We start from the raw sequence: 121,896 nt of genomic DNA on the forward strand, positions 1-121,896 counted from the left end.
GTCGGTTGCGAGTCCAACTCTACATATGGTTGTAGCCACCTATCACAGTGGGGAGCTTTGACTGGTGGCCGCTATAGTATAGAGAGCTATGCGAATGGCCTGTTGCTGTGTGGAGCTTGTATTTGGTAAGCTCAGCAGATATTGGTAGGTTTGTGTTGTTGACCAGTTGTCACTCTGCTCCAGGTAAAGGAAGGCTGGGAGATGGACACAAAGGAGAAGCTGGAACAGTCGGAGATCGCCAAATCTAAAGGAACAACGTTTTTTAAGGTACCAAAGTTGCAAACATGAAATTAAGGCACGGTTTGCAGGTGTTAATTCTGTAGGTATTGAGATGTTGTGAGTGTTTAGCCTTACTGCATGAGGGTCCATATAGGACTGAGTAGCTAGGGTTCTTCATACTAGGAGAGGGGGTCATCTTACCTGCTGAAGGGGAGGCAGGAACTATCACACCTGGAGAGGCGGGGTTGGGGGTGGTTGGGTGTTAAGTCATACCTACACTGGAGGAAAACTGGAGAGAGGGTCATAATACCTGGGGGGGGGGGGGGGGAAGTCATCCATAATCCATGTGATCACATCTAACATTGTGATGATGCTCACGAGAACCAAGCAGAACGTTCCTTTAAAATAATTTGAAACTGGCAAACATTGCCGTCCGTGTTCAAGTATATCTTACAATTTTGATTTCCCAAATGGAAACCAGTCCTGGTGTCCCGTTGTGTGACGAGGCTGAGGCTGGAGTATTGCTCAAGGTGGAGTAAAACCCACCCCACTCCGTGTGTCTCTGTTGCAATTGAGGGCAGTTGGGTAGCCAAGTGGGTAAGGTGTACACTCATCATATCATCTTTTCTATTCCTATTTAACAAAAGCTGTATCTGCCCTTTCCCTGCTGAGTACACTATGTGAAGCCCATTTCTGGTGTCACCTGTGTGACAATGAGGACTGTTACCCACTCCATGTCTCTGGCTTTGTAATTTCAGGCTGAGAATTATAAGAAGGCGGTACAGCACTACCAGAAGATTGTGTCGTTCCTGGAGTTTGAGACGAGCCTGGAAGAGGAGGATCAGAAGAAGCGAGATGTGTTGATGTTGGCGGCACACCTCAACTCCGCCATGTGTCACCTCAAGACCGGGGACAGTCTCAAGGCCGTGGAGCAGTGTGATAAGGCTCTCGAGTTTGATAAAAATAGTGCCAAGGCTTTATTCAGGAGGGGACAGGTGAAATATTATAATACAGTCTCTATAGTGTTACGAAGATGTCCTGGTACCTGTAATTGTCTTTATTACCTTGTTGTGGTGTCATTGATACATCTCAAAATTTTAGTTGAGTTATAAGTATATGGTTATATATGAGAGTAACGATTATCTCAGCGCTATATGACAGTCAGTATGGGAGTTACGACCCTCTCAGTGCTATATGAAAGTCAGTATGGGAGTTACAATCCTCTCAGTGCTATATGACAGTCAGTATGGGAGTTACAATCCTCTTAGCGCAATATGACAGTCAGTATGGGAGTTACCATCCTCTCAGTGCTATATGACAGTCAGTATGGGAGTTACAATCCTCTCAGTGCTATATGACAGTCAGTATGGGAGTTACAATCCTCTTAGCGCAATATGACAGTCAGTATGGGAGTTACAATCCTCTTAGCGCTATATGACAGTCAGTATGGGAGTACCATCCTCTCAGTGCTATATGACAGTCAGTATGGGAGTTACGATCCTCTCAGTGCTATATGACAGTCAGTATGGGAGTTACGATCCTCTCAGTGCTATATGACAGTCAGTATGGAAGTTACCATCCTCTCAGTGCTATATGACAGTCAGTATGGGAGTTGCCATCCTCTCAGTGCTATATGACAGTCAGTATGGGAGTTACCATCCTCTCAGTGCTATATGACAGTCAGTATGGGAGTTACAATCCTCTCAGTGCTATATGACAGTCAGTATGGGAGTTATGACCCTCTCAGTGCTATATGACAGTCAGTATGGGAGTTACAATCCTCTTAGCGCAATATGACAGTCAGTATGGGAGTTACGATCCTCTCAGTGCTATATGACAGTCAGTATGGGAGTTACAATCCTCTCAGTGCTATATGACAGTCAGTATGGGAGTTACGATCCTCTCAGTGCTATATGACATTCAGTATGGGAGTTACATCCTAGGGGCAGTCGGGAAGCCAAGTGGTTAAAGCGTTCGCTCTTCACGCCAAAGACTGAGGTTCGATTCCCCACATGGGTACAATGTGTCAAGTTCATTTCTGGTGTCCCCTGCCGTGATACTGCTGGAAAATTGCTAAAAGTGGCATAAAACCATACTCACTCACTCACTCACTACAAACATCTTACGTAGGCTCATACCACATCCATGTTCATAGAGGTCAAGGTCAGGGGTTCAGTTGGCTAAGGCAGTGCATGGATAGTCCCGATGTAATCCATTGACCCAGGACTAATGTTATGTATTGGTGGCATTGTGCCAAGTGTCCGAAATAACACCCTGCCTGCTGCCCGTGGCAGGTAACTGTTCAGTCGGGCTGCATTAAAGTTTCCTGCACCTGCCCGACTGTTTAGCAGATAATTTTAAGTCTACTTACATATTCAGTTTTATTATAATTCCTTGTAGACTTTCAGGTAATTGTTTGTATTATTACAACTGAATCAAGACTTGATTTGTCTCTTGGTTTATTGCGATTGGTCAATATTTATAATGTCTGAGTAATTTTGAAGATGGGCAGGCAATCTTTGGCTGACCTGCCCGACTACATTGTTGGGGGTTATATTTTTTCCCCCACTCTGGGCATTGCCCTGACACATGTCCTATTCACAAGGATACATGGCTGGAAGCACTATCTCATCACATTTCATCATTTTAGACTGCCTCCGTGGTCTAGTGGTAGAGCGGAAAGTCCGGGGTTCGATCCCCGGCCGCGTCATACCAAAAGACATTAAAAGATGGTACTTGTTGTTACCCTGTCTGGCGCTCAGCATTAAGGGGCTAAAACAAGGACTGGTAGGCTTGGAGTCGGTATACTGTGTCTGAGTAGGGTATTCATGTTAAACTGCGGCATGGTATCTCAGTGGGCTAGCACTTTAAATCGGCATCAGTCCAGACTAGTACAAGCAGCCACACAAACACACACACGTACATGCACGTCACTATATAAGTGCAATAATCTTGGACGTGACGTTAAACCCAATTTCACCTCCCCTCATCATTTTAGGGTCAGCCGGATCTGAACAGGCTGTGAACTAACTTTTTTAAGAAGTCAGCCTTTTGAGAATATGTTTTTCTGCGCTAGGCACGATTCCAGACCAGCGAGTACGAAAAGGCTCGCAGCAACTACGAGGAAGTGTTGAAGGTGGAACCCGATAATAAGGCAGCCAGGAATCAAATAGCTCAGTGCAACCAGAAAATAAAACAGTTCAACGATAAGCAGAAGAAGATCTATGCAGGAATGTTTACAAAGTTTGCAGAGCGGGATGCCAAGAACGTTCCAAAGGTAAGCAGTGTGTGATATGTGGTTATGTATTGAAAACAGGTTGTCGTTAGTTTCACAACTTTGGATGTTGATACTTATTACTGTTACCCAAACTTTTTTTAAACGCTGATGTCATGAATAACATTGATACAATGGGTTTAGTTATAAACTGATTTCTTGAAAACTGATTACATGACTCTGATTGTACGAGCCATTCGATGCATTTATGCCAATCAGTATTTTCATTATGTGATGGCAATGAATAAAACACATGGAATTGAATGTTAATTATACTTGATAAATATATATGTTGCAAAGGTGGTTAGAGCTTGTTTGTTTGTTGTTTAATGCCGCACTCAGCAATATTCCAGCTGTATGACGGTGGTCTGTAAGGAATCGAGTCTGGACCAGACAATCCAGTGATTGATAACATGAGCATCGATCCACCCTATTGGGATATGTCATGCATCAAGCAAGTCAGCGAGCCTGACCACCCGATCCCTTTAGTTGCCTCTTACGACAAGCATAGTCACCTCTTACAGCAAGCTTGGGTTGCTGAAGACCTATTCTACGCCGGATCTTCACAGGTCTGAGCTTGTTGTCACATGCACTTAAACATGGGACTTATTACGTTAGTTTGTTATTCACTTTTCCCATTTGGGTGTCCTGGCTATTCATAATACTCATGGTCCAATGTGAGTGAGTGAGTTGGCCGCTTTTAACATTATTCCAGTGATATCACGGCGTGTCAGCTTAATGTGGGAGGAAAGCCCAAAGTGATGCAGGCCTCGGACGTTTACCACTTCGGTGAAACCCATGAGCACGGGTATGGTGCTGACAAACCTAGAAGTAGAAACATAATCGGGGTGAACCGGGATTCGAACCCAGAATCATTGGTTTCTGGCATGCCCAAGGGATGCAACTCTGCACAGCGAATCACTGCGCCTTAGACGACTGGGCCACCTGTGCCCTCTGGTCCATTGTGAAATAACTCTGATTGAACATGATTGACCTGATAATTGATGTTAGCCAGGTACGCAAAGATTGCGATGATGGGGCAAAGTCGATACCCCACCTTATGTGTGAGTGTTGATTGTCTGCTGATTGTAATTGGCACTTCCCTGGAAGTGTACTGTAGTAATGGAATTATTACAAGTATGTTGGACCGCCTCCATGGTCTAGTGGGTAGAGTTTCTGCCCAGAAAGTGGATGGTCTGGGGTTCGATCCCCGTCTGCAGCATACCAAAAGATATTAAAAGATAGTACTTGTTGTTACCCTGTCTGGCTCTCAGCATTAAGGGGCTAAAACAAGGACTGGTCGGCTCCGAGTCAGTATACTGTGTCTGAGTAGGGTATTCATGTTAAACTGCGGCATGGTATCTCAGTGAGCTAGCACTATAAAATTGGCCTCAGTACAAGCAGCCACACACACACACACATTTGCATCCACATCGCTATATCAGTGCAGTAACCTTGGATGCGACGTTAAACCCAATTTCAACTCAACTCAACTCAACTCAACTCACCTCACCTTGATACAATCATGAGGCCACTCAGCGTGATATTTCTGACTTTTACTTTGAGTACTACGTCTGATCCTGACCATTTATTATTATTTATTTACTTTTGTACGACTGCCCTTAATTGTACAAAAGTATATAATAATTAATTCAACACATATATATTCATAATATATTTTTAAAATTTTGAAAATTAGGAAATCAATCTCAAATCAAACCCGAGAAGATTTTGTTGTTTGTGTTTGCCTCCTGGGGTAATCATGGTTGGTTGTGTTTGCCTCCTGGGGTAATCATGGTTGGTTGTGTTTGCCTCCTGGGGTAATCATGGTTGGTTGTGTTTGCCTCCTGGGGTAATCATGGTTGGTTGTGTTTGCCTCCTGGGGTAATCATGGTTGGTTGTGTTTGCCCCCTGGGGTAATCATGGTTGGTTGTGTTTGCCTCCTGGGGTAATCATGGTTGTTTGTGTTTGCCTCCTGGGGTAATCATGGTTGGTTGTGTTTGCCTCCTGGGGTAATCATGGTTGGTTGTGTTTGCCTCCTGGGGTAATCATGGTTGGTTGTGTTTGCCTCCTGGGGTAATCATGGTAATGGCTGAGAAACTACATTAGCCTGGCCCTATGGTCAGTCAACAGATGCATGTACGTCATTGTCTTGAAATAATCAGTGTCTGTGTTATTTTGGTTCTGTTTGCCTTTTTTTCATGAAAACCCTGGTGCAGTACAAGGTAAAACTCATAACGTATCTCATAAAAAAACAAAAACAGTTTTAGTTTTCGCAAAGTCAATTCTCTCACATTAATTTATCTTTTTGCAAAGGAAAGACCCAAGATGCTTCTAAATTTAAGACTTGGCATTTCACATCTTAAGCTCTCTTGCCAAGAAAACTATTGACAAAATTTGATAATTCCAAAATTGGTTAATTGTGCCAAAGCAAGTTTTTAAGTCTCTTCCTGTTTGCTTGTAGGTAATAAATAATGACGATCTGGTAGTGGATGAATGGACGAATGATATGGCTCGGGGAATGATGCCCCTTGAACAGGAAATGGAAGCCTTTGGCGAGAAAATGCCAGACAAAGATGCATCAAATGCAAACGGAACAGAAGACATGTGACACATTGAACAATAGCCACACTGACTCCGCAGGGTACGATATAGAAGCATAATGTACATGATGTATTGACATACAATTTTGGCAGGCAATTTGGCACAAATTTTTGGCGTTATATTATCTTGGCAAGAGAAGAAGCCATACAACTTTTTCTGCCAAGAGGTACAAAAATGATATATGGCATCTTGTCTGTGTTGATTTGAGATTAATTTCTTTAGATAAATCTGTTAGTTAAACCAAAATAGATTGTGTTTTAAAAAAACATTTTTTCAACATTCTGAATGTTTCAGATTTTTTTACTTTGGGATAATAAGAGTTATCCTCTAAACAAGTTGTTGCCAAATCATACACGACACCCCATACCCTGTGTGTTAAGTAGGACTGGGATTTAAATCTTCCTGTATGACAGTCATACACTTTGATGTGTTGAAGCTTTACCGTAGAACCAGTACTCAGGCGCCTGACCATGCTTGCCGTAAAAGGCAACTATGCTTGTCGTAAGAAGCAACTAACAGGATCGGATGGTCAGACTCGCTGACTTGGTTGATGCATGTCAACATATCCCAATCGCGTGGATCGATGCTCATGACATCGATCACTGGATTGTCTCATCCAGACTCGATCATTTACCAACCGCCATCATATAGCTTGAATATTGCTGAAGCAACAAATGTGCCAAAGTCATTTGATTGTGGGCTTAAATCCAAGATTCGACCTGATCTGTATTCTTGGTTTGCAAGCGATACAGCTATACTCATAGGTTTCAATTTTACCATGGTGATAAACGTCTAAGACCTGGCTGTATCTACCAAGGCACTGCAATATGCAGTGCAGAGTTGTGTCCCTTGGGCATGCCAGAATTCTTGACCGTGAACTGTGACCTGCATCACCTCAAGCTTTCCTTCCACATCAGAAACGTCCTGGGATGTTTGATGTACTGTTAAAACTGTGTCAAACCCAACAGTGTCATTTTCTTTTGAAGGTGGAAGAGTCGGAGAATGAAGCACCAGAGACCGAAGTGGAGCCAGGTCCACGGATGGAAAATGGAGGCGACGAATCGTCCGCCACACCAACAGAACCAGCCGAGGTGTAACCTTTGTCCTTGACCCTTTGACCTTTCATTCATTGTTACCTTGATTATGTAGCATTTGTCCATCTCTGAATAAATCAAGAATCTACATTGATACATTTTGTAAACAATTTTATACCTGTCTGTGATTACCACTAAGTGTCTATGAAATTCAAATCATTTTATGGAATTTACATTTCTGTGGTTATGTGAAAATTAGATTGTCATTAACTCGGTGTTTGAAAATGTTGAGATGAAATTAGTGCATTAGCATAAAATGCTGTGAGATTTGTGAGGGCCACTGATAATACTATACCTGTCAGTTTCTCTGTGTCAACATTGGGGCAGTGGGGTAGCCTAGTGGTTAAAATGTTCGCTCATCACGCCGAAAACCCGGGTTCGATTCCCCACATGGGTACAATGTGTGAAGCTAAAAGCTAAAAGCGGTGTCAACATCACATGACCTGGTCAGCTGACCTATGGCCTGGTCAGCAGAGTTAGCACCCCTTGTGAAAAATGTAAAGGAATATCTGTAGATTAACTGCAGAGGTATGAGGAATTACAGATTATTTGTCCAAAGTGAAGTCTTTAACATAAACTTTAACAATAGGGCGGTCAGGTAGCCTAGTTGTTAAATCGTTCGCTCTTCACGCGGAAGAGCCAGGTTCGATTCCCGACATGGGTACAATGTGTGAAGCCCATTTCTGGTGTCCCCGCCGTTATATTGCTGGAATATTGCTAAAAGTGGCGTAAAACCATACTCACTCACTTTAGCATAAACTTCTGACTGTTTGACCTTTTGACCCTGGGCCCTGTTCTGTGAATTGAGTTACGATCATGATAGAGTTAAGATCTTTTTGTGGTATAGGGCCCTTTCTCCAGAGAAGTCCGCACACAGACATGGCAAGTCATTTATGGTCATTCTGATGGGAAATTTGATGATCAAGAATCTTAAAGGAATACGAATGTGTCTCCTGTGACCAGTTGTTCAGACATGTTGGTACCCTTCATTCATTCCTCATGAGGATGTCTGTATTGTGTTGAGTGTTTCTCATCTTCTACAAGTCCTGTATCACCATCCCACTCAAGGCTAAGTTATTTTTATTATATCCACTCATTTGCCTGCTAATCATATATATTCCCTCACTGGATGATACGTAACAAATTTCCTGTTTCTAAGAAGAAAAAAGTATAATATGAGAATAAGGGAGGTAACTCTGCTTCTTGATTTGCTTTGTCTGCCCTCTCCATCTTAATCAACACTGAACACTGTTACAAGCAATCACTGCGCTTAGAATGTGGCAAGATAGAAATTGTGAACCATTTTGACATATCTAAACCAACTGTCAAATTATCAGTTGCATTTTCAACTAAAGGCAGGGTTTGGGTTTTTTTAATAGTTTTTTTTAGGTTTCTTTTGTGTAGTTCCAGTTGACTTGAGGCTGAGCATCGATATAAGATACTCAGAAAATAATATGGATGACTTCTCGTGCTTATTTTTTTTCTCCATTCCATCGTCAAAGCTCCAAGCTAGACCACTCTCCAGATGTAATCATTATAGGTGAAATATGTGTGTGTTTGATATTACAGGAACTTCAGGTTAGGGTCATCGTCATTTCATGTATATGTTTAGTTTCATCTTTGATGATCATCGACTCATTAAGTTCATATAAAATTCAGTGGGTTTTGTTCGTTGTTATTTTGACCAAATAATTTGTTAACATATTTTTTCAATAGGTCTGTGCTCACTGCAGTGGTAGAGAGCACTGGACATGATTGTTAATATCGTAAACAAATAAACATTGTCTTATTTTATCTGTGTTCTTTGTGAGTTAATCCTATGGACATTCCAGCACACTGTTATATAATAATAATCATAATAATAATAATAATGATAATAATAATGCTAAAGGGCGTTAAGGGCCCACCAAAACTTGGTCAGTTTAAAAGTTAAAAAGGTGGGTTTTGAGGTGAGCTTTAAGAGCAGGGATCAAAGGAGATGATTACACCTTATACTTTCACTCATAGGTTTGCCTGGTCCAGACTTGAACGTTTTCAAGCTGCCATGGTGGAGCTGCATTGGTGCTCACTGCAGTGTTGAACATTATTCACACTGTTTGACTGACTAGAGACCTAATAATGTTATCTAGTTAAGCCAGATATTTTTGTTTTGTTTACGGATTTTGATTTGCTTGAGAGGCTGAAAAAATGCATTGAACAGAATTTTAGAATCATCTGAAAGTTTTGATTTGGATCTGTAAAATGCTAAAAATGAATTAATGACAATTTTTTGTTGTAAAAGATATTTTATTTATAAAAATTCCTTGTATTATTTTTATTTTCAAAGCGATCTTTGTCGGTGGTATGAAAATGACTTGTCATTCTGATTTGAAATGCTAATATTTTTCTGAAGTTTCGGTCTTTAAGGTCGTTGGATCCATAAAAGCATGTTTAGAAAACAATGTAAGGCCTGATGATAATGGGGTGGGATATAGGATGTTCTAAGGTTGCTGCTGATTTTATTTATTTACTAATTGTGTTTTGGTTGGACTTGGTTTTGGTTGATGGCGAAATGCATTGTGCATGTCAGGTTTTACTACCTCTGAGACCTGTGAAGATCTTGGGTGGAATAGGTCTTCAGCAACCCATGCTTGCCATAAAAGGCAACTATGCTTGTCGTAAGAGGCGACTAACTGGATCGGGTGGTCAGCCTTGCTGACTTGGATGATGCATATCATTGATCCCAATTGTGTGGATCGATGCTCATGATATCAATCACTGGGTTGTCTGGTCAGACTCATTTACTTACAGACCACCATCATATAGCTGAAATATTGCTGAGTGCGGCAAACAAACAAACTTCCTCTGAAATGAAACCAATTTTGCAGTTGTCGGTGTACCTAATGCTGATCACATGATCCTATAGTCCTGCATGCCCGAGGAATATTAATTCAATCAAATCCTGGTGCCGGACGGGCATGTCACCAGTGTTTGAAATAAAAAACAAATACCAGGACCCACAATCCCGATGGGTCTCTCTATATCATGTTGCCTTGTTTAACGGGGCAGTACCATTTACCTGTGAGTGAGTTGGGTTTAACGCCGCTTTTAACAGTATTCCAGTTATATCGCGGCGTGTCATCTTTATGTGGGCGGAAAGCCCGAAGTGATGCAGGTCTCAGACGTTTACCACTTCGGTGAAACCCACGAGCACGGGTACATTTACGCGGATTGTTGCTCTTATCATTTAAGACTTTATCGAAAACAAATTATACCCAGGATTTCTTGAAAAAATTATTTAAGCTTCAAGCTGTTAAAAAAAATATTGCCTGCCACATAAATGACACAGTTGCCAGATGTTTTGTTTGTTTGGGGTTTTTTAAAAAAGAAATCAGGCCCATAGATTTCAATATAATAATATATTTTTTGTAGCTGTGGATGAAAAAATATGAAATATCAAATGATGGTCGGTCGCTAATGAATAAGCAAAGAGCAACTATTTAGTATAGTTTTAATGGTGTGCTTAAAATAATATTTTCAAATAAATACAAAACACTTCTTTTACATCTTCCCCATTGCACATCAACGTTCCCATGCACGCACACGTTGGCACTCATCTTTGACTACAAACGTCGTTCGGACTGGTTTGCCCAGATTGGATTCTGTGCAGGCCGCCATGGAGCTGGATTATTGCTGTGTGCGACATTAAACAACAAAACAAACATCACACTTAACTTCCTTCAGCCTATATTGTGGCTATGATTTCAGTAATTACGAGCCAACATATGCTGATCTGACGCAAAATATTAGTTATATTTAAGTATAGATCTTTCTAAAAAGTACCGAAGGCACATTCAAGCTGCGCTGCACTAGCCTTGCCTATAAGGCTACAATTAGTTCAACAGCATCTTTGAAGTATTCGTTCGCCAAATCCATGGCTAGTTTCTTGTCGGCTTTTAAGGCACGTCGGTTTACACCACCCTTCAGCAACATCTCGACAACTTCAAAATGGTGGACGCCATCAACCCGGGTATACTGCGGGAACCCGGACGTGAGCGGCAACTTTACAGCGTCTATCAACTCCAGGACTTCCGCATTATAAAGCGCCGGAAGTCGGACGTTGTTTTTGAGGTAGACGATGCCTTTCGAGGCAGCAATGTGCAAAGGGGTGTTTCCGAACCTGTCAATAAGTCGTATGTCCTCAGATATTTTGAGAATGCCTTCGACGGCCTTTAGGTGTCCACTTCCGGCAGCAAGATGGATGCAAGGAATTCCACCCGGCCCAACAATTGAAGAATTCGCACCATAGTAGAGAAGAACCATCACAGTTTCGAAATGGCCCATATTTGCGGCTTCTTGAACGGCCGTATTTCCAGCAGCGTTGAGAGCATTTATATTACACTTCGTCGTTAATAACACTCTAACGACATTGTCAGAACCGTTCATGGCAGCTGCATGAAGTGCACTTTGACCTCCTCGATCCAACATGGCGGGGTCAGCGCCATGGTCCAACAGAACATTCACTGCGTTCACATTACCGGTCTGAGCAGCCAGGGTCAAGGGGATTTTGTCCGCTAGCGGTACATTCACATCACATCCCTCACTAAGGAGTATCTTCAACCGATCTATTTTATTATCCAAAACACAGATATGAATATCACAGGATTTATGGGGATGCTGACGCCTGTAATCACAATCCAACGCCAAATATTGTTTCACCTGCCAGCCAACGGGTAACGTCTCAATCTTTTCAAAAACATGCTGCCCAAGACACCTCCTAATTCGGCGCCTGCAGTGACCTTGTAAGGAGGAAGGCTGGTTTACGTTAAAGTCCTGAAGCTGATCAAAGTCTTCCTGAAAAACTGGTAGGTTCTCCAACATCGTCTCGATCACTTCGAATACATTCCTGCCGCTTAGATCCGTAGCTGGGATCAAGGCGTGCAACAACTTCGCTCTGTGTTTCTGCACAAGTTCATTTTCAGGTCGGGTTTTCAAGACCATGGTAAGCGGAAGTATGACTTTTCCACTTTGTTTGTCCTTGAACTTGGAGTTGGCGTCTGCGCCGTACAGAAGCAGGAACAAGGCCATCTCGTACTGAGGCCTGCAGGGTTGGATGGCAAGATGAAGTGGTGTCATCCCGTCCTTGTCCTTCACTTCAAGGTCACAGCCGTGTTCTGCCAACAAGCATGCGCCGTAGAGTTCGATGCGGTCGACGGCGACGTGCAATGCCGTCATCATGTGTTTGTTCACCATGTTGACGTCACAGCCGTGTGACAGCATCATCTTCAACAAACCAATCATCTCCGTCATCCTCCGTCTTCTCACTTCTAGTTGGTATTTAGACGGAATTGCCGCCATTAAGGGTGTGAACTGAGGACAGCTGTTGCCTTCATATGTTTGCAGATTTTTATCAGCTCCATTTTCAAGAAGGACTTTTGAAACTTTGACGCTCACGTTAGCGCAAGCGCGATATAGAGGCGTTTCTCCACTCGAGTCTTGTTGGTTGATATCGGCTCCCCTGTCGATCAGAAGTTGTGCCACCTGGTGGCGGTCATACCATGCCGTAGCACCAAGGGGAGTAACTCCACTAATATCAGCAAGGTTTATGTCCGCTCCTTTGTTAAGCAAGGCTACGGCGATTTCATATTTGCCATCTTTTGCAGCACAGAACAGTGGCGTTCGTTCAAATTTATTCCCAGCGTTGGGGTTGAAGGTGCGAGACCCCATGATACGAACGGCTATGTTGAACCGCTCAGATTCCAGCGCTTGGGTGAAGGCCGTTTCCCGGATGTAGGTGGCGTTGATGTCAGCGCCTTTTTCAACCAATCGGATGACAGTATCCAGCTCGCCATTTTGGATGGCTTCGTGAAGGCTTGATATGAGCGACATGTTTGTCCTCTTCCACTAATTTGGGTTGACTTGACCAGTCAAGCCTGAAATGTGAAACAGACTCCGTGAATATATGAATATTCATAATGATAATATATAAAATATACAGACCGCCGTCATATGGCTGGAACGTTGCTGAGTGCGGCGTTAAACAACAAACAAACAAAACATTAAATGTATTAAGAAAGCAGTCAATCGACCATTATCAATGAATCTACTTGTACATAGCATGATCATGTTGAATTATCTACTCCCAGTGATTAGTAGAACAAGCGTTATCAATTTGCTTTTCGGATTGAACTTGTACAAATACATTTAATATATATGTGAACATATATCAAATATCTACCACATACGTAACCGTATGTAATTTGAACAAAGCACACAGTGGGTCCTCCGGGGGAAACCTCTATATTTTCAGTACTCAATAATTGTACTGCCGACAGACAGGAGTCGGAGAAGTGACACAGCGTGAAAAGCTCGGTTTTCGTTTTCTAGGAACCTACCAATTTCGGAAGGTTTCGGGGGGAAAGTAAAATATTTGGTACTTCATTTTGTTCAAATAAGTGTGAAATACATAAAAAAAACAATATCAAGAAAACTGAAGACATTCTAAGTTTTCCTGAAAACGGAAAAACACCTTTCATCCTGTGAATATATGACATGTTTCCACAGTGGCCTTGCCGTAAAAGGCGACTATGCTTGTCGTAAGAGGCGACTAACGGGATTGGCTGGACTGGCTCGCTGACTTGGTTGATGCACGTCATCATATCCCAATTGCGTGGATCGATGCTCATGATGCCAATCACTAGATTGTCTGGTCTAGATACGATTATTTACAGACCGCCGTCATATAGCTGGAATGTTGCCGAGTGCGTCGTTAAACAACAAACAAACAAATCCAGCCTGGGTCGTTGCTGATGCCATCTACATGTATAAGTGACCCAGTCTCGAATGTTGGTCATGCTTCGTCTTATCGTTAGATGTTAGATATAAGACCGCGGTTCAAGTCCACGATCTCTGAGTGTGTTCTCACTTTGATTAACAGCAGGTTAACGTTCGGGGCGATCCGGCTTAATCCCCGATCTAAAAGGAGGCTCAGTTGTCTTGGGCACTCCAATTTGCTGTGCAGAGTTGCCTCCTATAGCCATGCCAGGATCCGATAATCCGACTCTCGGGTTGGCCCTTTTATGACCTTCGGATTCTTTACACGTAAACATGCTCATTGGTTTCATAGGGTAAAATAGTTCCCCAAAAAGCTCTATGTCGCGTAAACGTCAAATTAAAAAAATATATTTAAGAATTGACTTTCACTTTGTGTGAGTTCATTGGAGTTTGGACCTTCATAGAGTGAGGGCCTAATGAATTTCGGAGCTTGCGTGTTCATCACGGGTCGCAGTACGCTGGATGCCATGAATTGTTTATCTGGTTCGCGGATGCTAAAATTCAATTATGGAATTTATATTTCGTTTTTTTTTGCTTGGCAAGAATGACACATCAATAAACTCTTGCTAGTTCTAAGCTAATGAGCACGTATGTTCATGTGTATATGTGAATAGCCCAGTCTAGTGTACAAGCTGTGTCCACTGTTATGACTCATGGGTTCTTAAATTAGATGCCAAGACAAATTAACTAGCATGCAGGATTGACGCTCATGATATCAATCACTGTTTTTCTGGTTCAAAATGAATATCTACAGATCACCGTCAAGCAGCTGCCATATATATGAGAGCGGCGTTAACCCCCCCCAAAAAACAAAACAAAAAACAAACAAAAAAACACACACAAAAAAAACAAAAAAAAACAAAACAACAAAAACATAACGAACTCTACCCACATCCATGGCATTGCGGTGGCTTCGGCAGACCACTAACCTATACGATTTTTGTTCGAACCTACCCTGCACCCATTTGCACAAAGCGATCTTAGCGCTAAGATGATCGTAACTCCCATACTATAACATAGGCCTAGCGCTAAGATCGCTTTGTGCAAGTGGGCCCTGGACATGGTACATGTTGATCTCATGATTGGGGCGGTCGGGTAGCCTACTGGTTAAAGCGTTTGCTCTTCACGCCGAAGACCGAGGTTCGATTCCCCACATTGTACTACAATGTGTGAAGCTCATTTCTGGTCTCACTCATCACATCCTCTTTTCTATTTCTATTTAAGAAGGGGCAGTCGGGTAGCCTAGTGGTTAAAGCGTTAGCTCGTCACGCCGAAGACCCGGGTTCGATTCCCGACATGGGTACAATGTGTGAAGCCCAAACATTACTCACCCACTCTATCATGATTAGTTGGATGATGACAAGTTTGAACCGGCATTTCGGCATTAGGCCATACTCACACGAGACGTGAATTCATCCCAGTCTGGTCTGTAAGACTGTGTGACACAGTATCAGTGGATTAGCCGATACATTATCCTCTACAGCATCCCTTGTTGTAATCGTAGTGTGAACAACGCAAGTTAATATCAGTTTCCGGTATTTCAGTCATGTTTGTATTAGCGTGTCCCGCATAACCAACTCGCCTCCAGTTACTGCCGCCGTCAGTAAGAGGAGCTTGTAAACCGAGGCGCCAGATAATCTGGTTCCCTGTTGCTATTCCGTCCTGTGACTGGAATGTGTTAAGCTGGGGACTGTCTTTTCCGCAACTGTCAGTGAGTGCCAGTTTAGGTTGCCAAATTGAAGACTGCCAGAATACTTTTGATGTTTCACATGCTCCTCAGGGATACTGAGATACATCTTGTTTTATTTCCATCTGAATGAGTGGCGAATGTGGTGATGGCAAACCAAGAATCAGGTCGAATCCGGGATTTGAACCTACAAACCAGGATCCTGAAGCAATGGGGGTCCGGAAGGCACAGTAGGATTATTGACAACAATGGCCCCCTTCCTTCTGAGCCTTTCTGCGTCAGAAAAGACATTAGGTACGAAGATTTGACGCTGGCCCAGTTTGCGCCAAGCAACATTGAGGTAATCACCCAGATACTGACGGCTCTCCGTGAAAATAATACCGCATAGATCACATGCCAAGCTTAATATACCATGCCTGCTCGTTCCCAAATAGGGAGTAACACCCAGATACTGACGGCTCTCCGTAAAAACAATACCGCATAGATCACATGCCAAGCTTAATATACCATGCCTGCTGGTTCCCAAATAGGAAGTAATCACCAAGATACTGACGGCTCTCCGTAAAAACAATACCGCATAGATCACATGCCAAGCTTAATATACCATGCCTGCTCGTTCCCAAATAGGAGGTAATCACCAAGATACTGACGGCTCTCCGTGAAAAAAAAACAATACCGCATAGATCACATGCCAAGCTTAATGGACCATGCCTGCTCGTTCCGAAATAGGGGGTAACACCCAGATACTGACGGCTCTCCGTGAAAACAATACCGCATAGATCACATGCCAAGCTTAATATACCTGCTCATTCCCATTGAAATGTGCCCCAGATTACCACGACGCTGTGTTGGTGGAGATCGAGCGGGGTCGGCGCCGTTGGGGACACTCGACCTGGACACTTCCTCCACTTGTTGGCCCCCTTCAGGAGGGAATGAGGAAGCAACAGTGGGTTTGGTCCAAGTTTCAAAGCGGACAATGTGAAGACGGTCGAAAAGAGGACTTTGAGATGTGGGAAACGCCGAAGATGGGTCAAGCTACGTACTGTGTGACTGATAGACAGACGAGACAAGTCGAGACTGTCCCGGTCCCATGCACGTCAGAGATAGCACACCTCATCGAAACCAAGACCTGAGGGGTCCCCTAAATGGTGTGGTGAAATTGGGTTTAACGTCGCGTCCAAGATATTATTGCACTTATATAAGTGGGCGGGCGGACGCTCTACCACTAGACCACGGAGGCGGTCCCTCCACAAGGAAGTAAGTGACTACTTGCCTCGCCAGTTCCCAAATGCACCTTGCCTTGACCCGCGACAGTTGCCTGATTCGCCTTGTCAGGAGTCGGTCTCGCCTGTATCGCCACATTGCATGGAGAACGGTCTTACGCCACGTCCACCGTCTTGTAGTACCTTGCCTGCTGGCAGTGTCAGCATTACCCCATATAGGAAACAGAGCTTCATCCAACCGATTCTCAACAACCATAGGATAGTGCTGCAGTCCTGACCCAATAATTATGTTGATGTGCACAAACCAGTGTCTTCTACATGGAACATCACTTTTCTGAGTGAACATTAACAAACATATTGGGACAGATACATTGTCGAATTACTGTACGTAGGCCCCAAGCTCCAGCGCTCGAACACACCAAGGGGCCCTCACCTACCCAGGATCAATAAACCGTTACCTTGAAAAAGAGGTAGCACTTGGTTGTTTTGTTTGTTTGTTTGTTGTTTAACGCCGCACTCAGCAATATTTCAGCTATATGACGACGGTCTGTAAATAATCGAGTCTGGACCAGACAATCCAGTGATTAATATCATGAGCAATTGGGATCGATGACATGCATCAAGCAAGTCAGCGAGCCTGACCACCCGATCCCGTTAGTCGCCTCTTACGACAAGCATAGTCGCCTTTTACGGCAAGCATGGGCTGCTGAAGAACGATTCTACCCCGGATCTTTATGGGTCTGGTAGCACTTGGTGCCACTTTCAAACCCAACCCTCTAATGAATGAACTTGTTCTCTCCCCCCTTAATACAGTGGACAAGGATTATAGAAACAAACGGAGGGTGGTCTTAGTTGGCCCCCAGGGTCCTCAGTGAACGATGGAATCGACAAGTACCTAGACAAAGATATTACCTTGGCCTACCCTACAGTTGACTCACTTTTTGACATTTACTATCAAACATAATAATATTCCCCTTCTGTTCTTGCCTTATATAACCAGCTTTGCCTTCCTTTTTAACCTAGGTATTTCAAACTTCCATGGACCGCCTCCATGGTCTAGTGGTAGAGTGTCCGCCTGGGGAGCGGAAGGTCCGGGGTTCGATCCCCGGCCGCGTCATACCAAAAGACGTTTAAAGATGGTACTTGTTGTTACCCTGTCTGGCGCTCGGCATTAAAGGGCTAAAACAAGGACTGGTCGGCTCGGAGTCAGTATACTGTGTCTGAGAGGGGTATCCATGTTAAACTGCGGCATGATATCTCAGTGTGCTAGCACTATAAATCGGCATCAGTCCGGACTAGTACAAGGAGCCACACACACACACACACACACATGCACATGCACGTCGCTATATAAGCACAATAATCTTGGACGCGACGTTAAACCCAATTTCACCTCACCTCACCTCAAAATTCCATGTATATTCTACTTTATGTACTGTTGTAACCTTGCCTGGTAACACCACTTTAATTCTGCCAAATAAATTTTCATTATTTTACCCATCCTGTGTTGTGTGTTTTAATTGGTGAGGAAAGCACGAAGTGTCACAAGTGACAGCTGTTTACCGTTTGGTCGTTTTAAAAATGAAATTTTCCCAATTTTAAAGGCCGAGGGAGTCGAAGACCAAGTAGCAAAACTTTAACACCATCCAATTTAACGTCAGCATCGTTTCAGCCATAGAGCGACAGCCTGCCATCACGAACACATGTTATCTCAAATATACAACGCCGTACCGAGTCGTGGTGTCATGACGTCCATCTGTTCACGAACACGATCCGACAGATACAATTTATATGCGACCGATGTTGTATTGATGTCTTATATTAATGAATCATAACGTCTGCCGCTGGACCACCTGTTAATGAGGAATGTATATATCATATACTTATCATATACATCACAGAATAGAGCGAGGGGCGGTGGGGTAACCTAGTGGTTAAAGCGTTAGCTCGTCACGCTGAAGACCCGGGTTCGATTCCCCACATGGGTACAGTGTGTGAAGCCCATTTTCCGGAGTCCCCAGTCGGGATATTGATGCGAATGCATGTTTTAAAGTGTGAATGTATTGTTCGATTATGGCTTACATACAAACCCTCTTATGTTCCCATACACCACACACCCTTTATCAAAGGCATACCTTGAATACACGCTGGGTCAATCGACGCATCAAGAAATTATAGAAGATTACTTCTGTTTCCTTAAGGGGCGGGGGACATACTTGAGTGAGTGAGTGAGTTGTTTTACGTCGCATTCGGCAATATTACAGCTATAACATTACGCCACGTATATAAATGGGGGACCAATTGTTGACTTGAGCAACGCCGTCGAGGTAGGATAACGCGGAACCAGTCAGGTCACCGTGCTGGTGAGCTACTCTAGCCCAGACCCCACGGGGAAGGTAGATATATCACAAGTCACCCGATTCTTTCAACAAAAAGGCATACGAGTAGAGAAAATGTTAGATTTTGATTATGACAGGCTAATGCAAGCAGTGAGTGAGCATTATTTTACGCTGCTTGTAGCAATATTCTAGCAACATCACGGCGGAAGACACCAGAAATGGGCTTCACACATTGTACCCATGTCGGAAATCGAACCCGGTCCTACGGCATGATGGAGAACGCCTTTACCACTTACTTATCCCACCGTCCAGGTAACGCAAGCAAGTTATACAGAGGCACTAGTGAGTTATACAGAAACACTTATGAATTACTAGTATACAGATGTCAGGGAGTTATACAGAGACACTAGTGAGTTATAACCCACGCGACTTAAATACGTGTTATTAACCAAAGATGTATTCCCTTCCCGAGTCAAGCAACCAACTTTCAATCATAAACAGGGTGTTATGTTTCCATGCAGAATCAACAGCTGGCAGCATAAACATTTAGCGACTGGTATAAATTATATACTTTTCCATCGAAACGTGACACGGCTGACAACCATGCACTGCGTGATATGACTTGTGGAGGCCGGACCGCATACACCACAACTATGGATTGCTGTAAGGGACTAGCTGTCGAGTTGCATTTTTGATTGACTGGTCTCCTGTCTACATGCACGCGCAAGCCAACAATGGAACCAGTTTTACATGCGCAAAGATTTCTGCGCAAACCTACAATGGAACTAGACAGGACTTGTCAAGATACATGAAGTAAAATAATTATCATTATATAATGTTATAATATTAAACATACTTAACCAGTAGAAATGATGATATATGGAACTCCTAACATCGTTAAGCCTGTTTTTGGCCTGTTAGTTTCATAAGGTTGTGACATGTTTTGGTGTATACACATACAAATGTCATATGGCATGCGTCGACTGACCCTTTAAAGCCAAATACCGTTCTCACGTGAATGTTCGTGCATTAGTGATATGTTCAATGCATCATGCACGTGTTTTTGCCCGTGATCTGTGTTTACGTATAGTCATGTTAGATTTAGTATAAATGTATTTTAACGATGTCTGTCTCACCACTAAACACAGAACCTGACGTCATTTTTTACATACAGACACGAAAAACCGTTATCTGTGTACGTTCTTGTTTGTTTTGTTTGTTTGTTTGTTTGTTTGTTGTTTGACGCCGCACTCAGCAATATTCCAGCTTTATGACGGCGGTCTGTAAATAATCGAGTCTGGACCAGACAATCTAGAGATTGATATCATGAGCATCGATCCACGCAATTGGTATACGATGACATGCATCAACCAAGTCAGCGAGCCTGACCACTCGATCCCGTTAGTTGCCTCTTTCGACAAGTAGTTTTACATTAAATTGTTACCAAAGATTATTTACAGACCGCCGTCATATAGCTGGAATGTTGCTGAGTGCGGCGTTGAACAACAAACAAACAAACATCTAGGTTATCGGATGTTTATGTACATTTACTATCGATGAGAATCACAATGACTATTCCCTGGCTGGGATGTCGTGATGAAACTAGTAACTATGCAGTGTTGTATGCAGACCATGTCCCTTGATACATGCTACGCCCGAGGGCAAACCGACTATAGATGGTTCTGGCCATGTGTATGATAGTGTATAGCATATCGTGAAAGTTTGGTGTTAATAAAGGCAATTAGCTGATCGATGGAGCGTACAACGTGACACGTGTGTCTTTTCTAAACGCAAGGTTAACAAAAGGTCATGTATGTTATTGTGTAGTCATCATACTGGTATGGCCTCGTGCAGCGCACCTGACCCTGAATGGAAGTATTAACCACCTACCGCGTCAGCTGTCACAGACCGCTGTATATTGGGATGCGGGTGTTTGTATATTTGTGGGTTGTTTAACGCCGCACTCAGCAATATTCCAGCTATATGACGGCGGTCTGTAAATAATCGAGTCTGGGCCAGACAATCTAGAGATTGATATCACGAGCATCGATCCACGCAATTGGGATACGATGACATGCATCAACCAAGTCAGCGAGCCTGACCACCCGATCCGGTTAGTTGCCTCTTACGACATGTGTTGCATGGGCAGCTGATGTTACATATAGACAGCTGATGTTATATATGGACAGCTGATGTTACATATGTACAGCTGATGTTACATATAGGCAGCCGATGTTACATATGGACAGCTGATGTTATATATGGAGATCTTATGTTACATATGGACAGCTGATGTTAATTATAGAGATCTTAGGTTGCATATGGGCAGCTGATGTTAGATATGGACAGCTGATGTTACATATGGAGATCTTATGTTACATATGAACAGCTGATGTTAGATATGGACAGCTGATGTTAGATATGGACAGCTGATGTTACATATGGAGATCTTATGTTACATATGGTCATCTGATGTTACATATGGGCAGGTGATGTTACATATGAACAGCTGATATTACATATGGACAGCTGATGTTACATATGGAGATCTTATGTTACACATGAACAGCTGATGTTACATATAGAGATCTTATGTTGCATATGGGCAGCTGATGTTAGATATGGACAGCTGATGTTACATATGGAGATCTTATGTTACATATGAACAGATGATGTTAGATATGGACAGCTGATGTTAGATATGGACAGCTGATGTTACATATGGAGATCTTATGTTACATATGGTCATCTGATGTTACATATGGGCAGGTGATGTTACATATGAACAGCTGATATTACATATGGACAGCTGATGTTACATATGGAGATCTTATGTTACACATGAACAGCTGATGTTAGATATGGACAGCTGATGTTGCATATGGAGATCTTATGTTACATATGGTCATCTGATGTTACACATGGGCAGCCGATGTTACATATGGGCAACTGATGTTACATATGGGCAGCTGATGTTATATATGGGCAACTGATGTTACATATGGAGATCTTATGTTACATGGGAACAGCTGATATGGTATTAAGGTTAAATTGCAAAATCTAATCTGGATGTTTGGAAAATAATTGAAGACTAATACAACGTGTTCACCACAGTTTTTGAGTTCAAGGTTGGAGAAGAATTACAAACGAAATTAAAAGAACAAATACATGTTATCACAAGATCACTACTTTGAAGAGTTTCGAGAAATTAGATCACCAACTCATCCATCTATCAGATTCTTTGCTTTGATCTTGTCATACCTCTACAGGGAGGGGGTTTAACACCCTTTCAACAAAATTTCAGTTACAGCACGGTGTGTCAGCTTGATGTGGAAGGAAAGCCCAAACTGATGCGGGCGATGTACGTAACCTTATTGGTGAAAACCCCCTATCACTGGTATTTTGGTAATAAAACCCCTTAGCACTGGTATTCTGGTAATAAAACCCACTAGCACTGGTATTTTGGTAATAAAACCCACTAGCACTGGTAGTTTTGTAATGAAACCCGCTACCACTGGAATTTTGGTAATACATCCCACTAAAACTGGTATTTTGATAATAAAACCCACTAGCACTGGTATTTTGGTAATAAAGCCCACTAGCACTGGTATTTTGGTAATAAATCCCACTAGCACTGGTAGTTTTGTAATGAAACCCTCTACCACTGGAATTTTGTTAAAACATCCCACTAAAACTGGTATTTTGGTAATACATCCCACTAAAACTGGTATTTTGGTAATAAAGCCCACTAGCACTAGCTGATATTTTGATAATAAAGCCCACTAGCACTGGTAGTTTTATAATGAAACCCTCTACCACTGGAATTTTGTTAATACATCCCACTAAAACTGGTATTTTGATAATATAGCCCACTAGCACTAGCTGATATTTTGATAATAAAGCCCACTAGCACTGTTATTTTGGTAATAAAACCCACTAACACTTGTATTTTGATAATAAAGCCCACTAGCACTGGTATTTTGGTAATAAAACTGGAAGCATAATCAGATCGAACACAGAATTCTAATTCGATCATAGGTTTCTGTGACGCCAAAGGGGCGCAACTCTGCACAGCAATTTCGGCACCGTAGACAATTGGGCCACCAGTGATCCCTTTAGAAGATGTAACGATATAACCCTGGTCCCCTGTAAATGTACATGGTATACCGAAACTCGTAGCACAATACACTGTTTGGCGAGGTATGCGATGTTATCAATAAATACAACCCTGCGAATTTCGGGGGGGGGGGGGGGGTTAGAATCCAAGAAGCTGACCTCACGGAACTAATGAGCCGTGTAGCAAAGTAAATATATAACTATTGTGAGGAATAACCTGCCTAGGTGATGTGGACGAATGTATTTATGCATTGCCCTAAGGTCACAGCCGATACAGGCCACGTCCAGGGGGTCACTGTGGCTAATTGGGTGAATATCCTTCCAAAACACCTCAAGTTATTGGGGTAATACGCTGTTTGTGAGCGTATTCTGTCAGTAGTGACCTTGAAGTCAGCCGATCATATACAAGCAAAATCATTTAAACAGATATAGGACATCTTGGTATGGAAACGGGTATTTATCGGATTCCATACACTATATTTCCAATTTGCCCGCCTTTGATTTTGTTTCGAAATGAAAAGCATGCTCCATTGAAAAGAAGGATCTTATGAACATTCTCTAAGCATCAAAACGCAACATGTCTTTGATATTCCACATATTTCACACACCCTATTTCTGATAGCTATCATGTGGCCATTTTGATATTTTTTAAATTGAATGTTGGAAGGATATTATGAACATTCTCAGGATTCAATGAAAAGCAATATATCCAATGGTTTGGGAGGGCAAGAGGTTGGAGAGGAAACTTCATCTCCGCCTCCCCAGAAATATTGTAATTTGTTTGTTTTGTTTTCTGTTTATTTGTTTGGGTAATGTTTGGCTTGTTTCAGTTTTTAATGACAAAACAACATCGGAAAACACCTAGAAACAACATCGGGAACAACTTGAAACAACATCGGAAGCACCCAGAAACAACATCGTAAGCAACCAGAAACAACATCGGGAACATCCAGAAACAACATCGGGAACACCTAGAAACAACATCGGGAGCACCCAGAAACCACACCGGGAACACCTAGAAACAACATCGGGAACACCCAGAAACAACATCGGGAACACCTAGAAACAACATCGGGAACACCAAGAAACAACATCGGAGGCACCTAGAAACAACATCGGAAACACCTAGAAACACCATCAGAAGCACCTAGAAACAACATCGGAAACACCCAGAAACAACATCGGGAACACCTAGAAACAACATCAGGGCAAATTCGGGTTTCGAACCCACGACCATAGGTTTCTGCGCACCTAAGGGACACAACTCTGTACAATGAATTGCGGTGCCTTAGATCACTGGGCCATCCAACCAGTGCCATGGCTTCCAGTTGCAACTCATCACAATGTCAGTTTGTGAATGCGTGTAAGTGAATTGTCGAACTATCATGCAAAACATGTGTGAAGAAATCACCAAGCCGATAATTTGTATTCAGTTTATATTAAAGACATGCACAGTCACCTGCCAATTAATGCACGTATAAAAAGAAGCTATTATAATGAAATCTACTAGTATTTGATCAAGTGTCCGTTGAACTTGCATGTCAAACTCACGAATACCAAAACACGTCGACAGGCAGTCAACAAAGTGTCTATGTGAGGCGAATATATGTATATGGACGCCTTGGTTTCTCCGAGAGAAAGAAGACCTTAGATACAATCTCAAACCCGGCAACAAAAGTGCTTTTGTGTTTACAAATGTCTCCGACGCAGAAAGCGTGGCGTTTTACAGCCTTACTTTGTTTGTGGTGGAGCAGGAAGGGGCGTCACCCCACAGATGAAATCCCTACCTTGTTGGTCTATCAGGGAGCGGTGTCACCCCACAGATGACATCCTTACCTTGTTGGTCTATCTGGGACCTGTGTCACCCCACAGATGAAATCCTTATCTTGTTGATCTATCAGGGAGCGGTGTCACCCCACAGATGAAATCCCTACCTTGTTGGTCTATCAGGGAGCGGCGTCACCCCACAGATGAAATCCCTACCTTGTTGGTCTATCAGGGAGCGGTGTCACCCCACAGATGAAATCCCTACCTTGATGGTCTATCTGGGAGCGGTGTCACCTCACAGATGACATCCTTACCTTGTTGGTCTATCTGGGACCTGTGTCACCCCACAGATGACATCCTTATCTTGTTGATCTATCAGGGAGCGGTGTCACCCCTCTCATGACATCCTTACCTTGTTGGTCTATCAGTGAGTGGTGTCACCCGACACATGACATCCTTACCTTGTTGGTCTATCAGGGAGTTGTGTCACCCCACAGATGTCATCCTTACCTTTTTGGTGGTGGTCAGGGAGAGGGATCACACCACAGATGACATCCTTACCTTTTTGTTCTATCAGGGGGCGGTGTCACCCCACAGATGACATCCTTACCTTGTTGGTCTCTCAGTGAGCGGTGTCATCCCACAGATGACTTCCTTACCTCGTTGGTCTATCAGGGGGCGATGTCACCCCACAGATGACACCCCTACCTTGTTGGTCTATCAGGAAGTGGTGTTACCCCACAGTTGACACCCTTAACTTATCAGCCTACTCACGGGGCTAGCTTCCTTGGGCATGTGTTCGCACTCGGATCAGGATCAGGATCAAGTCCGTGGTTCGAATCCCAGCACGGTACTCGGACAATTTAGGCCCAACCAATGCTAGGCTGATCCCTTTCAAGGACAATGTATGATAAAGGAACGCTTTGACCCAAGGGGTAAATGCATGATGAAGACTTGAACTAATCGTTTTGAAAGTTATCCGCTGTGTTTTCATATGCATGAGCGTTGGACATGGTTCGTTTCATCAACTGAACGTGGGGACGTGTAACAACTATAAATGAGCATGACAGCCTAGATCGTCTCTAAAAGAGGTTTTCAGGAAGCGTTTTTCTGATATTTGAAGATGAGCATGTCTTTGCCTGACGCTGATTTATATAGGAGATGTAGATAAGAACAGTACAAACACTGGGGGGAAAGTTACCTCGGGTCACTGACGTGCTCATGCTAACCTATTCTCTTTCCACGGAATATCGTCCTATTTCAATCACTTTGGTCTTACGTAGCTAATCATGTCAAAACCAAGCCATACATGTATAAGAAAGGACGAAAGATTGTAAGCCATTTGAACATGTTTGAGAATTTCCATACCGATTTCAAATGTGACACATCCGGTATCACAAAACAGCCCTTACCTCGCGCTGTGAGTTATATAAAACCGTGTCTCAACTATGCTGCAAGGGCGATACCCTGAATGGGGTGCATGTATGTCATTTGCATTCATCTAAATTAAACAAATTTTACAAAAGTCACTTAAATTTGAACTCACGAGCAGATTACACCACATCTGAATTTTTGGTGTAAACTTTGATTCGCGCCTCACAGTCCTTTTGAGGTTGTATTCTTTTCACGTTTGCCTTTTCTACGTGCTATGGGTATGCTACGCTATTTTTGTCATATGAAACATATATATTATTGAATTGTTTCTCTCGCATCACCAAGCCAAGCCTTTCCACGCATCCGACCGTAACAATCGTTCATAGCGTTTTCTCCCCGCGATCGTGACCTGCATTTATTGAATGTAATCCACTGCTGCATTGAAAGGAATGTTTATGTAACAAAGGAATATTTAGAATATACCAGTCTGCAAAGCAGGGCACACTAAGGATGCTCACCGAAAAACAAAGACCATCACACATGCAGTAATAAAGCTCTTCTGATATTTCGTGCACGCGCACGATGCCAGTGCACCAAATCAGTAAACGTACCTGTAGATGACTTGTCCGAGTGTTCACCAACGCGCCGAACCACCACTGGTTGTGCCGATTGCCCAGCTGCTGAATGAATATACAGGTATATACGGTGGAGAGACACATCCATATACAACGCTCTGTTCCGCATGCGCGAGTCGTCCCCAGCTGGTTGCTGATGACATTCTGTCGGCCTCTCTCTCTCACCTGGCGATGAAGGTTCGGTCACGCTTTAGCGCTTGTCGATAATCAATTAGACAAGGGACAATTGGTTAAAGGATGTCCCATTGCCGAGAGAATAGATGAACTCATTATAACGCATGTATATGTAAACTCAAGTTAGGCTTTGATTCATGAAACCAGTTGGACAAACGTGGTATACAACTTGAAATGTGGCAGAGAAATGTTTTGTTCTTATATTCTTTGAAAAATCAAAACAGATGCAGATGTAAGAACCGCCGTCATATAGCTGGAATATTGCTGTAAAACAACAAACAAACAAACAGATGTAAGATGTTTTTATTATTTGTCATAGTCTGTATAGTCTCATATTCTTTGGACAATAGGAGAAGATTCACGGGTGTAAGAATGTTGTTTTTACTAGTTGTCATGGTCATCGTCTGTATGCATTCCCTCAATGTACTCCCGCGGAAATATGTGCAAATACAGGTTTTATATCCTCCAGTGACGCCATCCTATTTTTCGTAGAATATTCTCTTAGCAGGATTTTCTACAGAGTATTCATGATCATCTATGCCAGGGGTAGTGTATAGAAGGTCTTGGTCTTCCAGAGGGTAGTGAGTGAGTTGGGTTTAACGCCGCTTTTAACATTATTCCAGTTATATCGCGGAGTGCCAGCTTAATGTGGGAAGGAAAGTCCGAAGTGATGCAGGTCTTAGACGTTTACCACTTCGGTGAAACCCTGGAGCACGGGTATGGTGCTGACAAACCTAGAAACATAATTGGGGCGAACCGGGATTCGAACCCACAATCATAGGTTTCTGGCGTGCCCAAGGGACGCAACTCTGCACAGCGAATTGCGGCGCCTTAGACAACTGGGCCACCCGTGCCCCCTTCCTGAGGGCAGTGTCTATAAAGTGGCTCTGACGTTTTGAATGTCCCTGGTCAGAGATTTACTTTGCTACACAACACACATTTCGTTGCTAACTGAAGGAAACGTGGGAAACCAAATGTAACTTACATCCCACTTCGTACTTGTACCAGGAGGCACGGGTCGTCTAAGGCGCCGCGATTTGCTGTTCAGAGTATGCAGAAACGTATGAATGTTGGTTCGAATCCCGGTTCGCCCCGATTATGTTTGAAGGTTTGTCAGCACCATACCCGTCCTCGTGGGTTTCTCCGAGGTGGTAACCGTCTGAGACCTGCATCACGTGGGGCTCACCCACGTACTTGTAATCTGATGATCGCCAGCAAGATGGACGTTAAGTCTGTTTCCTAAGCTTCAATAAAGTGAGTTGGAAACGTGAAATTGTTGAAAAGGGTTGTTTGAGAGTTTTGTTTTAATAAGTCAGGTAAAACACCGCCCCTTGAGTTCGGCGCTCGAGTCTTTCCTCCCCATCGTGTTTACATTCAGGACCAGACCTCACAGTCGTGTTTTGTGCTTTACCTCACACTCGGCCTCGTGTCCTGTGTGAGTATTTCAGCTATGGCTGCACGCCTCACTGCACCTTCAAGCACTTTGTGATCTGATCACATGCAGCCTACCTGAAGGGATGACCTGGTATACGTACCTGGAGGGATGACCTGGTATACGTACCTGGAGGGATGACCTGGTATACGTACCTGGAGGGATGACCTGGTATACGTACCTGGAGGGATGACCTGGTATACGTACCTGGAGGGATGACCTGGTATACGTACCTGGAGGGATGACCTGGTATACGTACCTGGAGGGATGACCTGGTATACGTACCTGGAGGGGTGACCTGGTATACGTACCTGAAGGGATGACCTGGTATAGGTACCTGGAGGGAAGACCTGGTATACGTACCTGGAGGAGTGACCTTGTATACGTACCTGGAGGGATGACCTGGTATACGTACCTGGAGGGATGACCTGGTATACGTACCTGGAGGGATGACCTGGTATACGTACCTGGAGGGATGACCTGGTATACGTACCTGGAGGGATGACCTGGTATACGTACCTGAAGGGATGACCAGGTATACGTACCTGGAGGGATGACCTGGTATACGTACCTGGAGGGATGACCTGGTATACGTACCTGGAGGGATGACCTGGTATAGGTACCTGGAGGAGTGACCTGGTATACGTACCTGAAGGGATGACCTGGTATATGTACCTGGAGGGATGACCTGGTATACGTACCTGAAGGGATGACCTGGTATACGTACCTGAAGGGATGACCTGGTATACGTACCTGAAGGGATGACCTGGTATACGTACCTGGAGGAGTGACCTGGTATACGAACCTGAAGGAATGACCTTGTATACGTACCTGGGGGGATGACCTGGATGACCTGGTATACGTACCTGGAGGGATGACCTGGTATACGTACCTGGAGGGATGACCTGGTATACGAACCTGAAGGGATGACCTGGTATACGTACCTGGAGGAGTGACCTTGTATACGTACCTGGAGGGATGACCTGGTATACGTACCTGGAGGAGTGACCTTGTATACGTACCTGGAGGAGTGACCTTGTATACGTACCTGAAGGGATGACCTGGTATACGTACCTGGGGGGATGACCTAGTATACGTACCTGGGGGGATGACCTGGATGACCTGGTATACGTACCTGAAGGGATGACCTGGTATACGTACCTGAAGGGATGACCTGGTATACATACCCGGAGGAGTGACCTGGGATACGTACATTGGGGAGTGACCAGAGACACGTACCTGGAGGAGTGACCTTTGCATACTTACCTGAAGGAATGACCTGATATACGTACCTGGAGGAGTCACCTGGGATACGTACACTGAGAAGTGACCAGGGATACGTACCTAGAGGAGTGACCTGCTATACGTACATGGGGAAGTGACCTGTTATACGTACCTGGATCAGTGATCAGGGTCCTGATCCAGGTACGTATAGCAGGTCACTCCTCTATGTACGTATCCCTGGTTACTCCTCCAGGTACGTATCCCTGGTCACTTCTCAGTGTACGTATCCCAGGTGAGGGCACTTACTCCTTTGTCGGACATTTCATTTCCGCATGTCAAATGTGAACACATGAACGGCGACGGTAACAGTCCATAACGACCCCCGATGATCACACCATATATAGATGTGGTACATCATATCTTAGTCCTGCACCATGACCGTGGAATATATTTATTTTATGAAAAAATAATAATCTAGAAATGCATACAAAAGCAAGTCTAGCCAGCTCAAGCTAGCTCTATTCCACACAAATCAGCATAGGGAATTTTTTTATTTTTAGAGTCAAGAAGGATATTGTGTAATATAAGATTTCAGAGGCTAAATGTTAGTCTAATCACATTTCTGAGACGCCACTTCTTTAAGAACACGTGACATACAGGCCCAGTATGGAGCATCTTCCAACTGTACAAACACATCTCCCCGTGTTGTCATGGCAATGATCAACATTCATAGTCAGGAAACAATACATAAACATCTACAATTATCTGCCATGGTACTATGCGTGATATAAATCGGAAATCGGTTTGCAACAATGGGTTTCAACAGCTGGTGTCATGACAATATGATAATTACGGTATAAAACGGGTCATGAACCGTTTGATATAAAACAAGTCATTGAAATAGATGTTGTTTCTAATTGGCAGGGCATCTGTGCGATCATGGGTACTGTGCACGACTTTTCTTGTACCACATGAACTAAACGCCCAGCACTTACTGGTAAACGTTTGTCAAAATACAGTAAATATAAATTCTCTGTTTAATTTATATCATCAGAGCTGGAATCTCCGCTCATCCCATGTATGTCTGGGCTGGAATCTCCGCCCACCCCGTGTATGTCTCAGCTGGAATCTCCGCTCACCCCATGTATGTCTCAACTTGTATCTCCGCTCACCTCATGTATGTCTGAGCTGGAATCTCCGCTCACCCCATGTATATCTGAGCTGGAATCTCCGCTCACCCCATGTATGTCTCAACTTGTATCTCCGCTCACCTCATGTATGTCTGAGCTGGAATCTCCGCTCATCCCATGTATGTCTGAGCTGGAATCTCCGCTCACCCCGTGTATGTCTCAACTTGTATCTCCGCTCACCTCATGTATGTCTGAGCTGGAATCTCCGCTCATCCCATGTATATCTGAGCTGGAATCTCCGCTCACCCCATGTATGTCTCAACTTGTATCTCCGCTCACCTCATGTATGTCTCAGCTGGAATCTCCGCTCACCCCGTGTATGTCTCAGCTTGTATCTCCGCTCAGCCCGTGTATGTCTCAACTTGTATCTCCGCTCACCCCTTGTATGTCTGAGCTGGAATCTCCGCTCACCCCGTGTATGTCTCAGCTGGAATCTCAGCTCACCTCATGTATGTCTCAGCTGGAATCTCCGCTCACCCCGTGTATGTCTGAGCTGGAATCTCCGCTCACCTCATGTATGTCTGAGCTGGAATCTCCGCTCACCCCGTGTATGTCTCAGCTTGTATCTCCGCTCACCCCGTGTATGTCTCAACTTGTATCTCCGCTCACCCCATGTATGTCTGAGCTGGAATTTCCGCTCACCTCATGTATGTCTCAGCTTGTATCTCCGCTCACCCCGTGTATGTCTGAGCTGGAATCTCTGCTCACCCCGTGTATGTCTGAGCTGGAATCTCCGCTCACCCTGTGTATGTCTCAGCTGGAATCTCCGCCCACCTCCTGTATGTCTGAGCTGGAATCTCCGCCCACCACGTGTATATCTGAGCTGGAATCTGCGCTCACCCCGTGTATGTCTCTGCTGGAATCTCCGCCCACCCCATGTATGTCTCAGCTTGAATCTCCGCTCACCCCATGTATGTCTGAGCTGGAATCTCCGCCCACCTCCTGTATGTCTGAGCTGGAATCTCCGCTCACCCCGTGTATGTCTGAGCTGGAATCTCCGCTCACCTCCTGTATGTCTGAGCTGGAATCTCCGCCCACCTCCTGTATGTCTGAGCTTGAATCTCTGCTCACCCCGTGTATGTCTGAGCTGGAATCTCCGCTCACCCCATGTATATCTGAGCTGGAATCTCTGCCCACCCCATGTATATCAGAGCTGGAATCTCCGCTCACCTCATGTATGTCTGAGCTGGAATCTCCGCCCACCCCATGTATATCTGAGCTGGAATCTCTGCCCACCCTATGTATATCAGAGCTGGAATCTCCGCTCACCCCGTGTGTGTCTGAGCTGGAATCTCCGCCTACCCCGTGTATATCTGAGCTGGAATCTCCGCTCACCCCATGTATATCTGAGCTGGAATCTGTGCTCACCCTGTGTATGTCTCAGCTGGAATCTCCGCTCACCCCGTGTATGTCTCAGCTGGAATCTCCGCCCACCCCATGTATATCTGAGCTAGAATCTCCGCTCACCTCCTGTATGTCTGAGCTGGAATCTCCGCTCACCCCGTGTATATCTGAGCTGGAATCTCCGCTCACCTCATGTATATCTGAGCTGGAATCTCCGCTCACCCCGTGTATGTCTCAGCTGGAATCTCCGCTCACCCCATGTATGTCTGAGCTGGAATCTCCGCTCACCCCATGTATGTCTGAGCTGGAATCTCCGCTCACCCCGTGTATGTCTGAGCTGGAATCTCCGCTCACCTCATGTATGTCTCAGCTTGAATCTCCGCCTACCCCGTGTATGTCTGAGCTGGAATCTCCGCCCACCCCATGTATGTCTGAGCTGGTATCTCCGCTCACCTCCTGTATGTCTGAGCTGGAATCTCCGCTCACCTCATGTATGTCTGAGCTGGAATCTCCGCCCACCCCATGTATATCTGAGCTGGAATCTCCGCTCACCCCGTGTATGTCTGAGCTGGAATCTCTGCCCACCCCATGTATGTCTGAGCTGGAATCTCCGCCCACCTCCTGTATATCTGAGCTGGAATCTCCGCTCACCCCGTGTATGTCTCAGCTGGAATCTTCGCTCACCTCATGTATATCTGAGCTGGAATCTCTGCTCACCTCCTGTATGTCTGAGCTGGAATCTCCGCTCACCCCATGTATGTCTGAGCTGGAATCTCCGCTCACCCCGTATATGTCTGAGCTGGAATCTCCGCTCACCTCCTGTATGTCTGAGCTGGAATCTCCGCTCACCCCATGTATGTCTGAGCTGGAATCTCCGCTCACCTCCTGTATGTCTGAGCTGGAATCTCCGCTCACCTCCTGTATGTCTGAGCTGGAATCTCCGCCCACCCAATGTATGTCTGAGCTGGAATCTCCGCTCACCTGTATGTCTTAGCTGGAATCTCCGCTCACCTAATGTATGCCTGAGCTGTGCAACTTCGCACATCATTTTGTTTGTGATGTTTGATTATGTATTCCGTTCAATGTGTTTATGTTGTTGTTGTTGTTCCGGAACGACGATGCTGGTGATGTCCTCCCTCCCCACTTCCCACTAAGAGTTAATGTCCCGGAGACGGCATGACGTTCATTGTCAACACTTTACATGTTTGCATACACCACGTTCCGTTCAAGTTTGGTTAGGCTACAGATCGTCACCTTGACAACGTTCTAACTGCTATGCTTCACTGAATTCACTTTCTTCCCCGCGATCTCTGGTCATGCCACGATATTGAAACCTCAGCATCTAGTATCATCGTCGCATCTCTCCATGGCACAGTGCGTTAGATGGATTTAACGCCGCTTTGAACAAAATTTCAGTTACATGACGGCGTGACAGTTTGGTATGGGAGCGAAGCCCGAAGTGATGCCGATCTTAGACATTTACTACTTTGGCGGAACACAGGCACAGGTTGGTGCTGAAACACCTAGAAACATAATCTTGGATTCGAACCCATTATCATAGGATTATGGCGCGTCTAAGGGACGCAGTTTGTCAGCACCATACCCGTGCTCGTGGGTTTCACCGAAGTGGTAAACGTCTGAGACCTGCGTCACTTCGGGCTTTCCCTCATAAAGCTGACAGGCCGTGATATAACTGGAAAACTGTTAAAAGCGGCGTTAAACCCAACTCACTCACTCACTCTAAGGGACGCAACCCTATACGGCGAATTGACGCGTCTACGAGATATTATATATACACCATTTAAAACTATAGAAGTGCTTCATTCAGAAACGATATAAGGGGGAATGGTTTGTATTATAAAAGATAGATGGGTTGTTTAATCAGATATGTCAGATATGTCATATCCGGGGTAGAAATGTCTTCAGCAACCCATGATTGCCGTGAAAGTTGACTATGACTAACAGGATCGGGTGGTCAGGCTCGCTGACCTGGTTGACAAACAACAACTATAATTTAGAAAAGATAGATGGGTTTTTTCATGAGATATATCATTTACATAATTAATGAAACATAGAAGGGTTGTTTAATCAGATATATCATACATATAGTTTAGAAAAGATAGATGGGTTGTTTCATCAGATATATCATACATATAGTTTAGAAAAGATAGAAGGGTTGTTTAATCAGATATATCATACACATGATTTAGAAAAGAGAGATGGGTTGCTTCATCAGATATATCACATATATAATTTAGAAAAGATAGATGGGTTGTTTAATCAGATATATCATTTACATAATTTATGAAAGATAGAAGGGTTGTTTAATCAAATATATCATACATATATTTTAGAAAAGATAGAAGGGTTGTTTAATCAAATATATCATACATATATTTTAGAAAAGATGGGTTGTTTAATCAGATAGATAAATATTATTTGGAAAAGATATTGTATCGGATATGTGATCTTCATCATTTGAAACGAATAAGGGAAAGGGGTTGTAACGGATATGGTAGATGGAGACAAAGATCTGTTTCGGATGTATTAAATGCACCATTTAGAAACGTTATAAGCGGTAATGGTTTGTATTAGATACACTAGTATATTTTTTGTTTGTTTGTTGTTTAACGCCGCACTCAGCAATATTACAGCTATATGACGGCGGTCTGTAAATAATCAAGTCTGGATCAGACAATCCAGTGATTGACATCATGAGCATCGACCCGCGCAATTGGGATCGATGACATGCATCAACCAAGTCAGCGAGCCTGACCACCCGATCCCGTTCGTCGCCTTTTACGGCAAGCATGGGTTGCTGAAGACCTATTCTACCCCGGAATCTTCACGGGTCGCTAGTATATAAAATGAGTCAGTGTCCTAATATACATAATATCGTTGCTGATGTTGTCATAACCATTGGTGAGTTGTTCCATGCTGTGATTGGACCGTGAGGAGGTGAAATGGAGTTTAACGTCGCTTTCGGGATCATTGCACTTACATAGCCCGCTGGCAGGGTAACAAAAAGTACTTTCGTATAAAGCTTTTTGGTATGACGCGGCAGGAATATAGGACTTAAATAACGCGGACAATAAACCGACATAAATAACATTCTTCTCTTACATTCACACTGTAGTCAAAACACAACTATATAACATCTTAACATCTAATGGTTTATTATCAATGTGTACAAGATACAGCGCAGATAATACTCTTAGCGAGAGTCCCTCGATACAACGCAGCGGTTCATGTAATGTTTGATGCATATCGCTTATGCTACTTCACTGGTTAGGATGAGGAAGGTACCATCCATGTTGGAATATAGTGAACATTGACAGTGAGCGAAGAAATGTGCAAACGCTTTGATCTGCTATAGAGTTAGTCGATGGTGCTACGGGTCATTTATAGGGTGCTGAAAACCTAGCCTGTCGACCATAACTGAGTTCTCCACTATAGCATGGCAATATCCATGGTCTTGTTCTCATGTCTAGGTTCACGCGCTTTGTGTAGAGTGTGTTTGTTGTTTAATGCCGCGCTCAGCAATATTCCAGCTATATGACGGCGGTCTGTAAATAATAGAGTCTGGATTGACTTCCAGCGATTGACATCATGAGCATCGATCTACTCAATTGGGATACAAAGATATGCATCAACCAAGCCACGAGAGCCTGACCACCCGATCCTGTTCGTCGCCTCTTACACAAGCTTAGGTTGCTGAAGATCTATTCTACAACCTGAATGTTCACGTGATCATGTATAGGTGGTTTTTTTCAAAATGAGGTCAATGTCATATATGTTGATATTTGCAAAAGATAAATTCGGAATAAATGTACATGAAAGAAAAAAAGGTTCTTAAATCATTTTCGCGGTGAATACATCATACAATTTCAGTTAGCAGACCAAGCGATGTTTGGACGACTAATCAAATATAGCTGGGACTTTCACGTGACCCTGGTCTATATGGGCCCTATTAACATGGCCTTTAGACTCTTTGTCAACATTGTTGACATGTTAGTAGCGAAATCAACAGGTAACCCGTAGCAACGTATGTGCAGCAGAGCGTGCTGTCATCCCAGTGACTCAGCCTTTTCTTGTTATATTTGGTTAAATTGATAAGAGTGTAACAAAACAAATGACGTTTCGATAAAATAATGATAATGATTATCAACAAATGTATGCATCCAAAATGCTACTGACATCATACATTCAAAGCCGGTCATGACTAGAGTTGAACGTTTAATCACGCAATGCAGAGTTGATGCAGTTCCTGCGACCAACTTGAAAAGGAAGCACCTCAAAAATCCTTAACAAAGACTTTCTCTCAAAAACAAAGAGCATTGAATGTGTCTCTTTAGTCCAGCGCTCAGTCTCTGAAAATATATAACTTTAATAGAAACAAACAACTCCATTCAGAATGCTCCAGTGTGATGGGAAATTCAGAACCTGTAGAAAATCTAGACTTGCTTCATTTGGAGTTATAGTATTACAGCAAGGGCTGGGCGAAAGGAAAAATAATATGACTCAGGGACTCGGGCACACTAGTGTCTCGTTTTCTAAATTGAAAATAATATAACAGAGTCTCTAGTTGTCTCGACATAAGAACACCACAGATAAAATACATGATTTATACTACACACAATACACTAAAATGTATTACATAAATACTGACAGAGTATGTACAACGTTCGATAGTATAAATACATACATATAATAACCACGCTGTATACATTATACATTCATATCATCACACTGTACAATCATGGCATTGTGAAACAGCGGTACATGCCTCGCGCACTACATGTGACGTCACTGATGGAAACGGGGTGGGGGTGGGCACTCATGCACATTGGGTGGCGGGGAAGCGTAGTGGTCCGGGTTCGATTACCCACGGGGGTACGTGTGAAGCCCACTTTCCAGTGCCCCACGCCGTGTTATTGCAGGAATATTGCTAGAAGCGGCGTAAAATCCTTCTCAGGTAAATGACAAACCTTGACCATTTATAAACGAATAATGCCAGCTGCCGGGTGATAGAAACAAAATCTCCATATGCTATTCAATGAAACCTCGTTAACTACTAGTGACCCACGAAACTAGGTCGCGTTATCCCTGTATGAGAAAAGCGGAGCGTAGTTGAGGAAGCTGTGAGGATCCCAATGTTTCTCCTCAAGCGACGCGTGGTCAGAGGGGGGCGGGCTGGACAGGTTTCGCCGTACATTACGTGTGCCCTCATTTGCATTTAAGCATTTAAGCATTTATAAGGAATCTGCATATTTTTTACAACAAAGTCAATCTGTATCGTTTCTATTATAAAGATGTTATGAACACTGTACAGAATGTGCTCAGTAAGAAACACACCTCAGCACTCGATTATTACCTATGTCCCCTAATCCGGAAAAAGTACATCGGAACAAATATATAAGAAGGCCTGGTTTCTAATCGATGTACTCTTTTTGAGGAAATACATAGTAATGTAGTTCTAGCAACATGAGAAATGTACACGGGCAAGAAATAAAAATAGTCAGTCTGATGTTAGCTTTTATACCAACGGCTGGTAAAGCATCGTCGTGAAGTTGCCATAAGATACATATATCTGACAACAGGTCTGTACAAAATATACCAGATTTAAGCACCGCGTACGATACATTTTTATATGAACTTTCAATTTTATGGCAAAACACAAACATTTTTGTTTACGATGATACATTCTCAAAATGAAAAATTAATTAATTCAACATTAAGAATCCTTTATCTATTGACACGTGACTAGTAGAAAATGTAACATGTTGTACGACTCGCGTCTGTAACTGCTTTACTTCGGTCAATGGTTATTTGACCTTGAATACTTCTGTACCCCTTGCGTCCTCTGCTACTTTCTATATATGACCCAGTCCTTGCGACCACGTGGAGGAACGCAAAGTGTGAATGTTAACATTTATCAAAATGACATCAGTGGCATATGTAGGTATTCACAAGATTGTTTGTTTGTTGTTTTACGCCCCACTCAGCAATATTCCAGCTACATGACGGCGGTCTGTAAATAATCGAGTCTGGACCAGACAATTACAGTGATTAACATCATGAGCATCGATCCACGACATTGAGATACGATGGTATGCATCAACCAAGTCAGCGAGCCTGACCACCCGATCCCATTATTCGTCTCTTACGACAAGCATAGTCGCCTCGCCGGCAAACATAGGTTGCTGAAACCTATTCTAACCCGCATCATCACAGGTCGAGTTATGATAAGATATTTACAAGAGATACATGGAAGTTAGGTAGAGATGAAAATATAGAACTTGTTCTGTTCTTCCAGGTGTATAGCTTGTACGTAATGGTGTCAACTTAAAGGACGCATTGCAACAGTGTAAGCCAATGAATGAGTGGATGAGAAGGCAATGCGTGTTTTGAGCAGGTGTGACAGTTATGGCATTCCGAGGATCACCTCGCAATCAAATATCAGATTGAATTTCTTGTTTGCAGCTATCAAGGTCGCTTTATGTCCACGAGAATCTGGAACCGAGAAAGCTATTCACTTGAATATGATTATCCCATGACTGTCCTTGTGACCTGTAACTGACCTCGATTTTCAGGTGTCTGACGGACACCGAGTTACATTGTGGAGGACTCGTACATTGTAGTTAGACTTGATGTGAGTCCAAACATAGTAATTACGTCTCTGTTGGCGCATCCTCGATAATGCAGAGCACTATATCTCCAAACTGTCGTGATAAATACCATGGACCCATTCTCCACCATAGCTTCGTCATGAGTTACAGATCAGAGAATTAAGATGTTACGTCACTTTCAAAACGAAGCAATGGTGTTGAATGGGTCCAAGCTAATTGTATCAGAACAAAAATGGTGATAACTGGATTATCAATCATGCTGTGTGTGTGGTTTCAATCTCGTGTGTTTCACAAAGTTGTCCGTTCCCTGCTGAACACGCTGAAGCGTCTCTTGATGGTTGCGCGGATCTGTTTCGGCGACCCGAGCGGCACGTGTGACAGCTTGCGCTGGCTCTTCGTGGAACCCTCTCGCTTTTCTATCACCTGGAACAAAACATACATCCGTCAGTCCTGATTATATACTTCCAAGTTGTTCAAAATGCGCCTCCGGCAATATTCAAACATCACGACGCTGACATCAAGAAATCTACCCAAATGGAGAATTAAACCTGGACCTTCGGTATGACGAGCGGGCGCTTTAACCACTAGCCTACCCAACATTACCCTTAACAAAACTAGGATTTTACCAAGAAAGAAACAAACACAGCCTTAACTTTCTTCACTGATTGAAATCCCATCACAGGTTAACGCTGTGTTCCCATACACTTGACTGCACCAGGTAACCTGGCCACGTGTCGACAGCGCAGATTATTTTGGTGGTCCGTCTGCCTCAGACAAATCTTAGCGGCCTAAAAGTCACGGCAGCTATTTCCTCTCCTGGCGACTTAATTAATTACGCTATTTTCCAATAATCGCCGATGGCGATACACGTGTCACGTGAAACAACATAATCTGAGTCACGTGCTTGTACGTGAATCAAGGCCAACCTTGCTACATTTACGCTGAAGCATCATGTGTATTATTAATTGCGTTTTCAGATGTACTGGAGTGATACCTCGACGGATATTATAATTATATTGAGAGTGAGTGAGTATGTATTTACGCCGCTTACAACAATGTCGGGGACATACATACCCTTCACACCAACATTGTATCAAACAAGAGTCAAAGCAACATGTGTGGGCGTGTTAATTACCACGTCATCACCTCAGACTGTCAAGACATATACATAATAAAACGTCGAAGTCGTAGTGATTATCGAGAGTGTTATTCACATTTCGCGAGATAAAAACTCAAGGATGATATTTATCCTATCAAAATGGATATTTCTTGAAAAGCGCACTTTGCATTTTTTTGACATTTCTGTTAGTAATATTCCTTATCGCCGGAATGGTTTGTGTTTACTCTATAAGTACTAGCGCACATGCAGCCATCTTCGTAAATTAATGTGGGGAATCGAACCCGGGTCTTCGACGTGACGAGCCAACGCTTTAACCTCAGACTACTCCACAACCCCGTCGAGATGATGAAGGTCAAGTTAACGATCCCGAGACTCCGCAACGCTTGTAGCTTTCGTTTTCGTTGAGAAAAACCAAAATTATCATTTGTATTTTTTCCTTCATGGTCGACACATTATGGGTGAGGTGATAATTCCACAAGTCAAGATCAATCAGAGCTATTCTGTCAGCGCGATCGTTAGTTTACTATTCTATGATAAAACGCACTTGTTCATCGCAAAAGTATGTCTTGTTACGGTATGTAATTATTATAGCATCTTACACAAGAAGTGAGATTTCAAGACACTAAACCCGCATTAGTCAAAATCAGCGCGCACTCAATTGTACCAACATATTGCGCGAACCAGGGGAACAAATTCGAGATTTCCCGTTAACGCTTTGCTGATAACGCCCTCTGTTGTGAGAATTGGTTCCCTTACTTTCAGCGGAAGTCGGCAACGAACCATTAGCAACAAATCTGTACTTGTCCTTAACCAGGCGGTACTTTAGCACCGAAACAGCCTTGCCTGTTTCTTGGCTCACAAAGGCATAGCCTGATTTACATGTGGCCGAGGCAAGATAGACACCTATCTGTAGTTTATGCTGGAACCCCTGTGTATTGGTTAACAACACAACTTTCAGGGAGCAGATAAACCCGTCATCAGTTATTGCACGGAAACTCAAACAATAAATCCATCAAGATAATTAGAAGAAGCGTTTCTTAGTTCAGTAAACAAATATAATTGAGAAAGGAATGTTTGTGAACATAGTCATGATGTCGGGTGTTGTTGCGTTAACCGAGATTTCGCGAAAAACTTAACGAGATGTTAAACTCTGCCTCGAGTTTTGTTGAGGAAAACAACTGATAAAGAAGTCCTGGTGCCATATACTAAGAATGAACACGTTAATACTATTGACCTTTCTGTAAGCCACAACACTGCCAGGCTATAAGAAACAATTAATGATGTTTTCAATGTGTGTTTGAAGAACGGCAAAACGGACTGATGTGTAAAATGTGGATGACATGATCATGATAATGACTCATCTACACGATAACATATTTATAAACAAACAACAGTAGATGAATTTGAACATTTTCCTTCTCATTTTGTTTCACCATGTCCGGTTATGACCTGCTTAGGGATTATCCTCCATTACAGGAAGTGACGTAGGGATCAAGATCTGTCCAGTACTGACACCCAAGATTAAGACAGACCAGCTAAGGGATTATCCTCCATTACAGGAAGTGACGTAGGGATCAAGATCTGTCCGGTAATGACACCCAAGATTAAGGTAGACCAGCTTAGGGATTATCCTCCATTACAGGAAGTGACGTAGGGATCAAGATCTGTCCGGTACTGGCACCCAAGATTAAGATAGACCAGTTTAGGGATTATCCTTCATTACAGGAAGTGACGTAGGGATCAAGATCTGTCCAGTACTGATACACAAGATTAAGATAGACCAGCTTAGGGATTATCCTCCATTACAGGAAGTGACGTAGGGATCAAGATCTGTCCAGTACTGATACACAAGATTAAGATAGACCAGCTTAGGGATTATCCTCCATTACAGGAAGTGACGTAGGGATCAAGATCTGTCCAGTACTGATACACAAGATTAAGATAGACCAGCTTAGGGATTATCCTCCATTACAGGAAGTGACGTAGGGATCAAGATCTGTCCAGTACTGATACACAAGGTTAAGATAGACCAGCTTAGGGATTATCCTCCATTACAGGAAGTGACGTAGGGATCAAGATCTCTCCGGTACTGATACACAAGATTAAGATAGACCAGCTTGGGGATTATCCTCCATTACAGGAAGTGACGTAAGGATCAAGATTTGTCCAGTACTGATACACAAGATTAAGATAGACCAGCTTAGGGATTATCCTCCATAAGAGGAGGTGACGTAGGGATCAAGATCTGTCCAGTACTGATACACAAGATTAAGATAGACCAGCTTAAGGATTATCCTCCATTACAGGAAGTGACGTAGGGATCAAGATCTGTCCGGTAATAACACCCAAGATTAAGATAGACCAGCTTAGGGATTATCCTCCATTACAGGAAGTGACGTAGGGATCAAGATCTGTCCGGTAATGACACCCAAGATTAAGGTAGACCAGCTTAGGGATTATCCTCCATTACAGGAAGTGACGTAGGGATCAAAATCTGTCCGGTACTGGCACCCAAGATTAAGATAGACCAGCTTAGGGATTATCCTCCATTACAGGAACTGACGTAGGGATCAAGATCTGTCCAGTACTGATACACAAGATTAAGATAGACCAGCTTAGGGATTATCCTCCATTACAGGAACTGACGTAGGGATCAAGATCTGTCTGGTACTAACACCCAAGATTAAGATAGACCAGCTTAGGGATTATCCTCCATTACAGGAAGTGACGTAGGGATCAAGATCTGTCCGGTAATAACACCCAAGATTAAGGTAGACCAGCTTAGGGATTATCCTCCATTACAGGAAGTGACGGAGGGATCAAGATCTGTCCGGTACTGGCACCCAAGATTAAGATAGACCAGCTTCTGGAATATCCTCCATTACAGGAAGTGACGTAGGGATCAAGATCTGTCCGGTAATGACACCCAAGATTAAGGTAGACCAGCTTAGGGATTATCCTCCATTACAGGAAGTGACGTAGGGATCAAGATCTGTCCGGTACTGGCACCCAAGATTAAGATAGACCAGCTTCTGGAATATCCTCCATTACAGGAAGTGACGTAGGGATCAAGATCTGTCCGGTAATGACACCTAAGATTAAGGTAGACCAGCTTAGGGATTATCCTCCATTACAGGGAGTGACGCAGGGGATCAAGATCTGTCCGGTACTGGCACCCAAGATTAAGATAGACCAGCTTAGGGAATATCCTCCATTACAGGAAGTGACGTAGGGATCAAGATCTGTCCAGTACTGACACCCAAGATTAAGACAGATCAGCTTAGGGATTATCCTCCATTACAGGAAGTGACGTAGGGATCAAGATCTGTCCAGTACTGACACCCAAGATTAAGACAGACCAGCTAAGGGATTATCCTCCATTACAGGAAGTGACGTAGGGATCAAGATCTGTCCGGTAATGACACCCAAGATTAAGGTAGACCAGCTTAGGGATTATCCTCCATTACAGGAAGTGACGTAGGGATCAAGATCTGTCCGGTACTGACACCTAAGATCAAGGTGGACTAGCCCTAGCCATATACTCGTTGATATGATGCATGGTATATCGCCTATGATACCCGCACCAATTGCATCGCCATCGAATAATCATTTCTTGTTTGGTCATTCTTAGCCTATCCGTGAAGATTTGGGGTTAGCACTGGTCTTCAGCAACCCACGCTTGTCGAAAGAGGCGACCATGCGGGATCGGTTGTCAGGCTCGCTCACTTGGTTGATGCATATTTATTGCAGGTCAATTGTCTGGTCCATACTCAAATATTTACAGACCGCTGCTATACAGCTGGAATATTGCTGAGGGTGGCGTTAAGCAACAAACAAACGTTTTCATTTTTAGCCACATATCAAACAAAGATGAGTGTTGCATACGGAAAAAGCCGAGTTGACCCGAATGCACTGACCTTCCTGATGAGGCTGTGGAATGCATCGACAACGCCGTCGGAGTCCTCGCATGCTGAACACTCCGTGCTGAGGAAGACGACGCCTTGGTACTCGCTGTCGAAGTTGTTGAGCGACCGCGATAACACCCTGAAAACAAAGGACACCTATATCATCAGCATGTTTCATACAACATACGCCCGTGTGCTGAACATGTGATAACGAATGTTATGACACGGGCATAGCCATCGTTGTTATGACAGAGCATAAGACGGTTTTCATAAACACATTTGCTTTACATATCTAAAGTATTTTGCGGGCAGCTAGGAAAACAAGTAAAAACATGATGATTTGACGTTTCGATTCATCATCATTTACGCCTGGTGAAAGACGATCTACGCGACCGATAACCCATAGCATATAGGGTTTTTATGCCCTGTGGAATCTTGTTTCGACACATATTCGAGACTGATCGTTCTCTGATGTCGACGTTTTGAATATATAATTTATATGTAGGAGTGAGTGAATATCCGAAGCAGATTTAAACCCATCCGATCCGATACGTCTTACTTATCCCTAATATGCAATACGCCACGTGTCGTATATGTGACCAACAATCGGCGTCACATGAACTTACTGTACATTGAATAGCATATACAATATAAAACGACAAAGCCATAAAATAACCATGCAGTTTCGATTATCCGATGGAAAAGATTTCATTGGGGGTAAAATGAGACATTAAGGTTAAAATTATGTGAATGGATCACTGAACGTCAGTGATGACACCAGGTACTTGGGAAAAGGGTAAGCATGTCCTGCCCCACAAGAATACTTCTATACTTGAAATGTCTACAAATTGTGTTTGGTGAGTTATGTTTTGCAAAAAGAGTGGTACTTTTGATTTAAATATTGGTCTGTGGGTGAGTTTTTGTGCCCCTTATCCCAAGAAATATTTTCATACATTTTACCAATGTGAAAGGTAATGGCGCTTATGAGATGGTTGAATTAATGTTATCAAACAGCCATATCACCATTGAATTATTTCCCATAACCGGATATCCTCTGTATTCTATATTGGAAATTATCCTGACATACAAACAACACTCAGCTAGTTTTATCTAGTTACGGTTTTGTTCATATTCTTTACCTCAGGTGGTCCATATCACATTTATTCCCAAGCACCAACACTGGAAGATTTGGGTTTGACTTCCGGTCCCGCTTGAGCCAATCTACAATATTCTCTGCGACTTCATAGCTCTGTCTGTCTGTGATGGAGTAGACCACCACAACTGCGTCAACTTTAGAAAAGATTTCTTTTGAAGACGAGCGGCGCTCCAAGATCTGGAAATAAACCAGATAAATAAATACAAACGACAACAGATAGAAGTATGTATTGTCCTTGTGGTGCGACTAAAATACTTACAGGGGATCGGAATCACTGAACGTCAACAACAAAAATGTTACTGGATTTTTATTTTGTTTTTATATGGCTCTCAAAAGAGTTTATTATCCATCCTATAATTGCTCAATGTTATAAGCGTGCAAAAAAGGATATTGTGAGGTATTTCTTGGACATTGTGGATTCACAATTGTTTCTGTACATGGTTTACCAATATATTCCAGGGCAGTGATTTGAGTTCTTGGTCAGATTTGGTTACTGATAATGACATTACAATCAATATATTCAACATGTCAGAGAAGGAGCAAAGGAAACTTCAAAGTTATGAGTTAGGTTTAACCCTTCGAATATCATTTCAGTTGTAACGGCGTATGATCTTAATGTCGACAAAAAAATGACACAGGTCATACAGAAAAAAAATGTTTGTTTGTTTGTTTGTTTGTTATTTAACGCCGCACACAGCAATATTCCAACTATATTGCGGCGGTCTGTAAATAACCGAGTCTGGACCAGACAATCCAGTGATTGACATCATGAGCATCGATCCACGCAATTGAGATACGATGACATGCATAGTCGCCTTTTACGGCAAGCATGGGTTGCTGAAGACCTATACTATCCCGGTTCTTCACGGGTCAACAGTTAGGTAAAACCAAGAGGATCGAGTAAGGTGCAGCCACACCAAGGATCATAGCGGGGTCGAAACTTGGAATCGAACCAACGAACGGCGAATTCACGGAAGCAACTACTACTAGCAGTAGTAGTAGCAGTAGTGCTGATAGTGCCAGTGCTGGCGGTGGTGGTGATTGTAGTAGTGATAGCGTTAGGTCACACTTTTTAAATATAATGTTGCGAGGATTTATTCCAGCTTTCCATACAAGGTCGGTCGAACTATAATTAAAAATAAATAGCCATGTCAATCAGTTATTTACTTATAAGAAAGTCACCTTGCCGTGGCGTTAAAACTGGAACTGGCTTCTTGAATCACTGTTAGTGATGTACATAGACATGGAATTTATATATAACATTTTATGTTGTATAAGAGGGTCTATATTACTAGCGGGAGACATAAGAAAAATATATATTTTAATGTTTAATTTATTTCTTTTCCAGCTGTTTGTCGGCAGGGGCGGTGGGCCCGTGAAACGAAAAAAAATTAGTGGTAGTGGTAGTGGCAGTGGTAGTAGTAGTAGTAGAAGTAGTAGTAGTAGTAGTTGTTGTTGTAGTAATGGTAGAAATACCTGCTGCTATCAATGGCGACCTAAGCTATAGAAGACCTAAATTGGCGCTGTCTGGACGCACTACAGCGCAATTGGTCGGCTTTTAAATTTCACAATCTGAATTCCCAGTAAGAATTTAAAAGACACTACGTAAATAAACTGACATTTTAATTAAATCCTGAAGATGTCGTAATTGCGTAGGCAATAGAAATGACATAACAACTACGATATACACCGTCAGTAAGATCCTAAAAGACACTTCATCTCTGACGTTTTCGATTGTCACATAAATTGCTAAGGATGTGTGGCAATTTTTAAGTTAACACTGCATTCATCAAGTTAAAACATCCATGTCACCCGCCTCTGTATCAGACCTGACGTGAGGCACCAGATTAGGAAGCTATGCATCAACCAGTGCACGTTTACTATGTTGCAGCCATGTAAATACACACGTTGTGTCGTGCATCCCGATATCACGGTTGGCAGGTGCCCGACTGAGACATACCAACCCCTCTTATTACACAGTGTCGAGTGACTGAGATATGGTGCTAGTGTTTTTCGGAATGAAAATATAAACCAAAAAAATGTCATAATGATGTACACCATTAATCTATTTCTATGCCCAGCGCAGTGAACTTGCTTTAAGATACACATCAACTATATATCGGACGCCTCCTTGGTCTTGTGGTAGAGGGTCCGCCCGGTGAGCGGAAGGTCGGGGGTTCGATCCCCGGCCGCGTCATACCAAAATCAGTATACAGTGTTTGAGTGGGGTTTTCATGTTAAACTGCGGTTTGGTATCTCAGTGGGCGAGCACTATAAAATCGACATGGGTCTGGACTAGTACAAGCAGCCACACACACACACACGCGCATGCACGTCGATATATAAGTGCAATAATCTTGAACGCGACCACCCCATTTCACCTCACCACATTCAACTGTCGCACTCAAAGGTACCAGACTCTAAATGTGTCAACCTTGGAAGTTAAAGACAATGGAATGTCACGACTTTTTACTAACATTGTGACATCTCGTCAAGACTGACATTTCGTGTCTGTAATGGTAAGATTTTAAGTTACGGACTTTTAAACCTATTTGTAAGACTGACGAGCATTTTGCTTCACAATTATTCTGAGGCACAGTTTTAGCAATATTTCAGCATTATCCCGTCTGGGAACAGCACACAAATGGTTTTCACACATGGTGGGCAATTGAACCCGGGTATTCGGCGTAACGAGCAAACACTTTTACCACTAGGCTACCCCACAGCCTCAGAAGGTGGGATGTGTGTGTGATGAACATGGATTGTAGACAATGGCATGTCACGTGTCTACTTCATCATGGTAAGCACCTGTTGACTGCATGGAGAGCGGGTTGTTTACCTTCCGCGGCATTGATTGACATACGTTTGCGAAACCAAAAAAAACCCCACCGTTATCTTGCCAATATACACAAGACACAAAGGCGTTATGAAGACACGAGACACCAGCAACACGAGACAAATGGCATTCCGTTGACCATGTTTTCTCACTAGTGTCAACACGCAAGCACGTGTTGGTAGGTGTACTTAGTAATTAAACTCCATCTGCACATTTGAAAAAAATCCCCGTGAACCCACAGCATTACTGTGTGTAAATCAAATTTGTTTGTTTGTTTCTTTGTTGTATAACGCCGCACTTAGCAGTATTCCAGCCATATGACGGCGGTCTGTAAATAATCGAGTCCGGACCAGACAATCCAATAATTGATATCATGAGCATCGATCCACGCAATTGGGATACGATGACTTACATGAACCAAGTCAGTGAGTCTGACCACCCGATCCCGTTAGTCGCCTTTTACGGCAAGCATGGGTTGCTGAAGACCTATTCTACCCCGGATCTTCACGGGTATCTCCACATAGGTACTTTGACTGAAGCCCCTGCCCTGAGTGAAGGAAACTTGCCGTTAAAAGCGACGTTAAATCATTTCATCATCCAAAACTGGCTCCTACAGGAGATATCGCTGTAATGAAATTACATCGCAATGCTTTGCAGACCATTGTGACATCACTGGTTACCATGACGTCACAATAAAATGACATCACTATTGGCTCTGCTACTGAAGCTGCTAGCAGTACTTTTTACATTGAAGACACTGCTAATTACTGTCTACAAATTGAAAAAGTTGGAAGAATAATGTTGGCTGATAAATATAATCTCACCCTCGTGTCTTTGGATATCAAATATTTCAACACGTTGATAAAAGTGCCAAATATCCTCGGTAAGCCTCGGAATTTTTCCACTTTTACCAACTCGTGTTGATATATTTGATATTAAAAGACACGAGGGTGAGATTCTCTTTTTCATTCACTCATAACAAGCACTTGCACATATTCAACAGTCGATTTAGAAAAATACAACTACGAACATTATTTGTTAAAATTTCAACTGAGAAGTCTTCCGTCTACTCCAGACTAGCTGGTTTTTAAAATGGAGTACAACGTGTATGTCCCAATCTGCGTTGATAAACCACAGTGCCCAGCTGATGGCAGGGCATGGCCCCACTCGTGAGTACTCGTGTCATTCCGGGACAACCCTGGCAGCTTACGGTGATGAATGAATTCCCGTGAACCACTTCGTCCTTCTTGAGCAGAACGCGTTGTAGAATGTAAAACATACTAGTAAGTTGACATGATGCATCTCATGCCTCTCAGGAAGCTGCACGTGCAAACCCGCTTGCAACTGCACACTGAGGGAAGGGTTGTCCTGACCAGCACGTGGGAGTTGGCTCCCGACCTATGCTGCATATCCGGCTGTAACGGCTTATTTACATCACATCGACGGTAGGTTGGGGTGGCCTGGTGTGGGTACAAAGCGATCACTCCTCACGCTGGGCACGGGCTAGACTAACATTTAGTCTCTGAAATCTTATGTTACACAACATCCGTCTTGACTCTAAAAATAAAAAAAGAATTTCCCTATGCTGATTTAAGCTGTGGAATAGAGCTAGCTTGAGCTGGCTAGACTTGCTTTTGAATGCGTTTCTAGATTATTATTTTTCATAAAATAAATACGTATATTCCACGGTCATGGTGCAGGACTAGGCCCGGGCTCAAAGCCCGACCTCCCCTTCATGATACTGCCGCACGATCGCATCCAAAAGCGGGAGATATATGACAATCGGTAATCATAGATGGGAGAAAAGGTTCAGGACACCGACGTGAGAATTGTGAGAATATGTTGGAAATACCCACCTGAGCATGAAATGAACTTGTCCGACATTGCCGGGGTCGGATTCTATAGAGGGTGTCATCATTATTTAAATACGGGTAATCTTTTGTAAAACTTGTACATTTTATCATCATCCTTAAAGAGTGAGTGAGTGAGTGAGTTGGGTTTAACGCCGCTTTTATTATTATTTCAGTTATATCATGGCGTGTCAGCATAATGTGGGAGGAAAGTGATGCAGGTCTCAGACATTTACCACTTCGGTGAAACCCACGAGCACGGGTATGGTGCTGACAAACCTAGAAACATAATCGGGGCGAACAGGGATTCGAACAATCATAGGTTTCTGGCGTGCCCAAGGGACGCAACTCTGCACAGCGAATCGCGGCGCCACCCGTGCCCCGTCCTTAAAGAGGCTGTACATACTGTTCATATATAAGAATTAAACGACTCGTCGCTGCGCCCATCATAGTTTATTCTCCCTGCAGTGTTTTATTGTACGATAAACAACTCCCACTCGTCGTTTATTTCTTTGACAAGTAGGTAAAACTATACTCACTCACTCTCTCATTATTTACACTCAATAACTCACTACACAGAGTTGGTTAGTTTGTTTGTGTGTTGTTTAACGCCGCACTCAGCAATATTACATCTATTTGACGGCGGTCTGTAAATAATCAAGTCTGGACCAGACAATCCAGTGATTGATATCATGAGCATCGATCCACGCAATTTGGATCGATGACATGCATCAACCAAGTCAGCGAGCCTGACCACCCGATCCCGCGTTAGTCGCCTTTTACGACAATCATAGTCGCCTAGGGTTGCTGAAGACCTATTCTAACCTGGATCTTCACGGCTCCACTATATACAGAGTGTCTTAACAGAGAAACAAACGAAAGTACACGGAGTTTGTTTGTTATGTAATTGTAAATTGAAAGAAGTGTTACATTCCTGCCAAAGTATTCTTTGGCTGGGTAATGTTGTGTAAAAATATATTGGTTCAATGAGGATTTGGGTAAGAAATGGATTTGAAACCACATGGCCCCTTCCATGTTTGAAATGTAAATATGTACCGATAAAAGCTAATTTATTGACTTTCAAAGGTGAGATTGCAAGTGAGTGAGTATGGTTTTACGCCGCTTTTAGCAATATTCCAGCAATATCACGGCGGGGGACACTAGAAATGGGCTTCACACATTGTACCCATGTCGGGAATCGAACCCGGGTCTTCGGCGTGACGAGAGAACGCGTTAACCACTAGGCTTCCCGACCGCCCCAGATAGCAGGAAGAACAATTTTCAGTTGTGTATCGTGCGAAAACATATTTTTACTTTTTAATGTTTTAAATGAAACTATATTTTTAAAAATAAAAACCATGAAGAAGTATTTTTAGAGTGCTGACTACGCAACAGTAATAGTTTTTTAAATATAATATCACTAACTAAAGATATTTACAACTGAAAATCAAACATATGATGAAAGCAACTGAGAGATATAGAATCTTTTGCTCGAGAGTTGATCAAACGTGTCTCAGCAGTAACAAGCGAGCTGGGATTAACGTCGCTTTCAACACTATTTAAAACGTATTAATAATCAGGTCTTTGAATGTCATTTAGAAGTGGCACACATAAGAAAGAGAATATATGGATGTCAACTTCTTTATGAGGAACACAACGTTTCGGAGTATATGATTACTCCTTCATCAGGGGAAATGATTATATTAATAATGTTACAATAATAACAGTTGTATGACAGCGCGTGAGCAGGATCCGGGGTGAAAGCCATCTTCCCGAGGCAAGGGAGTTAACTGCCTCTTAAAAGTCCACAGTCAGTTAACTCCCTTTGCCTCGGGAAGATGGTTGAAAGCCCGTTTATAAAAGAACACCCAGATACAAATCTGCCGCAAAAGGCGACTATGCTTATCGTAAGCATCTTCCCGAGGCAAGGGAGTTAACTGACTTTGAAAGTCCAGTTTCCACCCTTGACGAACTAGGCTGGAATTCCTGGGCTCGATCGTAGCGCCACCAGTGGCTATTACGAGTTATGTCCTTTCTATGCCTCTCCTATATATTGACCAATCAGATTCAACCTCTCGTATCACGGTGGCGCCCAGTCAAGACGATCTGATCGATAATCAAGATCTATATTGTGATATAACGAGTCTTACATCGCGAAGTGCAGCAAATCACGTGAGCACCTTGATTAAAAACATGGAAAGATTTAGAAAATATCCGTTGACAACGAGTTAGCGGTGCACATGCTTTGCAAATCCTGCAGTCGACCGAAATCTGCATGACACTCTACGAACCGGATTTCTATTTCGGTGCGCGATTTTGATTTGACTATGCATAGACTCGTTAGTCCAGACACAATCTAACTCCATAATACCAGCCTAGTTCGGCAAGGGTGGAAACTGGACTTTTATAGTCAGTTAACTCACTTGCCTCGGGAAGATGGTCGTAAGAGGCGACTAACGGGATCGGGTGGTCAGGCTCGCTGACTTGGTTGATGCATGTCAACGTATCCCAAATAGCGTGGATTGATGCTCACGATGTCAATCACTGGATTATCTGGTCCAGACTCGATTATTTACAGACCGCCGTGATATAACAAACAAACAAAGTTGTTTGGGTCGTTAGGTCAAGGGCAAATAACCCCGTCAATATTAAACATCTGCATATGGAACATCCAACCCTTGCTTCATGTAAACCGAGAACACCATTACAATCTTAACAAAGAATGAGGTGTATCTGTGGCCATTTTGGCCCACGCTGTGTATAATAAAAGCTCCTGTGATCTGTGTTCAAAGCCTTCAAGGAGACCCGTGGAGTCACGTTACACAAAGATGAGTTATTTTGGAACCAAACAGGTGGGGCACGGTACATGTATACAATATTGTAAAACAAACGTGCTGATTGGTTAAAAGATGTAGCAGTATGGAACTTATTACATGTTGTTTTAGAAAGCAGATCACTTTAACCCTTGGATACGAAGTCTGGACAGCTTCTGAACGAATAAAGGCTTAGGCATGATTACGGTTATATTTTCTTGTTTCGGGTTAAGCCTTTTTGGTCATATTCATGTACGGAGGACCATCACTTTGAATTTACGATAAATTCAAATGTCAGTCATTGTTTGGTGACGTAACGTGCAATTTAAGTGTCGTCAAGGACATGTTATTTATGTTGCATAGGTTCTCCAGGAGAAAGTGTTGCCAAATAATTGCTGATATTTTTGTATTTACAATATTGATAAACATAATGTGTTTTCATATTTGATGCCCATTTATTCTTAAATTTTAAATTTCCGTGCAGAATTGCCCCATTTTGTCTGCCACAAAGAGTTAAGATTCTAAAGTAGACTTTAAAAAAAACCCATGCAAGTCTATGATGGTTTTAGAAGTCTAGATTTCCTGATTTTTAATGTGGAGGTCCTAACTTCGTTCCTGGATTACGTGAGAATGAACTTAACGCTGTTAAAACAGAGAATAGATAAGCTCACCTTTCCGCTGACGTCAGTAATTCGCAGCGTCACCTGGCGGTCGTCCACATACACAGGCCGTTCGTACGTCACTTCCTCCAGTTGCGCAAACTCGGTGAGATACCTGCGTGTTAAGAAGCGGACCACCAGAGCTGAAAGGAGATAGGTAAATGGCAGCGTGAAAGATAAAGAAAGCCCAACCTGGGTCAAAATGCATGGCTAATTAGTCAGGAGGTAGACCATAATTAGAGCCGACAGGGAGATCTGAAATGTCGACAGCATATCTGATTTCCAGACGGAGCGCCCAAATAACCGTCGACTGATGGTACTGTGGAGGATTAAATCAGATAAAAAGCACAGGACCATTTGTTAACCTGGTTTAGAGCTAACATTCATCAGCATCTTCGAGATTAACACACAAAAATACCATCAGACATCTTGCGGTCTCGAATAAGGTTTAGTCACACAAAGAATATTAGATTTGCAGTAAACATTTGATTTTTCCAAAAATATTTACAATAAATATATTAACATTATGTATGCATACACCGTATTTCCTCTATTAGACGCCAGATCTCCAAAACACACTGGCCGGTAGGTCATACGCTGTTAAGAAAATGGAAGCCGGGACCCTTTTTAAGTGAGTGAGTGAGTAAGTATGGTTTTACACCGCTTTTAGCTTTATTCCAGCAATATCACGGCGGGAGACACCAGAAATGAACTTCGGGACCCTTTTTTACCCCCGGTGTCTAATACTGTGATATGTTAGTGATTATTAATTACCGTTTCTTGCAAATGTACGCTTTGTATGAAAATAGAATTTGGGATATGTGAGGTGAGTTGTCACTAATTAGCATTAAACAGAATAGACGCCGGACCTCTGATGGAAGCCGGATCCGGGGCTTAGAGGGAGTCTAATGGAGGAAATAAGGTATGGCATTTCCATATATGACCTACATGTGTGTTTTCAACTCAGCAGCACGGGACAATATAGTTCTAGTGGCACGTGCTATATTACTAGTGATACTATGTTGACAATTATATATTTTACCGACTTTATCGTTGGAGGACACCCATGTTCACAGCCAGTCCAGTAAAAGCAAAACGATTTGAAGCGGAACAAATATATCAAATCTTTTGGGGTGAACATCTTACGAATATCAGCTAATAGATAACAAATATACGACATCAAATATAACATCATACCCATGCTTGTGGGTTTAACAAAAATGGTAAACGTCAAAGAAACGGGTTTGATACTACACTTGGGCACAATTTGGGAATCTGTCTTTGAGTTTCCACGCTGTGATTTTGCAGTACAATCCACAGTAAAACGCGATACCTCATTCACTGTCTTCCGTGAAGATCCGGGTCAGAATAGGTCTTCAGCAACCCATGCTTGCCGTAAGAGGTGACTAACGGGATCGGGTGGTCAGGCTCGCTGCCTAAGTTGATGCATGTCATCGTATCCCACTAGCGTAGATCGGTGCTCATGATGTCAATCACTGGATTATTTACAGACCGCCGTCATTTAGCTGGAATAATGCTGAGTGCGGCATTAAACAACAAGCAAGCAAACAAGCATTCATTCACTCACTCACACAATCAGCAACATCGTGTATCGCACCCACACATGAATCACAACGCTTCTTAAGGGAGTACTCGACTCGAGCAAATTGGCAGTCCAAGCAAATTTTAATTGAAGTCGTTCAAACACCACTTCGTCTCTTAACTTGAATCAAATGGTATGATGGTCATCATTGTAACGGTTAATGATTACCTAATTACACGGAGACAATGTTTCATACCGGAGCAAGCTACATAGAATAGGTGAAAAGGAACAAATGGTCCCCTTGCATATAATTTAAATTAAGTGAGTGCATGAGTAAGGTGGATTTTACGACGCTTTTAACAATATTCCAGCTTTATCACGGCGGGAACACAAAAAATGGGCTCCACACATTGTACCCATGTAGTGAATTGAACCCTGGTCTTCGGCGTGACGAGCGAACGCTGTAACCACTAGGCTACCCTCCCCTCCCCACCACCTTCAAGTTGGCAAATGCTTTCTGAATACCTCCACAGGGAGGAAGGGGGGTGTTTTGAAAAACATAAATCTGTTCACGAAAATGCTAGAAAAACATAATTTGTCATCAGATCGTTCCAAAAAACAATAAAAATACGGATCTCAGCAGATAACAAGGTTTCTTGGTAGCCATCTTCAACAGTTGGTATTTACCCTCTACGGTCGTCTCAAGCACTTGCTGGCTGCAGAACTATATATCGTCGTTGATTAACATGTCCATTTACACTCGTTTAATGAGCATGTAATTACCGTGCAGGGATAAGCGTGCCCATGGGCCATACATTGGATGTTCTATTCCCGCTGACACCCGTAAGCTCCATCAGGGACTCGACAATGTTTGGAATGTGTATTAGTTCTCGCTACAGTGGGAACTACCAATCCGTAGCTGTCTCCCAGTACATCGCTCGGATTCCCGCACTATCAGAGGTCCCAGACTACAGCCGTGGAATTATTATGGAAGTGATTTGCCTGAGATGTGGTCCAATTAGACCTGTTAACGGCGGGGTAAACAGAGTCGGACGTATAGTAATCCCGGCGGGGTATCCAACCTAGGACTGAGTTGTTAACAAGTGAGGGCTTAGGAAGTTAGATGTGACGCAGGTCGGAGATGTTAACCCCATTGGTGGACTCGGGATCACCAGAATGGTGCAGACTGACCGAGCATCATAATCAGGACGAATCGTGGAATCAGCGGATCCTGGCAGCTAAGGGACGCAACTTTATATAGCGAGTCGTGAGGCACCTGGCGCAGATGGTGAGATCTCAAACATGGGAAATTATTCTTTAAGTACCTTTTCTGATTTTCACCTAAATGCAAAATGGGCCTTCCAAACAGTAAATGCTGTGCATGTGTGACTGGTGCAGAGAGTATAATTCAACTCGAACGACATGCATAGTTACTAAGAACCGATCCTTTCCGCAATTCACATGCAAATTCCCACTGTAAAGGAATCTGGCATATATCCTAATACCCAAAACGCAGTGATATGCGAATCAACTTATATGCATGGATATCCTCAACTATTCCATGATAAGCAAGCTGATTACTTATACCATCAAGGGGCGGTAGGTAGCCTAGTGGTAAAAGCGTTCGCTCGTCACGCCGAAGGTCCAGGGTTCCGTTCCCTACATGGCTACAATGAGTGAAGCCCATCGTAGGTGTCTCCCGCCATGTTATTGCTGCAATATTGCTAAAAGTGGCGTAAAACCAAACTCACTCACTCACTCACTCATTTACACCATGTACATACAAATATAAATGTAGGCCAGGTCGAGCGGTTGTTGTTGGTGATAAATTAAGATAATGCCCACGTGTAACTAGAGTGTGATATGATGTATAATCATTACACTGCTGGTCTGACTTACATGTACAGCAAATTTGAGTTACCAGACAAAAATGGATTTTGAAAGAGTGGATCCAACTTGCTTGAACTGCCAATTTGCGCGAGCCCAGCAAAAATAACTTAAATAATTATAAACAGACTAAGCATGGCACTCTATTACTTACTAAATAAACATAAACATATTCCAACTGAAGATCTAATGGAACATAGTTTTCATTTATTCTTGTGTCCCCCGCCATGATGTTGCTGGAATATTGCTAAAAGCGGCGTAAAATCATGCTCACTCACTTATCATTTATGTAACAAAATAAGTCTTCCACTTACTGATTTACCCAAGCCCAGTGAAGCTTAACTGTTTTCAATTTTAACATAACTTGAATATCGTTCCTAAACACCAACTAGTCTAACCTATAATGAATCAACTATTCCCAGTCGCTAATGGCATCCATCCTCTTTGAAATGACATTACCCAATTTCACGTCCATCATTAAGCCGTATCTCGGGACGCCCATTGATTTGGCTTAGACATTCAACTTTGAAATTCGACCAACCTTCAATCTCTTTGCTCTTAAATGATGCATTTATATCAGTGAACGCTTAGAGCGATTTCCTGTCTGTTAATTTAACGAAGTTGCTATAATGAACATGTTATAATCTAGTTATTCTGTCAGAAACGCCATTCGGCCTGGTCGGAGTGTCTCTGTGAGGCGCATTATGACGTATATATACCGTGCTAAAGAGCATGGCAGGGGATAACGTGACTAGCGTCAATATCAACCATGTGGGGTGAAATTACATCAAATAAATTCATCGTAATTAACAAATCAGTGGTATATATATGGTGGTGGTATGTTGTTTCGATAAAGAATTTGCATTTTTTGTTTTGAAACATGAAGAATTTAAGCAGTATACCAATAGCTGTTTTGGTTCAGGGAGCCGTTGTACGAAGCGATCTTAGCGCTAAGGTGATCGTAACTCCCATACCTTAACATAGACTTACGACAGTCGTAGTGCTATGGTTGTTTTGTACAACGGCACCCAGATCAATACTACTGTTTTGGCCCTTGATCTGGGTAGTGCTAATTATGAGTTTAGATAGAAAGTGGTTTTTTTTGTATTAATGATTTCGAACAATTTCTATTTTAGGAAAAGGCTCAAAGATCTTTAGCTTTTGACATTACACAATTAGTTAATTAATATTGTTTTTTAGACGCATATTCCCTCTATAGCATATGGTGTGCTGTAAATACTCGACCCTGGGACAGGCAGACCGGTGGTTGAAAGCATGAGCACCGTGTCGTGGTAAGATGAGCCACAATAAGCCATGTCGCATGTTGTAGTCCATCTTCCCGGGCCAAGGGAGTCAAGTGACAATAAAAGTCCAGTTTTCATCTTCTTTTCAGCCGAACTAGGCTGGAATTATGGAAATATATTTTGGCTGGACAAACGAGTCTATGCATAAGTCCAATCGATATCGCGTAACGAAATTGACATCCGGTTCGTAAACTGTCGTGCAGATTTCGGTCGACTGCAGGATTTGGGAATCGAACTCAGACTGTCCGTGAGACAAGTGAGTGGATAACCCTAATGGCCTATGTTTACACGACGGTTCCGAAGAGAAAGCTTAAAAAGTAAATAAACCTCCTGATCATATTATTTTGTGGTTCTATAGCAAGATTGGTGTCATGAAGTTGTATATCAGAATGTATATAAGTCAACAGAAGGTGTGATGTACCCTACGTGCGACCCTATGTACCCCCGAGCCGTCAGGCTCACATAGACTCACACAAGGTACATCACACCATATGCCCCGAGGGATCGGCTGACCGCGTACACTGTAGGTGTTGTAATTTTATATATTTCCTTGATTTTCATACAAAGCACGACAACTTTAATTGGCATAAGTTCGAAAGTAATTTAATCGAAACTACACCATTCTAGGGCAGAACGCGGTGTAAATGTGAGTGGGGTTGGTAATACCCCGCTTTGAACAGTATTTTGGTAGTTTCAATGTGCGACCACTTAATGTGAGAGGTGTTCATATTGGGTACACGTTTTGTGGAGGTTGCTGTTTCAAATTTTTCAGCTATATGAAAATATGTAAATAATCAAGTCTAGACCAGGCAATCCAGTGATTGATATCATGAGCATCGATCCACGCAATAAGGATACAATGACATGCATCAACAAAGTCAGCGATCCTAACCACCCGATCTCCGTTAGTCGCAGGCAAGCAAGGGTAGTATACCTATTCTAAGTAATGCAGAGATGAGAAGTTCTTTCTACCACTGTTGAATCTGCGCATGGACAAGCTTGGAGAACATGGAACCATTTCTATTCTTCAACCCCCATAAGTGTGGTAAAATAGCGAAAATTAATTGTATTGTGAAATAGATATAGAGTATAGGGACACCTTAGCAGGCGTAACTTGTGTTAGCGATAGAAACACTTTTGGTCCACTAGTGAGTGAGTGAGTGAGTGAGTGAGTGAGTGAGTATGGTTTTACGCCGTTTTTAGCAATATCACGGCGGGGGACACCAGAAATGGGCTTCACACATTGTACCTATGTCGGGAATCGAACCGGGTCTTCGGCGTGACGAGCGAACGCTTTAACCACTAGGCTACCCGACCGCCCCTGGTACACTAGTGCTTATAATGATAACATATAGCAAAACTCCTAAAACGGGCAAATTTCTACTCATCCTTGGGATACCTTAACTATTGAAAAAGACTATAGGACTAGTGCCTATTTCTGAACACTGAATTAAAGAAAAGACTTCGGTCAAGAGTAACCGATGAACGCTAGAGTGTTGCGCCCTGTGCTGTAGTCTGTAAGGTATTACGTTTTATTAAATATTTTGAGCAAATTCCTTGTATTTGTCTATATTCATTCAGATATTAATTGGATGGTGTATTATCTATTATTTGTGATTAATTCAATGTTACTATTTTGGGAAAATAGTGTGTACTATCTATTATTGTCGATATATTCAATGGAACTATTTTGGGAAAATAGGATGTACTATCTATTATTTGGCGATTTATTCAATGGAACTATTTTGGGAAAATAGGGTGTACTATCTATTATTGTCGATTTATTCAATGGAACTATTTTGGGAAAATAGGGTGTACTATCTATTATTTGGCGATTTATTCAATGGAACTATTTTGGGAAAATAGGGTGTACTATCTATTATTGTCGATTTATTCAATGGAACTATTTTGGGAAAATAGGGTGTACTATCTTTTATTGGCGATTTATTCAATGGAACTTTTTGGGGAAAATAGGGTGTATTATCTATCATTGACGATTTATTCAATGGAACTATTGCGGGGAATTAGGGATACTATCTATCATTGGCGATTAATTCAATGGAACTATTTTGGGGAAATAGCATCTTTCAACATGCACTGTGCAAACTAAGTACTGTGCATGTTTCTCAGAAATCTCTGGCGATTACTGCTATTGCGCTAGTTCTATATATCAGGCGAGTTGCATCTGCAGGTGTACGTGCGCGCAATTAAGGTAATTAGTAGAAATTACGCCTTTTAAGATTACATCATTATCTGATAGGTGTTACCTGTGAAATTAGTTAAAACCCATTATGAATTATCTATTTTACATACCCGAGATATCAAATTCCCAGTAATGAAAAATATTTTTTTACAGATAATAGTTTAGTTGGAAATGTTTGTTACAAGTTATCAGACTGGTGAGAATAAACTCGCACAAGAGGCCTTATCTGATAACACCTAATGTACTTCTTAGTTAATCCTTATCAAACATTGCGAGAACATCTCACAACATAATCTTTGCTTCACTGTGTATTGTTTGCTTGTTGTTTAACGCCGCACTCAGCAATATTCCAGCTATATGACGGCGGTCTGTAAATAATCGGGTCTGAACCAGACAATCCACTGATTGACATCATAGGCATCGATCCATGCAATTGGGATACGATGACATGCATCAACAAAGTCAGCGAGCCTGACCACCCGATCCCATTAGTCTCCGAAATAAAGTTATCTATAACGTGACATAAATACTATTTCTGCAAAAGCTGAGATGAAAAGGGGTTTAACGTAGCGTTCAAGATTAGTGTACATATACAGCGACGTCCGTGCACGTGTGTGTGGCTGCTTGTACTTGTCCAGACTAATACCGATTTATAGTGCTGGCCCACTTAGATACCATGCTGCAGTTTAACATGAATACCCCATTCAGACACAGTATACTGACTCCGAGCCGACCAGTCCTTGTTTTAGCCCCTTATGCCGAGTGCCAGACAGAGTAACAACAAGTACCATCTTTTAACGTCTTTTGGTATGACGCGGCCGGGGATAGAACGCTGAACCTTCCGCTCTCCGGGCGGATGCTCTCCCACCAGACCACGGAGGCGGTCATTTCTGCAAATGGACTTTTGGGAACTAATGAACCCTCAAATCTCTACGTTTCAGGTTAGAGCTGCAAAAGGGATGAGAGTGCACGGATGATATGTGTGAAAGTTTTATTATATATATATATGTTTTGTGGTCTTCAGAGAGACTAAACATAAACTAGTGCTTGCTTTATTTGGTTTCGTGGAAGCTGATGAAGTTAGTTAATGTTCCACCCTTGTTGTCATTAGTTTGTTGTTGGTTGGTTGGTTGTTTAACGCCACTCAGCAATATCCAGCTATATGACGGCGGTCTGTAAATAATCAAGTCTGGACCAGACAATCCAGTGATTGATATCATGAGCATCGATACACGCAATTGGGATCGATGACGTGCATAAACCAAGTCAGCGATCTTGACCACCCGATCCCGCTAGTCGCCTCTTACGACAAGCATAGTCGCCTTTTACCACAAGCATGGGTTGCTGAAGAGCTATTCTACCCCGGATCTTCACGGGTCGGTTGTCAGTAGTACTCAAGATACAAAGTAAGCGTGAATCACGCTAATGTAACCGAATAGCTGAACAAACGTGCCCACGAAATTGTTTGTACCCAGAAGGTAAATAAAATGTTCTTGAACATTGAGCTGGAGGACAGCACAGTGACTTCCTACATACCACAAGTCCTTTGAAACATTTAGCGAGCTATCATTAAGTTTAATTGAAGAACAAAGCTTTGGACAAGCGGAAGGATTTAACGGTATGTCTGTAACCGCCTACTGTCTGGTTAACCACGGGAACGGGAAGTAGGAGCGGAGACGCGGCCTATCCTTTGTGTTGTATACCGTACCTACAAACAGTTGTCTTTATGTAGAGTAGAGCAGCAGGCCAATTATGTCTTAACTTACACCCGAAACGTCCCATTCATGTGAATACAAGGCCGGGCTCGCTACATTCTTTTAATTTTAGATTATGTTAGTATACTTTCGTTAAGACATAAGTACTAAAACCAAACTTATCATTCTTATGGTACTTGATAAAATATGATAAAATATGAAGAAATAATTTTGTATTCCATTTACTCCAAGAAAGTAGCACATTCACAACGACACGGAAAATGAAATATGAAAATCTTTTCAAACAAAAGATATAAAAATCCTCCAAAGCGTATGAACCTGCATCGCATTACAACCTCGATGAGTTGCAAAAAAGGACATAAAAAATTACTCACCAGTTTTTCCAACTCCTTCTTTACCAAGAACAAGAATTTGAATTGGTCCCTTCATAGCGGTGCTTGTCACATTTGTTCAGTCTAGTCCAATATATATATATCCAAGTCCCCGCTAATCGCTAATGTAGCTGTACTTCCTGGAAATAAGAGCAGATGACTGAGTTTCCTTGTCTTCACGCCGAGCAGACGATAACTATCGGCTGCTCTTCTGACAGCTGCGCGTGGCGCGTGCTGTAACGAGATCTCGTTCTCGCGATGCCCGTACATCCCGCTGTCACAGGTCGTGCATTCCATAACATTTTGCATGGAACTATTGAGGAGGCTTGTTTTTAGCCTAGAAAATATTCTATAACAATACAGCTTATTTTTTCACCAGAAAAACATGACATATCGATTACCGTTTCGTTGATTTAGTGTACCAACTTGCATGGTGTGCGCTCGTGGAAAAGCATATGTCAGTGCACAAGAAGCTCGGATTACAAAATATTATAATAATAAAAAATAACATTAACGCAAGAAGGCATTAACACTTTATCCTTCGTGAATTCCGTATACCATATAAAAGACGATGTTACAAAAAACAACAACCCTTTATAAAACAATAACGGTGTAAATGTATCAACTCGCTGCAACTTGGAAATGATATTGCAATGATTTGTGACCATGTTACAAATTAATTAAATATATCAATTAATACATTCCTAATGATAACGATATCAATATAACACGCGTGCATGCTTTTTGATTATGATAACGATCTGGCCAAAAGCCCTTTCTCAGATCGTGCATAATTGTTATGAAATATGATATGATACATGCTTTAATCTAGCTCAGGGGACGCGTCATGAAAAACGGCGAAGTTGTTGATAGGATGTAAAGGAACGTTCACTCATTCATTAACTCTAGGAGGGGTGGGCATTAAGTGCGCTAGTTTAACATCAGGGACGAAATGGTCATGGTTGTGAGGGGTGGGCATTAAGTGCGCTAGTTTAACATCAGGAACGAAATGGTCATGGTTGTGGCAGTTCGTTTTGACTTCCAAGGAACGTTTTCTTTCAAAAGTAACCTTCATGAGAAGATCATATGGAGCGGGCCGTTCTCTCCCACCTTCTGTAGCTGCCAGTGGGACATGCAGTATGTTTGGTCTTAGTCTTTATCACCTACTAATTTAAGTTGATGGATTTTCACACTTTGAAAATGTTACTGCCTTGAAGTACTCGTAGATTACTATAAATTGGATTTAGGTGGTCGTATATTTTGTCCTTGCCCAACTTACTGTGGCCTTGAGGATCCCGGAGATGGGTGGTGCCCGTCCGACTCGGACACCTAGGATCATCATTGTAACGTTTCAATGATTCGCGAACACCTGGTGTCATCGCTACTGTATCAATGATTCGCGAAACCTGGTATTATCACTAACGTTTCAATGATTCGCGAAACCTGGTATTATCACTAACGTTTCCATGATTCACGAAACCTGGTATTATCACTAACGTTTCAATGATTCGCGAACACCTGGTGTCATCACTAACGTTTCAATGATTCGCGAAACCTGGTATTATCACTAACGTTTCAATGATTCGCGAAACCTGGTATTATCACTAACGTTTCAATGATTCGCGAAACCTGGTATTATCACTAACGTTTCAATGATTCACGAACACCTGGTGTCATCGCTAACAATTCAATGATTCGCGAATACCTGGTATCATCACAATCTTTTCAATGATTCGCGAACATCTGGTGTCATCGCTACTGTTTCAATGATTCACGAACATCTGGTGTCATCGCTACTGTTTCAATGATTCACGAACATCTGGTGTCATCGCTACTGTTTCAATGATTCACGAACATCTGGTGTCATCGCAACTGTTTCAATGATTCGCGAACATCTGGTGTCATCGCTACTGTTTCAATGATTCGCGAAGATCATTCATTCATTCATTATAGAACCCGTGAAGATACGGGGTTGAATAGGTCTTCAGCAACCCATGCTTGCTGGAAAAGGCGACTATGCTTGTCGTAAGAGGCGACCCACGGGATCGGGTGGTCAGACTCGCTGACTTGGTTGATACATCTCATCGTATCCCAATAGCGTGAATAGATGCTCATGACATCAATCACTGGATTGTCTGGTCCAGACACGATTATTTACAGACCGCCGTCAAATAGCTGGAACATTGCTGAGTGCGGCGTTAAACAACAAACAAACAAACAAAACGTCTCGTCGCGGCCCCCGGCGTTCCAGTAAACGCCCGGACAGAAGTACATGACAGGGTCACATAATGGTCGTGAAGAAAATATACACATTCCTGTTGAAGGTCATTTTATAATTATGTTCAGTTATTGGTAGTATATGAATTTATAATAAATGATTATTGTGGTTTCATAAGAAAAAAAATAATGCGGCATGTCGTCGCCATTGGGAAAGTTAGTAAGATATGCAGAAGCTGTTTGGGAGGGTCGACGCAAGAAACTTATATTCAGGGAAGGTTAACTGTTTCGTACAAAATAAAACAACAAAACGACAAAAAATCCGAGGCCAGTTCTCATCGTTAGGTGATTCTTTGTTAGACTAACATTTAGTCTCTTTTATGAAAACAGTTTAAGGTTTAGTGATATTTTCATTCAGGATACAACAGGAAAGATCCCAGATATTCTTTTCACCATCAAAAGTTAAAGAAATCTCGATGCGACAGTATTGTAGACTTGCTTGGGAGTTTAGATATGTTGGTTTCAGGGTAGTCTGTCATACAGACCCTGAAATATATATATATCCAATACAGCCATTGCAAGTCTAAAATAGTTGGCAAGTCTAGATTTCTGCAGTTTGTGCTCCATATATATCTGAAATGAATATTTTGTACAGAAAAAGGTAGTCGTTAAAGTATACTGTGGCATGGAGATTTTTCACACACACACACACACACACACTAATGTGCAATAATATTGGACGCGACGTTAAACCCCATTTCACCTCACCTCACCTTTTACGGGAAGCATGGGTTGCTGAAGACGTATTCTACCCCGGATCTTCACGAGTCTATTTATTACAGAAAAAAAGTTATCGCGTATAATATGTATATTATTAAAATACTTTAACAAGTATACTTTTCTGTAAAGTATAATCATTACAGAGACTAGATACCAGTCTAGTTCCAGGGGCACGCTTCATTGTGTGAGAACATGGTGTCAGGTATCACCAGCTCCCATCGCGGCCGTGACCAACTGAGTCATCCGGGTCATCCCGTTCACGTAAACATATTGGTTCAGCCGATGATGCCGACAAAGGTATGACGATGTAGATATTTATCTCTGATGACGTGATGTTATCACTCCCTGGAGCGGCCCAGCAGGCAATGTCTGTGCATGGTACATCGCACGTGCAGTACTGGACGCCCAGAAGGTATTACATAACTCCCACACATCTGCACGCGGGATAACGAACACGCATACTGGTACAAAGAGACAAGCAAAGCACATCCGCCACGGGGGAACTCATTCGTGGAGAATCATGGGGAGAGACTTAGAGGGGGGCATCTGAATCAGACAAACCGTCGCTCAGCTAAATTAATTATTTCTTAATTGCTTTCGGAATAACACGCAGAAGGCCTGGGTTCGATTCTTCACATGGGTACAATCTATGAACAGTCGTAGTATGACAGGAAGATTGCTAAATCAAGTCATTCCTTTAGCAATAACCAGTTGTGATTTTTTCTTGTTCTTATACACTGTTCTTGTTGACTTTCTGAATTTAGTGAAACACAGATACAGCTTTTTTAAAGAGAGGGAGGGTGCGCCTGCGTGAGTGCGCGTGTGTGTCCGTGTGGGCGGGGTTCACAGTTTCACCGTTGAAAGTGTGTGTACTTCAAATAAACAAAATGTTAGATAAATGTAAATAATTTATTCGGGAAGCACTTTACGTTTGTAAGACAAACATTACTGAAATAATTGTTATTTTTGTTGAAACCTACTCTATCCGTAACATGGGTTTTGTATATACTAACACGATTAGGATGCTTCGTAAAGGGGCACTCCTGCAACACTTAAACCATCCTCCGGATCGTCCTATGTATATTTGGGACAAGGAATATCACAACACGCATCATATGATGGCAAAATGATGGACTGATGGACAAGCTAAGCGTTGGATAGTTTTTTGTTTTTCAAAGACCGCTGAAGTCTTTTGAAAAATGGGCGCATTGGCATAAAGCTCGTTTATTCAGCACAGTAAATTAACTTCGGATACTAGATTTACTTTAATTACGGTATGACAAACCTAGTAACATGATCGGGTCGCACCGGGATTCGAACCCGCAATCGTGCTAAAGGGACGCAACTCTGCACAGCGACTCGCGGCGCCTTAGTCGACTGGGCCACCCGTGCCCCGCTTGACCATAGGAGCAAAAACCATATCAACCTGTTCATAGCTGCCGAAAAAGGGGAGTATTCGAAAGATGACGTCACTTCCGGCGTAGCTGCGGACATGTTTGTGCCGGATGTATACTTGTGTATGTTTGTTTAATTTAATGCCACACTCAGCAAAAGTCAATCTCTGTTAATAATCGAGTCTGGGCCAGACAATCCAGTGATTAACATCATCAGCATCGGTCAACCATGTCAGCGAGCCTGACCACGCATCCCGTCAGTCGCCTCTTACGACAAGAATGGGTTCTTCACGGGTATTCCCGGGATCTTCACGGGTCGCCAGATGTTTAAAAGAGATGTTTCTAACCATGAGTTTATTAATCCGTCAAAGGTTTAAATATAATTTTGAAATAATAACAATGTTTAAAGAATATTATCAGAAAAGTAAATGAGTAAAATAAAAAGGTTCGATTTTAAGAATGTACTAGATTCAGGCACATTAACAGTCCGGGTAAGTTGGATTCAAGTCGTTCAAATACCACTTTGTCTTCTGACTCAACTCTTTTATGTATTATATTAATCTGACAGGTAATGATTACTTTTATTATACAGAAACAATGACCCTATGTCACGCACGTGATTACAACATCTAAACTTAGACTGGGCAGTAGACGGTGGAGCGTAATCCACCTTTGACCTCTAGGCCAAGGACGGCTGATAAAGGTAAAATATACTGATGGAAATAAATAAGGGAACACTTAGTTTTTGAAACAGTAAAATGATATGCTGTCACGGGTTCCCGGTCTTGACTATCAGACGTTGGAAACAATGCACGCAAACACATCCCAATATTTGATTCTGGCATGTTGAAAATGTCTGCGCACTGTTTCGAATGTACTGACAGTAAAGCTTATTTCCCTATACTCTCATTGTCCCCTTATTCGTTTCCTTCAGTATATTAACAGTTGAAACTTAAAGTCTAAATTTCAACAAGAGAACCAGGCTTACCTGCCAAGAGCCGCGTTCAGGTGGTATATGTTACTGGAGGAGAACAGGTACCTTATATACTCAGAAGTGTAAACTGACAAATTTCAAGAATCAAGGCAATGTGCCCCTTGAACCCGACTTTGAAACACGATAACAAAAGTCCTGGATCGAGAAAGAAAACACATGCATTGTGGTTTCATCGGTATGTCAAACACGGAAACAATACCCTTCTTACTACATGTCTGTTAGCGAGTCTGGAACTGTAGCGCATGATGTCTGCATCTGGTCGTTTAAACTCATTAACGTCATCGCACGTGGTGCACGTGCAAGGACGTTCGCATGTGTTGGTGTGTATGGTCGCGATGTTTACGCTTGTAAACCAACGTGACTGACGTTCCGTGCTCCTGTTCAAGAGGCGAAATTCCTTTGTTGTGGTAGTTAAATTAGGACGTTCAATGCAGGTATTTGTGGTGCGGTGTTTTCAAATGAATTGTGTAGGGCTGTTGCCATGTTTCTTTCACACACAAACACGTGTTATTGTAGAAGGAGACGGACTCATTGATGACGCGTCATGCGTTGATTGGATGAGACGGGTTATTAATGCCTGCAATACACGTCGCTGACTTTACCGTACTCGTGGAGGAGAGTCTGGGAATGTTTATTACAAGGTGCGCGTTTGACATTTTGGTAATTAAAGTTCTTGGAGATGCACAACACGAAGGATGTCGACACCATACTTCCATAACACCTTCAAATATCCGCTCAGAACGACAAAGAATGCTTGACATGCTGCTATGCATAAATTAGATGGTTTTCTCGCTGGTTTTGCAATTTACGTTGAAGGTTATAATTGTGCAAAGCACCTTTTAGCATTACCTATAGGAGGTGTCGATCCCAGCCAGGCGATGAACTTTACGACTGCATTAACTTTGGGGTCAACAATCCGACACAGCGTTAAAAATGAGTGTTTTATTCAGACGGTGGGCGAGCATCGTTGGTCATGTCAGTTATGCCGGTTCGATCCCTCGTGTGGATATAAATATGTCACACCATGAATGTCAAAATAGCTGTCTGACCCAGAATGGCCCTTGAGGAGTCTAAACAAAGGTGCTGGTGGATCTTTCAGTCTTTCTACATATATGTAAATGATTGTCATACTTGTTTTAGGAGAGGGTTTCATAAGTTGGATGACATGTCTTGAATGTTTTTCATTTACATTTCTACTACCATGCTTTCCATACACTTCTACTGCAGGGCTTTCCCTACACTTCTAACTCCATGCTTTCCATACACTTCTACTACCATGCTTTCCATACACTTGTACTACCATGCTTTCCATACACTTGTACTACCATGCTTTCCATACACTTGTACTACCATGCTTTCCATACACTTCTACTACCATGCTTTCCATACACTTCTTCTATCATGCTTTCCATACACTTCTTCTGTCATGCTTTCCATACACTTGTACTACCATGCTTTCCATACACTTCTACTACCATGCTTTCCATTCACTTCTTCTATCATGCTTTCCATACACTTCTACTACCATGCTTTCCATACACTTCTTCTATCATGCTTTCCATACACTTCTACTACCATGCTTTCCATACACTTCTACTTCAGTGCTTTCCATACACTTCTTCTATCATGCTTTCCATACACTTCTACTACCATGCTTTCCATACATTTCTTTGCTTTCCCTACACTAGAAATACACTATCAAGAAAACACCCAGAGAGCTGGTTTGCACATTAAAGTGGCGCTTGGCAAGGGGTCGACGACAGTCCCATCACCTTTGACTCAAGTTATGCAGAGACCTCTATCATTACCTCCTCACTTAAACTATATGGTTACCATCAAACAGTTTGCCTACCCTAAAATATTTGAGAAAAGTGTTTGTTCCAGAAAATACTTGAAATATTTTTTTAAAAATCAGGTTTTACAAAAAAGCTACTATCGCTTTGAAAGGTCGGTCCCAAAGTCTTGGATTGCGAAAATCGTAGGTTTTGAGAAAGGGACAATCTCATTAATTTCAGACCTTTTCTTGACACGATAGGAGTAAAAGGTCTTATATTATTCTTTGATTGTTAAATTGTGCCCTTGGATTGGAAATATGTGCACTAGATCATGTAACAATCATGTGAACAAACTGTGCACCGACAAGGATAACTTACTTACTAGCGACTGGGATTTCGTCTGAACAGCCGCAACAGCTCCGTAGTCTTAACGCTGGTGAAGACAACTGTCTCCTGAGGCCTGTGGTGTGGTCAGTGATCGCTTGTCTGGATGGTGATCACAGGCCTAGCTGAGTTCAAGTGGCTATATATCAATGTGATCGTCAGATATCGGACGTCTTCCTTATCGAGTCATAATGTCGAGTGCCTTGCACTCAAGCGTACCTTTAGGGTCTTGAATAACTCATTAACATTATTATCGGAAACTTGAACTTTGTGTAAGCCAGTACACGCATAGGTAAAACCCTTCTGATTATCTTGAACTGCACACACACGAACGCACACATATAGACACTCCCAAACACAATGCACAGACATGCACGCACGCGCGTACACAAACATACACTAACCACAGACACACGCGCACACTCACACAAACACACGCACGAAACCACACATACATACAGACACGCACACACAAACACAACCACACAGACATGCACAGACAAGCAGGCACGCACGCACGAGCACAAATACACACGCACCAAAGACACATACAAAAAAACGCATGCACACATACACATACAGACACGCGTGCGCGCGCGCACACACACACGAAAACCACACATACATACAGACACGCACACACAAACACAACCACACAGACATGCACAGACAAGCAGGCACGCACGCACGAGCACAAATACACACGCACCAAAGACACATACAAAAAAACGCATGCACACATACACATACAGACACGCGCGCGCACACACACAAACACGCACGCACGCAAGTACACACACAAACACACTCACCACAGACACACTCATATACGCACACACAAACAGACACGCACGCACAGTGAGACGTAAACTCATATACAAGTACGCACGCACGCACGCACACACACACACGCGTAATCTGTGAGGAATGCCGACAACGTTGTGACCAAAGGTCATAATCGACATTACTGACCACGTCCATCCGGCAAGAGGGGTAACGGGTTCGCCGTCGCTGACACCGGCTACTTGTGTCCAGCTGTGTTGTGACGTCGTGACATGAGGTAGTAGAGACTGTATACTTGACGTGCAGTGTCACACACGTGTCAAAGTTTGTGAACCAATAAATTCTGAATATGGTGAGCATTATTCCAGCTACATGACTGAGGTGATGAGTGAGTGAGTATGGTTTTACGCCGCTTTTAGCAATATTCTAATATCACTACGGGGGACGCCAGAATTTGACTTCACACTGTGTACAAAAATGTGGGGAATTGAATTCGGGTCTTCGGCGTGACGAACGAACGCTTTGACCACTAGTCTACCAGACCGCCCTACGGCGGTGATAAGAATGCAAACTGCATAGTACAGGACTAGTATAGGAATTGAAGATCCGGGGTAGAATAGGTCTTCATCAACCCATGCTTGCCGTAAAAGGCGACTATACTTGTCGTAAGAGGCGACTAACGGGATCGGGTGGTCAGGCTCGCTGACTTTGTTGAAGCATGTCATCGATCCCAATTGCGTAGATCGATGTTCATGATGTCAATCACTGGATTGTCTGTCCAGATTCGATTATTTACAGACCGCCGTCATATAGCTGGAATATTGCTGAGTGGGGCCTAAAACAACCAACCAACCAAACAACCAAGTATAGGAATTAAACGTTTCTCTATGAGCTGTTTTGTATTATACGTTTAGATGAAATCCGAAATACCAGTGAGTGAAAGTTTAACGCTACAGCCTTCAATATCACAGCTACCTCATGGCGGCCTGTAAACTATCTGGGCCAGACAAACCAGTGACTGAAAGTATGAGCAACGAACCACGTAATCAGGGAACGATGACATGACATCACAAAGTCTGATAACTTGATCTTCCAATGTCGCCTCTGTCAAAACGCGGGGATATTGGATGGTGAGGTGAGGTGAGGTGAAATGGGGTTTAACGTCGCGTCCAAGATTATTGCACTTATATAGCGACGTATATATATATATATATATATATGTACGTGTGTGTGTTTGTGTGGCTGCTTGTACTAGTCCGGACTGATGCCGATTTATAGTGCTAGTTCACTGAGATACCATCCCGCTGTTTAACATGAATGCCCCACTCAGACACAGTATACTGACTCCGAGCCGACCAGTCCTTGTTTTAGACCCTTTATGCCGAGCGCCAGACAGGGTAACAACAAGTACCATCTTTTAACGTCTTTTGGTATGACGCGGTCGGGGAACGAACCCCGGACCTTCCACTCTCCGGGTGGACGCTCTACCATTAGACCACGGAGGCGGTCGCAGGGATATTGGGGACCCGGAATCGCCAAGCAGTATTTTTGATAATGGAGTTGCGGGTAAAGCGTTCCCTCGTCACACCGAAGGCCCGGGTTCAATTCCCCACATGGTTACAATGTGTGAAGCCCATTTTCTGGTGTCCCCTGACGTGATATTGCTAGAATATTGCAAAAAGCGGCGTAAAACCATACTCACTCAGCCATTCGCCCATGCGCCGTGGTGTACAGTTATATTTATATAACGCATCTACACTGACAGCAAGTATATCACTGTTGTTGTTTTGAATGAAAGAGTGACAATGTACTGACATCATGACGCAATCATTGGGGTTGTTTGTAGGGATGGGCGTTCAGGTATTTTACCCTCCAAGAAGAAATTCCAAATAATGAACCAGGAAGCTCACCTCAACCACATGTGCGTGTATTTTCAGCTGGTTAAAACAATTTATGCATCAGACGTGCAGGTGTTTTATGCACACACTGATCTCGTTAGTCACGAATTTGCCTCAATAATTTCACCACGACATCACGAGTCGCGTTCAAAGAAACGTCAAAGTTTGTATAAGCACCACTTGAACCGGATCCACCTCTCCAGTTTTACAATCCGGTTTGAGCGAACTGTTTTCGGAATGGTTTAACACCTGCAGATCCCAGAGCGTTCACGTGGGTGTTTGTTTACGCGCGAGTGATTTATGATCGGCCTGTAACTGACATGGGTGACCAGTCTGCCAGTGCCGATATCACGCTATCTCAAAGCCAAGACCTTTCAAAGATGAATAAGCAGCCAAAACAAAACCAGATTAGACTCAATGATAGCTACCTATTTGTAGCAGCAAGCTGTATGGTCAGATGGAACCGGTCAGTTCTGCTCAATGCACGGATGGACGGATGACGGTATCTGTTATTAGTTGTAGATGCCAGTGTTTGTTTACCATTTCCTTATGACTCTGATCGCAAGACAAGGCTACAGGTAATAACATCACGGGTTAAGATACTGATGTACCAGTTATTCTGTTATGGGTGTTAATAATCAAATTATAGTTAGTTTAGTATTGATGGGTTTAGTTTGTTTGTTTGTTTGTTTGTTGTTTAACGCAGTACTCAATAATCCACCGACATGACGGCGGTCTATAAATAATCGAGTCTGGAACAGACAATCCAGTGACTGACATCATGAGCATCGATCTACGCAATTGGAATACGATGACATGCACCAAGTCAGCGAGCCTGACCACCCGTTCCCGTTAGTCGCCTCTTACGACAAGCATAGTCGCCTTTTACAGCAAGCATGGGTTGCTGAAGACCAATTCTACCCCGGATCTTCACGGGTCACTTATACAGTGAGCGTTGTCGATTATTACAAACATTTGTTCACCGTATCGCCGATCGTAGCAGCTATCAGGTCCTGTGATTGACATCATGAACATCGATCTACGCAACTGGGATACGATGACATATGAGTCAAGTCAGCGAGCCTGACCACCCGATCCCGTTAGCCGCCTCTCACAAGCATAGTCGCCTTTTTACAGCAAGCATGGGTTGCCTACTCTCTGCCGGTTTTTCGCCTAATTTTCAACAATGTCTCTTGAGTGGACGTCACAGGCTTCAACGGCAAGTTGAGCGTGTGTATGGAAACACTGTAGGCTCAGTGGAAACATTGTAGGCTCTGTAGGCCCAGTGGAAACACTGTAGACTCAGTGGAAACACTGTAGGTCCAGTGGAAACACTGTAAGCTCAGTGGAAACACTGTAGGCCCAGTGGAAAAACTGTAGGCCCAGTGGAAACACTGTAGGCTCATTGGAAACACTGTAGGCTCACTGGAAACACTGTAGGCCCAGTGGAAAAAATTGTAGGCCCAAACATTTCAGCTGAACCAGGGAGGCATGCTCTTGCAAATTAAATTACAAAACACAACCAGTCAACCAGTCAACCAGAAGCTTTTACTGCTGTCACACCTAGATCCCACAGACTCTGTGGCGGTAGAGTATGCCTACATTTATGATGGAAATTATCAGCTTGTGAATTATCTTTGCTACTTCATATCATACACCATGTGAAACATGAAATCCAACGGTTTATAAATATGACTTATCACATTATCTAAATAATGCATTTATAACTTAAGTTCGCTTTTAATATAAAAATAAGCTAACACATGCATAGCGTCCAGATTAAGCACCAAGGAAGCGAAAATGATGGCGACTTTCGGCAGTTTTAACATTTCATAATAGAGCTATCCAGTATCCACTAACTTATTTCTATTTATTTTCATATTAAAGTAATCAGAAAATGATAAAAAGGGACTTATAAGTACGATTTATCATCACATAGTTCCCGACCATAGTGGCTTTCCGCTCAGTGATATAAACAAATACCAGGAAATACCTCCGTTGTCGAAGCTTTCTATAAATAACACGTGCGAAGATTCGTTCCATATTTGGTGTCGTTGGAAAGCGCTGAACATCAATACTATCACAGTAACCTCGCCAGGAGTTTTATCGTGTTTAGATTTCAGATTAGAACGAAAGCGTTTGGCTAAATCGTGTTATTTGAACTCTTTACACAGGAAATCATGCCTGTGACAAAGATTTCTCATGCATATATTTTGACATTAAATATCGTGTGCAAATGCCGAGGTGTCATTTGACTTACATTACACGATTGCACGAAAACATGGAAATAAAAACTTAGATGTAAGTTAATTAGTTAGACCATTTGTGGGTGAGTGAGTGAGTTTGGTTTGACGCCGCTTTTAACAGTATTCCAGCTTTTTGCGGGAGGAAAGCCCGAAGTGACGCAGGTCTTAGACGTTTACCACTTCGGTGAAACCCTCGCGCACGGGTATGGTATGGTGCTAACAAACCTAGAAACAAAATCGGGGTGAACCGGGATTCGAACCCACAATAATCGGTTTCTGGCGTGTCCAAGGGACGCAACTCTGCACAGTGAATCGCAGGGCCTCAAGCGACTGGGCCACCCGTGCCCCCTGACCACTTTTGGAAATATTTTTGTTGATTTTATTTATAACTGTATTTAATTTATTTACGACTTGCTTGAATCGTCTTTAAATTGCTCTTTTGATGTTTGATATGAACCCGTTGTCGAAGCACGTGTCCCAGATTTTCTTTTGCAATAACATTGCGGGAAATAGTTCATAATTTTAAATCTATTGATAAAATATGATAAGCTGAAATAAAATACGTATTTTCTCACTTTGTGAAAAAGTGATAGATTTAATAAATAGAAGATAAGACAGGTAGGTTGTTGAAACTTTATATTAGTTTGACGTGACTACGGTGTGGCCGATACACCGACTTGCGGTGCTGAAAGAGCTAACAGCGGAGTTCTGTGAAGCTGGACCCTGTTTCACCAAGCAATCTCAGTCTTATGATTCATTTACCATGTTCACAGCTTAAAATACAGTAGACTACGGTTATAACGAACTCGAGGGGACCACTAATTTTAGTTCGTAATAACCGTAGTTCGTTATATGCATACATACAGCATATATACAACAAATGGTCGGGACTAAAAATAAGTTCGTTATATCCGTTAGTTCGTTATAAGCGTGTTCGTTATAAACGTAGTTTACTGTAAACTGCAGGCAGTGAGGGCCTGCTGAAATTTAAAACTCTCAGCCCGAGGACAAATCTGTCGGTCTCGCCGATGTCTGTTTCGAGCACTGCAATACAGTGATTGATATTATGAGCAACGATCCACGCCATCGAGAAACGTTGACACGTGATCAAGACATCGAGCCTGACCACCCGATCTACCAAGTCGCCTCTTGCCACCAGCATAAATGTGACTTGCCTTTGCATGTGTTTGTGACGGGTGCCACCTGTGGGGCAGGATATGATCACCGTCTCTGTGTGTGGTTGCTTGTACTAGCTTGGACTAATGCCGATTCTATAGTGTTAGGCCACTGACATACCATACTGCAGTTTAACATGTATACCCCACTCCCAGAAAACTGACTCCGAGCCGATACCTTGTTATAGCCCCGTTTTAGCACCTTGTTTTAGACAATAACTGGTTGCAAGAGTTGGGAAGGGGATGGTTACTGACTGCTCGAGATGAGAAAGGGGTGAGTACTGGCTGCTAGAGCTGGGAAGGGGATGAGTGCTGGCTGCTAGAGCTGGGAAGGGGATGAGTGCTGGCTGCTAGAGCTGGGAAGGGGTGAGTATCGGCTGCTAGAGCTGAGTAGGGGTGAGTACTGGCTGCTAAAGCTGGGAAGGGGATGAGTGCTGGCTGCTAGAGCTGAGAAGGGGATGAGTACTGGCTGCTAGAGCTGGGAAGGGAATCAGTATTGGCTGCTAGAGCTGAGTAGGGGTGAGTATAGGCTGCTAGAGCTGGGAAGGGGATGAGTACTGGCTGCTAGATCTGGGAAGGGGATGAGTGCTCGCTGCTAGAGTGAGTGAGTGAGTATGGTTTTACGCCGCTTTTAGCAATATTCCAGCAATATCACGGCGGGGGACGCTGGCTGCTAGAGCTGAGAAGGGGTGAGTATAGGCTGCTAGATCTGGGAAGGGGTTGAGTACTGGCCGCTAGAGCTGGAAAGGGGGGCGAGTACTGGCTGCTAGAGCTGGAAAGGGGTGAGTACTGGCCGCTAGAGCTGGAAAGGGGTGAGTACTGGCCGCTAGAGCTGGAAAGGGGTGAGTACTGGCTGCTACAGCTGGAAAGGGGTTGAGTACTGGCCGCTAGAGCTGGAAAGTGGGGCGAGTACTGGCTGCTAGAGCTGGAAAGGGGTTGAGTACTGGCCGCTAGAGCTGGAAAGGGAATGAGTACTGGCTGCTACAGCTGGAAAGGGGTTGAGTACTGGCTGCTACAGCTGGAAAGGGGTTGAGTACTGGCCGCTAGCGCTGGAAAGTGGGGCGAGTACTGGCTGCTAGAGCTGGAAAGGGGTGAGTACTGGCCGCTAGAGCTGGAAAGGGGTGAGTACTGGCCGCTAGAGCTGGAAAGGGGTGAGTACTGGCTGCTACAGCTGGAAAGGGGTTGAGTACTGGCCGCTAGAGCTGGAAAGTGGGGCGAGTACTGGCCGCTAGAGCTGGAAAGGGGTTGAGTACTGGCCGCTAGAGCTGGAAAGGGAATGAGTACTGGCTGCTACAGCTGGAAAGGGGTTGAGTACTGGCTGCTACAGCTGGAACGGGGTTGAGTACTGGCCGCTAGAGCTGGAAAGGGGTTGAGTACTGGCCGCTAGAGCTGGAAAGGGGTTGAGTACTGGCTGCTACAGCTGGAAAGGGGACGAGTTCTGGCCGCTAGAGCTGGAAAGTGGGACGAGTACTGGCCGCTAGAGCTGGAAAGTGGGACGAGTACTGGCTGCTACAGCTGGAAAGTGGGACGAGTACTGGCCGCTAGAGCTGGAAAGTGGGACGAGTACTGGCCGCTAGAGCTGGAAAGTGGGACGAGTACTGGCCGCTAGAGCTGGAAAGTGGGACGAGTACTGGCCGCTAGAGCTGGAAAGGGGTTGAGTACTGGACGCTAGAGCTGGAAAGGGGTTGAGTACTGGCTGCTAGAGCTGGAAAGGGGTGAGAATGGGATGGGGGTTCTGTAGGAGAGACCGACAGCACCAGTGTTTATTTTTGAAACACGCTTCACCAACCCCACAACTGATTAAGATTAATGTTAGGGACTGTGTGATTCTGTACACTCCAATACACATATCACTCGCAGCTGTTCCGTTACTGCAGTGATCTACTAGAACACGTTTTCAGATAACCAGGTGTCATGTATCGACCGAACGCACCCAGTGACATCATGCGGGAATACCTTCAGAGACAGGAAGATTGGGAAGTTTGATTTAAGTGAGGGAGTGAGTGAGTTGGGTTCAATACCTCTTTGAACAGTGTTTGAGTCACGTCATGGCGTGTCAGCTTAATGTGGGAGGAAAGCCCGAAGTAATGCAGGTCTTAAACATTTGTGTGAAACCTACGATTTAGGGTATGGTGCCGATATACCTATATACCCATATACTAATAATCAGGACGAACCTGGATTCGAACCCGCGATCATAGGTTTCCATCACTCCCAAGGGTCGCAACTTAGAATGTTAATTCAATGAGATATGTCCTGCTATAAGGTGCATCCTAAACCTAAACTTGCCATACGAAAGACTTGTTAGATAATTAATCGTTTGAACGGTTTTAAGGGAAATAAATAATTCCAATACTTGTGAAAATGCCAACATGCCTGCTATACTCAACAACACAAACCACACGTCACCCCCCCCTTCCCCCCCCCCCCCCCCCCCCCCCCCCCTTACAGCTGGGCGTGATAGATTGTGCTTCATACGAGCGTTTACACGGAGCTGAGACAAAGATTTACGTCAAGAGTCTGACAGCCTGGTCGTTTAAATGGCAGATATTTAAACATGCATGTTATTGTTTAGTTTTTGCAATTAACCAAACCTTAAATTGTACTCGGGGACCTCAGACACGCCAGGGCTTAAACATGCGGAAGATGGTCAATTTCATTTACCATTTAACTTTTTCGTGATTCTCCAAAAGCTGATGGAAAGAGAGTGACAAAAGCGAGCCACGCCTTCAACTGTGAATGAGTGAGTGAGTGAGTGAGTAGGGTAGCTTTCACGCTCATTCGACAGTATTTCAGTTACATCACGTCGTGTCAGCTTCATGTCAGAGGAAATCCCGAAGTGATGCAGGTCTCTGACACTTACCACTTTGGTGAAAACCACGAGGTCGGAGATAAGGCAGCTTGGGTTGTATACTCCCCAAGGCGCTGAGAACGAAACACTGATCAGCTGACAGGGATAATACTATTAGTAGCAGAAGTAGTAGTAGTAGTCGTAGTAATAGTAGAAGTAGTAGTAGTTTTCACTAATTCTTAATTTGTATATTATTATTATTATTATTATTATTATTATTATTAATCAGTGCGTTGTATCATGACTTCTATATAAGTATCAGAATACTTCATGTGTTTGCATATAAACACGAGTTGTAACAGCATCAAGTGTATAATTGACATGTTTCGCTATTCCGAGTGACACGTTTCCTGGCAGTTTGATACAGACTCCGCATCTTAGACAGTGTTCCCACGACATCCAACATCCCTTGTAAGACCGCCTCCGTGGCCTAGTGGTAGGGTGTTCACCCGGAGATCGGAAGGTCAGGCGTTCGATCCCCGACAGCGTCATACTAAAAGACGTGAAAAGATGGTACTTGTTGTTACCCTGTCTGGCGCTCGACATTAAGGGACTAAAACAAGGACTGGTCAGCTCGGAGTCAGTATACTGTTTCTGAGAGGGGTATTCATAATAAACAACGGCATTGTATCTCAGTGGGCTAGCGCTATAAAATCGGCATTAGTCCGGACTAGTGCAAGCAGCCACACACTCGTGAATTCACGTCGTTACATATAAGTGCAATAATCTTGGACGCGACGTCAAAACCCATTTCACCTCACCTTGTTATTTTCCCCTACCTTCAAACACCTCCACATTATCCTTGTTTCCTAACCAAAATCGACAAAAATAATTTTAACATACCAGGTGTTTCTTCTAATGCTGAACCCACGTGCCGGGTGGCTCTGTTCCCTGTCCATCGAGATAAGCTTTACAATGACTGAGCCCTTCATACAAATTCCAAAGCGATGGGATGGTTTAGACAGGAAATAACGTTTACGCGATGGTCACAACACAAATAGCGTACACGCATCATGAGCAGTGAACTGGTTTCCCCTTGTACCGTTGAATACCGATATCGTTTTGATTATGTTCGTGTCGTTCGCGCGCGATTTTGCCATTGGAGAGAAATATTTTTGTTCGTGATTAGGTAAATATTATGGTTTAAGTACACAATAACGTTCCACGGAGGCACGTTATATGAATAATAGGGTCATAATTTTTTTTAATGACCTTAATTATGAACATACCCAAACAGACAACCCTGACGCCAGAATTGTATGTTAACGCTGGTACCCATTAACGTTTGTTTAATTGTTTGTTTGTTGTTTAACGCCTAACTCAGCAATATTCATATATGAAAAGAAATGTTTTATTTGTTTGTTTGCTTGTTGTTTAACGCCGCTCTCAGCAATATTCCAACTATATGACGGCGGTCTGGAAAAAAATCGAGTCTGGACCAGACAATCCAGTGATGAATATCATGAGCATCGATCCACGCAATTGGGGCCGATGACATGCATCAACCAAGTCAGCGAGCCTGACCACCCGATCCCGTTAGTCGCCTTTTACGACAAGCATAGTCGCCTTTTACGGCAAGCCTGGGTTGCTGAAGATCTATTCTACCCCGGATCTTAACGGGTCGAAAAGAAATGAACTGAAGGTCAACGGTCTGAAGTATTCATAATCATTAATGTAGAACAGTGACTCTGAACATGACTTGGTTGCCTTGACAACTGAAATGGCACCATCAAACAATCATTTTGACATTTGGGTATTTTACACAAAACACACTATTCATTTGTTTTACTCGATTATTTACAGACCGCCGTCATATAGCTGGACTAATGCTGAGTGCGGCGTTAAACAACAAACAAAACAAAAAACTATAATGGTAAACCTAAAGAAACCCGGTACCACTTAAGGGAGACCACATTCGGGTCAATTGACAGGCATTGGAAGTTTGATCCAAGTCACTCAAATGCCTCTATTTGGATCCTGAACATTTAAGGTTTATGCTGTGTATCAATCTTGAGGTGAAAGAGATTATTCCACGGAGATCCTTGGACAGTTACACACAGGTGCAAATACAACGTTTGAAAACGACTGGATTTTGGCGTTATAGTGTGTTGAGTGTAGCCCCCCTTTAATGTCTTACGCATGCACTGCATATCTATATACCAATTGTACTCGCTATAACGAGTCAAAGATATCTACCACTGTGGCATTTCTCTTTCACACAATTTAAACCAGCTCTAAATGAGTCTCTACAAAGCTCAAAATAGTATCAGTGAGATTTGGAAAATAAACCAGCCGTTAAATTTGAAAAACAATATCAGTTAAGTTTGAGGGAATTTTTTTTGTTCAGTAACAGATTGGCGTCAATTGTATAATGTCGATCAATCTTGACTTACTGATTACTGAGGTACGAAAACCGGAATAGTGAGTGAGTGAGTATGGTTTTACGCCGCTTTTAGCAATATTCCAGCAATATCACGGCGGGGGACACCATAAAGGGCTTCACACATTGTACCCATGTCGGGAATCGAACCCGGGTCTTCGGCGTGACGTTCACTTAATCTGATTAACTAAAAGATTAACTGTCAGTGTACAGTATTCTTAATCGTGCATGTACAAGTACATGCAGTAAAGTCAGCTACTTAAAACGCTTAAAAGATAATTCGCATTATCACAAGGATATGTAATGTTTTCTTTCATCTCACTGTTCATCTTTTACAAACTTTATGTCAGCCATGGTGATATATTACATCGCTTGTGTCGGCCACCTGCGTCGATGATTGACATATGCCGCTGCGCTCTCACGTTTTGCACGTGCAACACGGGCACCTGTGATGTCAATTTCTCAGTTGCATTCCACCTGTCTGACTTGTCTTAAAATTACATTTTTTATCATTCGAGTGAGTCAGTTACGTTGAAAAATCATGTTAAAAATTTAAAAAGATGTTATTGGTGTAGATAACTTGTGAATCTGTGGTTTATTTCATGGAAGCACATGTTTCTTTTATTATTTGATGACCTATCATTAAAAACTTGGAAGATATGAGTATGATAAGACATGTATTTTCATTTAATTGAACTATTTACACTCTGTGTAATTTTGATCTTGACAACATGAAAAAGGATTTTTAAAGAGTTTTTTAGTAACGTTTCCCAGTTCGCATATTCCGTATATATTTGAGGGTTGGAAAGTTTATTTGTGTAAATGTGTGTTTTTAATAAGGAGGACAACTTAAAGCAATTTCAGTCTGCTCTCATCCAAAATTGTTGTTAACATGGGAAATACGCACGGTAAATACTCTCTTTACTCTCTAATCATCCGGGTACTCTGGACCGACGACCCGGGATAAACCAGAGATATTTTTGTGAAAACTTGACTGGCTGCCTAGTTTATTGATGGATTGCTATTGGTTGATTGGGTGACTGCTATCAGTGACTACTTTCGTCGATTGGGTAAACAAACATGGCGACTAAATGATTTTTTTTTAAGGGAGCGTTCATCTGATGAAGATGGTATAATTATTTCACGTATTAAAGAAATCGGTGTAAATCTCTGTATATATGTATATCGAAACCCGTCAGTCACAAAGGCTCGAATAGGTCTTCAGCAACCCGTGCTTGCCGTAAAAGGCGACTATGCTTGTCGTAAGAGGCAACTGACGGGATCGTGTGGTCAGGCTCGCTGACTTGGTTGATGCATGTCATCGATCCCAATTACGTGGATCGATGCTCATGATGTCAATCACTGGATTGTCTAGTCCAGACTCGATAACTTACAGATCGCCGTCATGTAGCTGAAATATTGCTGTGTGTGGCGTTAAACAACAAGCAAAACCAAAGCAAACTTTATCGATAAGTGCTGATATCTTGACATATCATGTCGAAAGGGGACGAAGCATCCACAGGGGCTCCTATTGGAGATAATACGGTGTATTTTTTTTTTCAACGTCACCTTGAGATGGCTTCCTTGAACCCAATCCCCGAGCACGCGCCTATTTATAAATATTATAAATATATCCCTTCATGTGGAGCCGAAGTAAGTGATACCAAATACTATTGCCCCTCAGACAAGGAAGTGCAAGAGAGGTCACTTGGTAGTGGCACTTTTATACACGGACGGAACTTCCAATGGCTGTTGCGTTGACATAATCTCGTTTATTACACCTGTCACAAACAATTGGTCCCAACATCCCCAACTAACTTGAACCATTTCCTAAGGACTATTAATACGCGGTCATCTCCGACTTATCACTGGAAATATACATCGTTATCCGAATAATATATTTTGGCGTACGTGCTGTCGCGTGTTAAAGTGTCCGACACAATGTCTGAACAGAAAGGTATTTATAACATAAAATATATTTTGGTTTTGGTTTTTAAAGTAGGCGTGACGTTGGGTAGGTGTGTAGGGTGATCATTCAATTTTGAAATCTGGACTAGACGAACCACTGGTTAAAAATATGGCTAGGTGAGATAAAATAGTGTTTAACTCCGTGTTCACGTTTGCTTCCATTATATGACGAGGTGCATGCACGTGTGTGGCTGCTTGTACCGGGCTATGCCACTGTTTACTTTAGGGTTGTTTGTTTGCTTGCTGTTTAATGTCGCACTCAAAAAACCAGTGCTGGAAAGAATGAGCAATAGTCTGTATGTGACCAAAACTGGAGTTTGGACAAGAATCACGTTATTCACGCCTTCATAACGTTATATTGTTGGTTGGTTGGTTTGTTGTTTAGCGCAGCACTCATCAATATTCCAGCTATATGACGGTGGTTTGCAAATAATCGAGTCTGGACCAGACAATCCAGTGATTAATATCATGAGCATCGATCCACGCAATTGGGATCATGACATGCATCAACCAAGTCAGCGAGCCTGACCACCCGATCCCGTTAGTCGCCTTTTACGACAAGCATAGTCACCTTTTACGGCAAGCATGGGTTGCTGAAGGCCTATTCTACTCCGGAATCTTCATGGGTACATAACGTTATATAAAAGTCTGATGCCGATTTTGAACTTGTCTTCACAAGCTGCCAGAGTGCAATTAAATGACCCTGATTGGGTGTTGTTTTATGCTTGCAGCAGCCAATGCCCCGTGAAGATCCGGGGTAGAATAGGTCTTCAGCAACCCAAACTTGTCATAAGAGGCGACTATGCTTGTCGCAAGAGGCGATAAACGGGATCGGGTGGTCAGGCTCACTGACTTGGTTGATGCACGTCATCGTATCTCAATTGCTGATGATGGGTCAATGCTCATGATCTCAATCCCTGAATTGTCTGGTCTAGACACGATTATTTGTCATCTTCCCGAGGCAAGAGAGTTAACTGACTATAAAAGTCCAGTTTCCACCCTTGCCGAACTAGGCTGGTATTATAAGAGTTACATTTTGGCTGGACAGACGAGTCTATGCATAGTCCAATCAATATCGCTCAACGAAATCGAAATCCGGTCCGTAAACTGTCGTGCAGATTTTGGTCGATTGCAGGATTTGCAAAGCATGTGCAATATACATCTTGATTAGCGACTGATCTTGACTGGGCAGCGCTATTTTGTTTGAAGCAAATGCAAGCGATACAAGGGGTGGAATCCGATTGGTCCATAGGAGAGGCTTAGAGGGGACATTACTCGTAATAACCACTGGTGACACTCGAGCCCAGGAATTCCAGCCAATTTCGGCAAGGGTGGAAACTGGACTTTTGTAGTCAGTTAACTCTCTTGCCTCGGGAAGATGTTATTTACAGACCTCCGTCATATAGCTGGAATATTGCTGAGTGCGGCGTTTAACAACAAAGCATTTTTCTGCTTCCTAATGTCTATAGACGTTACTGCAAGGAATTCACAAAATAAATACAAGATACAATTGACTAGAGATGTGTTTATTCGTCATCTATAGAAAATATTTATCTAAATACAGTGTGAGACAATGTTAGAACAAAAATGGTTTAAATTATAAAATAAATAGTCACATACAAAATCTGTAACATGTATGCCATACAATCTACGCTATACAGTGCCGTCAAACACTGAGGCCTCTGGGGATTGGTTAAATGACAAAACAAATTGCTGCATTATCTCCCCTTAAGAGTTCTTTTCACACCTAGGTTATTCTCTACTGCCAGGATTCAAATAACATTAAAATTCAATTATCTACTTCTTAACAAAATTTTGAGTCAAACTCATTAAAATAAGATCTTAGGACTCACAACTGCAACTTTCAGTGGTAGGAGAACTAAGATCTGATTTTCATTTAATTTTGAGACAGAATTCTCTTAAACAATTAACTTACCGATTCTTACAAGTTATTAATTATGTGCTTAGAATATTAAAATCTATCAATAACAAGTATATCCGTAAGTGATCATATTTACCTCAGTTTAATGAAATTTGTTATAAATGGACTTTCTCAAAATATTAATTTTGTTCTATATTTGTGTATTTAAGTTTGAAAGATTAATGAGAATGTTATTTCGACTGATGGCAGTATTTTAACACCAATGACTGCGTAAACAAATGTGTCTTTGATTGGTCAACATGTGCAATACACCATCAGCAGAGCAATGAATTCGAATTTATCTCAAAATGACATTATGTTTTATAAAATGAAACCAATTCATTTCACACTCAAAGACCCTGTGCCGCCATGTTGCCTCTTTCTTTGATAAACACAACATCAATTTATATTGAGATTCTTTAACCCACCCATTGTTATGACAGAACATATGCCCATTTCCGCGGATCTTCTGGAATCATATTTTTTAAAGAATAGGCTGTCGGTCGCTGCTGCCAAATTTATTTGAGTTTCAGAGCCAAGTAATTAATATTAGTTTCTATAATGGCTAACACTACAATCTAAAGCACCAATTGTTCAATTAAAAGTCCAGCTATGAAACATGTTTGGTTGTAATTCATTCAACCTAGTTATTTTGTTGTAAACACACTTGGAATGATGATTTAGAGCTGAATTATTTTTTTAAAAACCAAAAAATTAAAGAATTAAAGTTCGTTAGTTTGAATATAACTCCTCTTTACAATAAAATACTTAGTATAATGAGATTTGTGAGGAAAAAGAGTTACCTCCCTTTGGGAATAGATAATCAAGCTTAACTTAAATTCAATTTTTAAATAAACATGTCATCAACCGCTTCCTGTAATTTGTAATACTATTATTTTGCACATATATTTGGCAGATTAATAATGAAATTTAGAAATATTATTTTAAGAGTCAGCATATACCTAAACCTATTAACAAAGGCCAACACAGTTTGGAGTAACAGCAACGTCATGATACAGCATCTACTTTGGCAATTGTGAAAACAATTATAGTTGAACAACCAATGATGCAAGGGTGACAATGAATTTCAAGCACTGTGATGAAGAGTATGATGCATAACGTGAATCATTGATGGAGAAATATGGTGTTAACATGTTGATATTATGGAATAAAAACAATGTATACATTTTATATTGAAATACTAATATTAGTGAAAAAACTTTTTCAGATCAGAGAAATTGTTACTTCATTCATCTTACTATATTTTAATGAAACACATAACTGGATACTGAGGAATTGATATAAAAATTAATTAATCAAAACATTGTTAACTTTAATGAAAAAAAAGGCACCAAAGTCATACAAAATTCAATAAGTCACACACATGAAATGAATGTATATATAAAACAAATTGACACATTTGTTATTTTATCAAACATTAGAATGAGCGAGTTAGTTAGGTTTAACACTGCTTTGAACAGTATTCCAGTCAAATTACAGGTGGGTTAGCTTAATGGAGAAGGAAAGCCGTAAGTGATGGAGGTCTTAGACGCTTACCACTTTGGTGAAACCCACAAGCACGAGTATGGTGCTAACAAACCTAGAAACATAATCGGGGCGAACCAGGATTCGAACCCGAGATCACAGGTTTCTCGCATGTCCAAGGGACGCAACTCTGCACTGTGAATTGCAGCGCCTTAGATGTCTGGGCCACCCATGCCCCCATCCAACTATTGCAGTGCTGGTATTATACAAACATCCTGAAATATCTTTCACTTTTGAAAATGAACTTGGAATATATTTACATTGGTTCTACTTCAATACATTTCAATAAAATCAATAAGGATACAATCCTTTGGTTGTTTCATCATATTCTCATAATAATTGCTTCAAATATTTACACAGTACAAAATTAACATATATCATGTAATGGAAGTTAAATTGACTGTTGTTTACAGTTTAAAATATTTTTCCACAAATATATATTTCATGAAAGGGCATTGTTTTACAGGAGGAACTATGCTCAGTTATCAAAGGTACAAAATCTGCATTATAGTATCTTAAATACCCTTGCCCATTCACTGCCTTTGTCTTGAGCCTCATTTGAATAATGTTATAAATAGCCAGCCAATCAAATGAATCAGATGGATGAGAGAAATTCTCTTTTAAGTAAGTGGTAAGTAACAAAGCTATGGTGGTCCAAGGTATTTATCACAATGGCTTGAATTGGTTGGTTGGTTGGTTGGTTGGTTGGTTGGTTTGTTGTTTAACGTCGCACTCAGCAATATTACAGCTATATGACGGCCGTCTGTAAATAATCGAGTCTGGACCAGACAATCCAGTGATTAATATCATGAGCATCGATCCACAAGATTGGGATCAATGACATGCATCAACCAAGTCAGTGAGCCTGACCACCCGATCCCATTAGTCGCCTGTTACGAGACATAATACCCTGGATCACTGGGGATGAGAAGAAACAAGCTGTTATTAAATGTATTGAATTCCTTATGTCTATCATCATATACAGATTTCTCAGTAGGAATAATGCATAATTACACCATGTGTTTACAAATCTGTAGCTCTTTAAAGACAAGCAAATACTCACAATACTTCTAATTAATGAAACATCACTATAATGATAAATGTAACCATGGCAACATATCAAGTAAACAAGTATATTTCTAAATACTATGTACAGCATAACTGAATCTTAGTCTGTCAATAAATATTTCATGACGACAAATATTGCACTTCAAATAATTCCCAAATTCATGTGGGTTGGAAACTTAAACCTCATTATAATTAACAGTTGTTATCAATATTTCTGTACTCTTTGTTAATCTGTGTTAAATCTCCCACCCTCTGCAGGCACACCGAGATGTGACGACCTGGCCTCATCTGGGGTTACCACACCCCATCATCCCTTCCTGTATCAGCTGTTCAACTACTGGGGCTACGCATTGACCAATCAGATGTGTGCTGATGTGATTTACCATTCACTCATTGGCTACAAATCCTAAAATGCTTTTATACACTAGTCTTTCCCCGATTCACCTTCACATACATATATTTTCTTTCATCATACGTGATGATGAACAAGGATTTCAGACCCAGTACTGGTTTTGCCAAAAAGGAAATATAAAAAACAACAATTGGATAAAAAAGAAAGATAAAAAACACAACAATTGGCTAAAAAGTGAAACACTTTTGTTAAATGACTGAGTGAGTATGGTTTTACGCTGCTTTTAGCAATATTCCAGCTGGGGCACACCAGAAATGGGCTTCACACATTGTACCCATGTGGGGATTTGAACCTGGGTCTTCGGCGTCACGAGCGAAAGCTTTAACCACTAGGCTACCCGACCGCCCCTTATGTTAAAAGAACAAATGAGACTGTGGTCAACACTGCAGACTAGACAATTCTTACCAACCAAATCTTGTGTCCACATCTCCAACACGTCTACTAGTGGTTCTTCTGCGGTTCTACATTACACTTGAGAATCACAGGTGTCGTGATTCACCATGAATCTAACCAGCCGATACAACACAATGATTCACGTTTTAAATCAATATTGATTTCCTAAAAGCCTTAAAACTGCCTTACACCTAATGGATCCTGTATTAAATGCACATATTCCATGAGATAAAATACTGTAAAAGATCGTATTATAATATCAGTATGATTTTAGCCAAAAATTAACCAGTCATGCAATGAAAACAAAGTAGTAGATAGCAACAAGCTCTCATCATCTGTGTCACATGCACAAATTAAATATGGTGACTTAAGTATAGCAAAGTGTATCGATACCCAAGATAGGTGTATCATGACACCTCTATAAGAAAATATTTAATATCCATTTGATTCTTGTTTTAATGCCGCCCTCAGCAATATTCCTGCTATATGACAGTGGCCTGTAAATACTCAAGTCTGGGCCAGACAAACCAGTGATCAATATCATGAGCACAATCCACTCCAACAGAGTACAAACACATGCAATCAGCCAAGTCACTGAGCCTGACTACAAATCTATTTAGCCTCCTACAACCTGGGGACCTCTTCTTACCCTGAAATACCCACAGGAGATTCGAGATTTCAACATGGGCCCTTTGCATTTAAAAGAATGAATAACATCGCAACATATTTTCATTTTTCACTTCCATATGGTTTCTTGGACAACATACATATCAACAAATTCTCAAGCCATGTAACAAATGCCTACTAACAATTTGTAAAATATGATTCCAGGCTCGGGTACGACAACAAAAATCTGTCAGATTAAAAAAAAGATGCGTATCATTCAAATGAAAATTGTTCATAAATGTAGCACTGTTGATATGCAATATTAACTGAGATTCTAAAACATATTCACCCTAAAACAAATGATACATGGGTGTGACATTCCTGGTAAAATGCATCTAAAAGTTTGACATGAGCATGAAATCTTTGAACACAATACCTACAATACCTACAACACCAGGCAACAAACATGGCCGGCCCATCTGCAGGCAAACATCTGGATTTCTCGGAACAAGATGAAGGGACAATACATGAACTCTGACAATGAGTGAGTCGGTCGGGTTTTGCGTTGCTTTGAAAAGTATCTTGGTTCAAAACATACTTTTTGCTCCCTTCAATTTAATATACTTATCCTGGGGTGCCAGCGATACAAAACATGAATCCTCAAGTTTGAGACGTGTTTAGCTATTGGTACATATCAAACATGTGACCACAAAATTAATTTGGCAATTGGAATCGACAGCTCGCTCAAATAAAGTTAAGTCATGCCATCTGATTTCGAAAATTAATTCATTTCAAAATACTGAATCTAAAAGTTAAAAAAATGTTATAACTTAAAATTTCTAAAAGAAAGTTATCACAAACTAAATTAAGAATACACAATGTACAAATAACGACCATGACCATGATGATATGACACTATTTCTTCAATTATGCGTTCTTCACATCCTTGACCATGGACCAGTTGCTTCTACAGATATATTTTGGGTCTGATACGGATGACAGGATGCTATAAACAGTCTACAATCAAATCACACTCATGTGAGAGGAATTCTCAGGGTAACCGATAACTGAGATGAGACGTCACATTTATTGATTAAAAAACGTGTTGAATCTGATAATAAATGATAGGATAATTGTGCCCGATACAATGACGATTGAAACTGTGGAGTTCCTGTGATGCATACAAGGAAGAAAGTCCCTTGTTGGGAAAATATACTACTCTAAAGAAGTTAAGGAACGCCGAGTTTTTCATATCATGACAAGCCAGAATCATATGAAACAAGTGAAATGAAATACTGATATCCCCCGCCAATATGACATGTCTGGTTGTGTGCAAGGCATCAGCCCCTGTGAACGCACCAGTTTACCAATAGACCTATCTATGTGCCAAGTTTGGTGATTAAATATTGTAAGATTTTCACGATCTGTTTCGGAAAGGAACACTACGACCATTTTCAGTCAAAGTTGTGGCCATGGAAACTCGAAAAAAATAATTTTTACAAAATATTGAAAGGCACCAGTTCACCACTAGACCTATCTATATGCCAAGTTTAGTTAAGAAATCTCTCCTGGTTTTCTAAATCTCAATGGAAACGAAATGTGACAGATGAACAGAACCCATTCCTGTATCCCTCTTCCACTTCACGGCGGAGGAAAGAATAGGTGTTCTTTAACGTCTCTGGAGTAGTATATTTGTTACGATGAAACAGATCATGTCTTCCAACAGCAATGGTTACTGGCAGCTGGTTGTTTCATGTACCAAGTGAAAATTGACAATGAATGACACAAAAGTCTTTGGTAAAACAATAACTAAGTACTTAAACAAACATTTCAAAACACATCATTAACAATACGGGTTACTTCACCATAAAAATGTCTCAAAAATACTGAAAAGTGCATCAACTTTGGTCAAACAACATAAATAACATATCTTATTCAAAGATATTGACATTTCAGTAACAATATTCGTAAATGTCGACAAATACGAAAAAATAAAATTACGTGATTAACAGGCAGAGAATTAAGTTTAGGATTAAACTTATGATGAATATAAGAACTTCCACTTGTTCTGACAAAATATTTCGTCTACAGACTCAATTCATTTGAAAATTTACAACCGTAAATCAGGTTTGATTAAATCTTGAACACACTCGCCCTCGTGAAGCACGTCACTGATTGTGACGTGGCAGTTTTGGGTCTTGCCCACAATAGCTCAACAATGACATGCACACAGCGATATCCAGTTCCCTTCGGATATATTTCTGACTGTACAAATGCTGCAATAAAATGGACAGGTTCCTGGTTGCACTTGAGCTGCAGCACCTTCATGTCCCCTTTGATCTATTGAAATAGCACTGATCTGTCCAGCGTCCATGACCTTGTTAATGAGACACACAACCAGCTGCTGTGCATAACCAGTGTACGGCACCATAAACCGTACCACTTCCTGTGCACAATCCGAACAGCTTTCCCTCCAATTTTTTTATGTACTAAACAAAACAAAAAGTCTGATCATAAAGTACAATACTGGATTTTCCCCCATTTGGTAATCATGTTACATAGGATATGCTAAAGGACAAAATGGCCTCTGTCAAACTCAGAGTCCCAGTTCCATGTATCATGGCAACGCCTCGAAAAGTATGCAGTCTGCATCCCCGATACCAGCTGGTCACTGAATGCCATGTCCCCAGCCAGATAGAGTTTCCCGTCTTATGTTTAGCATCAGCCGTTCGTTTCTGTCTCAAGGACATTTTTTGATTGTAAAGGTACACATTAAAAGAAAAAAAAAAAAAGAAACTATTAAAAACTTATACAAGAATGTCAACCTGTTTCTTTCTCTTATTAATAGCTGCTGAATCTGTTGTGAGAACATTTAGAACATAATATTAAAGAATCTTTAACAAATTTAAAAGTACTAATCCCTTAACAGTGAAAAACTGCATTCCAGCCATTAGCTGTTTATCATAAATACATTTCTGTAAAGTTCTTCAATACCACTAACACAACAATGTATCCATAACGTTGTACGCTTTCTTACAAAAATGTGCCTTGACCATTGTCTGGAAACACTGGTAAGGGGAGACAACTTGTGTTCAAGGGAGGTAATCAGCATACAACAATGTGCCTTCAACATTGTCTGGATGCAGACAGCTCACTGGTAAGGGGAGACAACTTGTGTTCAAGGGAGGTAATCAGCATCCTTCAGGCAGCTGGAATGCATCTTGTGCAACTGTGACGGCTATTGGTGACAGACGCTCGGTCTTCACTTCATAAACACTACTCAAATCAAATGGCGGGGAATCAGGCTCCTGAAATTATAAATTGTTACCAAATTAAAACATGCATATGAGTGTAGCTTGACAACTAGTTACATATGTGACAAAATGTTATGGCACATGTGAAATGACAAGGTCTGTTTGGCCATCATGAAACACAAAAAATATTTTTTGACCTGACGAGCTGATGTCTGACATTTTGAACTGAAATTGTGCAGGTAATAATCTCCAATTAATGTTTTTGACAACGTGTTACTCACTGTTTTAATGAGGATACCATCTCCCCCCTCTTCCTTTGAGTGAAACCTCCCTCCTTCTCCTCGCGCTCGATTCAATGCGTGTCGGTGTCGTGACTCGTGAAGATATTTCTGGAACAAAAGTCAATTATATAGTCAACTTAACAAACACTCAAACAACTAAAGCCTCTCTTTCACACGCAGAGCAAAATTGTATAGGTAATCTCGATACTAAGAAGTAAAACTGTCATAGTAATTCAAGTGAGGAAGTATTGCATTGAATTTTTTCCTCATTACATGAACACGATGAATACATAACATTTCTCATTATAAGAATCCGGTAATACAGACATACATTTCAAATAATCTTTTTGGTTCAAAAAACACATTAAAGTGCAAAGTGAGTGAATAAGTGAGTTTTGCTTCATGCTTCTTTGAACAATGTTTCATTATCATTGGGGCGTGTCAGCTTGATGGGAGAGGTGAGTGAGTGAGTGAGTATGATTTTATGCCCCTTTTAGCAATATTCCAGCAATATCACGGCAGGGGACCCTAGAAATAGGCTTCACACACTGGACCCATGTGGGAAAATGAACCTGGGCCTTCGGCGTGATGTGTGAACGTTTTAACCACTTGGCTACCCCACTGCCCCATAAGCCCAAAATGAAGTAACCACTTTAATGAAACCAACGGCGCTGACAGGGCAAACCAGGATTAAAACCCTAGATCATAGGATTCTGGCACACCTAAGGGTAGCAACTCTGTACATCAAGTTATGGAACTGGTCCAATGGTGCAATGTTAGTGCAATGTAAAACTGATGTCATCCCAACTTTTTCACATATTACTTCAATACCTCAACAAGTGAGGTAGAAAAGGTCTTCAGCAACCAATGCTTGCTGTTAAAGGCGACTAAAGGGATAGGATGGTCAGGCTTGCTGACTTGGTTGATGCATGTCATCGTATTCCAATTGTGTGGTTGATGCTCATGATGTCAGTCACTAGATTGTCTGATCCAGACTTAATTATTTACAGACCACCGCCATACAGCTGGACTATTGCTGAGTGCGGCGTTAAACAACAAACAAACAAGAAGAAAACATGTTCATGAAGTAAAGGCGACACTTTAACAGGTTCGTGTAGATCTGATCATCAGATTCTGATATTACAGTTTTCGTCAAGAACACAAGACATCACAACATCTCTACACAAAACCAACAACTTCCAAGAAACTCAGCAGAGAAAAAATGCAAACATGCAAGAAATCAAACTGACTTCAATGAACAGTAAAAAAATGTGTTAAAAATTGCTAAGAACAAGAATTGGGGCCAGTTCAACAAGGCGATCTCAGTGCTAAGACAGTTGTAAGTCTAACATGCAACAGTAAACCAGCACGACCAATACATACACTTTTTTCCCAGTCCCAAATTTATAAACATAGCAATGAAAACATGGACAGCTCAGGCTATCAGACACGAGCAGAGTGAGAAAGTGACCTTTTATGCCGCTTTTAGCATTAGGTAAAAAACACCAAAATACTATACGGATAGAAACAAGTATTTTGGTTAACCTATACCAACAGGCTTCCTGAGGCAAGGGAGTTAACTGACTATAAAAGTCCAATTTCCACCCTCACCGAACTGGCATTATGGAGTTAGGTTTTGGCTGGACTAACGAGTCTATGCATAGTCCAATTCAGATTGCGCAATGAAATCAAAATCTCGTTCAGTTGATTGCAGGATTTGCAAAGCATGTGCACCGCTAACTCGTTGTCAACAGATATTTTCCAAATCTTTTCATGTTTTTAATCAAGGTGATCATGTGATTTGATGCCCTTCGCGATATAAGATCCATTTTATCACAATATAGATCTTGATTAGCGATTAAAAATCGCCACCATTTTGTTTGAAGCAAATGCAAGGGATACGAGGGGTGGAATCTGAGGTCCACAGGGGTGGTCCACAGGAGAGGCATAGCAGTGACATGTCGATAATCAAGTCGAATCAGTTTCACTGTTTGACATTCGATCAAGACCAACCCAGTCTCAGGTCGCCATGACAGGAGGTACCAGGGGAGGCTACTCTTCTGACCTGGAATCCCAGCTTGGGGAGGTGGTAGTATTGCTTGAGGGCAACCATAGGCGAATCCAGAGGGGTAGGGTGGGGAGGTTTCCCAGAGATATTTTGGACCCCTCCCTTTCAAAAATCCTGGATTGCTCATGGTGACTTTGACAAGAAAGAAGGTCTGTTTGTGACCAATTTGCTGGAGGCTGCATGCCTGAGAGTTATGGTCATGAATACTCTGTTTATGATTTTGAGTGAAATATATTAAATTGTGATAATGCAAATAGACCTTAAAAAATATTGCTTGTTTTCTTTTTTGTCTAATATGATGAGTTAAGTCCATTTGGAAAACAGGTTAGACAGGTGTGCTATAAACATATTAAGGTTATGTGCAATGTAGAAAAATAAGAAAATAGTTATCATTGGTTATCAACTTGAATAGCATGAACAGAGCACTTGTTATGTTAGACTTTTAGAAAACTGCCCATTGATGTTTACTTCGTATTGCATTTGGTTACCATAGTTACAGTGAGTGAGTGAATGGTTTATGCCACTTTTAGCAATATTCCAGTATTATCACAGCAGGGACACCAGAAATGGGCTTCACACATTGTATCCATGCCAGGAATCGAACCCGGGTTTTCGGTGTGACGAGCTAACACTTTAACCACCAGGCTACCCAACCACCCCCCATAGTTACAGAAAGAAAGTCAGCGCAACAGAGCTGGACACGAAACGTAAACTAGAAGCAAATTAATATTTAATGCTGCATCTCAGACACATAGAGACTAAACGAAAACTAGAAAAAGATAACGCTTTCAAACAGAATCTTATAACAGCAATCATTTGTTTCTCAGTAGTTTTTTTTCCAATATTATAGGATTTAGTTTTTCTTAAAACTTAACTTATAAGAGTGCTCATCAAACCCGATGGAGGGGCTTCTGTTATAAAAGGATCAATATGTCTTAACGGTAATTCCTGTATCAAAACTGACAGATTGATTGTGTTTGATGTTCTTTCCCTCACTTGCGAAATATCAGGTCACACCCGTCAAAAACTTGTCCGAGGTAATAAGAAAAACATCCTTTCAACATCACATTCATCCTGACAAAAGACATGAAAATGCTGTTGTAGTTGTGATGAAAATTAACTCATAACTAATGGGGGAGCGGTCTGGTGGTTCAATATGGCTGCCTTGGAGGCCATGTTCCTGACTGACATGTTTACAACCCTATAATTCCTCCTTACTGATGTCATCCACAAGTTTATGAGCCATCAAAAGGGCAATGGTTTTAGATTTGTCAAAAATGCAACCATTCAATGAACAGACAGATGAACACAACATGAGACAAGGTGAGCTAACACACACACACACACACACACACACACACACACACACACACACACACACACACCGACCATGAGACACCAGGTGAGCTAACACATACATACTGACCATGCACATACACAATATAAGAATCGGGCAGATCAACCTATGTCTCACCAAAAGTCGTTCTCACCCGTCTCTCTTTAGATATTTTGCCGTCTGCCTCTAACTTGGCGCGGGCCTGACGGCGTTTCAGTATCCGATGATACTGTTTTGCGTTTACATATAATGGTTCATCATCATCAACAATTTCTGGACAGGTGAGCGGGACTCTTTGAACGGTGGGGGTGTTTGTGGAACCGGGCACAACCTGCAATCAAGAACACATTTTTGGAATTTCCCAAAGAAATAGTTGCAAAAGTGATTATCTCCATGTCAGAATGTCTGATTGGTTCTTGTGATTTTTTATAAAATATCACATATCCCACCTGGGAAGGAAATAAAAATCTATACGATAGAATAAGCGAATGCCAGGATGCACACTGATTTCTGAATGGGATAATAAATCTCTTGCACCCTATAAACAAAGCAAAAAGATGCACGTTGTTTATGAGTAAATGACAGTCAAGTGACACATCACAAAGTTTACTTTACTTTACTGCTCGGTCAACTAGTTGTCATACAGGTCTTGGAGGTTCATGACTTTGGGTTGGTTGGTTGGTTTGTTGTTGTTTTATACCGCACTCAGCAGTATTCCAGCTATATGACGGCAGACCGTAAATAATCAAGTCTGGACCAGACAATCCAGTGATTAATATCACGAGCATCGATCCACACAATTGGGATTGATGACATGCTTCAACCAAGTCAGCGAGCCTGACCACCCTATCCTGTTAGTCGCCTCTTGTGACACGCATAGTCGCCTTTTACAGCAAGCATGGGTTGCTGAAGACCTATTCTACCCTGGATCTTCTCAGAACTTAGGACTTTGGGGAAACCTTCAAGCACGGATATGGTGCTGATAAACCCAGAAACCTAATTGGGGAGAAAACAATATTTAAACCCACCATCATTTCAATTTGCCTGCACAGAGAATTGTAGTGCCTCAGATAATTGGGTCACTCCTACCCACAGCCTCTTGCAACAAAACTTTGAGGCGAGTTCTGTCTGAAATGTCCCAGGGATCTCATTGATCCAGTTACCTACCATGACAACATTTCCATTGTCGGCGTTGTTGGCGACAGGCATTGGCGACGGTGACTGTGTTGTGGTCTGTGGAGCAGACACCACCTGATTGGCGTCAGGCATCACTGGAGTTTGGGTGGACGGATAGGCTACCTGGTACACTCCTGTGGGAGAGACGCATTACGTGTGAGATACGAGCCTATGGCATGGGATCAAGGGGGTTCAACACCTCTCTTTTGGAGTGAGTGAGTGAGTGAGTGAGTGAGTGAGTGAGTGAGTATGGTTTTACGCCACTTTTAGCAATATTCCAGCAATATCACGGCGGGGGACACTAGAAATGGGCTTCACACATTGTACCCATGTCCAGCTTTGAACCCAGGTCTTTGGCGTGACGAGCGAATGCTTTAACCACTAGGCTACCCGACCGCCCCTTAGAATGAGTGAGTTGGGTTTAACGCCACTTTTAACCGTTTTCCAGTTATATCACGGCGTGTCAGCTTCATGTGGGAGGAAACCTCCAAGTGAAGCAGGTCTCAGACATTTACCACTTCGGTGAAACCCACGAGCATCAGGGTGAACAATGGTGAACCGGGATTCCAACCCACAATCAGAGGGACGTAACTCTGCACAGCAAATTCTGGCAAGGTGAAATTAGGTTTAATGTCACGTCAAAGATTATTACACTTACATAGCGATGTGCATGCATGTGGGTGGGTGGACATGCGTAGGTTACGTGTGGCTGCTTGTACTAGTTCGGACTGATGCCGATTTATAGTGCTAGCCCACTGAGATACCATGCCGCAGTTTTAACATAAATATCCCACTCAGATACAGCATACTGACTCCGAGCCGACCAGTCCTTGTTTTTGCCCCCTAATGCAGAGGCAGGGTAACAACAAATACCATCTTTTAATGTCGTCTGGTACGACGCGGCCAGATCTCCGGGTGGACACACTACCACTAGACCATGGAGGCAGTCCTCTCTTTTGGAAATCACATACGAACCCCAAAATGTACCCCACCCCTAAAAAAGACCCTAGGAGACTGTCACTGACCTGACTTATGTATTGATAAATTTAAGAAACTCCAACCTTATTTTGGTACACAAATCTAAAGTGAGTTAAAATCAGAGGAAAAGACTTGTTTATTATCAGATCTAAATGCTGATATCACTCATACACAGTTTCAACTCTATAGTTTTAACTGAGATCATAAAACTTTATTAAATGTATGAGGGCAAGTGAAAATATTGCAGGTCGAGTACAAAATAATATCTACTTGCCCTGCAGGACAAGTTCGGTTTAAAAAGAAAATTTCGCCCTGCATCCAAATTGCTACAGATTTGGGCATATTCCACTGAACACAAAACAACAGAAGCAGTTGTTCATCAGAATTGAATTTACACCATAGACCCAGAGCTCCAGATAAGCTTTTGGTGTTGTGGGTATTTTACCCATGCATTTTAAAATCATTGGGTATCAGTAATTCTATCTGTGTATTCAAATTTCTGTTACCCACTAGTGTTTACACATAGGGGTATTTATTAAGTTAAATATTTAAAAACACTATTCATCTAGTCCCTGCAAACTGGTGTTGTGTGGGTTCGAGAGCTTTATAGGACTCAAAAATACCACGATACTTCCACAAGAAAGTGTGATTGGCAAAATGATCATGATTAACTGTCTTCGTGGAGTTTGGCAAGGTTGACGGAATGCCTGTTTATAATTTTAAAATAAGTTGCTGATTTCCTAATCGAATACGCAGGGTTACTTCACAATATTTTGATGATACGCACAAGTTTTATTTTTGTAGCGTATCTGTAATGTTCGTTGCGTATTTGATTCGCTTGGATTTTATTTTACTGCATACTTCTGCATTTCCGATGCGTATTTTACGCAGATATGCAGCTTATCTGGAGCTCTGAGACCATAAATAGATCATATACAAATGTCTTTAAGCAAAGTTATAAATCATTGTTTAACTGGTTATGGAAAGATGTTTTCTACTTGAAACAGGGATTGGAAGGAAAATTCAAGGACTCTTCAAGACAGGCCTCAAAATTCAAAGACTAAGTCATTCAGTGTGTGCACAGTCCATTTCCTTACCTTGTGACTGGAGTTGCGCCTGAGCAGAGTTGTCTGCCCCTGCTACATGCTGCTGCCACAGTATCTGACCGTTCTGAGCATTGATGAACTGCCCGAGAACCTGATTCTGTGTCTGAGGCTGCTGAATAAATACCTGGAAGCACATAGCATCACCATGGAAGAACGGAGTCTCATGTGGTTTACTCAAAATGTACTGAAAACTACTGAGATTCTGTTTAAGGAGAAAGGAGGTCTCAGTTCAAAATGTGGACATGAAGGACGTCATTTCTATTGTCATTCCGACCTCACATCACAATAAGATTTGAATGAATTCAACAATGCCGTCCGGATGATGGAAACAATACAATGTTGTCTGGTGACGTGATGTGACTCTAGGGCACACAGAATTTATATGAACCCCAATATGTGTGCCCTCGTAGGTAATAAAGTGCCTTATTCAAGTGTGGTGACATTATAGCATTACAGCTGTCAAATATGGCAATGTCTGACATTCAAATTAAGAATTAACTTCAATATTTTTTGTAAGTATGAACAGTGAGCACATTGGTTTTTATGTTGATTTGTCCATAAACGCAAAACATATTGCAGTAAATTCTTATAAATAAATAGAGTCAACAATAATTACTTAACGATTAACACAAAAACAACTGAAGACAACAGTACAAAATAAATGTCATCATTGAGGCTAATAACGCAACACAAGCCCCACCCATTCTATGATCAGCCAATCAGGAAACAATAGTTTCTAAGTGGGTGTGGCCTAATTTGTTTTCAATTTATGGAAACAAACGCAAAAAATATTGCTTGGTTAGCCAATCAAATGCCAGGGAAGCACTTGTAATTTATTTTCCAATGAACATATGGTTCAAAATAAGAATTGTCAACTACTTGTCTTAATAATTTTTACAATTATTCTTTCAAATGCAAGGTTTTACAAAGGATGAAATAAAACAATGTAGCAGTTTCCATCACTACCTTTTGTTGACATATTTTCTGCGTGAGTGAGTGAGTGAGTGAGTGAGTGAGTGAGTGAGTGAGTGAGTGAGTGAGTGAGTATTCCAGTTATATCACAGTGCCTCAGATTGACATGGGAGGAAAGTGATGCAGGTCTGACATCTACCATTTGAGTGCAAGAAATAATTTAACGAGGGTAAAATTATATTTTCGTGAACTGTTTTATGCCAAAACAAGCCTTCTCCCGATATCAGTTATAGCTACAAATGAATAATTACATCAGTGCTCAAACATTTGCATCATCAGTCAGGCTTGAATCTGAATAAAGGGCCATGAATTGTTGGCTCGTCAAAACATGTCATCTTTCAAGATGGGGTGCACCAATAGAAAATAATAGAATTATCATCTAATGAGATCACCATTTGTGGAAAAACCTCCCATGAGCATGCTTACCCACTGCTTCAAAAGTATTTCATTAATACTGCCGCCTATGAGTTTCATTACAGAGGAAAACCCACAGGGATGCAGACAAATGACAGAATAAAGATTGTAGTCAGGGCAAATGAAGGATCTGAAATATGATCCTGGCACTGGTAAGGGATACAACTCTGCACAGAGTCAGTCCAAGCCTGTGAGCACCGCACAGCTTTGATACCAGTTTACTGTACATGACATGTTTGAAAGTGACTATTTGAGACGGAGTGTGGTGGACGTACTGGTTGCGAGACGTTCTGGTGCTGGTTCTGAGGCATGGCCTGGTTTCCAGCATACAGGGGCAGCTGAAGAGAAGGAGGAGACGAGGGTTGGTGCCCGGAATCGGGTCATGAGACACAATCATGGCTTAATGTGAGTGAGTATGGTTTTACACCGCTTTTAGCAATATTCCAGCAATATCACGGCGGGGGACAACAGAAATGGGCTTCACACATTGTACCCATGTCGGGATTCAAACCCGGGTCTTCAGCCTGACGAGCAAACGCTTTAACCACTAGGCTACCCGACCGCCCCCTGGCTTAATGTGAGTTGTATTCATGCATACTACTTAAAAAGTTAAAGAACACCAACCTTTTCATATGACCATAGTTAATGTGTCATGGCTGTTTGTGTTTGAATCGGGTCATGAAACACATTCATCAGCGGTTGGTTAGTTGGTTAGTTTGTTGCACTCAGCAATATTCCAGCTATATGACGGTGGTCTGTAAATAATCAGGTCCGGACCAGACAATCCAGTGATTAATATCATGAGCATCAATCCACGAATTTGGGATCGATGACATGCATCAACCAAGTCAGCGAGCCTGACCACCCGATCCCGTTAGTCGCCTTTTACCACAAGCATAGTCACCTTTTACGGCAAGCATGGGTTGCTGAAGACCTATTCTACCCTGGAATCTTCACGGGTCTAGAAACTAGCACTTTTAGTCCACTAGTCCTTATAATAACATATAGCAAAACCCTTAAAAATGGCAAATTTCTACTTGTCCTTATGATACCTTAACTATTGGGCAGTTTGGCAAGGACTACATGACTAGTGCCAATTTCTAATGCTGTAGCATGGTTTATGCATACTACTCAAAAGAAGTTAAAGTACACACCTTTTTACATGACTATAATGTATATGTCATGCCTAATGCCAGTAATGGGTATTGCAACTCACAGCCTTTCAACAGTGAGTACTCTTTAACTTGTTTTGAGCAGTATGTATATTTATTCCAAGTAGTTGTTTATATGGGTGGGGTTTCATAAACAGAATGGGGACTAACATGATTTCACTGTTTTAAGAATTTTATAGAATATTCTAATGTAATGGTTCTTACCTGCTGCAGAATTTGTCCATTCTGTCCCTGAAGCTGTATAGTCTGTGGGAACTGGCCCTGAATCTGTATAGGTTGTCCCTGGGGCAGGGTCTGCAGCATGAAGGACTGTCCTTGCAGGAGGCCATTCTGCCCAAGCTGGATCAGCTGACAACACAACACATGGTCAGGGCTGCATGGTTACACAACACATGGTCAGGGCTGCATGGTTACACAACACATGGTCAGGGCTGCATGGTTACACAACACATGGTCAGGGCTGCAGGGTTACACAACACATGGTCAGGGCTGCAGGGTTACACAACACATGGTCAGGGCTGCATGGTTACACAACACATGGTCAGGTCTGGATGGTAACACTGTAGGGAGATATACCTTAGTTCCTAACTTGCAACTGGATACCTATAACATCAAGTTGCTGTTTTTTGTTTGTATGTTGTTTAATGCCACATTCAGCAATATTCCAGCTTATATGATGGAGGTATGTAAATAATCAAGTCTGGACCAGACAATCCAGTGATTGACATCATGAGCGTCAATCCATGCAATTGGTATATGATGACATGCATCAACCAAGTCATCAAGTCTGACCACGTGACCACCCGCCTCTTATGACAAGCATAGTCAGTCGCTAGTCTGTCTTACAGACCCTGATACATTTATATCAACTACAGCCCATGCAAGTCTATAATGTTTGGCAAGTCTAGATTACTGCAGTGACAAACAAAGAGTTGTACTGAGCCACTGATACACTTTGTGACAATTAGATCTTGTTACATAGTAAAGTATGACAAGATCGACAACATGAAAACCCCAAACAAGACATGAGTGGGGAAGAGTAAATAATGTTAATATTTGCAGTCAGGAGTATTCCAGTTGAATATAAGGGGTTAATCTGGACCTGCAGCCAATGCCACTACAAATTCCAAAATTTTAACTACAATAATCAGCGATAGAAACTAACTGTTATAGTCCACAAGTCCTTATAACAGAGCAAAACCCTTAAAATTATAATAAAAATGGCAAATTTCTACTAGTTCTTCTGATACCTTAACTATTTGGCAATTTGGCAAGGACTACAGGACTAAAGTACTCAAGGAAATGAGAAAAAAACTGTTTTGCTGGATTTAATAATCGACACAAAGCATTTGATGTAAATACGAAATAACAAAAGAACTGGAAAAGTACTAGTCTGGATTTGCTAGTTTTATCTCAGTGCTCAATACAAAATGTACTTTACAAAAGGTAATTTGTAGGCACTTTCAACATTCAAAAATAAAACTAAGTCCAAATTGACATGGCAGAAACAGGCTATATGCATTATGCAAATTAGCCTGGAAAAAAAGTTAACAAAACAATAGAAATAACAGCTATGTTTATGTACATAATAATAATGACATGTAAGTTGTTGTTTGAGAAGGGAATATGTTACTTTTACGTTCTGATATTTTGACGATGATTCACTATCCCATAATGCCACTCACAAATCACTAACCACTGACAAATCACATGCACGTGGGTTTCAAGCACCTGTTTTCACCTGTCATCAAGGTGTCATAGGTCATGGACATTCTCCTTGATCTACTAACACCTGGTTATGTTCAGTTTCACAAAAGTCTGTTTTGTTCATATTTTTACACACTTTTACGTGTAAAAAGACATAAAAACCTTTGATATGCTGTATTTGTGCCAAGGCCCAATTAGTACTAATTCAGTTGTTTGAATATTTATATATTTTGTATATTAACTGCATTTATTTAAAATCTGAGATAAAAAAACCAGTTTTCTTTCATTTCCGCGATTCAATTTCTAGCGCTGAAAGTTTCCCAATTCCTATAGTTACAACCAATGGTAGGGCATTGTAGTGGTGACATGTATTTCAATTGTAACCAATAAAGATGCTGGAGAAGGCTCTAACGCTTAGTTTTATTTACTACACTATTGCATTGAAAGCAATATTAAAATACCTCTTAATTTTTATTTCATTAAGCATGTTCATCATTTCCCTGTGTTTACCCTTACACTTAAGCGAAAGAATATTTAGCACAAAAATCGTCCCAACATGGTATATTTTTTATTAAATGTGATTTCTAAGTGTGTTGCTAAGGCACTGTGAACAAACCTGTGGCTGTGCCTGGAGTTGTCCCCCTTGCAAGGGGAACTGGATGGTCTGAAAGGGAGACTGCACTACGGACACTCCATTCTGACTTGCATCATACGAGTTCTGCACTTGGAGCTGCTCCATTGGACCACATGGGGTCTGGGCAAACAGAGGAATCAACATTATCACAGTATGACGTGACAGAGAAAATGTGCATCCAGTACCTACAATCGTACAGATTGGACGCATGAAGAAATATATATTGCATCCCAAATATGCCCACAACCCACAAAAGTATTCCTCATACCAAATTCTTGACATGAAATTTAAAATTCCTGTAATTTAAGAAATTATCCATTACAGTACACTACACCATTTCATTACTTTTCAGGACCTAATATTTCCTGTGAGGACTCTTGAAATTACTATTTGGGGGTCCTGACCACCTGATCCCGTTAGTCGCCTCTTACGACAAGCATAGTCGCCTTTCACAGCAAGCATATGTTGCTGAAGACCTATTCTACCCTGGATCTTCACGGGTCTAATTACTATCAATAATGCTTTAATATTTATCTACCAATAACAAAATGCTCAGTAATCATGGCTTTCTGATCAACCATATTATCTTGGTAAAGGAAACAGAATTATTTTGTTTAACGATAGTCTGGCATATTCCAGCTATGTCACAAGGGCCTGTAAATAATACAGTCTGTGCCAGATAAACCAGTGGTTGATATCATGAGCAATGCTGACAGGCCATCAACCTGGTCACAGAGCCCGACTATCTGATCCAGGTAGTCACAGTAGAAATATCCCTTCTTAACGACAGGGATACCACACAGGGTGCAAACAGGATTAAATCTACTTCCTGGTTCATCGTGTTTAATTCAATTCATGAATTACTGATCCTGAAAACAAAATACTTAGGTTTCACATCTTTCATTTGTAGACAAATCACTAGGAACACAAACAACAAACACTGGTAGCGATGAAACAATTTCCTAATAGTATATTAGCAGAGCTCCAGATAAGCTTTTGGTGTTCTGGGTATTTTACCCATGCATTTTAAAATCATTGGGTATCAGTAATTCTATCTGGGTATTCAAATTTCTGTTACCCACTAGTTTTTACACATGTGGGTATTTAAGTTAAATATTTAAAAACACTATTCATCTAGTCCCTGCAAACTGGTGTCGTGTGGGTTCGAGAGCTTTATAGGACTCAAAATACCACGATACTTACACAAGAAAGTGTGATGGCAAATGATCATGATGTAACTGTCATCGTGGAGTTTAGCAAGGTTGACGGAATGCCTGTTCATAATTACAAAATAAGTTGCTGATTTGCTAATTGAATACGCAGGGTTACTTCACAATATTTTGATGATACACACAAGATTTATTTTTGTAGCGTATCTGTAATGTTTGTTGCATATTTGATACGCTTTAATTTTATTTTACTGCGTATTTCTGCATTTCTGATGCGTATTTTACGCAGATACGCAGCTTATCTGGAGCTCTGATTAGGACATAAATATTCTGTATTCACTCATCAACAAAAATGAGATGTAATTGTCAATCTACAACCCTTCCCAGTTTCTGTTCTCGATCAACCCAAACACTCCACAAACAATATGCTAAAAAAGATTTTTTTTTATATAAATATTTCACATAAAGGTTGTAGCTCATTTATAAAAATGTAAATTGCATCATCCAAACACTTACCTAACAAAACAAGTAACAGATTAATGAAGATCAAACAGCTTTACTGAAAGTCAACGGAAAGACTTCCTTTTTTCCAGTTTCACTAGAATTATGTCCTTGACTCAAATACAAGTATCGTAAACCCTCCATTTGCTCAACACAGAATAGACACTTAGCATGCTTAATGGTCATAAAACTAATTGATAATTACAACACATCTGTGCCATAAAACGAACCATGGTAACTCACCAATGAGAGTCCACTACACACAAATAGAGAATGGACACAGAAAAATAAAATAAATGTGTCCGTCGGGCGGGCCGCATAATAATATCCGTTGTACTTACAGTGCATCAAGAGCAGTTATGGGTGTCTGTTATTTCATCCATCAATGACCACATGATCATTTATTCATTGTAGACTCTAAAGTAATTAGCAAAACGTACAGCATACTACATCGTTTGATTACTTTAAAGGACCTCATATAGCCTACAAAGACCTAGTCGGTCATACAGACCCTGATACAAATATATCCAATACAGCCCATGCAAGTCTATAATGTTTGGCAAGTCTAGATTACTGCAGTACTATTTCTGAAAATGAAGTCTCTGGACTCCTTTTTATTGACAAGATTAAGATCATTTAACAACTGTTTGTTTTTTCTGTGAGATATTTTCATTTCAGAGACTAGAGGCTAGTCTAGCAAAGATTATTATTGGGGTCCCTTGAAAGTAAAACACTGACCATGAAGACTGCAAAGCCATAAACGTGTTTAATGACACCACAAAGCTATAAAAGTGTTTATCTACTGTGTATACAATATTTGCTGACAATGCTTTGATCACACCATCTTTTATGCCACTTATTTAGTAAATACAGTACCTTCAAAACCCAATTTAGCAAACTGTGATTAAAAAAATAAATAAAAATAAAATTATTATGAAGTTTGCAGGACAAGTCTAATATGAGGCTATCAAGCTATCATATTGACAGAGGTATCGGGTTAACATTTACATTGAACACATGGTTTGGATGTTGGCTAATGTATATTTATCTATTAAATTATGACTTTATAATGTAACATTTGATCATTCATAAAAAAAGAAATCCAAAACAAAAAATCATGTCAATAATTCATCAGAAGCATAAAGTCATACCTACCCAGGATAGGCGGAAATTATCTAGGCTGTTCGGGGATGGTTTCCCCAACAGGAACAATGAAAGGGCGAAAGGAATGGTATTTTACCAAGATATTTTGAAGTCGTCTATTCTGGTATGTTTATATTATGAAATAGGGACATACCCAAACAACGTCTACATTGTGTCTACTCGCCCACTCGCTGTCAAATTGATTTTTACACCATGATGCGTAGTTCGTACAATGGGATCTAACACTGAACGGGGATAGTGGATCTAATCGGTCACTATCAAGCAATTTCATTGAGATCGACCAGACATGGGACAAGATCGCGGCACATTTTGAACACTACAGAGTAAACATGGTACTCTAGAACGTAGAAACAGCTCCATTCACTCAATCAACAAAAACAACAAGGCACATTCGTTGTTCTTACTAGAACATGGGAAAACAAAGACAATGACCTAAATTCTCGTGATTCCGAATAAATTTGCACGAGCCATCGAGATTCACGTGCGCTTTCCCGTACAAATGTATTTTCAAAACATTCAAATATCTCGACAAATACGCAAGGAGTACACACAACGATTACAGAAGCACAATGAATAAGAAGATAATTTGCGGACTTACATTGGGCCGGTGATTTCAGTGCGGTGCCGAGGTGATTGGTTATGGAAATCAAGCCGAGATGGACAACGAATCATGAGAAACTACCCTTGCGCACCTCGTCCGCCATTGGCTCTGGCCATTGTGTACAATCCCTCCCTCGTTGAAGCAAGTCTCTGCAAAAGCCTTTTTTTATTGCGGGATAACTGTATCTACAACTTTACGGGAATGCTGCTGTTTAGTTTATGTGAAGTCTGTTTCTTTACTAATGAAACAAATATCGTAACTCAAACTGAAAATGACAATTTCTAAAGTCACACGAGGGGGTGTTACCAGTCGATAGAACAGCCGAACGCGAGGTCACGAAAATGTCACCGCCTGTCAATAATCACCACGTGACAGACAGCACATGGAAGATGGGCTATGGCAGAGAGTCGGACGAGGGAGAATGACGGTTTGCCTCGTCGTGTTTTTTCATGGGTATTGCAATACGTTTTCAAAAGCGTTATCGAACGTTCTTGTACGCTACAGACTCTTGTACACGCAACTGATAGCTGTTTTACCTGTCGGTGTTCAGTCAATGTGAATTTGAGCGTCAAAGTTGTAGCCACATGTTGCATTTCCTTTTGTTACCGGAAACCGCCATGCTCGCGAAACAGAATTTCAAATGTGCGAGAATGTAGCATGTTTGTGGCTTCTGCGTGAATAAAACTATCGATAACGGTGTGCCGTGGGTGTATAATTTCTGCCCTGTTTGTGTCAGCGTGTGTTCGATGTTGTCAGATTCCCAATGAAATGTTGTTCAATACCTTCTACTTACACGGTTGGCTGCATCGACCTTGTTGACAGTGATTGTGGGCGGAGTCTAACCCACGTTTGTGATAGTTTGTGGTGGAGGCTTAATCTTGTTTACTGAGTGAAGAGCCCGACAAAGCTGAAGAGTATCGACCACTCAGTGTCAGACTTTGACAAACTTAAATTAGTACTTATGTTGATTGTTTCATTGTCTTCAATAGGCCTATTGTAAAGTCTTATGAGCCGAATTGTTTGATAGGCATTTCTTGTGAGCCCTTATCAAAAACATATTTCTCGTGAGCCCTTGTCAAAAACGTAAGGAACTTTGGTTTCTACTCTTTGAGAGACATTTTAAAGTTAGACAATGTCCCATCCCATCCACTCCAAATCCTAGAGAACATGTGTGAACCATCTAGATCACCTGTCGCCATGGACGTGGAGACATAGGTTGGCCCACCTTCTGGCCCAGATCGAACCATCAGTGTAAAAAGACAAGGTGCCAATTCTGTTGCTGTTGCCAATTCTAATGTGAAATCAGCGCTGTACTTTGTATTCACTAGGCCTGAATGTAGGGGCAAGAAGTATCCCTGAAACATGGTTAGAAATAATAAAGAAGTTACCAATAAATGTACCAGTCTTTAGATTACTCAACTGAATCAGGTATTTCTTTAAATAGGCGGGGCGGTCAGGTAGCCTAGTGGTTAAAGCGTTCGCTCGTCATCCCGAAGACCCGAGTTCGATTGGTACAATGTGTGAAGCCGATTTCTGGTGTCCCCCGCCGTGATATTGCTAGAATATTGCTAAAAGCGGCGTAAAACCAAACTCACTCACTCACTTTAAATAGGCTTCAGTGTGTTGCATGTTGACTAAACTGGCAGACAGGCGCTGTGGGGATGACAGAGCATAATAATAGCCGAGTCCCTGTGACATGTCCTGGAGGCAATCTCTCTCTCTCTCTCTCTCTCTCTCTCTCTCTCTCTCTCTCTCTCTCTCTCTCTCTCTCGCAGGCTCCACTTCAATTTATTATATAAGATAATTTTGTTCTATGACTAAATGTTAGTATCTCGCACACGCATGCTGAGCTCTAGTACCAATACTTGTGAGGGGGATACAACATGCAGTCAAAACAGACGCATTTGCATCCTTTCTTAAGTTTTCATGCATATAGTATCAGGGTTGAAATGATACATTGGTGCACCCGGTGCATCATGAGTTTTCATGCGATGATACAATACATGATACAGTCGTGCCTCGTTTATACGGACACTTGCGTCATTTCACAATTCGTCCGTATAAACAAATTTCCGTATAACTGAAACCAGCTTCTTACTGGAAGAGTTACTTCCCTTCAATTATGCAAAATACACAAGGTAATCTTAATCCCTAGATATAAAACAATTCCTCGTAATGTTCTCGTAATACATAATCAAGGTCAACTTTGACCTCTGACCTCCACAGGCGCCATATTTATCGAAGGGGATTACATGTACACTAAACAAGCGCGTCTCAAACGTAACTCAGTGTCACTTGGTTAATTGACTTCTCACGAATCAAAGGATTTCCACCAGCGGAAGTGTATTGTCTGGATAAGTGAGACAATTCTGAGTGCATTTCAGTGTTTTGTGTATGAAAATGACCGTCCGGTTCAGGAAACTGAATTTCCGGATATATACGGGTAAATTTGTATAGTAATTATTTCGTTTTGAATGAAAATCGTCCGGGAACCGAGGTTTCCGGATATCTGAAGTCTGTATAAGCGGGGCACGACTGTACATTGTTTTCTGTAACAATACAAGATGATATACTTGCTGAAATAATCTACTCACTATTTGTTAATTCGTTTTTGCTGTCGTGCCAAAAATATAGGATCGGTTTGCCCTGATAATGTTGCTTGGTTTGTCAGAACCATATCTATTCTTGTGAATATGATCATGGGGATTTTTATGACTCTTTGTGAAGCCAGCAATAGTTCTCACAATTAAATCTCGTTTTCAGGGTGCCAACAGTTATGGTCAGCTAGCCCAAGGACATAAAGATGATGTTCTTGAACCAAGGGAAGTAACTTGCGTGCCTGATGATATCTTCAGTATCTGTGGTGGAGGGGGGCACACGCTGGCAATAACAAGTGAGGAACTGCTTTGATGTCACCAATGTGAGAATGTCTTTGTGCATCTTGTATTTGTCCAGATCAGACACTCCAACGTGATTGGAGAACGATTGTACCGTTGAGAAGTGTCTGGCTGAGTATAGCAGTTCCTGACACTGATCAAGCATGGCTTTGATTCCGCACATCAGTACAACGTGTGAAGCCCATTGTTGGTGTACTCTGTGATATTGCTGGCATAATGCTAAAAGCGGCATAAAGCCATACTCACTCTGACATTGGGAATTTTGTTTAACTCATGTCTGCAGCAAATGTCATTAAAATTCCCAAATTCGAATTAACATCCTTTCCAATTCGTGATACTGTAGAAATGACAAGTTTTAATGCCTTGAGGAGACCAAATGATAAAGAGGAAGAGCCTTTGTTGTTTAAGATTAAACAATTTACATGCAAGGGGCACTTAGTTTGGAATTCCAGATCAATCCCTGATTGGACCTATATTTTTGCAGGAAACGGCAAGTTACTTTCATGTGGATCTGATGAGAAAGGTCAGGCAGGTCAAGGTCATGATAAGACGACCTTGACATCTGTGGAAGAACTTGAAGATCAACAGATAATAAAGGCAGCAGGTGGCTGGGATTTTACCCTTGCTCTGTCTGGTAAGTATATGTGTATAAGGAGGAACAATTGCTTCTGTTAAGCATGTTAAGAGTCGAATATGCCAAATTCAAAACAAATTGAAACGAACGCTAGGGTTTATCTTACCGCTACAGATGTTGTCAGCCTTGTTCCAGTACGATCATATTGTGGAACAGAGCCCTTAAGCTTACCATGTTGTCTTATGCAAAGGGTGGAAATACAATAAAATGATTCATTTCCATGGTCTGTGGCGGGAAACCTTGAAGGCCTTGCATTTTGTGTATTGACCCCGGTCAGAGAAAGTTAATCAACCCTGTGATACCAGGTGAGAGTTTGTCTGAGCACACTGCACCAGTCTGATGAGGCGACTGAAAGCTACAGGTGGTCAGACCTACTGACTTGGCTGATGTGTGTCATACCCTGGTGGTCAGACCTACTGACTTGGCTGATGTGTGTCGTCCCGTGGTGGTCAGACCTACTGACTTGGCTGATGTGTGTCGTACCCTGGTGGTCACACTTGGTGACTTGGCTGATGTGTGTCATACCCTGGTGGTCAGACCTACTGACTTGGCTGATGTGTGTCGTACCCTGGTGGTCAGACCTACTGACTTGGCTGATGTGTGTCGTACCCTGGTGGTCAGACCTACTGACTTGGCTGATGTGTGTCGTACACTGGTGGTCAGACCTACTGACTTGGCTGATTGGTGTCTACCCTGGTGGTCAGACCTACTGACTTGGCTGATTGGTGTCTACCCTGGTGGTCACACTTGGTGACTTGGCTGATGTGTGTTGTACCCTGGTGGTCACACTTGGTGACTTGGCTGATGTGTGTCATACCTGGTGGTCAGACCTACTGACTTGGCTGATGTGTGTCGTACCCTGGTGGTCAGACCTACTGACTTGGCTGATTGGTGTCTACCCTGGTGGTCACACTTGGTGACTTGGCTGATGTGTGTCGTACCCTGGTGGTCAGACCTACTGACTTGGCTGATGTGTGTCGTACCCTGGTGGTCAGACCTACTGACTTGGCTGATGTCTGTCGTACCCTGGTGGTCAGACCTACTGACTTGGCTGATTGGTGTCTACCCTGGTGGTCAGACCTACTGACTTGGCTGATCTGTGTTGTACCCAGGTGGTCAGACCTACTGTCTTGGCTGATCTGTGTCGTACCCAGGTGGTCAGACCTACTGACTTGGCTGATGTCTGTCGTACCCTGGTGGTCAGACCTACTGTCTTGGCTGATCTGTGTCGTACCCTGGTGGTCAGACCTACTGACTTGGCTGATGTGTGTCGTACCCTGGTGGTCACACTTGGTGACTTGGCTGATGTGTGTTGTACCCTCGTGGTCACACTTGGTGACTTGGCTGATGTGTGTCGTACCCTGGTGGTCAGACCTACTGACTTGGCTGATGTGTGTCGTACCCTGGTGGTCAGACCTACTGACTTGGCTGATGTGTGTTGTACCCTGGTGGTCAGACCTACTGACTTGGCTGATGTGTGTCGTACCCTGGTGGTCACACTTGGTGACTTGGCTGATGTGTGTCGTACCCTGGTGGTCAGACCTACTGACTTGGCTGATGTGTGTCGTACCCTGGTGGTCACACTTGGTGACTTGGCTGATGTGTGTCGTATCCTGGTGGTCAGACCTACTGACTTGGCTGATGTGTGTCGTACCCTGGTGGTCAGACCTACTGACTTGGCTGATGTGTGTCGTACCCTGGTGGTGTGGGACACAATTCATGTTATCAAATACTGGTTTGGACCCGTGAAATCTTGGTTAGAATAGGTCTTCAGCAACCCATGCTTGTCCTCTGTGAAGATCCGGATTAGAATAGGTCTTCAGCAACCCATGCTTGCCTAAGAGGCGACTATGATTTGGGTGTTAGACTCGTTGACTTGGTTGATGCATGTCATTGTATCCCAATTGCGTGGATCGATGCTCATGTCAGTCACTGGTTTGTCTGATCCAGACTTGTTTATTTACAGACCGCCGTCATATAGCTGTAATATTACTGAGTGTGGAGTAACAACAAACAAACAAATACTGGTTTGTCTGGACCAGACCTGGTTTTAACGCCGCACTCAGCAATATTCCAGCTATATGACGGCGGTCTTTAAATAATCGAGTCTGGACCAGACAATCCAGTGATTGATATCATGAGCATCGATCTACGCAATTGGGATGGATGACATGCATCAACCAAGTCAGCGAGCCTGACCACCCGATCCCGTTAGTCGTCTTTTACAACAAGCATAGTCGCCTTTTACAGCAAGCATGGGTTGCTGAAGACCTATTCTACCCCGGATCTTCACGGGCCTTGAGACTATGGCTTTATACATGATGAACGTGGTAAAGTAAAAAGACCTTGACATCACTCTCCCTCTTGTCTCCAGTTAAAGGAGAAGTGTTTTCCTGGGGCTCCAATGCTTTTGGACAGCTTGGATCTCGCACTACAAAGTCTTCTTCTATTCCCGTGAGTAGAGAAGAGATATTTGATAACATCTGACGGTATGCAATACAACCAATATACAGGTATTTTGTAAAGAGCTACAGATAAGCTCCGTATTTGCGTAAAATACCCCCCCAAAATATTCAAAACCCAATTACTTTCAATTGACTTTCGTACAGAAACACATGCATTAAATGAAATTCTCAATTGTATAATAACAGCATGCATAAATACCCAATGAAGCTTTTTCAGCATGCGTACACTGGAGCTAATATCCGAAACACAATTTCGAGCCAATTTTGAGTCAAGCCTATGGCTAGAACCCTGATCATACGTCTTAAACATAATTATTTTTTTGAAATCTCAAAATGCTTACTCATTTGGGGAAAAACCCAATAGAGTGATGAATAGATGAGTGAAAAAATATTGGTTACCCAATGAAAAATGTGATAACCCAATTAAAATAGAAACCTTCGAGTAAAAACTCAATTGCTCAAAAAGTTATCTGGAGTTCTGATTGTAATACAGCTGTTGGCAATACACATATTGCAATACAAACTTTATGTATTAATATTTTCCGATACGATAACAGGAGAATTAATATATGGTTATATAAATCATATCAACTATTGAGGCTTTGGGATGGGCTGGATTCTTGTAAAAACAACAAGCACTTCGCACTGTTTACATATTTATAACCGAATAGGTAGTCTCGTTGATCCATTCCGTCATAACCCATCTCACAATCTGAAGTTTGGATTATTGGGTGAAAGATCACCCTGTTTTGAGTTGTCACTTGTTCGGCATAATCATTTAAAGATTAAACCATCAGCCATGAAGTGTTATGGTTTTTATTTCCCCATTTGAACAGATCAAATATGTTTCACAAAGATTTTTTAGCCCCAGTATGTATTGCAATACAGCTCTCCACATTGTGATGTATGCAATACAATTAATGTGTTCATACACCAACCCTAATACTCTGGACAAACGTTTTCTTTCTTCTTTTGGGGCACGGGTGGCCCAGTCGTCTAAGGCGCCGCAATTCGGTGTGCAGAGTTGCGTCCCTTGGTCACGCCAGAAACCTATGATTGTGGATTAGAATCCCCGTTCGCCCCGATTATGTTTCTAGGTTTGTCAGCACCATACCCATGCTCGTGGGTTTCACCGAAGTGGTAAACGTCTGAGACCTGCATCACTTCGGGCTTTCCTCCCACATTAAGCTGACACGCCATGATATAACTGTAATACTGTTTAAAGCGGCGTTAAACCCAACTCACTCACTCACTTTCTTCTTTTTGTGTTTTTAGGCATTTAAATTAAAATCCTTGCCTCAGTTGTGAAAAATTTAAAATCATGTTGTTGTTTTTCAGCACAGTGACTAATATGAGTGCTTTAAATTTGTTGAAAATTATGCGAGGTGGTTGGTGGAAACAAAAACATCTTGTATCATGTCTGAGGTTACTTGGTTTTTTTTATATAGGTGGTGGTGAACATTCCTGGCAGGCCCAAAGTTGTTGATGTCTCGGCTGGTCTGAGACATGCAGTTGCCATCACAGGTAAGGAAAGTGGGAAGAAATTGTCTCAAATATTATTAATAATCAGATAAACATACAGTGTTTGCAGTGAGGAGCGTGGTTACCTGTAGATTTAACCACGCTAAATTGAATTTTGAACTGAATGCGCAGTACTGTTCTAAAAATGTTTCTAGGTTTGTCAGCACTTTTCCCGTGCTCGTGGGTTTCACCGAAGTGGTAAACATCTTAGACCTGCATCACTTCGGGCTTTCCTCCCACATTAAGCTGACACGTCGTGATATAACTGGAATACTGTTAAAAGCGGACGTTAAACCCAAATCACTCTCACTCACTCACTTCTCTGTCGTGAAATGTTCTGTTCATAGTGGCTTTAAATCGCTCACTCAGCTCAACTAAACTCAGTGTCTAACAATGATACCATATTTTCTTGAGTATAGTGCGCACCTGAGTATAATGCACACTCCCCCTCTAGCAGATTCGGTATTTTGGAAAAAAATAAATTTGAATATTATGGGCCAAAAAAATTACACCGTACCCCTTCAGCGAATTTGGGTAAACCAACAGGTGATGAAAAACTTGGTCAGTACAAATTTGAAATTTGAGATAAAAAAATCACCAGACATGTTGATTTACCGTTTAAATTGTTCTGCTGGCATTGTTTTACATCCAGGGATTAAGATTACCTTGTGTATTTTCTCGTAACCTAAGCTGTACACACGATTTCTTGGAATCTACGGTGATTCAGTCAAGACACACCCAATGATATAACTTAACAGGATTTTAATGCAAGGATCAGCATAAATTTATCTGAAACTATTTTATCAGGAATAATATATTCCAATATCTTGTTATTTTAGTTGCAGCTTGTACTTAATATATTTAAAACAATTATAACCGTAAGCGAAGCAGCTGATCGCTATTGCCGGTTATTATTTTTCACATGGAACCAGTTTGACCAGTCACCGTCGAGGCTCCCGCACATGTTATCGCAAGAAGTACATGTTGACGTAGAATCGTCAAACTATAACAAATATGACTTTTAATGAGTCAAAGTATGGCATTTATGATATATAAATCCATTCTCTGTCAACTGAAGTTTGTTTCAAGACGTCATTAGCGGTAATCTGACCGTGGTTGCTGTTAATAAAGGTGAGTTGTGCGATCTTCCGATCGCTACACACACGATTTCCCCAAAATTTAATTAAAACAATATTAAAAGGAACTTTTAAGAAAATTATTAAATAAATTACAAACATAAGTCCAGATAAACATAGAACACTTTTTCAAGCCAGACAATGTAATTACATGATTAATTGTGTACTTAAGTGTGGATTTGTTGACATGGTATTTCTGGTGTCGGCTCATGGTAAAGTCTTTCCGTTGGGGGGAAAAAACCATCAAAACTCATTATTGCATGTATAATGCGCACCCCCTTCTACACAGCTGTGTTTTATAGAAAAAAAGTGTGCACTATACTCAAGTAAATGCGGTAGTTGCTGCAGATGTTCCCACCAGGTCTGGCTGAATTAAAGTGGCCGTACTTATTGTAGCTATTGAACATATCCAGCCAAGATATTTTTAAAGAAAGTAACCGTTCTTGTTACAGAGTCTGGGCAAGTTTATACATGGGGTCAAGGTCGGAAAGGTCAGCTTGGAGTTGATCTGCCGCCTAAGGTGCACAAAGTTAACCAACCAACTGAAGGTGTGTGTTAATGGCAGTCAGTGTTGCATGGACAATAGCACATCTAAATTAGGGAAAGAAGATTTGTTGAATTTTGCCTGTGTTTAAGAATATGATATGTCGGTCTGCCATCTTCATGAAACGTTACAACAATTGGTGTGGTGATTGTACCATGGTTTGGGAGTGTCAGACATGAGTCGTAAAATTCAACGTCTAACACTGTTGTGTTGTTTGTTTTTCACACAACGTATTATGGACATAAGAATGGAATTTCAGTTGTCAAAATATACACAGATCAGGTTTCATACACTGATTAATATTGTGAAGACAAAGATCACATGACTCATGCAGAAAACGAATAAATCTTTTGTATGAAATGAATGAATAATCATTTTAATCTTGTTAGTTTATCGAGTTATAATATTAAGTGGCGCTCTTAGCAATAAGTACAAAAACCTATTTTGGGTGTATTTTAGAAAGTGTTTTTTAATGTATTTTTGCAGTCAAGTTGCCAGGCAGTTTGTCAGCTAGACTTGCAGTGGCCGGGTCAAACCACACAGCGGTTCTCACCAGTATGTATTACATGTGTTTACTTTTGGTATGTTGGAGGTCTATTGTGTAAGGAACTAACATTGTTTGTGTAAAAACATTTTTCAATAGATGTTAGAGATGTTCATTTTCCAATCACATGATTTTTGTGACTCTTGGCTGACATTTTTCAGTGCTATTGATCTGCATTGGATTGTAGGAAAGGCAAGACTAGTAAGGGGAGATAACTAAACAATTACCTCTGATATCATCTCCCTTTATTGAAATTCCTCTTTTTCTCAAACTGTAATTGTTTTGTAAAGATGGTTGGAAAGGACAGTATGTTTTGTATTTTATACACAAGTGACAGTCGTTGCCAATTATCCCCTTGGCCCTAAATTTATGAATTGAAAGTACTGATTATAGACAAGCTGACACACTGTTGACATGTCTGTCCAGATTGCTGAAATATAACGCCAGTCTGTCGGTTACTCTCTCACTTGGGTCTCGTCATATAAGCACTGCAATTTGCTGTGTCAGAGTTATGTCCCTTAGAGTGCGGGATATTTGTGATCATGGGTTTGAATCCCAGATTTTCCCAGATTATGGGCCTTGGTTTGTCAGCACAATGTACAGCATGCTCATATGGTTTACAGAAAGGGGTTAACATCTGAGACATGCATCGAGCTGAGACACTGTAGTATGACTGAAATACCGTACGAAGCAGCATTCAGCCCAACTTACTAAGGACCCAATGTTTCCAAGGCATGGGGGGCACGGGTGGCCCAGTCGTCTAAGGCGCCGCGATTCGCTGTGCAGAGTTGCGTCCCTTGGGCACGCCAGAAACCTATGATTGTGGGTTCGAATCCCGGTTCGCCCTGATTATGTTTCTAGGTTTGTCAGCACCATACCCATGCTCGGCGTTTCACCGAAGTGGTAAACGTCATTAGACCAGCATCACTTGGGGCTTTCCTCCCACATTAAGCTGACTTGCCATGATATAACTGGAATACTGTTAAAAGCAGCGTAAAACCCAACTCACTCACTCACTCCAAGGCAAGGGTGTTAAATGACTTATAAAGGGCCAGTTTCCACCCTTGCCAAACTAGGCTGGAATTCTGGAGTTACATAACTGGTAATAGCCATTGGTGGCACTACGACAGAGCCCTGAAATTCCAGCCTAGTTAGACAAGGGTGAAACTGAGTAGACTTTGTTGTCAGTTGCCTCGGGAAGATGTAATGACCCTGTATTATGAACTGTTATCGCCAGGTACAGGTGAGGTGTGTATGTGGGGCTGCAACAGACATGGCCAGATGACCCTCAACCCAGAGACCACCTCCCAGCATGCATTACCGCACCAAGTTCCCTCAGAAATGTTCAATGGGAGAAGAGTTGTCTCCCTTCACTCGGGTTGGACCCATCTTGTATCGTGCACTGGTAAGAACTATGCTAGTAGACATTGTTTTTTATTTCGTATGGCATGTTTTCTTTGCTACATAATTATATATGGGTTAGTAACATTTAACACTTTAGTGACATTTTAGTGTTACTGATGACTTTATGTCATTTGAGTTAATGGCCTCAAATAGAAAATGGCTTTTATACATAATTGTGCTTTACTTTATTGAATGCAATGTTAAATACCTCTCATTGTAGAAATGTTCGTTTTTAAATGTTCATTAAGTTATTTTTTCCCCTTTGGCCTGTCTACAGTTTGAAATGCCAGCTAAACGGCTGAATATTTTCTAATGATTTTTCATTCTTGTTTCAGAGGATGGATCAGTATATACCTGGGGTCGTGCTGACTATGGTCAACTAGGGAGATCATGTGACAGATCACATGACTGGATACCTCGACCAGTCATCAGTTTGCAGAATAGTAAAGCTGTGACATGTGGATCTGAGCACAGCCTGGCCATTGATGGTGTGTACTCTACTCTCACCTGGAAATGAATTACACTTTGTCAGCAAGGGCTGAAAATGTTTGTGGAGAGTTGTGTCCCTTAGCTGTGCCAGGATCGGCTGTATGTTGGTTTCAGATCTAGATTTGCCCAGGGCACTGTTCCACAAAGCGATCTTAGCGCTACGACTATCATAAGCCAGTGTTAAAGTATAGGTTGGTTGGTTGGTTGGTTGGTTGGTTGGTTTTACGCCGCACTCAGCAATATTCCAGCTATATGACGGTGGTATGTAAATAATCAATTCTGGACCAGACAATCCAGCTATTGATATCGTGAGCATCGATCCACGCAATTTGGATACGATGACATGCATCAACCAAGGCAGCGAGCCTGACCACCCAATCCTGTTAGTCACCTTTTACGACAAGCAGGGGTTGTTGAAGAGCTATTCTATGCCAGCTCTCCACGGGTTTTAAGTTTGGGAGTTACGATCACCTTAGCGCTAAGATGGCTTTGTGAAACGCTGTCCCGATTATGACCCTTGGTCAGTAAGCATTCTTGTGCCTATTGGTCTCATCAAAATGGTACACATATAGATTTACAACCTTCATCCCAGGGGAACAACTCCATGTACATTCTTGTTGCGTTCTAGTCTTGTTGAACAGAGTTACACGGGGGGGGGGGGGGGGGGGGGGGGGGGGGGGGGGGGGCGGTGGGGTAGTCAAGTGGTTAAGGCGTTCACTTGTCATGCCGAACACAATGTGTGGAGCCCATTTCTGGTGTCCCCCTGCTGTGATATTGCTGAAATATTGCTAAAAGTGGCATAAAACCATACTCACTCACTCACTCACTCACTCACTCACTCACTGTAACCGTTACCCACGTTAGCTTATCCTGACTCATAATTATTGCTTGTCTCATCTCATTTCCGAAAGGAAGTGCAATAAGTATGAGTCAGGATAAGTATATAGAAATTATTTCTTCAAATGCATTTTTGAAAACTTTGGATTTGTTTCTGGTCATAAATTTCTGATTTTGAAATCAATGACCTGCTGTTCTTCAGGACATCTAAACAACCACATAAAATCATCATTAGTACATGGCCCACTTGCCTGAACTATTTTGGTAAAGGCGAATACAAATAATGTTTTTCTTTTTTTCTCTTCCAGCGTCTCCATGTTGACTTAGGCTGTGTTTTGTGAAAGTACCTCAAATATTCAGATATTGTGTGTTTCAGCGGACGGACATCTTGTGACGTGGGGCTGGAACGAACATGGGATGTGTGCTACGGGAGATGAAGTAAATGTCAAGGTTCCTCACATGGTGGCAGCACTGAATGACAAGGAAGTCGATCATATTGGATCTGGCGCTGGACATAGTTTTGTGATTCTTGCTGGAACGCCTTGATCCACGTTGCAGGAACGCCTTGATCCACGTTGCAGGAACGCCTTGATCCATGTTAAAGGTACACCTTGATCCACGTTGCTGGAACGCCATGATCCATGTTAAAGGTACACCTTGATCCACGTTGCTGGAACGCCTTGATCCACGTTGTAGGAAAGCCTTGATCCACATTGCTGGAACGCCTTGATCCATGTTAAAGGTACACCTTGATACATGTTGCCGGAAGGCCTCGATACATGTGAAATTCAAGATATTAGAACAAAGGTACTGTGATATTGAATGGACTGTCAACTGCTTTGAATCGGTTGTGATTTTCATTCCACTGTGCATGATATTTTGTTGAGTATTGTTGATGATGTAAAACACAGGACAATCAGTGACACATGTGAAGTGTTTAAACATGTGATAGTGCGTATACATCCACCAACATAACAACTGTCCGTCCGTCACGTTTTGTTTCTGGAGCAGAACTCAAAAACCATGAGATATCTTAACAAAACTTAGCACATAGATTGGTGTAGTGGTGAACTGTTGCCTTTTGATATTTTTGGATTTTTGAAAAAATTATTTTTCAAGTTTCCATGGCAACAACGTTGACTTAGACTTAAAATGGCAGTAGGGCTCCTTCCTGAAGCAGATCTTGAAAACCGTACAATATTTCTTCACCAGACTTGGCACATAGATAGGTCTAGTGGTAAGCTGGTGCCTTTTGATAGGTTAAGGATATTTGAAAACTATATTTCAAATTTCCATAGCAACAAGACATGTCATATTGGCAGGGGATATGAGTATGTCATACTTGTTCTGTTTTGATAAGTATGTTGGAAATTGTTTAAATTATCTACAAACGTCTTTCCATGAATTTGGAAAATCCTCAATTCTCAATGGTCAGTCAGATGTTTCAAGTTGTATATCCACCTCTGGGTGAAAACCCCAAAAGCTGAAGGCCTCTCTTATCTCTCAGGGAATATGGTTTGATGTGGCCAAATCTATCTTACTGCCATGTTTATCGTTACCACAGTTTGAATACAAACTTGTATGTCGCTAAAGTGCCAAACG

The 121,896-nt window shown here is 41.9% G+C and overlaps 6 protein-coding genes across 7 annotated transcripts in view; 3 read left to right on the forward strand and 3 right to left on the reverse strand.

Moving 5' to 3' along the window:
- LOC139462192 (peptidyl-prolyl cis-trans isomerase FKBP4-like) overlaps window positions 1–7,595 on the forward strand; it is a 12,463-nt gene extending 4,868 nt beyond the window's left edge. The window contains exons 5-8 of the mRNA XM_071243762.1: window positions 184–267; window positions 978–1,214; window positions 3,296–3,496; window positions 7,084–7,595. Coding sequence (XP_071099863.1) covers window positions 184–267; window positions 978–1,214; window positions 3,296–3,496; window positions 7,084–7,194 — 633 coding nt within the window. The 3' untranslated portion in view covers window positions 7,195–7,595. The remainder of the gene's footprint in view (window positions 1–183; window positions 268–977; window positions 1,215–3,295; window positions 3,497–7,083) is intronic.
- Window positions 7,596–11,049: 3,454 nt separating this feature from the next.
- Window positions 11,050–27,201, reverse strand: LOC139461744 (ankyrin-3-like). The gene is made up of 2 exons (XM_071243200.1): window positions 27,122–27,201; window positions 11,050–13,103 (listed from the first exon to the last, which is right to left on the reverse strand). Exon 2 carries the CDS (start codon window positions 13,057–13,059, stop codon window positions 11,050–11,052), a length of 2,010 nt encoding a protein of 669 aa, XP_071099301.1. The 5' UTR covers window positions 13,060–13,103; window positions 27,122–27,201.
- A 4,646-nt stretch (window positions 27,202–31,847) lies between these two features.
- LOC139462639 (uncharacterized) lies at window positions 31,848–38,833 on the forward strand. Its single transcript, XM_071244472.1, has 2 exons — window positions 31,848–33,363; window positions 38,826–38,833. The coding sequence occupies exons 1-2, from the start codon at window positions 31,848–31,850 to the stop codon at window positions 38,831–38,833; spliced, it is 1,524 nt and encodes a 507-aa protein (XP_071100573.1).
- Window positions 38,105–79,899, reverse strand: LOC139461745 (ras-related and estrogen-regulated growth inhibitor-like). The gene is made up of 6 exons (XM_071243202.1): window positions 79,841–79,899; window positions 62,504–62,640; window positions 53,490–53,620; window positions 45,303–45,496; window positions 44,176–44,302; window positions 38,105–39,561 (listed from the first exon to the last, which is right to left on the reverse strand). Exons 2-6 carry the CDS (start codon window positions 62,556–62,558, stop codon window positions 39,427–39,429), a joined length of 642 nt encoding a protein of 213 aa, XP_071099303.1. The 5' UTR covers window positions 62,559–62,640; window positions 79,841–79,899; the 3' UTR covers window positions 38,105–39,426.
- Window positions 79,900–91,699: 11,800 nt separating this feature from the next.
- Window positions 91,700–107,918, reverse strand: LOC139462193 (nuclear transcription factor Y subunit alpha-like). Of its 2 annotated transcripts, none has more exons than XM_071243763.1 (9): window positions 107,821–107,918; window positions 104,371–104,508; window positions 102,252–102,395; window positions 101,151–101,213; window positions 99,481–99,613; window positions 97,397–97,539; window positions 96,384–96,560; window positions 92,826–92,933; window positions 91,700–92,598 (listed from the first exon to the last, which is right to left on the reverse strand). In XM_071243763.1, exons 2-9 carry the CDS (start codon window positions 104,491–104,493, stop codon window positions 92,482–92,484), a joined length of 1,008 nt encoding a protein of 335 aa, XP_071099864.1. In that variant the 5' UTR covers window positions 104,494–104,508; window positions 107,821–107,918; the 3' UTR covers window positions 91,700–92,481. The 2 variants fall into 2 exon arrangements, with proteins under 2 accessions (XP_071099864.1, XP_071099865.1); XM_071243764.1 differs by having other exon boundaries at window positions 92,513–92,598; window positions 96,368–96,560.
- Window positions 107,919–108,219: 301 nt separating this feature from the next.
- Window positions 108,220–120,840, forward strand: LOC139461746 (secretion-regulating guanine nucleotide exchange factor-like). The gene is made up of 10 exons (XM_071243203.1): window positions 108,220–108,276; window positions 110,587–110,716; window positions 111,205–111,354; window positions 113,729–113,808; window positions 115,268–115,343; window positions 116,929–117,024; window positions 117,507–117,575; window positions 118,802–118,969; window positions 119,304–119,456; window positions 120,671–120,840. The coding sequence occupies exons 1-10, from the start codon at window positions 108,220–108,222 to the stop codon at window positions 120,838–120,840; spliced, it is 1,149 nt and encodes a 382-aa protein (XP_071099304.1).
- The last annotated feature ends 1,056 nt before the right edge of the window (window positions 120,841–121,896 follow it).

The sequence above is a fragment of the Haliotis cracherodii genome, unplaced genomic scaffold (assembly GCF_022045235.1).
Source record: "Haliotis cracherodii isolate W230 unplaced genomic scaffold, xgHalCrac1.p SCAF_15, whole genome shotgun sequence".
In the NCBI taxonomy this organism is placed as follows: domain Eukaryota; kingdom Metazoa; phylum Mollusca; class Gastropoda; order Lepetellida; family Haliotidae; genus Haliotis; species Haliotis cracherodii.

Coding starts and splice junctions, on each gene's coding strand:
- LOC139462639 (XM_071244472.1), top strand. CDS start 31,848: ATGTCTGAGCTGGAATCTCTGCTCACCCCGTGTATGTCTGAGCTGGAA.
- LOC139461745 (XM_071243202.1), bottom strand. CDS start 62,558: ATGAAGGGACCAATTCAAATTCTTGTTCTTGGTAAAGAAGGAGTTGGA. Junction 53,621..62,503: donor AGAAGGAGTTGGAAAAACTG/GTGAGTAATTTT, acceptor ATCTCCTTTCAG/CTCTGGTGGTCCGCTTCTTA. Junction 44,303..45,302: donor TGTGATATGGACCACCTGAG/GTAAAGAATATG, acceptor CTTTGTTTTCAG/GGTGTTATCGCGGTCGCTCA.
- LOC139461746 (XM_071243203.1), top strand. CDS start 108,220: ATGGCAGAGAGTCGGACGAGGGAGAATGACGGTTTGCCTCGTCGTGTT. Junction 115,344..116,928: donor ACATGCAGTTGCCATCACAG/GTAAGGAAAGTG, acceptor TTCTTGTTACAG/AGTCTGGGCAAGTTTATACA. Junction 118,970..119,303: donor CCATCTTGTATCGTGCACTG/GTAAGAACTATG, acceptor TTCTTGTTTCAG/AGGATGGATCAGTATATACC.
- LOC139461744 (XM_071243200.1), bottom strand. CDS start 13,059: ATGTCGCTCATATCAAGCCTTCACGAAGCCATCCAAAATGGCGAGCTG.
- LOC139462193 (XM_071243763.1), bottom strand. CDS start 104,493: ATGGAGCAGCTCCAAGTGCAGAACTCGTATGATGCAAGTCAGAATGGA. Junction 99,614..101,150: donor ACCAGAACGTCTCGCAACCA/GTACGTCCACCA, acceptor ATGTGCTTCCAG/GTATTTATTCAGCAGCCTCA. Junction 92,599..92,825: donor ATGGTATCCTCATTAAAACA/GTGAGTAACACG, acceptor TTATAATTTCAG/GAGCCTGATTCCCCGCCATT.